Source organism: Zootoca vivipara, chromosome 1 (assembly GCF_965207765.1).
Source record: "Zootoca vivipara chromosome 1, rZooViv2.hap1.1, whole genome shotgun sequence".
NCBI classification, from domain to species: Eukaryota; Metazoa; Chordata; class Lepidosauria; order Squamata; family Lacertidae; genus Zootoca; species Zootoca vivipara.
In genome coordinates this window covers 23,946,395-24,090,573 of record NC_142582.1, presented here as the reverse complement: position 1 = coordinate 24,090,573, position 144,179 = coordinate 23,946,395, and the positions used below count along the sequence as shown (strand labels likewise).

General features: G+C 42.8%; 1 protein-coding gene across 1 annotated transcript; it reads right to left on the bottom strand.

Moving 5' to 3' along the window:
• Positions 1-46,402: 46,402 nt before the first annotated feature.
• On the bottom strand, positions 46,403-114,783 carry ZNF804A (zinc finger protein 804A). Its single transcript, XM_088675887.1, has 5 exons — positions 114,694-114,783; positions 106,837-106,980; positions 68,214-68,344; positions 58,685-61,677; positions 46,403-46,512 (listed from the first exon to the last, which is right to left on the bottom strand). Exons 1-5 carry the CDS (start codon positions 114,781-114,783, stop codon positions 46,403-46,405), a joined length of 3,468 nt encoding a protein of 1,155 aa, XP_088532013.1.
• Positions 114,784-144,179: the final 29,396 nt, after the last annotated feature.

Here is a 144,179-nt window from a genome sequence, read left to right as displayed (position 1 = left end):
AGTTTGGGTTATCTTTGACGCAATGTACAGGCTGAATCAGCAGGGTAGATGAAAACGCTGTATGGAAACTTGTAGATCCTTAAAAGAAACCAGGTAAAAGATGATGATCTGAGGCAGTTAGACATTTAAAACACTTGCTTAATAACTCTGAGAGTTGAAAAGGCAAGGCTGCTGCTGCTGTGCCTTTTCCTTAATTGAAACCGACAGCTCACTTTCAAGTCACACCAGTGTATGAAATTGCTGGTCAGCACATCCAAGAGCTTTTCTTCATGGAGCGAGCTTGACAAATTAGATTAGAAACTTTTATCAATATTAAGGCACAGTGGAACTATTTAACCCTTATGTACCCGAGGAAACAGAACCACGCACCTTTGTTAACAGGAACAAGTCCTTCCTTGCCTCGGGCTCATAACTCATACAGTCTTGGAATGCTACTACTACTACTACAAAATGGACTAGAATATAGAGTAACAGAATTCTCTCAGGCAGATGGATTGTCCTTTCAGGAGACAATGATATATGATCCCTAGCCTGTGCTTCTAGGCATCTGTCTTCCCATAGGACACACAGGTCTTGCTTAAGCAGCTCCAGAGATAGTTGGGAGGAAGGAGTTATCTGAGGTCATTGTACATTATTCTTCTACATTAGCACCACCACAGCTGAAGGATCTGGAACACAGACCAGGATGGAAGTATTTGATGAGATGCCGCTGGGTGTTAGTCGCCTTTTTACTCCACACACAGTAGTACCTCTGGTTAAGAACTTAATTCATTCCGGAGGTACATTCTTAACCTGAAACTGTTCTTAACCTGAAGCACCACTTTAGCTAATGGGGCCTCCTGCTGCCGCCGCACCGCCAGAGCACGATTTCTGTTCTCATCCTGAAGCAAAGCTCTTAACCTGAGGTACTATTTCTGGGTTAGCGGAGTTTGTAACCTGAAGCGTTTGTAACCCGAGGTATCACTGTACTCCAGTAGGAGGTGATGCTAATGTAGAAGAACCATATGCAGTGCAATCTGAGCCAGATCAGGGACCACAGAGCTTCAGCTTCCAAAGCAACCATTAATGGGAAACGAGACAGAGGCTCCTCCAGGTATTTCAAGAATACTGTTATACCAAAAGCAACCGCATTCACTTGAATAAGTTATGCACCCACAGCTGAAAACTTTCTTGCTGACACAGAAATCCAGGTTCTAATTAAAACAGATTGCAAAAGAATGGGGTTATTTAAAAACAAATATACCCTAATTGAAATCTGTATTTCAATTAGGAAATATTTGTTTTTTTAAATAAATCAATTATTTGAGAACTGCTGTGATTTTTGTGCTGTCTGACCCATGCTACAATACTTCTAAGTTTGGCTTTGTCTCAGTATAACTCCATAATCTGCAGCTGCTGGCATTGACATTTGTTCTGTGATGTAAACTTGTCGGCCAGCCTACAAAAGTGGTTAATCACCCCTTTATTTTCTTGGTTCTGGGTTACACTAAAAGAGAAAACATGAATTTCCCTTTGTACTTGGTTTAATATGCTTTTCATTTTTTTCCTCCATCCATATGATTTCTCCTTCAGCCCTAGTCTTGGGATCCTGTGTGTGTGTGTGTGTGTGTGTGTGTGTGTGTGTGTGTGTGTGTTAAATGTGGATCTCAATCTGCAATCACTCCATGAATGAACTCTGGTGCAAACTCTCAGATCATGATGGTTCGTGATCATTGTGATAACCCAGATCCTGTTCATCACCATCTCACACAACACATCTCTGCATTGTTCGTTTGCATCTAGCTTCTATCATGGGCCATATTTTGAGCTGAGCAAGTTCTGAAAAGTGACATGGGCTGTACTTATTACTCGCTACACATGAAATAGGGAAGGGGCTCTTCAATGCATTTCTCTGAAGCATGATGAGCAACAAAGGCAGGGTTAGCCCAAGACATTTTGGCACCTGCGGTGAACCACAAAATGGCACCCTGCCTCCCCGCCATGGAAGAAGGGGTGAGTGAAGATCTACATCAGTGAAGATCTAGCTCAGGAACAAGCAGGAAATAAAGATCTACAATGGGATATGCTGCTACTGTGGAACGTGCCACCTGAGGTGGTCACCTCACCTTGCCTGAACAAATGTTTGGGCTGAGTTCTCCTCCTCTGCAATTCTGCTAAGAAGAGACATTTTCTGTTTCTTGACCCACCCACCCCTCCAAAAAACCCAACAACCTTAGTGTGTATTATCAATAGAAGTTCTCTCGTATTTCTTTCCCCTCTTTTCAATCCTGATTGCCATGTGGGTCAAAGCAGCTGAGCTAAATAAGGGGGAGTTGTTAGGATCAGGTCAAACTTGGTTCCCTTCCCAGGCCTCCACTTGTTTATCCCTTGCCCACCAACAGGACATCAATAATCACAGTGTGTGTGTGTGTGTGTGTGTGTGTGTGTGAGAGAGAGAGAGAGAGAGAGAGAGAGAGAGAGAGAACATCTGACTTGCATATGTGCAAACTGGTGCCATGTCATCCTTAAGTCCCAATTACGCAGTCCCTTCAACAGTATCTCATAGGCTTTTTGATCTTAGCATCTCATCACAATGGTAGAGTCTGAAAGGTTCTGGTGGAATTCAGTCCTATCTGTCATCTGATAGGACTGCCGCAGCGATAAAGAGCTTTTCAAAGCAGACGAACAAAGTGCAACTTATGGAGAGCATACTGAAAAGACTCCATGTAAAGATCTGAGCCACTGAATTCATCAAAAGTCTTTTAAAGGTACAAAAGCATATATATATAGTTATATGTTCACCTGGGAATATCCTACGGCATGGTACATATTAGTGGGGAAAGCCTACAACCAAAGCCACAGTTCGGTGAAAAGAAGATGAGAGAGAGAGAGAGAGAGAGAGAATATCTATATATCTATATCTATATCTATATCTATATCTATATCTATATCTATATCTATATCTATATCTATATCTATATCTATATCTATATCTATATCTATCTATCTATCTATCTATCTATATGGAAGGACCTCGTAAGATTCCATTAGAAGGTCTTAAGTACAATATTGGAGCTATTAAGCTGTTCTGGCTCTTGCCCAAACACACAGAGAGGGTCTCATTTGTAAGTAAGAAAGAGGCCTGTACTCAGGCTAGTAACGCTGCATGTTTGGCAGTGGACACAGCGCTCAGGAGTCATGACTGGTTCTGAAGTTCTAGCCCTGCTCTAGAACAACTGAGTTCAACTTCAGAACCAGACAGTGACATAGATGTCCCAATGAGTTTCCCTTCCACTGCCCCCCACTTTTTAAAGATGAGACAGGGTGCAATCACTCTGGCACAGGGACTTTTTTCGGGGGGGGGGATGACAATTATGAAATCAGTTTTTTAAAAAAATATCTGCATCCTAATTTTATAAGTATTAATTCATACATATATTTATATTGTTACAGGCATTGCTGTATATATCTGCTTAGGAGCTGGATCCTTTAAGAAATTTAGGGTGTATGATATGCAAGAACCGCTCATATTTTTCATGGAACCCTTAAAGACTTGATCTTCTCATTAAGATCAAGGAATGAAACAGGAATTAGGAAAGGGGGAAAAACCCCTGTGTGGATAAACTCAGCAGCAAGATTTTCAGAAAATCCCATCCTTATTTATAAGACGCTGTCAATCACCACAAGAAGAAGAGGCAATTCATCTATTGCTGTGATGAAAATTTCTCCTACATTTTTTTTTTACCCTAAGTTAATGAGAGTAGAAATTGCATTTGAAAGAAATAACATTTTGGTGAAATTCTCATGGGTGTAATGCAAGGGTTTTCATGTGCTTGCTTTACTCTTGAAGCAGCCAATGGGTGTTTGTGTGTATCCTTCCATTCATTCCATTTATCATCTTATACGTGACCTGCACTCTGGAGCCATCCTTGGTGGCTGTGCTTCAAGTAAGACCCATGTGAAGACATCCCAAGGTAACTCCTCCCTTGGGACCTTTTCAGATTAGGAAGCAAAGGCAGCTGGGGAGGCTGCAGATTGCTGGAGAAATGTTTACTGGAATCCGACAGAAACAATCCACCCCACAATGACAAGGTACACCAGGCACCCCCAAACTGCGGCCCTCCAGATGTTTTGGCCTACAACTTCCATGATCCCTAGCTAACAGGACCAGTGGCTGGGGAAGAGGGGAATTGTAGTCCAAAACATCTGGAGGGCTGAAGTTTGGGGATGCCTGAGGTACGCTCATACCCACATAGAAATTCTCAAGTGCCCTGAGAATGAGGTAGGGGAAAAAAAATAGAAGCCTCTTTTGCAGAAAAAGAAACAAATGTCAAGCAACTGGAGAACAGTATTCAGAACAACACTAAATCCATCACTCCAGGTATTACAGTTTTTCAAAGAATGCTGTTTCATTCTTTGCAACTTGTACAACATGAAAATGCAGAACACGAAGCTTCGGATGAACGGTGAGAGGATGCAAAGTGAGGCTTGATTATGAATTGATACCAAGTACTTTCATCCTGGCACACCACCATATGGTCTAATAATATATGACCAAAGCACACTCATCATGTGCAGAAAACCATTATTGTTCATTATTTAAAAGAAAAAGAAAAATCCCCACACTTATTTAATTACAAATCCTGGGACACCATCTAGCAGCCATTCAGTCGCCCCCCCGCCCGAAATTTGGTAATGGAACATACCACATTTCCTCTGATAAACGATATGTCTATAGCACAGACAGTTCTGTTATCAACACATCAAAACTTGCCCAGGAGGCCCTCAACCTACACCCCCTTTATGAAGAGGGCACATTATGAAGCTCTGATTCTAAAAGGGTCAGTTTAGGCCAGGGGCAATGCTACCTTCCAGATACTATGGACTACAGCTTCTATCACCCTTCATCATGCTGACTGAGGATAATGGAAGTTGTAGTCCAAAGCTTATTCCTTTAGGAGCCTGAATCCTACCAGCAGTGGCAATATGGCCCTTATAAAGGGTTCGGGGAGAAGGCACAACTCAAGAATGCTCAGTGGCACTATTGTGAGATTTATTTATTCTATTTACTTAAAGTGCTGTAAGAACAACCCAGAGCCAATGGCTGCTATAGGATCTTCTACATGGAGAATGTTAATGGCAAATAGGCTTCTTTTTGGTACGTTTGGATATATCAAATAGCAAAGTGTATAGCAAATGTCCACTTGGCAATAGGGTTGCCAGACTCAATAGAGGACAGGACTTCTGTGTCTTTAATTGCCCTGCTCTCTTTTGAGTTTGGAAACCTTAAAGAGAAATCAGCAGACCCTTTGTTTAATTTCCAAGCAAAGGGTCTGCTGGTTTCTCTTTAAGGTTTCCAGACTCAAAAGAGAGCAGGGCAATTAAAGGCACAGAAGTCCTATCCTCTATTGAGTCTGGCAACCCTACTTGGCAACTACATACCCACCTACCCCATGGTAATGTGCTTCTCCCATTCAGCCTTTCTGCTATTTTAATATATTGGTAAATATAACAACAACTTTATTATTTATACCAGCCCGTCTGGCTGAGTTTCCCCAGCCACTCTGGGAGGCTTCCAGCAAAATATGAAAACATAATAAAATGTCAAACATTAAAAAATTTCCAGATACAGGACTGCCTTCAGATGTCTTCTAAAAGCTGTGTAGTTCTTTACAAATGCTTGGGTTCCTGGTGCCAGTAGAACTTCTTACCAAACTGAGGTACTGTATAGAAGATGAGGTATTTGTTGAGTCAATTCACTTTGATGCTGCAGAACTTATACTACTTGGCACTTCAACAATCCAAGTAGAGACACTTCAACCAACTTATGAGACAGGCAGGAATTCTGTCATTCAAACAGATGGTTGGAATGGCAGGCAGCCATGAGACTATGTTTGTTCATCAAGTGTGGGTGTTGACAGAATTTCCAAACCTCAAATCCAAATGGCTATCAGGCCTGAGTGTCTCTCCTTAAAGGGGGAGGCACACAGCCAATACACCACTATGATATATTAACCCTTGGAACAGTTTATCGCCCATCCCTTCTGTTGGTAACAACGAAAAAAAGAATACTGAACAATTTTAATTCCCTAGAGTAGTTAATATTGGGGCTAATATTAAGTAGTTGCCTGAAACCCAAAGGGAGAAATTGGCCCTTAAAAATGATCTATTGAAATGCAATCCTGTACTGTCTACTTAGAAGTAAGTCCTATTGAGTTCAATGAGACTAACTCCCAGGTAAGCTGGTATAGAATTCATAGAATCATAGACTTGTAGAGTTGGAAGGGGCTATGAGGATCATCTAGTTCAACACTCTGCAATGCAGAAATGTTTCACCCAACATAGGGCCCAAACCTACTGACTGAGCTATCGTAAACTGGCTAAGCAATAACAAGGCAGGGGTGGAGAAAGAAGGTGAAAAACCAGCCTAATCCAAAGATCTACCAGCCTTGCTCAAACAAGGCAGAAGGTGGTGGTGATGGATACACTCTGACTTTTTGAAATGGTTCCTCTGTTAGCTTTAAACAAACAAACAAAAAAAACCCAACAACATTTCCTCCTCCCATTGATCTCATTAATTAGGGAGGGGCCTTGGCTCAGTTTTCGTGTAGCAGTTTTGCATGCAGAAGCTCTCAAAGTTCTGGGTTCAAGGCATATTCAGGAAAGAGCATTGCCTGAAACCCTGCTGAGCTGCTGTCAGTCAAAGTAGATAATACTGAGCTAGATGGAACATTGATCTGATTCCGCATAAGATCCTGTGATCCCAATGGGAGAGAAACTATGGGCTTCCTTTTCTCCCATTGCTTCCCCCCATGGAAAACCACATTTTAGCACTCAATAGGGAAAAAAATGGCCATTTGGGTTCCCCTGAGATTGCCATTTGTTCCGATCTATTGCAAACAAATTGGAAAAGAGTGGGGCATGTGGAAAATCACTCAGACCCATGTTTTCTAGGCATGGTACAAGTGAATGAGGCCTAAGTACACATCCTCATTTGAAGGGCATGCCAAGATAATGAATCCAATACCTCCCCCAAGCCACCCCTGAGAGACCCTAGACCACATTTCCTGCTCTTGTTGCATGGCAGGAGGGGGAAGGACAACCATGGAGGCGAAATTTCTCTCTCTGTGTGTGGTGCCTATTAAATGGCAGGAAGAAAACATTGATTTTCCTTCTCCCTCTGTGATGTCCAAATGTTCCTTTCCCTTCACAAATGGGTAGCTTTTTCAGCTTACTGGCTCATTATTCTAGGTCTCTATCAAGATTTACTTGGCAATGACTTTAGATATGGAAGGAGGTGATCTTTATGAAAAGACACTCCTGGCTTCAATTTCCTGCCTACCAAATTCGCTCAAGAAACCAGCAGATGCTTCCGCCTATCATAAAAAGGAAGAACTTCATGGGATGTTTTCCTTCCCTCCAGGAACTGATCCAAAAGTCTGGCATTTCACTCCACAAGAGCATAACACAAAGTGGGAACTTTCTCTGAAGCACCTCAACTGGAACCGCCATATTGTCTGGGGATCTTCCAAGGCAATTGTCTTTCTCCTCCTCCGGTGAATGTTCCAAGGAGAGGTACACAGGCTGCAATTTTGACATGAAAAAGGAGTATCTTCCACACAGATTATCATCAAGCGTGCATGAGATGCTCATTTGAAATTCTCCTCTAATTGTAAAGGCCCCCTTGAGGAGAACAAATAAGCCCCGCTATGTCTCCTAATCTTGCTGCACTGGTTGTAGAGTGCAGTGTTCGCTCCTAATGATGACACAAAAGCTGCTGTAAGCTTTCCTTTTGTGTCTCTCCTGCATAAATCAGCTGTTATTCAGTGATTCAGTCCTAACGGGGGGAGAATCATTTTTGTGCTTTTCATTCTTTCCTCCCAGAGGGCAACAGATGTAATAACTTATTCCCTGTCTAGCACATTAGGGCTTGAAAAATTAATGCGGCGCTGCTGTGTTCTCTGCTTTTCCGCTATACTTAGAATTTAGGGTGAAAATATATTAAGTAATAAAAAGCTTATTTTAAAATTGTTAATGCACTTGTCTGTTTTAATGCCTCCGTGAATCCCACCCCCCACCTTTCGTTCTGTGAAACAAGGATTTTAGTAGCTAATCTTCAAGAACTTCCTCTTTTCATTTGCTCCTGGTGCCTGCCAGTTGTTCTGCAAACAGACTAAGAATGAAAAGTCAAGAGACAGGATGGGTTGAACTACGGCCTCAGTTATTGTTGCAAATATCTTCTGGAGGTGGGTGAATAAAGAGCGCAGAAAGTTGGTCTTGGTTAACTAACTTGAGGAAGCCAAAACCCTGCCCAGGTCAAGGAGCATGAAAAGTCAAAACTCCATTAGCTGGACTACACCATTACCTTGAGTATGGAAGCCTTCTACCCCTTCTGGACAAGGTTATCCTCAAGGATGCAAGAAATCAGGTGTGGTGAACCTTTGCCTCTCCTGATAATAATAAATAATAAATTTTTATTTATACCCCACCCTCCCCAATCAAAACCAGACTCAGGGCAGCTAACACCAATAAAATTACAATAAAACATAAAAAGCAATTAATTAAAATACAGAATAAAATACAATATTAAAATTTAAAATGCAGCCTCATTTTAAGTAGTCCATAAATCCAAGCCATGAGGGAGGAAAACACAGGGGTCAGACTAAGTCCAACCCAAAGGCCAGGCGGAACAGCTCTGTCTTGCAGGCCCTGCGGAAAGATGACAAATCCCGCAGGGCCCTGGTCTCCTGTGAAAGAGCGTTCCACCAAGTTGGGGCCAATACTGAAAAGGCCCTGGCCCTAGTAGAGGCCAATCTAGCCACCTTATGGCTCGGGATCTCCAGAATATTGTTGTTTGTGGACCTTAAGGTCCTCCGCGGGGCATACCAGGAGAGGCGGTCCCGTAGGATGTTGCTAAACTACAATACCCATCAGACACAGCAAGCTGAGATGATGAAAGGTGTAGCTCAGCAACAGCTGTAGGGCCAATGGTTCACCACATCTGCTCTATATCCTAGCTCACATTCCCACAGCACTGAGCAGCCCTAAAATGTTCAAAAGTGCTTAAGGGTGCTTACATGTTTTCCTTCTTCCCACCCAATTAAAATTTCTGCACCTCCCTATCCATATGTGACCAGTTAAACTATTGAAATACAGTCATACCTCAGTTTAAGTACGCCTCGGTTTGAGTATTTTCAGTTTAAGTACTCTGTGGACCTGTCTGGAACCGATTAATCCACTTTCCATTACTTTCAATGGGAAAGTTCGCTTCAGGTTAAGTACGCTTCAGGTTAAGTACGGACTTCCGGAACCAATTACACTCATACCTTGGGTTAAGTACGCTTCAGGTTGAGTACTCCGCGGACCCGTCTGGAACGGATTAATCCACTTTCCATTACTTTCAATTGGAAAGTTCGCTTCAGGTTAAGTACGCTTCAGGTTAAGTACAGACTTCCAGAACCAATTGTGTTTGTAAACCGAGGTACCACTGTACACCAACTCCTAGCTTCTTAATGTCCAGCAGACGCTGGCTGAAGCATCCCACTGCCACGCCTCAACATGTGCATTTGTCTTTGCCCTAGCAACCAGAAAACTGCACTCTCTTGTATCAGAAGAACCACCCCCTTCCTTGTGAACCACTAAAATCCACCACTAAAATCCTGCTCAGATCCCTCCCACATCAGACGCATGGCACAAGAGATAAGACCTTTTCCACTCGGAATATGGACCATCTCTTGAAGGTTGCCCACCTGGCTCTATTATAGGATTATGCAAATATATTTGCATTCTGCAGGAAGGATGATGGCAATAACTTACTCTGCCGCTTCCCATCAATCCCCGTGGTTTTGTTTAGTGATGTCTGGAAATCATGAATTGCAGATTTGCTATCCTACTTGCTACAAAGTGGTACACGGCAGCTGTCTGGTTGAGTGTACAAACTCATGTGATCTGTTCACTAAAGGTATGGACAAAGATGGTTTCTAATGATTATGGCAAAACTAATGAATAAAATACAATTAAGCCAGAGACAAATTGAGAGGCAATTCTAAAAGCTTTGGCAAAGTTTTGTTTTTTATATAAATGATGCTAATATTATAAAGACTGTGCTGGCAAGATATGCCATCATTTGAAATGTTTGATGCCTGCCAACTAGCACTGGTGATTAGTGACAAAACTTTGCATTGTAGACCTCCTGAAAAAGTTCTTTAAAATAACAAAAATGAAAAGGTTTTAATTTATGGCAGTAGTATATAGTTTCCCTTGCAGGGTAGCCATTGGTAGTTCTCTCTCTCTCTCTCTCTCTCTCTCTCTCTCTCTCTCTCTCTCATTACTTTCTTTTGGTTTATGCTCTTATATGTTCATGGATTTTTCTTTTTTCTTTTTTAAAAAGATGGAAACATAAAAACCAGTAGAAAACAATTACTTGGAACAGGTTGAAATAAATTAAGTTTTTGCATAATTTGACTGCTACTGTGATGGGGGGGGACAGCATATCATTAAACATGCAAATTTCAGAACAAACATTAAAAACTGAGAGGTGGTGTTAGCAAAATATGTATGGGGTATTTTATATTCCTCCACTAATGATTTCAGTGACATGAACAAAAATTTAATTAGTGCTGTTTATATCAATCTTTTATTCAAGAGCTCTTTATACTATGGGCCAAGGCTTTATTTGGAACAAGAATGTCTGATGGACCAGGATTCTGGTTTAGACAGATGTACCAATAGTCCAAATGCCCAACTATCAAACTGTTTTGAACATGGTACATATTGCCCCAGTGTGTCTGCTTGGAACATGCAGAAAATGCTGTTGTGAAACTGGATGAAAACAACCAGCTACTTGGGCAACTGCTACTGTTCTTAATAGAGACATTTGGAAATTGATGTCATTGCAGATAGTATGAAGGGCCCATTTCATATGCTGAATGAGTGACACTCCAGTCCCCGTTTTGGAGAAACAGACAGCCATTCTCTGCCACCATGCACAAAATATAAGAAGAAACCAACAACAAATCTTAAATGGCCTGGCCTCCCTCCACCAACGCTTGCTATTTCTCATGGGGCAAATCTGCTCAGGTCTCCATGAGTGCTCACATCACAGATTATGGGTGATCTGCTACCTAAGCAGATCTCCCAGCACAGGGATTTCCATATGTGTAATGTAATTTCTTCTCCTTCCTCTCTCTCTTTGTGCTCCAGCTTCCCAAATCTGCTCTGAAGCACTGGGGGGAAACCCCAGAACAGATTTAGGTGTGTAGAGAGAGGATGGGTTCAATTGAACAAGTGGATACCTCCCTACTGATGAGAGGGCAAGTACCTCTACCACAGGAATTTGAAAACTGCCCGATAAGTTCATGAAGTGGACCACATCTGATCATCTAGGCTGTATGATCATCTGGGCTGAAAAATGACTCCACACTTCTATGGCTCCATTTGTGTCCTACAGAAGAATGGACATTTGAAACAACTTTAAAGGGGTGGAGTAAAGACTCCCACCATAATCAATATGAGGTGGCAAATGGCCGATGCAGTCTTTCCTTTACTTCAAAGAGCAGCAGAGCTGCAATCAGAAGAAGAAGCGGCACAGCATGGTTCTTCTCTGAGAATGGCCCAATAGGGATGGTGTTACTTCATGACATAGCAACTCTGTCCAAATTAGGGTGACATGAAGAGCACTGGGATGCATAAGAGGGAGTTTTCAGTGGTGATGCCCAGATTATGGAATGTCCTTCCCAAATGAGACTTTGCAATATGATTCTTACTGTCTCTTAGGCATCAGGGAAAAACATTTTCATTCATCCAGGCTTTTAAAGTGTGATACATCTGTGCAGTGCTATTTTTCTCTAAAAATGTTTAAGGGTACTCTCATTTTCCTTCTCATATTGAAATACTGCCCCTCAATGAGGCCAAACTTGGATTCATGAAATGTTTAGGGGTATGCATACACCTGCGTCCCCCCAGAAAAAAAAGCACTGCATCTGTCAACCTTTTTCTGCCTTTTTAAATTTTCTGTCTTCTTATGGTCTTATTGGGATCAATTTTTTTTATAAAAAATTGTTCTATTCTCATGATTCATCCTGGATTCAACTTTTGATGAATGATGGTATATAAATAAATGAGGCAAGAATGTCATATGATCTGTTTGATGCCAAAAGCTAAAAATACTTCAGCATTACATAAAACAAGGCACTCCAGTAGCATATTCTGGCACTGGTGGGAAGAGAAATAAAAGCTAAAGGGACTCCTGTCCGTTAGGTCCAGTTGCGGACAACTCTGGGGTTGCGGTGCTCATCTCACATTACTGGCCATGGGAGCCGGCGTACAGCTTCCAGGTAATGTGACCAGCATGACTAAGCCGCCTCTGGCGAACCAGAGCAGCACACGGAAATGCCATTTACCTTCCAAGCCGGAGCGGTACCTATTTATCGACTTGCACTTTGATGTGCTTTCGAACTGCTAGGTTGGCAGGAACAGGGACTGAGCAATGGGAGCTCACCCCGTCGCGTGGATTCAAACCGCTGACATTTAGACCACAGCGCCACCCGCGTCCCGGGAAGAGAAATATATGGGTGTAAATGTTTAGGATCTGTGTGCCATCTGGCGTAACTTCTCAGATCAATGTGAGAAGCAAGGAAGTCTACTGGAATGAAACCAGTAATGTTGCCATTTCAAGCTGTATTACTTTACAATGTAACTACAGGCGATTGCTTTGTAGAGCACTTGAGATGGATTTTTCCACAACACAGCAGAAACACAAAACATTTGCATTGTGTATGCCACTTGAAGGTGAATGTAGTTTTCTCTCCTTTAATTCATACTTACAGATATATAGACGTAAATATATAACAGGGACCTGGTTACTTAAGCCAACAAAATTAAACGAAACAGGAAAGTAAGCCACAGAGACAAAAACAAAAACCCAACACATTTGACTCTTCCTGCTGTTCCGCTGGGGATTGCAATCCAACCAACTTGTTGTTGCAAAAAATGTGCTTTTGTATATAGAGCATTCAGAAATCATTTCCTCAGCCTTGCACTTTCCATGAGTATGCTATGAATCACTATTTTCATTTGGAGAAGGTTATTACAGGAGTGATTTAACCAGAGAAACCCTTCCGCGTGGCCCAGAGGAGTGAAAGGTTAATGGCATAATGAATTCCTATAAAACAAATACTAGACTTTTACCATCCTTCAGTCAGCAGGTGGTAAATTAGCAGGTAATAAAGTGCCCGTGTAATCTGCATCCGCATGCCAATAAATAATATTCAGAGGTTAGTTTTACCTGCTGCAGTTTGATGGCACCTTATTGCATATGTTTGGCCTCTCTGTTAAAGGAGGAAAGGTACGGTGAATGAGCTGGTGGCAATATTGCAGGATCTTGGCTTCTAACACTGATGTTTGCCTGATGCTACTAGATAGGCATATCTGGAATATTAGCGCAAATTTCATAAATTTAATCAACATATGATTTCTGCAGGTGGCAAATACAGGTCCCTTTAAGCCCATGACATTTACTTTGCTATCATATTACCACTGTCGGTATTTCACTCTTGTAATGGAATGGCTGCGGGCGGGGAGGGCATTCAGTTAATACGCAACAGAGATCTCTGGATGAAGAAAATGAAAATAACAGGCCACCCATTGCTTTGTAAGTTAAACATGTCGTTGAGCCATTTTGATAAGCAGGAGTGTTAATTATTGATTGAATCGGCAAGAGGTAAATAAGAAGAAAGTATGTTGATTCTACCTAGCGATACGAAGAAATGCTCTATTGAAACGTGATGACATTAGGCAAATACCAATCAACATTAAAATAAATCCTCTCCATTGACTTTCCTTTTCAATCTAGAAGAAGAAGAAAATCCTGCTAACTTGGAACCATAGGAGGCTTTCTTACAATGAGTCACATCATGAGCTCATCACACTTAGAACGGCACGCACTAGTTGGCGTCAACTGTCCAGGGAAGGCTTACCCAATTTGATTCCTTCCAGATGTGCTGTACCACAACTCCTCAGCATGGCCAGTGATCAGCAGTAATGGGTGTTGTGGTCCAGAACATCTGGAAGGCACTGTGTTGGGGAAAGGTACTATAGAGTTAGAGAGAGAGAGAGAGAGAGAGAGAGAGAGAGAGAGAGAGAGAGAGAGAGAGAGGGAGGGAGAGGGAGAGGGAGAGGGAGAGGGAGAGGGAGAGGGAGAGAGGTCAGCGATTGGTACCTAGGACCTTCTGCATATAGAAAGGTTTTAGATCAGGGTGGAAGGTCCAAGGATCAACCTCTAGCATCTTCCAGAGTTTCAGGCAGAAACTCTGGAAAGCCACTAGATGGACTTCTGGTTTGACTCAGAATAAGACAGCTTCCTGCCTTCCAAAGGATATGCCCTACCACTGAACTTCACCTTATTAAAACATTAATTCAAGTGAACAAGAATTTACAGAGCTGTGCCAAGCATTCTAATTTTGCAATTCTCTCCAGCAGCACATCCTTTGCAACCCAACATATTACCCCAAAAGTACTACGCTTGCCAAGACTTCATGTTGTTTCAATGCTATGCAGTCTCATCTCTCTCCCCCCCCCCAGACCTCAGGTTTTCTTCTGGCATGCCTTACTTGACCCACATTGCTGTTGGCTATGATGACCTATGTGCTTTTCTCTACAAGCCTCCAGATGCCATGTGAACGTTGGGGAGGGGACAAAGCTGAGCAGAGAGCACATGTTTTGCATGGAAAAACTCCCTGACTGAAATCCTGAAAAGCCACTGCCAGGCAGCATTGATGGTAGTGAGCTAAATGGACCAATAGGCACAGTCCTATGCCATCGTATCAAAGGTGGCATTTTGATGTCATCATATGGGACGCAACCACAGCTGACAGGATTAAACACCCATGAGAACATATGATGCCCAGGGCCATGGGGGTAAAAAAGAAGGAGGAAAACAGCACAGAGAAGGACAGGGGGATAATGCAGACTAATGATGAGTGTTATGAGCTAGGATTAGGGAGATCAAATCCTCACTCATCTATGAATCTCACTGTGTGAGCATGGGCAAGTTGTTATCTCTCAATCAAACTCAACTCATGGGTCTATACAGAGGATAAAAGGACGGTGGTAGTGAACTTGCATGCAACTCTGAGCTTCTTGGGGGGGGGAAGGAAAAATGAATAAATGAAGATATTAGATAAAAGGAATATCGTTGCAAGTGCAAAAATGGATTTGTTTTTAAATATTTTTGGATGGGCTATAGAAATGCCACTGTACTCTTATGATTTACACTGCTGATATTATTATTATTATTATTATTATTATTATTATTATTATTATTATTATTTACCCATCTGGGCAGCTTATAGCATATATAAAAACAACAACAAAACATCAAACATTAAGAAACAGAATATCCTATACAGGCAACAATCAAATATTTATGGGCGGGGTATAAATAATAAATTATTATTATTATAAATTATATTACTGTTAACAGAAGGAGCTTTGCAGACCTGAATCCCTAATTTGAGGGATTATGCAATGTGTGGGCTGATGGTTTTTCCTTACTCGAGACCAGGGTTTCCTAAACTGGGGTCCTCATCTGTTTTTGGACTACAACTCCCACCATTCCTAGCTAGTAGACCAGTGGTCAGGGAAGATGGGAATTGTAGTCCAAAAACAGATGGAGACGGAAGTTTGGGAAACCCTGCTCTAGACAATCTTCACCCTCAAAGGTTTCCGTAATGATGAATGCCTTCTTCTGAGCATTTGAGCCTTTACCCTTCATCCTCCCTTAATTTAAAAGGGAGTTTGGCCATCAAGATTTATGTCTTGATAACCTCTTATCACTGAATAATGATCTCTGCTGCTGGCAGGAGTGCTAGCAGTCAATGTCTAGTCTGCTATTTCCTCCCTGGAAGTCGTCCCCCCCCCAAAAAAAATTAGACACTTCCGGAGAATTCAGGTGCCTTTAACGATTGCGCGGAAGCGAGACTCTGCTTTAATCCACTGGAGGCTTCCATTTGTTGAACTGGGAAGGAGTCTACTCCCTCCTTCTCCCCCTTAGCATCTCCTGCATTTCCCACACTATTTCGAAGGATTCCCCATCCTTCTTTAACAGATTGGTGGCTTTCAGGGGGCTCCCGGGGGGGGGGGAGATGACTAAGCAAAAGTCCCCCCTCTTCCTGTTCCATTAATGGAAGCCTTTGCTGGATCAATGTGTCTTTTTTTTCCCCCACAAGGAATACCACTGGATACATTGATTGTTTTGATTCTGCTGTTGATTCTTGTTTCTTGTTGTATAATTTGTATTTTAATGAGATGGCAAATCAAGAGAAGGCATATGCATCTTTAAACTGGATGCATAATCAAAAATAAATTCAATACAATTGTAATTATTAGTATTAGAATTATTACTATTTATTCGCTCCGCTGGAAACTTGAAGTTAACCCCAGCCATTGCGTCAAAAGGCAGGTCGTAAAATAATAATTTTTTAAAAATACTCCTTAGTGAAGATATTCTCCTTCCTTTTCATGGGTTACATCTCATAATGTATTTCTGAAAATCGAAGGTGACATTTTAAAAGCATTTGGGTTGTAAATCTACTTATGTCTTTCAAGATGTAACATCCAAAAGAAGGATGGCAACTTCTGGCCACTTTCGTTTGTTAACATAAATAAATAAATTTCCCAGTAATTGTACTACTACTACTACTACTAAGCTTGAATAACGGGCGACATTGTATTGCAATGCAGTTTGTGTGCCACCCCCAATCTCTGCCAAGCACTAGCAAGATTCCAAGGGGTTCCAGTCACTCACCCCAAGTTGTGTTTCCATTGGGAAAAGTGAGGCACAGTGGAGCTTTGCTTCTTTAGGAAACATGGTTTATTTTATACATATTTACGTGTAAAGTCTTCAATGGAGATGGTGCAGAACATTAAACTCCAAGATTGTCTCTCATTGCCCCCCCCCCCATAGCTTCAGCAAGCTTGGGTCCAAAGCAGCAGTCAGCCAGGGCACCCAGTCTCTTGGTGCAGCCTCCTCCAGCCAGTGGCAGATGAACTTCCTCCTTCTTGTTCCCTGAACACCTTTAAAGGTAAAGGTAAAGGAACCCCTGACTGTTAGGTCCAGTCGCAGATGGCTTTACTGGCTGAGGGAGCTGGCGTACAGCTTCCAGGTCATGTGGCCAGCATGACTAAGCTGCTTCTGGCAAACCAGAGCAGCACACGGGAACGCTGTTTCCCTTCCCGCTGGAGTGGTACCTATTTATCTACTTGCACTATTTATCTACTTGCTTTTAAACTGCTAGGTTGGCAGGAGCTGGGACTGAGCAACGGGAGCTCACCCCATCGTGGGGATTCGAACCGCCAACCTTCTGATCAGCAAGCCCTAGACTCCAGGGGCGTACCCAGGATCAAAACTGTGGGGGGGGGAGCCATGGTCGTTAGGTTGTAACATTTCAGCACGGAAAAGGCGAATGAAACCAAAATTATTATTATTTTATTTTTTAAAAAATTATTAATATATTTAAAATGTTACAGAAAGAAAAGAAGAAGAAGAATATAGAAATCGAAATCACATCAAGTCTTTCCAAAATTTTATTATAAATAAGGAAAAATGGGAGGGGAAACAAAAAAATAAAACACAACCACCAATGCAGCAGAAAAGAAAGATAGGAAGAAGATGGGTGGTGATGTAGATATTTGCTTAGATGTCAAAAATAAATTAAAATGAAGCACCAGGGGGAACAGGGCCGTCTTAAGCATATACGGTGCCGTGGTGCAAAGATCCCTTTCCCAAGGTTCCCCAGAGTTGTTGACTTTTTTTAGGGAGCTGACACCACGCTTACACTTTATCTCTGCTTGGGAAAAGAAAACAGGAAACATAAACAAACCTCGGTCAGTAAAGCATGAGACTCTTAATCTCAGGGTTGTGGTTTCAAGCCCCATGTTGGGCAAAAGATTCCTGCATTGCAGGGGGTTGGACTAGATGACCCTGGTGGTTCCCTTCCAACTCTGTGGATGGTTCTGTTGTATCTGAAGGGTTGTTCACAGGGAAGATGGAACAAACTTGTTTTGTGAGAGATGCTTGTGCTGTGATTCCTGCACTGGAGGGGGTTGGTCTAGAGGACCCTCGGGGGTCCCTTCCTACCATCCAGTTCTCAAGAGAGTCGCTTGCAAAAGGCACCTTTTGTTTATTTGAAACCAAAGAATGTTACGGATTTGCAAGATGCAAATTTAATCCCTGCCCCTAGGCAAATCTACTGTACTTGGGGTGCAAATTGGATTTGAGCTCACAGCTCCTTCTTTTATGTGGCTGGGCACAGGAGGAGGTGCTGCTAAAAAGATATATTAAAAAGCAAAACTTTTGAGGCCATTTATCGTAATAATTTTCACAACTTGCCAGACGGAAGTGAACTAAAGAGTGTCACAAGAGGAAGAGGGGGTTAGGATTAAATGCTCCTGGGGATAAGAGACAGAGGGGGGGGGAGAGAGCTTGCAGCAGATCCCTCACCTTGATGGGGCAACAGCAAGGATCACTCATCTTTTTTACACGCAGGAGCATTGCCGGCCAGCCGCTGGGGGAGATGGAGATGGTGTGTGTGTGTGTGAGAGAGAGAGAGAGAGAGAGAGAGAGAGGCAGAGAGGCAGAAAGTGAGAGAGACAGAGAGAGGCAGAGAGAGAGAGAGAGAGAGAGAGAGAGAGAGAGAGAGAGAGAGAGAGAGAGAGGCAGAGAAACAGTGTGTCCTCCTGCAAGTTCTTTCCAGCCTGAGGACTCCCTGTGCCCCCAGTGGCAGCTTTGGGAACTGCAGCCCCCTTCGCTGGTCTGGAGCTGGGCGAGTCGGAGCGAGAGCTGAGCCCTTTCCCTTCTGGGCGGCTGTGTCGTCGGCTCGGCTGCTGCCTTAACCATTTAATTTTTTGCTTCTGGAGGGGGGGCAGCTGCCCCCTTCTGCCCCCCTGGCTACGCCTATGCTAGACTCTGTGGTTTAACCCACAGCGCCACCTGCATCTCAACACATTTAGATCCCCCAAATGACTCATTTTTCTGTGCCATCACACAGACCCCCACCATCACATTGACAACCTCCCAAATCTCCTGCGTATGCCCACTTCTTGGAACAGGGGAGAAAGGGAGATTTATTTATTTTTTTGCATTGTCATTTGCCCTTAATGGCTCAATACCAGGCTCCCTCAATGGCTCTGCATTTAAGTAGCCCAGCCAGGCTGGTTTGCTAAGATAACCCAATAATTTTTTGCCTGGTACAGTTCTGCAGCTTGTATTTCCTCTCCATATCCCAAATATTATCTAAATATGACTGTTTATTACTTTCTACCATTCACTAACAGACTCTGGTACCCTAGCTCTATGGCAATATGGAAAATGCATAAGCTGTCCTGTTTCTTTCTCTTGGAAAAGGCACTCTCGTTACTGTTTCCCACCAGAGGACAGTATCTCAGTATACTTGTTTTAATTTTCTTTTGCAATCATTCATTTTAAAATATATATATCAAGGGAATATGTGCATGGTTTGCAGAAGCAGAAAACAGTCCTTTGGAGATGGAATCACAGTCTGGGAGCGTCCTTCCTCAGTACAACATAGGAATGCAGGAAACGTCCAGAGTGGCTGGGGCAACCTAATCAGTTGGGTGGGGTACTACTACTACTACTACTACTACTACTACTACTACTACTACAGGGTCTGAAGCTCAACATCAAAAAAACTAAGATCATGGCCACTGGTCCCATCACTTCCTGGCAAATAGAAGGGGAAGAAATGGAGGCAGTGAGAAATTTTACCTTCTTGGGCTCCATGATCACTGCAGATGCTGACAGCAGTCATGAAATTAAAAGATGCCTGCTTTGGGGGAGAAAAGCAATGACAAACCTAGACAGTATCTTAAAAAGCAGGGACATCACCTTGCCGACAAAGGTCTGTATAGTTAAAGCTATAGTTTTCCCCCCCTTCATGGATCAATGCCTTGTCGTGGCGAAGGGGCTTGAATAACTCAGAGAAGCTATGAGCTATGCCATGCAGGGCCACCCAAGATGGACAGGTCATAGTGGAGAGTTTTGACTAAACGTGATCCACCTGGAGAAGGAACTGGCAAGCCACTCCAGTATCCCTGCCAAGAAAACTCCATGGACAAAGACAACAGGCATATAAAAGTTATGACGCTGGAAGATGAGCCCCTCAGGTCGGAAGGCGTCCAACATGCTACTGAGGAAGAGCGGAGGACAAGTACAAGTAGATTCAGAGCTGATGAAGCGGCTGGGCCAAAGCCGAAACGACGCTCAGTTGCGGATATGCCTGGAAGCGAAAGGAAAGTCCGATGCTGTAAAGAAAAATATTGCATAGGAACCTGGAATGTAAGAACCATGAGTGGAGGTAAGCTGGATGTGGTCAAAAATGAGATGACAAGAATAAATATCGACATCCTGGGCATCAGTGAACTAAAATGGAAGGGAATGGGCGAATTCAGTTCGGGTGACTATCATATCTACTACTGTGGGCAAGAATCCTGTAGCAGAAATGGAGTGGCCCTCATAGTCAACAAAAGAGTGGCAAAAGCTGTAATGGGATGCAATCTCAAAAATGACAGAATGATCTCGATACGAATCCAAGGCAGACCTTTTAACATCACAGTAATCCAAGTTTATGCACCAACTACCGGTGCTGAAGAAAATGAAATTGACCAATTCTATGAAGACCTACAACACCTTCTAGAAATGACACCAAAGAAGGATGTTCTTCTCATTACAGGGGACTGGAATGCTAAAGTAGGGAATCAAGAGATAAAAGGAACAACTGGCAAGTTTGGCCTTGGAGTTCAAAATGAAGCAGGGCAAAGGCTAATAGAGTTCTGTCAAGAGAACAAGCTGGTCATCACAAACACTCTATTCCAACAACACAAGAGACGACTCTACACATGGATATCACCAAATGGACAGCATCGAAATCAGATTGATTATATTCTCTGCAGCCAAAGATGGAGAAGCTCCATACAGTCAGCAAAAACAAGACCTGGAGCTGACTGTAACTCAGATCATCAGCTTCTTATAGCAAAATTCCAGCTTAAACTGAAGAAAGTAGGAAAAACCACTGGGCCAGTAAGATACAATCTGAATCAAATCCCTTATGAATACACAGTGGAAGTGAGGAACAGGTTTAAGGATTTAGATTTGGTGGACAGAGTGCCTGAAGAACTATGGATGGAGGCTCGTAACATTATACAGGAGGCAGCAATGAAAACCATCCCAAGGAAAAGGAAATGCAAGAAAGCAAAATGGCTGTCCAACGAGGCCTTACAAATAGCGGAGGAGAGGAGGCAAGCAAAATGCAAGGGAGATAGGGAAAGATACAGGAAACTGAATGCAGATTTCCAAAAAACAGCAAGGAGAGACAAGAGGGTCTTCTTAAATGAGCAATGCAAAGAAATAGAGGAAAACAATAGAATGGGGAAAACCAGAGATCTGTTCAAGAAAATTGGAGATATGAAAGGAACATTTCGTACAAAGATTACCATAATCAAGGACAAAAGTGGTAAGGACCTAACAGAAGCAGAAGACATCAAGAAGAGGTGGCAAGAATACACAGAGGAATTATACCAGAAAGATATGGAGGTCTCGTACACCTCAGGTAGTGTGGTTGCTGACCTTGAGCCAGACATCTTGGAGAGTGAAGTCAAATGGGCCTTAGAAAGCATTGCTAATAACAAGGCCAGTGGAAGTGATGATATTCCAGCTGAACTGTTTAAAATTTTAAAAGATGATGCTGTTAAGGTGCTACACCCAATATGCCAGCAAGTTTGGAAAACTCAGCAATGGCCAGAGGATTGGAGAAGATCAGTCTACATCCCGATTCCAAAGAAGGGCAGTGCCAAAGAATGCTCCAACTACCGCACAATTGCGCTCATTTCACACGCTAGCAAGGTTATGCTTAAAATTCTACAAGGCAGGCTTAGGCAGTATGTGGACCGAGAACTCCCAGAAGTGCAAGCTGGATTTCGAAGGGGCAGAGGAACCAGAGACCAAATAGCAAACATGCGCTGGATTATGGAGAAAGCTAGAGAGTTCCAGAAAAACGTCTACTTCTGCTTCATTGACTATGCAAAAGCCTTTGACTGTGTCGACCACAGCAAACTATGGCAAGTTCTTAAAGAAATGGGAGTGCCTGATCACCTCATCTGTCTCCTGAGAAATCTCTATGTGGGACAAAAAGCTACAGTTAGAACTGGATATGGAACAACTGATTGGTTCAAAATTGGGAAAGGAGTACGACAAGGTTGTATATTGTCTCCCTGCTTATTTAACTTATATGCAGAATTCATCATGCGAAAGGCTGGACTAGATGAATCCCAAGCCGGAATTAAGATTGCTGGAAGAAATATCAACAACCTCAGATATGCAGATGACACAACCTTGATGGCAGAAAGCGAGGAGGAATTAAAGAACCTTTTAATGAGGGTGAAAGAGGAGAGCGCAAAATATGGTCTGAAGCTCAACATCAAAAAAACCAAGATCATGGCCACTGGTCCCATCACCTCCTGGCAAATAGAAGGGGAAGAAATGGAGGCAGTGAGAGATTTTACTTTCTTGGGCTCCTTGATCACTGCAGATGGTGACAGCAGTCACGAAATTAAAAGACGCCTGCTTCTTGGGAGAAAAGCAATGACAAACCTAGACAGCATCTTAAAAAGCAGAGACATCACCTTGCCGACAAAGGTCCGTATAGTTAAAGCTATGGTTTTCCCAGTAGTGATGTATGGAAGTGAGAGTTGGACCATAAAGAAGGCTGATCGCCGAAGAATTGATGCTTTTGAATTATGGTGCTGGAGGAGACTCTTGAGAGTCCCATGGACTGCAAGAAGATCAAACCAATCCATTCTTAAGGAAATCAGCCCTGAGTGCTCCCTGGAAGGACAGATCGTGAAGCTAAGGCTCCAATACTTTGGCCACCTCATGAGAAGAGAAGAATCCTTGGAAAAGACCCTGATGTTGGGAAAGATTGAGGGCACTAGGAGAAGGGGACGACAGAGGACAAGATGGTTGGACAGTGTTCTCGAAGCTACGAACATGAGTTTGACCAAACTGCGGGAGGCAGTGCGAGACAGGAGTGCCTGGCGTGCTATGGTCCATGGGGTCACGAAGAGTCGGACACGACTAAACGACTAAACAACAACAACAATAGTTTTCCCAGTAGTGATGTATGGAAGTGAGAGCTGGACCATAAAGAAGGCTGATCGCCGAATAATTGATGCTTTAGAATTATGGTGCTGGAGGAGACTCTTGAGAGTCCCATGGACTGCAAGAAGATCAAACCTATCCATTCTGAAGGAAATCAGCCCTGAGTGCTCACTGGAAGGACAGATCGTGAAGCTGAGGCTCCAACACTTTGGCCACCTCATGAGAAGAGAAGACTTCCTGGAAAAGACCCTGATGTTGGGAAAGATTGAGGGCACAAGGAGAAGGGGACGACAGAGGACGAGATGGTTGGACAGTGTTCTCGAAGCTACGAACATGGTTCTGACCAAACTGCGGGAGGCAGTGGAAGACAGGAGTGCCTGGCATGCTCTGGTCCATGGGGTCACGAAGAGTCGGACACGACTAAACGACTAAACTACTACTACTACTAAATAACAACAACAACAACACTACTACTACTACTACTAATAATAATAATAATAATAATAATTTATTATTTATACCCCGCCCATCTGGCCGGGTTCCCCCAGCCACTCTGGGCGGCTTCCAACAAAACACTAAAATACAGAAATCCATCAAACATTAAAAGCTTCCCTAAACAGGGCTGTCTTGAGATGCCTTCTAAAGGTCTGGTAATTGTTATTCTCTTTGACCTCTGGTGAGAGGGCATTCCACAGGGTGGGTGCCACTACCGAGAAGGCCCTCTGCCTGGTTCCCTGTAAGAACAACAGTGGTTTGAACAGTGGAGAACAACAGTGGTTTGCAGAAGGTCACGACTCAGAGCTAGAAGAAGGGCAAAGCTGGGATATAATGGGAGGGGGGGCAGAAGCAGAGCTGGAGCAGCTGGCTGACACGTTATCACTATAAAGCATTCCAGACCTCCGCCCCCTTCTCCCAGAACCCGGCATGCCATGAAAATAGGAGAGCAAAGAGCTAAGAGGCAATTGGCCTTAAGCAGCCACCGTAAAGGGGGTGTTGTTGTTGATGACTGAGAAGGGAAGGGGTGGAGCTTACTTGGAGCAACACCATTACTCCTAGAGGCAGCATTTCTGAGCCTCTCTCTGTGAATATTGCATAAACGACTTGGTAAGAGCAACCTGCCGTTGGGGGGGGTCAGATTCCCTGAATCCTGACACTGGCAGTGGCTGTACAGGGTTTCAGATAGGGCACAATCTCAGCCGTACCTGGAGATGCCAGATATTGAAACTGGATCCTTCTGCATTCAGAGTAGATGCTGTGCTTGTTGGTCTTGTTCCTCATATTTACTATATATTCCCCTGCTCCAAATGCACTCTTAGGCTGCCATCCAAACCTAGAATAATAGAATTGTAGAGTTGGAAGTGGTTCTGAGGGTCATCTTGTCCAACCCTCTGCAATGCAGTATTCCCACCCACAGCCATCACTTGGAGGGCTTCAACCACCAACCTTCTGTTAACAGCCAGACGTACTGACCCAGCCTCATTGAATACACTGGGACTTACTTGTGACATGGCTAGGTTTGCCATCTTAGATGGTAGACTAAGATGTTTTTCCTGCTAATGCCTTTATTTCAGACTTTCTACATGGAGAACCAAAAGGTGTCGGAGGATCATAGGGTCTCCTACAGGAAATGAAGCATTACATATGATTAACAATAATGGGGTTATTACATGGGTAATATATGAGTATCAAGTGCACATTTTATTTTAATACATTCATGGTCGCAGCCTGGATTCTATCAGCGGGGATGGAAGGAACCTCCACTTCCCTTCATGCAATCATGAATTTTTAAAAGGAATCACACAGCCTCTTAAATTAGATACAAGGGCTTAGCACACAGTGCTGTTCCAGCTCTCCTGGCTTGAAATCCTGCCCTCATACAAACATACACGATGCTTAGACATGATCTCCTGGATGCCTGTGCTTGTCCCCATCTGTTGCAATGGCACAGTGCCTGCCAGCTATGCTTGGGTGCCAAGCAAATGAGTTGAGATGGGTTCTTTACATATGGCATATCTCTGATAGGAAGTTCCTCCTGTATGATTTGGAGTCAAATTGCCAGTGAAATTTCATCCAAAGCAACATTTAGGGAGGAAATGTAAGGTGTGCTCAGAAGTATTTCCAAGAAAGCCGACTGAGGAAAAATTGCATGTGTGCGGATGCTCGCAGCCAGCCACATTTCTAGCTACCCATTTAGGTTTTACCTAAAGCAAAATTCAGAACAGATTCAGAGGTTACTCCTCAAAAGTGGGGTGGTGGAAGAGTTTTGGGAAAAGCACAGAAGTAACTTGATTAAAGCTAGCAAAGACTTTTCGGGAGGGTTTCACATATCTCTGGTGTGGCACATGCTTACAGATGTGGATTTAAGCTAGCCCAGTGTTCAGACACACACACACACACACACACACACACCTCTGCTGCAATAAATAAATAAACAAACCATCTAGACAATAAGCATTGTTAATTGAATGAGCCCATCTCTTTAAAGCCCATTCCGGGCTTAAAAGAGAGAGCTAAGTGGATCATCCCCAAGTCAGAGCTCTTTCCCCTTCTCTGTGCCATACAGGGGACCAACTGCAGGGTTTGTCACATGTTACTACTGCCAATTGTTTTCCTGAGCAGGCACATAGGCAGCTGCTAACATCATCTGCTGTCAAGACAAGACTACAATCAGAAGAGAGCTGAGTTTAAGTATGCCTGAGGAATTTAGTGCATTCCAGTACAAATGGAGCTGATCCCCTGAGCCTCTTAAACTAATGAAATTCATTGGCTTTCACACCTCTCCAAATGTTGTGTCACAGTTCCCAGCTAAACGTATATGTGTGTGCGTGTGTGCCACACACACACACACATGTGTTTGTGTATACACACAGAGAGACATTTCAGAAGGTTAATATGAGATAAAATACATTTGGAAATACAGTGGAACCTCAGTTTATGAACACCTCGGTTTATGAATTTTCGGTTTATGGACGCTGAGGACCCATCTGGAACGGATTAATTCACTTTGCAATACTTTCAATGGGAAAATTCGCTTCAGTTTATGAATGCTTCAGTTTATGAACAGACGTCCAGAACCAATTACACCCATGCTTCAGGTTAAGTACGCTTCAGGTTGAGTACTCCGCGGACCCGTCTGGAAAGGATTAATCCACTTTCCATTACTTTCAATGGGAAAGTTCGCTTCAGTTTATGAACGCTTCAGTTTATGAACAGACTTCCGGAACCAATTGTGTTCATAAACCAAGGTACCACTGTATGTATTCTTAGCTGAATTCCATCATAGAAAAGTGTACTTAAGTCCATATTCAAATGCACATTTTCATGTATATCTTTTTTTTTAAAATGAAGTGGAAAAAAGATGGAATGGACACATGAGTGTGCATGTGTGAAAGTGATACCGACTGGAAAAAGCATTTCCATTATTTGCAATCACTGCCTTCTCACTCACCCAAAGTGGGTGAGCTCATGGACAAGCAGCAATTGGGACTCGGAACAGCTGCTGTTGATGCTTGCTCCTCTGCAGTTGCAATGGAAGATGGTAGATAAGTGGCAGAGCACATGCTTTGTACATCAAGGATCACAGGAAAGGATCTCAGGTACGGTAGCTGCACTGAAAAGATCTACACCGGAATCCCTGGACAGCTGCTGCTGTCAGTGCAGATATGGTTCCATGGACTGGTTCAGTTCAGCTGTTTCGTTTAGTCAAAAATTTGCCCTTCTTCCTATGAAACTGTCTGCTGATATTAAATACACACAGGTAGGCAGAGCGCTCGGAATTTTATATATTGAAACTTTAAATGCCAAATTCAATCCTGGTAAGGTTTTTGTTGTTCTCTCCCCTCCCCTTTCCTCCAAACTAGGCTGTAATACAATTTAACCTGTCACCTTTTTTGTGTGCTAGGAATATTATCGTATTCACAGCTTATGTGGCAGGAACGCATATGCTTGCATTATTCATTGTTCTCTCACCTTAAGAAAAAGGTAAGGAAAAAGTGGGTCTGTTGAGCGGGAGGAATCCACTACTGTTAACTTGTAGATAGTCACTCTCTTCCGCTACCCTGATTCAGTTGGTAGAGACTGTTGCCACAATGCTACTCCCAGAAAATGACAAGCTGGGTGTGAGCTGTGCATAGATGAATGGGGAGAAAGATCAGAATGACTCTATGAAGTCCAGATCATGATCAGGAGAACCAACAAATACCATCGGTCCGCTGCAGGAGCTAAGCAGATCTGCCCCCGAAAGATTCCTACATAATAAACTTGTCTGCGAATCATATGCATTCCTAGGAGAAAAGGCAACACTGAATACCACTATAGCTATATATCATAGCTATAGCTCATGTATCATCTCTGTAATCCATAAGGATGGGGACAGGCATTTGAAGTCCCTAATACAGTGGTACCTCGGTTTACAAACACAATTGGTTCCGGAAGTCTGTACTTAACCTGAAGCGTACTTAACCTGAAGCGAACTTTTCCATTGAAAGTAATGGAAAGTGGATTAATCCATTCCAGACAGTCCGTCGAGTACTTAAACTGAAGCGTACTTAACCTGAAGTGAAGTTTCCCATTGAAAGTAATGGAAAGTGGATTAATCCATTCCAGATGGGTCCACGGAGTACTCAACCTGAAGCGTACTTAACCCGAGGTATGAGTGTAATTGGTTCCGGAAGTCCGTACTTAACCTGAAGCGTATTTAACCTGAAGCGAACTTTCCCATTGAAAGTAATGGAAAGTGGATTAATCCTTTCCAGATGGGTCCGCGGAGTACTCAACCTGAAGCGTACTTAACCCGAGGTATGAGTGTAATTGGTTCCGGAAGTCCGTACTTAACCTGAAGCGTATTTAACCTGAAGCGAACTTTCCCATTGAAAGTAATGGAAAGTGGATTAATCCGTTCCAGACGGGTCCGCAAAGTACTTAAACTGAAAATACTCAAACCGAGGCGTACTTAAACAGAGGTATGACTATAAGGTCCATGGCATCCCATCATACTCCTCGATATGTATTAACTCAGGAACAAGCTTAGTGGCAGAGCATCTGCTTTGCATACAGAAAGTTCCATGTTGAATTCCTAGGTACTGCTGGGGAGACCCCTACCTGAGACCCCGGAGAGGTGCTGTCAGTCAGTGTGGACAGTACACTGGTGGACAATTTGTTTTCCTTGGCATAAGGCAGTTCCCTGCGTTCTTAAAAAAAGAAATGAAAAGAAATCTGATGGCTTTTCTGCTGACAAGTTTTGCCCTCTGGCATCAGCCCTCCAACTCATTTGAGTTTTTCCAAGTCTATCTTTCAATCAACAGGGCAGTGTTCCATTTCTCCTAAAAATCCAGATAAATAGCTGAAATTCAGTGACAGAAGATTGCCAAGGCTATCAAGGTTGAGTACTCTGCGGACCCGTCTGGAACAGATTAATCCACTTTCCATTACTTTCAATGGGAAAGTTCGCTTCAGGTTAAGTATGCTTCAGTTTAAGTACTCCACGGACTGTCTGGAATGGATTAATCCACTTTCCATTACTTTCAATGGGAAAGTTCGCTACAGGTTAAGTATGCTTCAGTTTAAGTACTCCACGGACTGTCTGGAATGGATTAATCCACTTTCCATTACTTTCAATGGGAAAGTTTGCTACAGGTTAAGTATGCTTCAGTTTAAGTACTCCATGGACTGTCTGGAATGGATTAATCTACTTTCCATTACTTTCAATGGGAATGTTCGCTACAGGTTAAGTACAGACTTTCGGAAACAATTGTGTTTGTAAACCGAGGTACCACTGTAGTTTGATTGGACTAGCCTATCATCTACGTGGAAGCATGCAGACTTTTAAGTTGCAATGGATGCTTCATCAGGAAGAGCAACAAGTTTATTTCTTTTCAGAGCTTTGGCTCCCTGGATTTTAAAGCCACTTGGAAAGAACTATAAGAACAGCTGACGACAAGATGAGACTGAGTCTTTCTAGCATTGCTTCCCCATCTAGATGCTTCTAGGAAGCTCACGAAGAAGGTTGGAGTTATTAGTCTTATTTCATTTTTTGCATTCAGAAATGAAGTTTTTCTCCTTAAGTCCCTTGAGTTTTGTCAAGGGAAAAGGTGAGGAATCATCATCACCAACAACTTCTGTACATGGAACTATCAAACTATCAATGACCAAGATCAATGATAGACTTACCATCAAAGAATTTGCCAAAAACATGGTCAAAAGTCTCTCACTCCTTTTCCTGGAAATCTAAAACCTTTTCCTATGCTTAGTGGAGCTGTTTTTTTCTGTACAGCTTTCCACCTGGAAAGACTTAGGAGTGATTCCACATCACATTATCTTACATTGTGTTATTCCCAAGGCATTCTGGGAACACACAGCTGGCAGGAGGAAGCAGACAGAGGCTGATGCCATGTCCTGATGGAGGGCCACTAGAATGTCTTTGGAGCCATGTGATGCAACATGATGTCACTCCCATGGTGCTCCAGGAAGTGCAGCCAACTGGTAGGCTTGCTATACATCAGGAAGTTTTTTGACATGTCCTGTTTCTTGGGTGTAAAAAATGGTGCCGGGGGGGGGTTGCCAAATCTGCAAAATGCCAGTGAAAATCGCAATGGAAAAAGCAGTGGAACTAGCTCACTATTTTGGTGGTTTCCTAAAAGCTCAACAACTTTGCAGGTGTCAGGAATACAGTAATACTTTTTGAAATATGGCAACCCTACCAACAGGAAGCAGGGCATTGTGAGATTTTTTAAAGTTTAAAACCAAGGGGGAAAATAGAACATCCCACTGCCACTTTGTAAAGTGAAGGTTTCTTCCCTATTATAGAATTTTGGAGAATATCTCACCCTTCACTCAGTCAGCCCAGTATAGCTGAAGGAGCGTCTCTACCCCCATAATTCAACCTGGACACTGAGGTCCAGCGCCAAAGGCCTTCTGGTGGTTCCCTCACTGCGAGAAGCGAAGTTACAGGGAACCAGGCAGAGGGCCTTCTTGGTAGTGGCGCCCACCCTGTGGAATGCCCTCCCATCAGATGTCAAAGAAATAAACAACTACAGTATCTGACGTTTAGAAGACATCTGAAGGCAGCCCTGTTTGGGGAAGTTTTTAATGACTGATGTTTTAATGTATTTTTAATCTTTTGCTGGAAGCCACCCAGAGTGGCTGGGGAAACCCAGCCAGATGGGCAGAGTATAAATATTTATTATTATTATTATTATTATTATTATTATTATTATTATTATTATACTTTTGTTTGTCTCTCATCGCCAACATTTTTTAAATAATCCTCCTCCTTTTCCATTTTAATGCTATCTTAAGCTAACAACCATCACCAAATCTTGAAGCAACAGATTCCATAAGTTAATTATGCCTTCTGGGGGGAAGAATTTTCTTTGGTCTGTACTGAACCTAATGCCAATCAATTTCATCGAATGACTCTGAGATCTAGTATAATGACAGAGGCAGAAAAGTGTGGAACTTACTAATCAATTACCCAAATCTTACAGCTAATGAATTCTCTAGGAAAAAATGTGAAGCATTGCACAGATCCTCTTTCAGTATAGCTACAGCATGGAGAAAAATTGAGAAGGAAACATTTTAATTATGTTTTGTTACCAATTCTAATGATCCTATTGTTGACTCTCTTGTTTGAGGAAATGAAAGCTCAATGCCAAATATTTAAGTTGAGCAGAAATGAAATTGAGCAAAAGCTATTAACAGAAAGTAATACTGTAATGTAGTGATTTTTGGATTATTATTATTTTTTGCTTTGCTGATAAAGAGAAGGTGATGGAAAGGTATTTTTTCCCCTTTTGCCGAATCATATACCCAAGTGCTTTATTTATGTAATCCAATGAACACATCAATTTGTTATGTATGTAGCTAGATGAACATTGGGCATATGGAACAAAGGGCCCATGGGAGAAGAATCTCACTCACCTAGAAGGGGGGAAAAGAGTGCTAATAGAGTAATTTGTTAATTATGAATTCTAAATTGTCCACCAAGGCTATTTATTTCTAAATTATCACTTCCTAGAATTGAACAAGATCCTGCACAAAAAAAAAGTAATTAGAGTTGCACTTTTTTTGCTTGAGTTTCAGTTGCTTTTGAGAGCAATCAATTTGACAACTATCCCAAGAGCTACCTCGGCAGCAGATGGTCTGTACACTCAGGTCTATCCGTACAGAGCACCAACAACACAAAAGATAAAACAATTTCACGCTTGTCATTAAGCCCCAGAGATACAGTGCTATACTGAATTATTTTCAAATTAAGCTGCTTACCTTCTATGGAACAGAGCAGAGGGGGAAACATAAGAAAGCATTCATTGATAACATCACTTATAATCGCCATCTCCAACTCCTCGAAAGATTCCATCAATGGTGTCTCTGAAAATTTTTACACATCACTTGGGAAGACAGGCGAACTAATATCCGTGTACTGGAAGAAGCAAAGATCACCAGTGTTGAAGCAACAATTCTTCAACATCAACTTCATTGGACTGGTCATGTTGTGCAGATGCCTGATGATCGTCTTCCGAAGCAACTACTCTATTCCGAACTTAAAAATGGAAAGCGTAATGCTGGTGGTCAACAAAAGAGTTTTAAAGACTATCTCAAGGCAAATCTAAAAAAAAAAAAAGTAGTATAAACACTGACAACTGGGAAACACTGGCCTGCAAGCGCTCCAGTTGGAGAACAGCCTTTACCAAAGGTGTCATGGGCTTTGAAGAAACTCGATCTCAGGACACAAGGGAGAAACGTGCTAAGAGGAAGGCACGCTTGGCAAATCCACACCGTGATCACCTCCCGCCTGGAAACCAATGTCCCCACTTGGAAGGACGTGTGGATCCAGAATTGGCCTCCACAGTCACTTACGGACCCATTGTGATTGCCAGTGTGATCGCCAAAGAAGAAGAAGAAGAGATATAAGGGTCCCTTGTAAAGAAGCAGGGATGGGGGAGGCATGGGTTCAGTTCTCATTTCCATGTAAACCCAACTAATTCACATTATTTTTGGAACAACACGTAAGCAGAAACACAGCTATCCTTTGAAATCCATACTTCTCCGATCATTGTGATGCAGTTCTACAACCTTAAAATGCATTTATTGGGTTAAAATGCACACACACACACACACACACACACACACACACACAGGCATATAAAGTGGTACCTCGACTTACGAACGACTCGACAACCGGATTTTTCGACTTACAAGTGGGGCAAATGGCCGCACACTTACAAATTTCTCGACATCCGAACGGAAACCGCGGTGGTTTTAGATAGGATTTTTTCAACTTACGAATTTTTGGATGGGGTTGCTTTGACTTGCAAATTTTTCTGTTTCCAATGCATTCCTATGGGAAATCGCGTTTCCAATGGCACTTTTCGACTTACGAATTTTTTGACCTACGAAGCTGCCTTCGGAACGGATTAAATTCGTAAGTCAAGGCACCACTGTACACTATATTATTGGAAATAATGTGCAAAACTGTATTATGGGAAATTGCTCAAATGTGTTTATTGGGGGCAGTGCTGTTTGTTCATTTAAAAAAAAAAATTCACCAGCCCATGTGGAAATTGGATGAACTGAACATTTAGGAAATGAGAAACAGAAAAAAACCAAAATGGACAAATTTATCCTTTCCTAGCGCGCGCGCACACACGCACACACGCACGCACGCACACACGCACGCACACGCACGCACACACACACACACACCATTAAAATAATCCCAGAGCAGGACACTATATAATAAAGCATAACACACAATCAGGCATAATTTAGACAAAACATTATTACACTCCCTATGCCCCACTACACAACTTGCGTTCTGTTTCACATTAGAATAAACTCTGTCTGTGCAATCATGAATAACAGGGCAATCCTATCCAGGTCTGCTCAGAAGTAAATCCCATTAAATTTAATGTGGCTTACACCCAAATAAATGGGTATAGGATTGCAATCTGATTGTTTTGATCTCTGAAAACACTTTAAGCTGTTCTTCTCTGGCAGCCAGTTTTACTGAATCATTTATTGTTGCTCAGTTTATTGCAGCTCTTAACTTATAGCTTACACACTACCTACCTACCTACCTAGATAAGTAGCTATCTGAATAATTAATTAATATGGCAAAATGATAAGAAACCTGGTGCAAATACTATATTATACTAACCACTACAGATGGTTGAGTCTGTGTTTTTCCAGTCAATTATACCAATTATACTTTTGCATATCTTTATTTTGTCCTGTTTCCACATTATTCTGCCTTTTTTAAAAAAACAACAACTACATTTTTAAAAAGTGCTTTTAAATATATATTTAAATGCACCTCACAATATATTTTCTCTCAAAGGATACCTGTGACAACACACATTAGAACATAACTTCTCTCAAAAATAGACATATCTACTGGTATCTGCACCCAAAACACAAAAGACACTTATTTGAGCTGCGTTGAAACATAGCAGAAGGGGAATAATAGAGCCTTCTGACCAGGAGGACAACAGGCTTCCAACCATTGCAAACTCACAGTGGCTTACTCTGTTCTTGCCCTTTGTACACCCTTTGTCACTCTCGACCTTTGTACCCCTTTGTCTATGCTTCCAAGGGTAGGGGAATCAAGGGCAGCAATGGCTGGCAATGAATTCATTTGAAGGATATTCAGAGGAACAGTAGGAAAGCAACCTCTTTCCAAAAATGTACCAGACACATTCATTATGAGATGGAAAAATTGGGTCAACGTGCCCTCCAAAGGTACACTTTTATACAGTAGTGACCCAGTTGGTACGATGGACTTGGACAGGGTTGGTGCGATGGACTTGGACAGGCAAGGTGATGGTGAGGTCAAGCCTGTGCAGGCTCACCAGTGGAGCCAATCTAGTGCTCCCATTAGTGTGTCTCCACAGCCCCAACCTTACTGGCACCCTTCCTTGCCCTTCCTGCTCCAATTCTGCCCAGGAGAGCAATGCCAGAAGTTCTGCAGTTCTGCCACCTAATGGATCATTACATTGCATAGCAATGGCATCAGGCGGCAATGTGCCCTGGCAGTATTGTTGCAAGTTTGCTCTGTGCCAGGGAACAAATGAGTGGGCTCTGTCCCTCATCTGATTGGTAGTGAAAAGGACAACAGAGAGAGGGAGAGATAGGTTAGAAGCAGGCAGAAGCCAGAGAGTGAGAGCCATTCTTGATTTCTGCTTGAATCCAGGGTTGTGTCCGTGGGAGAAGCAAGACCTTTGGGGATGTTGTTGTGAGCCCTTCCATGGTAGGCTCAGGTACCACTGAGCCTCTTGAGCTTGCCGATTGGAAGGTCGGCGGTTCGAATCCGCTTGAAGGTGGTGAGCTCCCGTTGCTCTGTCCCAGCTTCTGCCAGCCTAGCAGTTCGAAAGCACGCCAGTGCAAGTAGATAAACAGGTACCACTGCAGCGGGAAGGTAAACGCTGTTTCCGTGTGCTCTGGCTTCTGTCACAGTGTTCCATTGTGCAAGAAGTGGTTAACCGTCCAGGGGTCCTTTACCTTTTACCTTATGTGTAAATAAACCATATATTATAAAGACACCACAGTCTCCGCTGTCCCTCATTCTGAGGAAACTGAACCCTGGGTAAATTCCTGGAACTGCTGGAATCTCACACCGCTAGGACATTGGGGTGGTGTGCAACAATATTTACACATCCTAAACATTGGGGAATACAAGGAATAATCAACTTCTTTGAGCAGCCTGTGTGGGGAAACTCTCAAAATGGTGCTGCAATATATGAGGAGCGTTAATTAAACATTTTATCATCCTTCTATTAGATGCTCCCATGTATTGAATTTGGGGGATTCAATTTTAAGAAAATGAGGGGGGGTGGCCCAAAGTTGTTGAGCCTCTTCCTCGCCCCAACAGCTGCAGGCAGGAAACGCTCCCTATATCATTTCCCACGTGCAGCTAGGGAGTGTTTCCCTCATGCACCGGCATCGAGGGAAGTTGCATTCCAGCCAGCATTTCTTATTTTCTGCTGCCAACTTGTAGTTGCAAAATACAAGACTGTTTATTCCATTTAATTATTTCATGCCTCAATTTCAGTGTGAAGGAGGCAGATTCTGCCGTTCAAGAACGAAGACAGATTCTTTGGAGAACGAAGACGGATACTAGAAATTCCCCGTATGGCGTCTCTTTCTCAGTAGGTCAGAGTTGGAAAGAATCAATAGATTCTCATGCTCAGTGCTCACTGATTCTGTGTGTATAGGTTGCTGTTCTGTTCCAGGATCTCTGGCTCAAGGCCAGCTTGTGTTGTTTTTTTTTATACTGTAGGATACATAAACAAGTTACTTGATATGTCCTCTTCCAGAAAGCTGGCTCCCTGCAGTGCCCTGGTCTTAAATGACATAGCATTTTCTGAAGGAAGGTTTCTTCCTTAAAAGAAAAAGAAGGTTCATGTGCAGGCAGAATTGCTGCTGGGAATATTTCTCCCAGAGCTGTCATTCTGAATTTCAAACAAAATAACCACTCTTTTGAATACGGAAGCACACAACAGACTGAATGATGCAATTCTCTCTCTCTCTCTCTCTCTCTCTCTCTCTCTCTCTCTCTCTCTCTCTCTCTCTCCAGATGAAGCCAGGTGTTTGTTCTTCCTCTCTTCCTCTCCCTTGTCTGCATTTCTGAACCAATGACATTCTCATTTAATTCCACTCCCCCATGCCTACAGCTACCCAAATTAAATCTCCCATTAACACATAATGTGGTCTATGACCTGTGCCTCGCATATCTACTGTAAAATTGCACTAAGCAGTCTTTTGAACAAATAACTTTTATCCCCCCCCCAAACACAAGCAACTAGAAGAATACCAAATCAGACAGGAACAGATGCTAGGATTAGATAGGAAGACTATGCTGGGAAAAGAAATGCAAATTCTTCTGACAGGACAAGATGCACTTTGAAGTGATGGTGCAAACAATGTTGGGTAGTGAACCAGCCCTTTGTTTTTTGTCTCATGCTCAGAGATAGGACATAAGTCACTATGAAGCCACAGTACAAACAAAACTTAGTAACAAAAAAAGATGGTCAGATCTGACAATTTTGGTTTCTCTCAACTTCTCACCAAGATGTTGGAAAGGCTGCACCTTCACAGGCACATACTTCCACATGTGGCGGGAATGCCCTAAAATCCAACCCTTCTGGACAACAGTCCTACAAGAGATATGCAAAATAACTAAACAGGTATTAGAACTCACCCCAGAACTGGCCCTACTGAACATCTTACAAGATCATAATGACCACTCACCTTATACAGAGCTTATAACCCACCTACTCTCAGCAGCCAGAAGCCTCATAGCCAGAAAATGGAGAGACCTGACATCAGGAGAAAACATGAATCGATGGTATCAAATTGTATGGCAAACAACCTTACTAGAAAGGCTAGCTGTCAGGGGATTGTTGTGGCTACTCTTGAGTAACGACGCTCCAATCCACTCTGTCTTTCATAGTTTTATTGTGTATATTATTTACAGTACAGAGATATCAGAAAACATGACTGCCTAGTCCGATTCAGAACCCGGCAATAGCTGCTTCCGGTTCTTCGGCCAGCATAAAAGCCTGGGCACCCCAAAACGCCGCCCCCTAGTCCTGTGTGTGAGCGTGTGTCTCAATTCGGTCGCCGGAAGGGGCTGCATTCCTTCTCCCATCCTTTGGCTGGAGCGTCGCAGAGGCTCCGACACCTCGCTGCACTGTCCTTCCACCTCTGGCCAGCTGGGTCGGTGTCTAGGCTCTGACACGTCCGATAGCCCCCTCTCCACCCCACTCCATTCTTCATTCCCTCCTCCTGACCCGCTGCTAGTGCTGTCACTGGGCGAAGTGCTGGTCAGGATGACTGGGGGAGGGTCCCTGTAAGGAGTCCCCCTGACACTAACCAATAAACTGAAGCTGACATGGGGGCAAATAGAAGAGGACACCATCACCCCAGTATGGCTCCGCTTTCACAACTCAACAAGACAACAAGAATCCACGGACAGCATACGAATCAATCTGGCTTACATGACCCAACAAGCCCTCTCCCCATCACAAATGCAAACAAACCCCACTGCAGACAACCACAGACAACCAACCACACCATGCCCCCCCAATACCTCTCACTATCAAGGAAATGTAATAAACAAATAGAAAGAGAATCTACCCAGTTGATGCTGACACAAAACCCCACTTATACACTATACAAAAGAATATAAGCCTCACCACCCCACCCCTCCTCTCCCCCTTCTTCTCCCCCAATCTTATACTGTACTCAACACTAAGGTCTCACAACAAATGTAACTGATTTGTAAGAAAGACTATACAACCTGAAAAAGACGAGGCATGTACTTTTGTAAACCAAGAAAATTGTTAATCTATATATATGTTTTAAAAACTTCTCATTTTTTCCAATCTTAAATTCAGTTCTCCACATTTCAAGATCAGTTGGCAATTCCCCCCCCCCCCAGGAAGTCGTATGAAAATTCACCAGCATTTTAGTGTAATTTTCTCCTAATATATACATTTTGTGTGTGAAATTTTCCCTAATATACACACTTTTTTTGCAAAACAATTTCCCCTAATATAATGAAGGTAAAAAGGTAAAGGTAAAGGGCCCCGTGACCATCAGGTCCAGTCGTGTCCGACTCTGGGGTTGCGGCGCTCATCTCACTCTATAGGCTGAGGGAGCCGGCGTTTGTCCGCAGACAGCTTCCGGGTCATAGGGCCAGCATGACAAAGCTGCTTCTGGCGAACCAGAGCAGCGCACGGAAACGCCGTTTACCTTCCCGCCGGAGCGGTCCCTATTTATCTACTTGCACTTTGACATGCTTTCGAACTGCAGGAGCTGGGACCGAGCAACGAGAGCTCACCCCGTTGCAGGGATTCGAACCGTCGACCTTCTGATCAGCAAGCCCTAGACTCTGTGGTTTAGCCCACAGCGCCACCTGGGTCCCATAATGAAGGTATGAAAGCTATTTTCATGAAAATGTGCATTTTTATGCACAGCTTTTCACTAGCAAATGCATTTCTGTACACATTACTTGGAGAACTGCATTGCAAAATTTGGAGATGTGTGGCTTTGGTATGTTTGCCTTTAAATGAGAATGGCAATGAATTTCTTCCTCATCCCTACTTGGTTGTGAATCAGCTGATCTGATTTATGGTCAAAGATGGGACAAGATACACTTGGACCATGCTGCAAACTGAGCTTGGTAATGAATCAGCTGAATTGCTTCGTGCTTTAAAAGCACCATTTTGGAAAAGCAGGAGAGGCAATCGTAATATTACTCTTGACTCCCATGTGAATGTTTCTTAGAAATATTATATCTTTCTTGTCTGTGCAATATTTTCAACAGTAACCACTAAAATTAAATCAGGATTCTTGGTTTGATTATTACTGTTGTTTTGTAATTTGACCTTGACTATATCCATTATTGGGATGTGGGTGGCGCTGTGGGTTAAACCACAGAGCCTAGGGGTTGCCGATCAGAAGGTCAGCGGTTTGAATCCCCACGACGGGGTGAGCTCCCATTGTTCTGTCCCAGCTCCTGCCAACCTAGCAGTTTGAAAGCACGTCAAGTGCAAATAGATAAATACGTAGGTGGGAATGTAAATGGCGTTTTCGTGTGCTGCTCTGGTTCGCCAGAAGTGGCTTAGTCATGCTGGCCACATGACCCGGATGCTGTACGTCGGCTCCCTCAGCCAATAACATGAGATGAGTGCCACAACCCCAGAGTAGTCCGCGACTGGACCTAATGGTCAGGGGTCCCTTTACCTTTACCTTATATCCATTATTAGAATCTACTCAAATGATGTCCCTGTTCTTCTGTAAATGTTCTGCTCATTAGTCATGGCAAAGGTCTTTATACGCCATCTTTTCCCCTTACAGACTCAAGGGAGCTTACAAATAAAAACAGAAATCACTAAAATATAGAAAAAACAATAACTAAAAAAACAATTATACATTAATATAATTAAAACCACACACACACACACACACACACACACAAAAACACACACATACAAATTAAAAACCACATGTCAGCAGTCCGTTCATCAAACCAGTCAATTCCCCAAAGCCTTTTGAAACAAGAAGGTACTCACCTGCTGGTAGAAGGACAACAAGGATGGAGCCAGTCCAGTTTCTCCAGGGAGGAAGTTCCAGGGTCTGGGAGCAACCACCAAGAAGGCCCTTTCCCACATCCTCACCAAGCATGCCTGTGAGGGGGTGGGACCAAGAGATTGGCCTCCCCTATAGACTTGAAAACTAAGGCAGGTTTATATGAGGGAATACAGTCTTCCAGATGGCTTGGACTTAAGCCATGCTGGCTTTGTAGGTCATAACCAAAACTTTGAACTGTGCCTGGAAACAGAGCAATAGCCAGTGGAGCTGTTGTAGCAAGGCACCATATGATTCCCTGAGCGCTTTTCAAAAGCAGCTTTTCAAAAGTAGAGCATGTTACAGTAAATCCTAAGTATATAATTTCAGCTTTAGCTTCATTGCTTCTCTGGCACCCACCTTTATCACTTTTGACATAGGACACATAAGTTTGAGTTTTAATGAAAATCAGCATTGCACAATTAGCAATTCTTCCCCAACTCCCCCCTAAATCTGTAAAAAGGAAACCCACTTTAGATATCCAAAATGCTTCACCATGAGTGTTTACAAATGACTCCTTAAGGCATGATATTTGAGAGTCTCTGGGGAAGTTGGATGGTTTTTCTTGTTGTTTTTTTTTTTACTGAATAAAAAATGTATCCAATGTTTCTTTTTATGGATAATTCCCCCTGAGAACCAGGCACATTGCTCTCAGGGAGGTTTGTTTGTTTTCAATGTGTCAGCATTAGGATCCCGGAACCCCTAATGTAATCATTTTCTTTTAAAATAGCAAAGAGAACGCAGAGAAGCAGCTCTCAGACCACCTTGCATGGCTTCTGTAAGTTACCTAGAGTATTTAGCAATGTGGGAATACCTGAGCAAGCAAACGAGTCAATTTGCACATTGGCTAGGATGGTGCAGATCATGTGATTCTGCATAGGGATATTCTTTTGCTAGATTCCCATCTGAAGAAAAGCACTTATTTTTGTGTCAAAATATCAATATGTTGTCTTCTTTGCCTGAAGGGTTGGTGAAGACCACAAACACAAAGCAAAATTCACATTTACCTTGCCCCTTTGTAAGGTCCTCAGAAATGTGTGACCTCATTCATTAAGATGTTCTGCTGGTGCAAACTGCTGCATGTGCACACACAATTGCGTTAGTTTAAACCAGTAATGGCCAAACTTGGCCCTCCAGCTGTTTTGGGGCTACAATTCCCATAATCAGGCCCGGTGCGTCCATTTAGGTAGACTAGGCCATTGCCTAGGGCGCGAAAATGGCGGGGGCGCTGCCGAGCCTGCCCCGCAAAACCCCCGCACCACCGCTGCCCTCCCAAGGCGCGTGCTCGCGCTCCTCCCGCCTATGGAGCGGACGCCGAGAGCTCCCCGGCGGCGGCGGTAGTGGTGGCAAGCGCCCGTAGCCGAAGCCTTCAGCTATGGGCGCTGCCGCCGCCGCCCGCCCGCCCACTCGCCAAGGAGCCCCCAGCGTCCCCTCCACAGGCGGGAGGAGTGTGAGCCAAAAGGAGAGCTCAGCGCCCTCCTGCCCACGGAGGGGACGCTGTGAGCTCCCCAGCGGCTGCAGCCAGCAAGTGGCGGCAGCGCCCACAGCTGAAGCCTTCAGCTATGGGCGCTGCTGCTGCCGCCGTCGCTCGCTCGCTCGCTGCAGCCGCCACCGCTGAGGAGCTCAAAGCGTCCCCTCCACAGGCGGGAGGGCGCCGAGCTCCCCCCTTGGCCCATGCTCCTCCCGCCAGAGGGGACGCGGGGGCATCAGCAGTGTGCGTGGTGTGGTGTCCCGGGGGGTGCCAGAAGGTGTTTTGCTTAGGGCGGAAAAAGCCCTAGCACCGCACCTGCCCATAATCCCTGACCACTGGTCCTGTTAGCTAGGGATGATGGGAGTTGTAGTCCCAAAACAGCTGGAGGGCCATGTTTGGCCGTCACTGGCTTAAATAGTGGTATAGTACTGCAACTTTCTGTTCTGTGCTCTCACCTTGGTGCATGGGCAGAGAAGTTCTAATGAAGGGGCAAAACCGTGCATCAAATGCCCTGCTAGGGGTGGGGGTTCTCTTTGGCTTTGTTTTATGAGGTCCAGGGGGTTGTGGGAAAATAGCATCACTCCTCTGTAAAGACTGAAGTGAGGAAGTTATCACCACCAAGTAAGGGCCTTGGGTTATTACCGATTGATAGACTTCTCCCCAACACCATGTATTTATTTATTTATTTTTAGGATACAATGGACATATATTCATTGATATGTATAAGGGAAGGCAGAGATCAGGGATGGAAAACTTCACTTCCCATCATCTCCAGCCAACTTGGCAAATGGTCCAGGATGACGGGATTTGTAATCCAATGACATCTGGGGGTCACCAGGTTTTCTATCGCTGGCATGGACCCACATGAAAAACAAAACATAGATTTTGATCCCTCCCCTAAAACACTGAATGGAGGCATGGCAGCTGAAGAAGAGACAAAAAATGAATACGATAACAAATATCAAGATGGAAGAGAAAATAATACAGAACCCTGTGGAAATAAGGAGAAGTTTTCAAAATTATTATAAACAATTGTATAAAAAAGAAAAATAACAGATGGAAAAGATTAAGCAGTTTTTGGGAAAAAAAATGGATTGCAAAAGATTCCAATGGAAAAGAAAAACCTACTCAATTATAGAATAACAACGCAAGAGATAGAACATGCAATAGGCCAAATTAAGTTAGGTAAAGCACCAGGACCAGATGGACTGACAGCAAAATATTATAAATCTTTGAAAGATTGGTTAATAGAGCCATTGAAAGATGTGTGTAACAACATTTTAGGAGGGGACAAAGCGCCCGATACCTGGAAAGAAAAAGGAGGCTACACTTTCTTCTGGAAAGGTCTATCTGAACAAGAACATCGAAAACATGGGGTAGGCTTCACTATCAAAAGCGATCTTGTGAAGAAGTCCCTACCAGCATTAATGAGCGACTCTCAACCATTCAAATAAAGCTCACCAAAAACCAACAGGCTACTATTATAAGTGTTTATACACCAACAATGGATGCCGATTAAGACATTAAAGATTTTTTTTTTTACTCTCAGCTGGATACCGTCCTATCAGAGACGCCTAAGGAAGATAAAATTATCCTCCTGGGTGATTTTAATGCAAGAGTTGGACGAGATTTCGACCTGTGGCCTGGGATTATTGGGAAAGAAGGAATTGGCAACAGCATGCAGAATGGAATCTTACTTTTGACATTATGTGCAGCAAACAACAATCTTACTCGGCTACGAGTGATCGCAGAAGAAGAAGAAGAAGAAGAAGAAGAAGAAGAAGAAGAAGAAGAAGAAGAAGAAGAAGAAGAAGAAGAAGAAGAAGAAGAAGAAGAAGAAGGAGGAGGAGGAGGAGGAGGAGGAGGAGGAGGAGGAGGAGGAAGAGGAGGAGGAGGAGGAGGAGGAGGAGGAGGAGGAGGAGGAGGAGGAGGAGGAGGAGGAGAGGTGGTCAGTGGACAGAGATGATGGGAATTGTAGTCCTGCAACTTCTGGCGGACTCCTTGTTGACAACCCCCGCTCTAGAGAGACACTAGGGAGGATAGGCCATTCTCCTCAGTCTGGTATTGCAGTAGCACTAGGATCACTATAAAGAAGTTCCTACACCATGCAGATTTCCCAGGGAATTCTGGGAGGTAACAGAGGTGGCAGAATCAACTTTTGGCAGCTAGCCATGAAGCGGCAACTGGAAGTGAACCAGCTAGTTCTGCCAGTCACAGAATGGACAGGTCATGGCATGCCTCACAATAACTGAAGCACGGGAACAGAAGAAACAGATGTTAATTTCCTGTTAATGCTGAGTTAGTTAATTCTACACAATGTCTGTCGATGTACCTTTTGTAAATCCATGTTAATGTTGCGTCTCTGTTAGAAAGGGCTGGGGTTTTCTGCTCGGGAAACCCAACTTAAAAGAACACAGCTAGTTAAAGATGCAGAACACCGAGTATGAATAGAGTATGCTGAAGTGGAATGTAAGGCTGAAAGACAAACTCGGTGTTATCATGGCTCCAGGCAGAGCAGCCTGTAAATCAATGGTGGGCCAATCAATAAGGCAATCTAATGGGACCACAAGAACACAACTTGAAATTCTAGATGTTGAACTCAGATTTTGACTGGAACTGCCAGCGTAACTGAGCTATATCTTAAATTATTTGGAGAAACAAAAGACTTTTGAAAATCTATGACCCCATTCTTTTTGATAGTGCAATTCAACTGTAAGTTGAAGTCAACTGTAAAATAGTCAATAAAAGTAATAATTCTCTTAATGGCTACATTGTAATCTCTCTCTCTCTCTCTCTCTCTCTCTCTCTCTCTCTCTCTCTCTCTCTCTCTCACACACACACACACACACACACACACACACACACACACACAGAGAGAGAGAGAGAGAGAGAGAGAGAGAGAGAGAGAGAGAGAGATTTTATTTTTGCTGCAAATCCATTACACTCTTTTCTGTTTTGATTCTGCCTGAGGCCTTGACTATGGGGCTACTTTAGAGACTGTGTATCTCCCACTCAGAGCAAACTTGTGAAAGAGAAAAACAAAAACAAGCCGGATGCTGTTGGATTTGACTAGGGTGTATTTTGGGTTTTGGCACAGCACAGGTCCTGATTTGATAATGGGGAGTTTTGATGCAAAACTCAATTCAGTCGCTTTTTGAAACGATTGAGCCATGTGCAGAAATTTAAGTCAGTGGTAAATTATAATCTCAAGTAGTACTAATGGAGTCTCATTCCATTTCTATAGATCTCTAACTTTCTTTCTGAGTGATTAGATGCCTCTCTACGGTCTAGGAGGGCTACTCCTAAATGAAAGGATCGGATCCTAATAACTGTGTGAGTTAAGCTATGCCATCCACCTGTATTTCACTTATTATTCACAATGGCAGACTGAAGAGGTATTAACAAAAGGTCTATAATTATTTTATAATGGCAGCGCCTGTACCTATTTAAATAAAATTATAGCCAGATCTATTTTTACAGTTGTCTAACGTCTAGTGATTTTTCAAGCCATTGTGGGGAAACAGCCATTTTAATAGGCCGTGAGTATGATTTGTGGAATAATATGGGTGGTTTAACAACCACATAGCACAGTTATAAAATCATATTGTTTAACTGATTTTATTTGAGTGTTTTATTCCTTCAACTAGAGTTGAATAATGTGAGATCATGCAAAACCCAGCTTATACAAGGATCCATTGTCCCTACTTTGCATTTAAGCCAAGTTCATTGTTTGTTCCATTTGTAAACTGGAAGTTGTTAACCGCAAGTTGTCATTTTCTCTTTTCAATCTAAATCTACTGTCATGGATTAGTGTTAGAGCCCTGATAAACAACTTAAAAATGAATAAAATAGGAGCCATATGTTGAGTTGAATAAGATCAGCATCACAGATTCTGGCTTTCCCTCTCTCTTCAATCTCACTTCCATCTCAGTTTATCTGCATGTACAGATGGAGGAGAAATTTGACTCCATTTGCATTTTAGGCAAATGTACCAAATCCACTCTTTCTGAAACAGTACACAAATTGAAACAGTGCAGTTCTCCAGCCAAGGAGTATGTACAAAAGTGCATGTGCTCTGGTGCAGTTTGTGTACAAAAGCATGTATTAGTGATATTTAATGCACAAAAATGCATTATATTACAGAAGGTTGCGCAAAAATGCTGTTGGCAAAAAATGTGTGTGTTGGGCAAAATTGCACACAAATGTGTACGCTAGAAAAAAATTGGACTAAAATGCCAATAAAGTTTCACAAGGCCTTTAAAAAGAATTGCAAACTGATGTGGTGATGTACAATTGATGGGAGTGGGGAGAAACCTGGGAGAAACTGAAATTGACAGATTCACGATCCCTATTGTATGGATGACAGGACAATGCTCTGGGGGAGTAGACTGGAGAAGAAAGGCATTGGGGTTTTGCCTGTGGGATAAGCAGCCTCATAAAACAGACTTCCTTAAGTATAATTAATGCATGAATGAGTTAAGACTATAGAGTAAGCTACAGTATACTGCCAGGAATAGCTAGGTCATTCCCCATAACCATGGGAGGTTCCTTGGGAAGAAGGGCTATCAAGCCTTTGTTCTCCCACTTCCCACCATGTGAACTCTACCGGTAAGGAGGTCTAAGCTGGATGCTCCAGGCTTTGACCGCATGACTAAAGCAAGCCATCTTTGTGTTTCTATACAAATAATTTAGAAACTCTAACCACTTGGGAACCAAAATTTTACTGCCTGTGTTTTCTTACTGCTATATGGAAAAGCACATGAATCTGACCTTTGAAAGGTTTGTAAGTAAATCATTTTTAATTTACCACATGTGTGGTCTCTTTCTATGCTAAGGGTAGTAGGGAACTTTGGACACAACTTAGAAGGGAATATTTCAAAGGGCTAAGAGAGACTATATTTCCACAATTTACTTTGCTCCAACTCCCATCAGCTCCAGCCAACGTAAACAATAATCAGGGATGATGGGAGTAGTAGCAGAACAACATATGGAGGGCCACAGCCCCCCCATCCCTGCTCTAAGTGATGGCCCATTTTACCATACATTTCTGTAATATACCAATCAGTTTTATAGTAGAACTTACAGATGTACCAGGTTTTAAAATATTGTAGGCAATTTTTTTTTTTTTTGGCATGGGCCAACTGACATTTAGCTAAAATATTATTATTATTTCTTTTTTAAAAAATGAATCTCATAGAACTAGCCCCATATTGGATTATTTCATGTGTGACATTAATTTTCTGTTTAGCAGCATTGCCATGTGGTGACTTAGATATAGTGAAAAGTAAGGTATACTGGGGGAAATTAATGCTCAACCTTGCTTCATTGGAATTTTAATGTGAAAATTGTATTTTCCATTTTGCTAAAACTCTGCTTGCAAGCTAAATGATGCCTTCATTCAGAAAGGTATCAGTATAGATCTCTTTCCTGGGCAAGCTTATGCTTTCCTCGCTACAAAAAGTTTGTACCGGTTCTGCCAAGCATGCCTCTGGGCTAGAAAACTAGATGGAAATTCAGTTCAGCTTACAAACAAGGCAGCTTTCCTCCACCCCCTTTGTGTGAATGTATGCATAGCTGCCAAGTTTTCCCTTTTCTCGCGAGGAAGCCTATTCAGCATAAGGGAAAATCCCTTTAAAAAAGGGATAACTTGGCAGCTATGATGTATGTCTCAAGGCCACCTCAAGCATCCGCTGTCTTGTCTTTATAAGTTTGTTGACAGCCAGAGAAAAAAGATCATCACCATCATCATCATCTTTTGTTTCTGCTAACACAATAAGAAATAAAAATAACAAAGACATTAAAATCAGATAAAACCAGCAATAAACAGAATTAAATAAAAACTTCACTCAACAATATATTGAAAAGGTCCTACTACCCTCTGCACATTTAACAGATGGACACAACAAAGTTGGGTGATGTTTGTGTGAGGAATCCTGATCTTGTATTTTGACCCTCCCAAGTTTTCATTGTGAAACAAGGGCTGAATTCAGACAGAACTTTATTTTGTCTTTCTTCCTGACATTCCCTCACGTGTTACCTCTTTGCAATTCATGTGATCTTGCGCATGACATAAAAGCAGCTTCTAGAAATCGAGTGGAATCTAGCAAAAGTTAGCACTCTTTTCCATCTTAATATCTCCCTCGAAAAAGAAATCCATTTGTAACCTGTTAAGTCAGCAAATCACAGGAGTTTTGCATTGTAATTTCCCCATGGTTTTCATGCTGCTGCTGCTCATACAATGAAATTTGGAGTGGCGCCTCAGTGTAGAGTTCTTTTTCCCACCATTTAAAATTTAACACGACGTGGTGGTATATCGATCAAAAAGGCACAGTTCCACAGTGCAACAGGTACTGCACATAGCTGCCAAGTTTTCCCTTTTCTCGCGAGGAAGCCTATTCAGCATAATGGAATTTCCCTTAAAAAAAGGGAGAACTTGGCAGCTATGGTACTGCAGTATAAAAGGAACTGTAGAAACTGAGACAGAAGCGGTAGCATTTAAACTGCGCAAAAAACCCCATGCTTGAATGGAAATAAGGTCATATCAAACTAAGTTTTCTTCAGAGTAGACCCATTGAAATTAAGAGAACTAATCCGTGTCCATTCATTTCAAAGTTCTACTTTGGGTAGAACTAACATTGGCTACAACCCACAAACCGCAGCACATTATTATTGGTTTGCAAGACCATGGACTTTTTTTTTGGGGGGGGGGTACCAGTAGCAGCTGCTGATATAAGGTTTTTAAGACATGATTGCTGGTTTGGGAGCACACCATGATTATTTTCAGTTTATTTCAGCTTTCTCAAGTTTAGAGGCAGCTGCTGGGGGAAAGTTGGAAGAGAGCTATTGCAATTGTGACTTGCTTGTGGGCTCCCTATAGTCACCTGGTTGGCCAGTATGAGAAATTGAATGCTGGTCTGGACAGACCATTGGCCAGATCCCTCAGGAATCTCCCTATGCTCTTAAATAAGCAACCCCTTCTTAAGTACTCTGAAAAAAAGTCTGACTGAATTAACTTCAAAAACAGTAGGTGTTTCAGTCATAAACTGCATTGTGTACCAGAACAATTACAGTGGTACCTCTACTTACGAATGACTCGACTTACGAATGTTTCTACTTACGAATGGAGCTCCGTCCACCATCTTGGATGCGGTTTAGATAGGATTTTTTTTCTACTTACGAATTTTTAGATAGGGTTGCTTCGACTTACGATTTTTTTCTCCTAATGCATTCCTATGGGAATCGACTTACAATTTTTTTCGACTTACGAATGTGCATTCGGAACGCATTAAATTCGTAAGTAGAGGTACCACTGTATCACACACTCAAAAAAGAAAAGAAGAGAAAAAAAGAGGTAGGCTCAATGGAGCGTGATTCCGTTCAGCTGCATCCCTGACCTCCATGCATTGTCCCAAAGCTTGGAAAATATCCTAAGTTCATAAGATGGTTCACACAACCAGACACATAGCATTAGGTTTGCTTTATTCTAGCACTGCCAAGTACCCCGTTTTCCCCAGGAAACCCCTGTTTTTACTTACCTTTTCTCGGTGGTCCCCCATATCACTTCATCTCCCGTTTTTCTCTGTTATTTTCTCCTGCCAGCAGCCATTTCTTTCTTTCCGATTCGCCCTTCTATGGGCACAAAAAATGGCCGCCGGCGGCTTCAAAAGTCGCATCTACGCATGTCCGGAAGTGCATAGACACGACTTCCGGTTTTGGCGACGGCCATTTTGGGTGCCCATAGATGGGCAGAGTGACACCGGAAGTTGCGTCGACGCACTTCCTGACATGCGTACAACGACTTTCGAAGCCGGTGGCGGCCATTTTTTGTGCCCATAGAAGGGCATAGCGACACCGGAAGTTACGTCGACGCAACTTCCGGTGTCACACGGCTGCCGTTCCCGGATTCTGCAGTCTGGGTCTTGGAAGGTAAGATAATGAATGGGTCCTGAGTCTCAATCCAGCCTGGAAATTGCACTCTGACAACTCTCTCCTCATTTCACATGTGTGCGGCTGATTGTGATTACTCAGTGTTGATGAAAACTCTCTCTCTACCTATTCAAGGCTCTTTAATATTACTTGACATGTTTGAGGGCTGGATCTTGGCATTGAAAAATAGGTTCTGGGGATGTGACATTGAAAAATACATTTCAGGAATATGTCCCGGTGAGCCCTAGCTCAGATTAAGTTTCATGCTTTCAACTTACCAGTACCAGCACTCGAATAGGCTGAGCATCAATAGCCCAGAAGATGTTTTATAATCTTCATTTTAAGAAGGTTTTTTTTTTTTTTAAGCAAGCTTGAAAATGAAATAAAAATACGAAGCAGGCTTCTAGTTTTTGAGGAGCTGTGTTCAGGTGGTCCTGTTGATGCACCTGTCATATCAAATCCATCATGTGCTTTAAGCTTCATAACTCCGCCTGATAATGAAAAATGATGGGGAAATGTATGTTGATACAGCACCTCACAGTGTGGCATCACAGCAAGAGAATTTTAAAATGTTTAGATCCCCAAGTACAAGTTCTGTATGCCTTTTAATGAAGCAAGGACGGGCAGCTTTTACTTGCTGCAAAAAAAGAAAATATTCCAGTGGGTGTTTGTTTCTCAAATCTTTGTGGGTAATTAATCTTTCTGGTGCCTGAGATATCTGAAGGCTGATGCTATTAATGTGAGTGTCACACCGCATTGTGTCAGGGAATCCTTTCTTTTCTGTCACCACAGAATTGTTGCTTACAGAAAGGCAGGTGGGCGGGGGGGGGGAATTCAATACCTTTGTGAATTTTCCCATCCTCATTTATTTATTTATATTTATATCACACCCTATATTGTGGGCTCAGGATGACTACAACAATTTCATCAGTATCTCCCTGTGTCCTGAAAAGCGTCATGATCTGATCATTTTGTCAGGTCAACTGCAATCCTGACGCCAATTCCCTAGGATTAAGCCTCGTGGAATTCAATGGGACTTACTTCTGAGCATATTAGTTGAAGTTTTCCACCTAATATATTAATATAGTGTATATAAAATTAGATGGAGTGGCACCTATGCTGCTTTTTCACCTATTCACACATCTTAGTTAGAGGTGGGAGAAAGTGTTATTAGAAAATCCACCAAATTTTCGACACACCACAGCCAGACCACCCATATTTACCTCAAAGCTTGCTTTAGGTCAAGTGTGGGGAACCTCTGGCCTTCCATATGTTGCTGAACTACAACTCCCGTCATCCTTGGCCATTAGGCATACTTCCGGGGGCTGAGACTATTACAATTCTTTATCCAATACTCATTTCAAAATGGCTCGAATGTTTACAAATAAGCATTTGCCAATTGCAATAGCGCTTAGACCTAAATTTCAAACCTTTACTACACACCCTAAAGGCAGATGTAGAGTTGTGTGACTAAATTAAAATGCTCTTTTGGCATGGGGTGGGAGTAAGTGGGGGCGAATCAGTTTGCACAAAAGAAGATAGCATGGTCTAATTTCATGCAATGACTGAAAGGCTGGAATTCTTATTTTGTGCACTGATATATTGTTCTACTAAATCACTTCTCCAGATGGAAAAGCAGACTTTGTTTCATGCAAATGATACACAATTTCCTTGTCATTATCCTGTCTGCTGTTGACACAGGTAGATTGGTGGACATGCTAAGAGAAAACACAGTTAGAGATGGGGAAAATGGGATATAAAAGAGCAATATGCAAACATAAAAATACCTATGGATATTCTTCTGAAACATGCTGAAACACTCAGCGAGACTTTGTGAACTGGATAAAAACTGGCAGGAGCTCCCATAATTGCATGGGCATTTTTCTCAGCTACCGTGATCATGGCCATATATTTCATTACGTGGTCTGCATGCTATGTTTACCATTGGTTCTTTTTAGACATGCATGTACCTTTCATTTGATGTGTGGACTGATGCCGTTGAAAAGCATTTTATTGGTGTGAAGTGGTAAACAAGTTGTATCTATGGTGTTTTATCTGTGACGGCTCATTCCTCACTTGATGATGAAGTCATCAAGTGAATCGCAGGCACATGCGATGAGAAAGTAGACTTTGGGTTGGTAATGTGAAGGGAAGGATTATGTGAACCAATTTTCCTTACTAGTAGCATCAAAATATGTGTGAATATTGAGTATTGGCCCTGCCTGGGTATTACAGTCTCAACTGAGGAATTTCCCAAGTCCTATTGTCTGGTGACGAGTGTTACCCTTGCTCAAAGGAGAGGGCATTTTCTATGGTGGCACCATGGCATTTTAATCCCTAAGGAGGCTTGGCTGGTGTTGGCATTGCAAAATTTTGGGGTATTAGTTTCCGATTATCTGCTTTGCCCAGACATTTTGCAGGGATTATATTGGTGTCTGGTCTTTTTTCCCTTTTTAGAAGATGCCTTTTAGAGTTGATTGCTTTGCGATGGATTATACAGTATTTTGTTTTTATTGTTGCTATGACTATAATCAATTTGGGATCCATTTTAGAAAGTTATAAAATAAAATAAGGGGTTTTTGCTTATGGAAAAAGTGCAGAGATTCACATAATTAGTGCAACTATAACTTAGTAATGAAAAGTTATAGGTAGGTAGCCGTGTTGGTCTGAGTCGAAGCAAAATAAAAAAAATTCCTTCAGTAGCACCTTAAAGACCAACTAAGTTTTTATGCACACGAAAGCTCATACCAAAATAAAAACTTAGTTGGTCTTTAAGGTGCTACTGAAGGAATTTTTTTAGTAATGAAAAAAGTGTCTTGGAGGTCGTAGCATGGTGACAGAGAATATTCTTTGTGTGCACAAAGTCCTATGAATCCTTGGAACCTTTAGTTTAAGGATCTAAGGACTTGGAAAGCTTTTTTTCATTTGAGATCTGACAAAATTACTGTCCACCACACTGAGATAGGTAGACGAAGGATTGGACTCAATAGAAAGCAGCTTGAAATGTTCATAAAGTCTTATGTGAAAGTTTGGCTTCAGTAGTTTTCTAGTAAATCTGTATTATAGCAAACTGATGCAGAAGACTCCGAAATAAGAGAAGGCAAAACTTCCCTGGAGCTAGGCATGGACCCAATGAGCTGTGCAGGCATGTTGGAAGTCTTTAATAGCAGACAAAGAGATTTAAAAGCTGTGTCTGTGGTCTGGTTTCCCCTCAATGGATTATAGTGATGATCTATCATTTAGAAACTGAGTAGAAAATAAATTTGAAAGCTCAGCGTTGAAGACTGAATATAACATCCCGAACAAGACGTCGTATCATTCGTACAGCAGATACAATTTATTTTTTACAATTGAAAGTACAAAAAAAGCCCTAGTTCATATTTGCAAATATAAATCTTAAGAAACTTGAACGGGGTCGCTAGCCGACAAAGGAGAGAGAGAGAGAGAATTAAATCTTTATAAAGTATATAGCAAGAGCAAAAAAAGGAGACTGAAAACTATCAGGAAAAATAATATTTAAGCATCTAGTCGCTGTATACATAAATCCAGGATGCTCTACAAAATGTTAATATATACATATTGTATAGCAAGTTGCATTATTTTTTAATACGGTTAATGACAGTTTATTCACAACCTTTTTTTTTAGTTTGCTTTATAAAAGAATTGTCTCTAAATTCAATAGAAAAGACTTAAAATAACATGACAAAACTATACAATAGGGGAACATACACCATGTGCATTGGATACTGTCCTTATATACAGATACTTGAAACAATATACAGAAATGAAAATAAAATGAATGGGCTGAATCCAAACTAAGTTGGTCCCACTGCAGTCCCACTGGGTGGGGCGGGGGGATGTGACAAGTTAATCACAACTAACATAAGCCCCATTGGTTTCAATAGGACCTAAATGGGACTAACATAGTTTAAACTAGAGATTCCCAAGTTGTGTGCCACGGCAAACTAGTCAGCCATGAACAGGGCATTGAAAAAAAACTAAGCCGCCATGTTGGGTGCATCCACCACTCTCACACTGGCAAAATCCATGCAGAACTGACATCTCCACCTCATTCATCTCCAGTGTCCCTGGAATCCCTGGTATAGCTGCCCTACAGCTGACAGGTGTTGTGAGGGGATCCCAGAAGTACCCTAGTACAGTACCTAGAAAATTAGCCTCATCCATAGCAGATCAAGCTCAAAAGGGGTAAGGTGTTTAACTAGGCCATATAACCAAGATTTAATGCAGTTTCAAGGAGAATGCCTTCCTATTTCTCCTGGGTGTTGAAGACTCTAGACCAGGCATGGCCCTCCCATCACCCATAGCTAACAGGACCAGTGGTCAGGGATGATAGGAATTGTGGTCCCAAAGCATCTGGAGGGCCGAGTTTGGCCATGCCTGCTTTAAACAGAAGAAGAAGAAGAGTTGGGATTTGATATCCTGCTTTATCACTACCCGAAGGAGTCTCAAAGCGGCTAACATTCTCCTTTCCCTTCCTCCCCCACAACAAACACTCTGTGAGGTGAGTGGGGCTGAGAGACTCCAAAGAAGTGTGACTAGCCCAAGGTCACCCAGCAGCTGCATGTGGAGGAGCAGGGACACGAACCCAGTTCCCCAGATTACAAGTCTACTGCTCTTAACCACTACACCACAGATAGATTTTTTGTGTGTGTGTGTAAAAAGGTGTGCCTCTGAATTCCAATCCAGAAAAGAAGGGCCCATGTATCAAATGCTTGGGAAACACTAATATTAACAGGTTACAGTACGAAAGCATCAGATATGGACAAATGGCTGACTGGGAAAGGATTTTCCATTGTCCGTTGTCCAGTATTTTACCAGGTTTCAGATTTGTACAAGGCAAGGGGCTGATTGCAGTTTATGCAAACTTTTCTCAAAGCAGGGGAAGTCATACTGCCTGAAACAATCACACCAGGTAACAAGAATGGTGTGCTGTGTAGGTGAGTAGGCCTCGCTGCAATGTTTACCAGATAGTTTCAACTTGAGCTGTTCTTTCAAATGTTTTTGACTACAACTCCCATTGTTCTTGAATATTGCCCACGCTGGCTTATGCTGATGGGAGTTGTAGTCCAGCAGCATTGGAAGTCACAAGGTTGGGAAGGTTCACGGATACATTGAAAGACCCACTGTGAAAAATACAGTGGCCCCTCGACTTACGAAGTACTCGACTTACGAAATTTCAAGTTATGAATGGAAAAAAATGGCCGCATGCTTACGTTTTTTTTCGACATCCGAAAGGAAAACCGTTGTGGTTTAGATGGGGTTTTCTTGACTTACGAATTATAGATGTGGTTTACTCGACTTGCGATTTTTTCCGTTTCCAATGCATTCCTATGGGAAACCACTTTTTTCTACTTACAAACTTTTCGACCTACAAATGTGCATTCAAAACGGATTAAATTCGTAAGTCGAGGGACCACTGTAAAAAGAAGGAAAAGTGTAGCTTTGCTGGAACAGCAGAAGACAGTTGTGATGGAGGAAGAGGCAAGGCCGATAGCCTAGTATGCTCCTCTGCTAGTTCATTTGTGAAAGTTGGTTCAAATGTGAAAGTGCTGCTAGCCTTATCTCTCTATATGCTAACCTTCTCTCTATATATATCATGTATGTTCTTCCTTGTCTGGAAGAAAATTGTCTGACCCTCCACACTCAGAGCCATGACCACGTGCAAATGGCCCAGTCCATGAAATTCTCCAATTTTAGAGCAGCATTTTCCCCACAAACTGCCGCGCTTGGAGACACCACTGTCAGAATGCTGCCATGATAACTGTGGATAGACCAGATCACAAACATTGTCTGTGCAACTGCATCTCTTGAAAACAATTGAGGCACATCATTTGCAAGGGGGGGGGACAAGTAGTGGGCAGGCAGTGAAGGTCATTCTAGTTTATTTGCAAAGAAAGCTTTGCTGTATAGCAAACACCTATGTGTTTACTGACCATATATGTATGAAATCAGCCTCAGAGTTGCCCTTTGTAGTGGTTCTAGCTCCCATAACTAGTGATACACTAAGTGAAATGTAGCTTAATAGCCATGTTGAACAGCCCAGTATAGTCCTTATTTTTTTAATGCCTTAAAGGTAAAGGTAAAGGGACCCCTGACCATTAGGTCCAGTCTTGACCGACTCTGGGGTTGCACGCTCATCTCGCATTATTGGCTGAGGGAGCCGGCGTATAGCTTCCAGGTCATGTGGCCAGCATGACAAAGCCACTTCTGGCGAACCAGAGCAGCACACGGAAATGCCGTTTACCTTCCCGCTGTAGCGGTTCCTATTTATCTACTTGCACTTTGACGTGCTTTCGAACCGCTAGGTTGGCAGGAGCTGGGACCGAGCAACGGGAGCTCACCCCGTCGCGGGGATTCAAACCGCTGACCTTCTGATCAGCAAGCCCTAGGGTCTGTGGTTTAACCCACAGCACCACCTGGGTCCTTATGGGGACTTTAAAAACCGTGGTGTTTTCAAGCATGCTGGTGAGCAAATTTGGCTGAACAAGTGGCAAGTTGCGCATACCATCTCTTGGGCAATTGCAGCAGCATTCGGGAAGTCTCCCCAACCCTCCTGGTTTTTAGTTATAAATCATGAAGACTCACTGCTTTGCAGGATGCAGCAGTTACAGTTTGTGACAAATTCTATGCCTATTGTTGAGCTATCTCAAGATAATATGATTATGCTAATAAATCTCCTATTTAGATCTTCCGTCTATAGTTCATATTACCTTAGAGATTATATGCCTCCCAAATGTTTGGGGCCTGGTCATGTTGTTCTTTTCCAAGGTCAGGGGCTGGGGAGGGGGAAATCCTACCTTTCTCACTTGGGTGGAACATATTAACTTTTCAATCATTTTCCAGCATAGGTGTTTGGGGAATGGGAAGCAATTTAACAAAATCTATAGCCTAATTTAGGCTTATCATTGCAATCTGAAGATTAATTAATTCTGTAGACCCAGGTGATTTAAAGAAATGGCAACCTAAAAAAGGCATTAAATTCCTTGCTAGATGTTGACAGCATGAATTGTAGTGAAAATACTTAAGAAGTCTACATATGTGGACTGATTCAGAGTACAGAAAATAACATATCAGAACAGTTCCTTTCTCTGAAATGGTGTGGCTGTTCAAAAACTGCTATTTTTTCATTGAAAACCTGTACCCGCTTACCTAAACCCCTCTGCGCTCATTTGGAGTTGTTTCTGTAAAGGATTGTGCTGTCAGTTAGATAAATTTAAATGACTGTATGATCGATAGGTAAAAATACTGACATTTCGTTTTAAAAGATACTTGGTCCCACCTGGGACATTTATTAAATATTGCACTATTTGAAGAAATATTTTAATACGGTAGTTCGTGTCCCACAATCTGATTTTAATACTGACCCAGTACCCAAGTGCTCATCTGTTAGCAAGAATTATGCAGGAGACTCCCACTGAAGGAACACTCCCCCTGGCTGGATCTACAACCCAGATCAAAGATTGCCTTCTGGCTATTTTATATTGAAAACATCACCAATGCTGTGATTTTTCCATCTTCCCCGACCACTGGTCCTATTAGCAAGGGATCATGGGAGTTGTAGGCCAAAACATCTGGAGGGCTGCAGTTTGCAGATGCCTGGGCTAGATTATGCCCAGCCTGTCAGAGAGATATGCCTTGAACCAGTTGCAAAGCAGCCATCAAATACTTCTTTCTTTCATCCTCAAAGAAACATAAGTGGCAGTTGATTTCACACACACACACACACACACACACACACACACACACACACACACACCATGGTGGTGCAATCAGGAAAAAAAATTTGTAACCAATTCTAGAGTGTGGACCTGTAACACTGGCCCTTTGGGTGGTGCTTGGACTGCCAGCTTCTTGCATTCATCGTGTTATATATTAATATGCCCAAGGGATGCTTTGTTGGCCTACTGTCCAGTTAATACTGGCAGCTCAATGTATGAACTAACTTTGCCGAAAAGTCCTGTGCTTGCAGTAATATGAAACAGAATAAAAAAATCCCTTCCAGTAGCACCTTAGAGACCAACTAAGTTTGTTATTGGTATGAGCTTCTGTGTTACTGGTGGGGAACCCTCTCACTATATATAAGGGTCTTGTGACTTCTGTTTCAGTATACAGTGGTACCTCGGGTTAAGAACTTAGTTCGTTGCGGAGGTCCGTTCTTAACCTGAAATTGTTCTTAACCTGAGGTACCACTTTAGCTAATGGGGCCTCTCACTGCTGCCACGCGGCCACGGCCGCATGATTTCTGTTCTCATCCTGAAGCAAAGTTCTTAACCCAAGGTACTATTTCTGGGTTAGTGGAGTCTGTAACCTGAAGCGTCTGTAACCTGAGGTACCACTGTAACTGAAGCAGTGTGCATGCACACGAAAGCTCATACCAATAACAAACTTAGTTGGTCTCTAAGGTGCTACTGGAAGGATTTTTTTTAATTTTGTTTCGACTACAGCAGCCCAACACGCTCTACCTACCTGTAACTAGAAATATGAAATCTCTCTTTGTTGTGTTGTGGTTGTCCAGGTCACCCACCACTGTAACATTTTGGAATAACATGTCATTGAATAACCCAGTGACTCGCCATAATTGGATGGTTAATTTAACCACTCTGTGTCCTTGTTTGGCAGGGAAAGTCATAACGCAGTGATCCTGCTCCCGCAGTAAGGGAGAGGAGTAAAAATACTTAAGATTTTCCTCTTGGCAGCATCTCCTTTGATGCTCATAGCCACCAATATGTCTGTTATAACCTGACAGTGCATGTGGTAGTCAGTGATACCTGCTTCTGATGCTGGGATGAGCAACAACACCAGTAGTTCTCCACTCAGGCTGACTGAGCTTTGCCAGTGTGTTTTAGACAGCCAGGCAATTCAGAGGAGGTCTGCAGACCACAGGAGCTGCTGGCTGTGTTGTGGAAGCAGTCCCTTGTGCTTGCTTTCCCTCTGAATGCTTTTTTTATATAACAAAAGAGAGTGCCAGCACACTCTGCAAATGAGCAATATTTGTCTCTGCAGCATCAAGCTGCTAATGCAATCAGATCTATTACCCTTTGTCATCCTCTCAGTAAGATTGTTCCCCTCTAGGTTTTAGCCTCTGAGCCATGATAATAAATCACAGAAGGCTAAGGGAAAGTTGGTTACCCAAACACAGAAGAGTTTGCCATTTAAATGGCAGAAAGCAACCATCTATGAGGCCCACAATGCGTGGTTTTTGTTTTCTTAAAAAAAAGATAGTTAAATCTGTAACAAAGGAAATTATTGCAAGAGAGAGTTCTCACTATATTTATGGTTATAAGGGATGTTGTACAAAACATAGTGCATCAGCTTTGTCTAAACATTACTTAGGTGTGAATACACAAATATACTTAAAAAAACCAGGAGCATACTTTACAACATAACTTACAGTACTATAAATATATTTTATATACATGTTAGTATACTTTTAAGACATGATCTTCATACATACGTACATATATATATTTATTATATCTATACATATATGGTTTGTATTAATATTAGACTATTCAGTGCTTTAATTTTATTATGAATCTGCACTTTACATATAAATATTTGCGTTTTTAGACCAATAGCAAATTCTTCTATATCAGAGGGCTCTTGCAACCTCTTAAACTCAGTCTATTGGTAGAGTGATCTGTCCATGGTTCTGATGAACAGTGCTGATGTACGGTATCTTCAATCGAAGACTTGTCCTTCTAGTTTGACAGCCCCTCATGGGACCTAGAATAGTGGCTGCAAAGGAATGACTGCAGGATGTGGTGACAGGAGTGAGGGGAACAGTGTGTGGGGCAATGGGGAAAATGCCAAATGGCTTGGGTGGAGAACTGAAGCTGGAATGAGGGGCAGTTGGGGTGGGCCAACGATGGCTGTGTGACTTGCAGGGCAAAGTCTTGGCCCGACTGACAGATGAGGTAAAGGTGTCCGTGAAAGAGCCGGGACTTGGGAAAGAAACTGTTGGTGAGGCTGAAGGACCTTAAATGTACTTGCTGCAGCAGCTGCGGCTGCTGCTGCGGCTGCTGCATGCTGTTGCAAAACCGTGTGGTGGATTGTGGTGACCGAGGTAGAGCACAGAGGCTGCTGCAAAGGCAAGGGCTGCAGAGGGGGATTGGAAGGCTGGACTGCAGCTGGAGGGAAGGTCAGCTTCATCTTACCAGCAAGCATGTTTTGCTGGAAGATCTGGTGGTAGGCCTCGCATTGCAGATCTTTGAACTTGTCGTGGCTTTCCGGAGGCAAAAACAATGTGTGTTCGGGCAAGGTGAAGGGGGCAAGAATTTGCTCTGTGGTTAAAAAAGTGTGGCTGTTCATATGTGCTTCTTTAAAGGGCAAAGGGGGCGGTGCAGTAAATATACCTGGGTTATACCGTAGCCACTCGTTGACTGATGGGTTGAGTTTCTCTTGGGGCATAGCCTCAGCCACTTCATAATGACACAGATATGCCTTAGGAGGAGGCTGATCAAAGTTTCTTTCAAGACTGGGCACTTTATTAGGAGCTTGCATTTCAGGAACACTCGGCTTTTCTCCTTCTTCTAGCATGTTTTGGGGTTTCACCACTGGTGGAACACTGTGTTCGGTAACAGAAGAAGAAGAAAATGTAGATTCCTCCAGAGAGGTAGTTTTCTCTGTACTGGAAGAGTTTGAACCTTTGCTATTTTCTAATGAAAGCAAATCTTCGGATTGTGGAGCTGTTTGAATTTCTACTGACTGGATTGTTCGTTCCATACTACCATTTGCATCATCTGTGATGGAAGGTGTTTTCGTTTGCTCTGTGTTTTCTTCAGTAGATAGTTTGAGGGAATTATTGATTGCGCACACCCTTTTAGGAGACTCAGCAATGACATTCCTTCTTGGTGCCCTCTCTCTAAATGCATGTTGAGTTCTTGCTCTCTTTCTCCTTCGTTTCCGTTTAGGTTTACAAGGTGCTGCTAAGTTACATGTTTGCCTCAGATTCTCTTCTGAGAAACAGGTCAGTGCACTTGAACTTTCATCTGATGAACAAGAATACATATGATGTCTCCGTTTCCTATGGGACCTCTCTGGCTCTTCTGTGAGTGAATGATAGGCTCTCTTTGTGGGCTGTGATTGATTCACACATTTTTCTTCAGGAAAATGTCCCAAATGTTTATGGTCTGGGCTACTGCTACATCTTCTGATTCTCCAACTACAACATGCTCCAGAATGAACTGAGTTGCATCTTCCAGAACTTGAACCTGGTTTATTTGATTGTCTGTGAGAAATTGATTTACTCCTTCTCCACACTTGGTTAGTGTTCGTGTAGAATTCCCTATTGTCTTTTATGTTGCAAGTGGGATGTAGACTTTGGTTTCCATGGACCTGTGTGGATGTCCCACCACAGTCACTGTTCTTGACTTGGAAAGTTTCAGATGTCTGCTGAAAGAGTTCCACAACTGAATCTCCCATTCCATTTTCACCAGTGCCTTGTTCCAGAGCATTATGAAGTTTTGGATGTTTATCAACATCAGCACAGTTATTTTGCTGTTCGAGTAAGGGAGAAATTTTAATATCTGCCTCAGTAATTTCCTCCTCATAATGGTGATGGCATAGCTTTCTTCTTCTTTTCCTCTTCCTGTTTTTGTGAGACCACTTTTCATGTGTTCTTTTTATCCAGGCTTTGTTTTGCTGTTCATTGACTGATGAGCTTTCATGTATACATTTTGAGGAATTATGGCATTTTGCATTTTCTCCAATCATCCACAAAGTATCTGGGCTTAGGGCATCTTGTTTTTTGTTGGGGCTACAAACCTCTGCCACTGAAGTATCCGTTGTAGTTAATTTTTCATCATTGCATGGATGTGTGTTAATGTGAGATGCACAATCAACATTTGCTAAAAGAGATTTACCTGGACAGTCTAAACTCAAATCATGGTTTGATTGAGGTTTACTTTTCTCGAGGCATTCATTTGATCTTGACGACCTAAAGTCAAAACACAATGGATTACAACTGTATGAAATGACTGGCTCTGTGTTTGTGTAAGTTAACATTTCTGATGGCCACTGAAGAATGGTTGACCCATGTTTGTTAAGCACAGGAACAAATGGCTCACAATGTCTTTTTTGTGAATTTTGCTTACAAGGAAAAGCTACTGTTTCCCCCTCAGAATTTGCTGGCATCAGTCCATCCGATGAGCATTTTTTAATTTCAACTTCAGCGGCTGGTGAATCACTGCTCAGGTTCTGATCATTTTCCCCCTGGATATCCTGCTGTGATAAACAATCTTCATTCACAGGGAGACCTGTGCTTTTATTACCATTGGGCTCATCACTATTACTTTCTGCAGGGAGGGCTTTGTTCCCAAGGGCAACTTTGGGTGATGTTTCATCTGGCGAGGCAGCTGGATCTACAGTAACAGAAAAGCCCTCCGAATCACCAAGCCCAGGTTCTTTCAAATGAGAAGCAGGAGATCTTAATTCCATGACCTCCTTTATCACGTTTCCCTCACTGGGTGGTTCATCTGGTGGTTCCTGTACTTGGAGAGAATCGTCAGCATGTTTTTCCATTAGTGGAACAATAGAATTAGGTTTCTCCTCAGAACATAGAGATATTTCGTCATTCAGTGAAACCTGAAGGTTACAAGGTCCAGGAACAAACCGGCTTCTTCTGCTAAGCCCATGTTCAGATGAAGTTTCATCATTGTATTCATAGAAGGCAGCGGCTGATGATTCCAGCTTGACTGCTGCTTTCTTAGGAAATGCAAAAGAGAACCCCACTTTATGCCCATGGAGCCCCTGCATTTGATCCCCAGGCTTGATAGTGTCCGGCTTGCTGTTATTTGCATTTTCAGGTGAGAAAGAAGCCACAGAGGCAACATTGTCCACCGTCTTTGAGCTGTGCAATAATGCAAAGTTGAATTCTTGCTCCTTTTTAGTCGAGTCGATGAGGGCACGTGGAGGGATTTCATTACAATTATCTCGGACTGTAACTGTTGTGGATCTGAACATAGGGCCACTCCCTGGAGCACTGAAAGAAAACGAGAATACACTTTCTGTAAATGCAGTTCAGAAGCATTTGAAATGCAAAGCTAGCAGTGCAGTAACAATGTCTTCTTTCCAAAAACAGCACAATCCTGACATTTTACAGGCAAAAGATACGCATGCATTTGTCATTTCCTGGGAGCTGAAGGCAATTGTGTGCACAACTCTCCTGTAGGTCCCGTGAGTTTCAATTGCTACCATCATTATCATGAATATACTGCTTAATGCCAAAATAGGCTTATATTTGGTTTGTAGCACCATCAATGTCTGCTCAAGTGCAGGGGCGAAGGAAGGGTAACCGGCACCCGGTGCGGGGTGTGTGGGGGCAGGGCAAACCTCCCGGCAATGCATGTGCATGCGCCGTATGTAGCATGCGCTGCACGCACGATGTGTGCGCATGTGACACCGGGTGGTTTCCTGACAGCTCTGCTCGAGCGCCGTATGGATTGCAATGGGATTGCAGCAGCGAGCGGTGGTGGCAAGCCCCTCGTGGGTTGCCTTCTTAGAGATGGCACCTGGTGCAGACCGCCCCCTGCCCCCCTTCCTCCGCCACTGCTCAAGTGTCTAGGAGGAACCTGGTCTAGTGGGAACTACCTTTCCCCGAGTCTGTCTTTTGCTCTCTTGCTGCTTCCCCCAATTTCTTGCCTTTCTTAGGGCTCACTATGTGCAGCTGCCCAAAGGGAGATTGAAAGCCACTGCTCCTTCTTTCACTGCTTGCTGGAGAGGGGAGGCAACAACAGGAGGGAGAAGGAGGAGGATGAACCCAGGCAGTGGTCTCTAGAGTTGGCACAAGGCCCTTTGCCAAAGCATGGACTAGATAAGCTCAGGTGGTTAGAGTATGCTGAGAACAGCAAGGCTGCAGGTTCAACCCCCATATGGGACAGCTGCCTATTCATAGGGTTGCACAAGATGATCCTCAGGGTCCCTTCCAACTTTACAGTTCTGAGGTTCTAATTAAGACTGTGGTTAAATCAATGCCTCTTTTTTTAAAATGGAAGAAATGTATTAATAGATAGGTCTTAGAACTCTTCTATCCTGGGAGGAAATGAGCACATATTCAGATGCCAATGGCCTGATGTGGTTCTCTTCTCTGCAAACGAAAAAGAAAAAGAACAAAGGGAGGGGGGAGACAGTGTCTCTTTCTGGTCATTTATTCTCCAGCTCTGTTCTTCCTCTCTTACAAAGAAGTAAGGAAGACATCTATACCACTGAACTAGACAATTATTTGAAAGTGACAAGGACAGAATTGCAACTGGAAGTTTTCTATGGGTCTTCCACACCATTATGCTGGAATGACAAATTTTGTCTTGAATTTCTCTTTAGGAGAAATGTAATGGCAATTTTTTGCCTGGTTCACACACACACTGGCCCACCCCCTGCCAGCCTTGGACTGGAGTGTCTCCCACTACCATGGGGAGAACCTTCAGCATGAACAGAGCCCTACACGCAAGTACGCCAAATTAATGCTGTCTGTCCATTGTGGTTGGGGAAATGGAAACCAGTACTTTACATGAGTGGGGCTTCATGTTTGGTGAAAGTTCAGTGGAAGGTATGTGTGTGAACCTGGGACTTCTACCTATTTCTCAGTGAACATGGCACCTACATGCTACATGTGTGAATGAACCAGACCTATTTTACATGTAAGCACCTCTCTCCCCACTGATCAATAAAGGTGGAATTCAATGTTGCTCTCTTGCAAATGTTCTGTCTTTATGAAAATCCATATTGCATGCATCAGCTGTGAATCAAAACACTAGGGATTTGTTGTCTCACAAGCATATATATTTTGGTGAACATCAGTTTGGCAATTCTGCAGGGCATGCTTGCTCCCACCCTTCCCTTCGAGAAAGCAATGCAAGGCCTGCTGCTCCCATGGGGAGGGGAGAGGGGCTTGGTCACATGGTATCAGTGGGCAAATAGGAGGTGGTCTGGAAGGGGTTTTTAAAGTGGCTCCTGCTCCAAACCCCCTCCTGTTTGCCCATTGGTACCCTTTATGCAATATTGGCATTATAGGCTAATCCCCCAGAGCTGAGTAGGATTTTTTTTTCCGCTTAGGGCCTCTCTTCCCCCACACATTTCACACTGTTGAGTAAATTTGATTGGCATTCAGGGAGAGGTGTGGCTTGCCTGCCAGTATGGCATTGAGTCTGGGTAGGTAAGAAAGCCGGGTGCAAATCCTAGGTTTATGGAGGCAGTATTGGGCTAGGGACACTGTTCAGGGACCAGCTGCTACATTGTGCTTAGAGGGCTTGGAGGAGTGTCCCTTGGGGCCTGGAGTACACACATAGGTGATTGCTGCACCGTGGGGTCTGGGTGCACTTGTGGGGACCATACACAGGGTTTTTCTGATGAGGAGGGAGTCTTTTATTCACTGACCTTAGCTGGGGAGCCACAGTGCAAGGCTGCAGCTTATGTCCAGAGTGGGGAGGAGTGGGTGAGGATTTACCTATCAGAGTTTGACAAAGTCCTCACCTGTCTGTTAAATCTGAATTTGTTTGATTGGGTTGCACAAGATGTTTTTAATATTCATTTGGAAGCCACCCAGAGTGGTTGGGGAAACCCAGCCAGATGGGCAGGGTATAAATAATAAATTATTATTATTATTATTATTATTATTATTATTATTATTATTATTATTATTATGGGTTGACTTGTTTGCTTGGAATGCACATCCTCCAGTCTGTTAACATTTTAAGAAATAGAACCTTTAACCTGTTCTATGCCTCAAGTCTCCTTTCTGGATGTGTGTATGAGTAGGGGTTGGGGGGCTTGGTATAAATTATATGTCAACATCTCTTTAATATTTAATTTGTACAGCATGCTGTCCAACATTTCTCTGATGAAAATAGGGGCATCCGAAGAAAAAGTGGGACATTCTGGGATCAAATCAGAAACTGGGACAGCTTCTGTAAATCAGGGACTGTCCCTGGAAAATAGGGACACTTGGACATCATATGGCACAGAACTCTCTATAATAGAGAGCCAAAGCACCATGCCTAGGATAGGGCACTACTTTCCCTACTCTATAAAACCCCACCTGCCAGAATTATTTTAGCTTCCCTCGAAACGTCTTCAGATCTTTTGACTGAACAAGATCTTCTGCATTTGTCTCAAATTTCACTTTGTGTGCAATTTGGTGGAAAGCCCAACTGACAGCAGCTCTCCAGGGCCTCTCAGACAGTCTTGCTATCCTTGATCATTTCGTCGGAAATGCTTACAACGGAACTTGCAGCTTTGTGTATGCAAAGCATGGCCCTTGCCACTGATCAGCAACCCCCCCCCCCTGCGTTTTTAACGACATTTTGGGAATGCATGTTGCGCTAGCAATTTTGGAATGACTTTTAAACACATCTTATTTGACACACGAGTTGTTGAGTGAAGATAAGTATGGAACCCCCCATGGTCATTTTAAATAGTTGCTCTCCGAGCACAGCCACCCTATACCAGACAGGTTTGCATTTTCTCTGATGTAGCATGTAGAGCTCTTAGCTGTATTTCTAAAACATTTATAGCAGTATCTGAATGTCTACAGCACCCCAGGGGGCCAGCTTGCAATTTCAGATATGTATACACATCGGCTGATCCATTGTCCTCCTCTCTCTTCGAAGCACCGCCATTAATAAATATACCATTAGGTATAATGTGATCATTAGCACAGCAAGAGGAGTTGGATATGGACCTCTGGCTGTGAGTTATTTAAAGGTTACAAAGGCCTGAGGAGTAAGGGTAAAATAATAATAACACACACCCCAACCGGCAACATGCTAAATCAGAGTTTTCGGATTTAAATTGTTTCAGCTGTACAGTAACCTACAGGGCTTAAATTATTTCTAGTTTGAATTGCTCACGGTCTGCAGCCAATTCATTACAGAGTCTTGGGTCTGGAAGAAGACTAGAAGGTCACTCATTTTGCCTTTCTGTGATTAATTGCTTTATCTACAAATATGGGTTATTCTTCAAATCCAGAATTGAGGGGAGTAGGGGTGCTGAATGCAACCATAGAGCAAGGATGGTGGTGGTGGTGGTGGTGGTGATGATGATGTAAAGGGATATCTTAAGGATATCCCTTAAGTCATGCCACCCATTAATTGGAAACATGAAAAGTTACTATTTTCAGGGGGTTATTAGTCAGTTCTGTTGAGGGAAAAAAGTTGCCCTTAAGAAGTATAGGCTGGCAGGCAGGATTTGGGAAAAGGTCTTGGGAAATTTAGATTCAAGGCCCTGCACAGCAAAGTGGCTATCTGTGAGTATACCTCAGCGTCAGTTGCCAACCTGTGAAATGGATGTGATAACTGTCAAAGGTGTAAAAAGGGGGTACATAATTCATAGGAATTACAACTAACACTTGATAACCCAAATTCTCAATTCTCGGATCTATATTCTTGAAAAAGTGGTCAAATGACATCTCTCTTAAATCAGGGTTAGGGGTGACCTCCAGTCAGATGTTGTGGTACTACAACTCCCATCATCCTTGACCATTGGCTATGCTGTCTGGGTCTGATGGCACCTGGACAACATCTGGAGAATGCATTGCTGGATACTCCAGCCTTACAGATTATTTTTTGTCAGTGCTCCACCTGGTTGTGAGGTATGGTATGTTATTGGCTATGTCTTAGAGAGCTATTCTTTCTTATCAATGCAGTAAATCTCAGAGCAGTTTTGCATGAGAATTCAGATCTCTTCACTTGGAAGTCCACTAAAAAACCCCATGCTTATTGTTTTTAAAAACGTCAGAAATGAAGGAAAATATAGGACTTTAGTCATCACGCATAATTGCCTGTCAGTGCAACAGGAAAATACTTCATAATGGCAGCCAAATAATTTAGAATGTGCTAAGAGCAATGATTTGTGGTGATGAAGTAAATGCTATTAGCAGTTTGAATGTGTGAGCACACCTCAATAAAAGTTGTGACACGAATTGCACATTTAAAGTGTGACATACATCAGCAGCCATAAGGGGCCGTCTGCTTGCCATTTCCATAGTATATATGGTTTCTGACACTGAGAAGCTGTTGCTTAATGCAGTAAAATGTTTGACTTCGTTCTTCCCACCCAGCATATCCTTATATTGCCACTACACATATTTTGATGTCTACAATGGCTTCATGCAATCCCAGATGGGAGAGCAATATGCGTGTTTGCAAACTGTCCCATGAGATGAAAGATGGAGAGCTACTAGTGATAAAGGATGCAGAGAGGCTACCAATGATAAAAATGTGTGACATCCCTGATGTTGGACCAGATCATCTGCTTGTTACTCTGCATGTTGCCAGTAGTACTGATTGAGGGTTGGGCAGGGGGAGGGAAAATTAGGGATGTTCTGCCATCAGTCTACAGTGCTTAGCATCTTCACACTGTAGCACCCACTATTCCCCTGGGACCTTGAAGATTTTTTTCCACATGGGCAAATTCCTTTGCAGGTTTTGACTCAATCACTGGTACCTCCTCTTTCTGCAGGAGGCTGTGGACTCTCCTTCCTTGGAGGTTTTTAAGCAGAGGTTGGATGGCCATCTGTCATGGATGCTTTAGCTGAGATTCCTGCACTGCAGGGGCTTGGACTAGATGGCCCCTGGTGTCCCTTCCAACTCTACAGTTCTACGATTCTGTGATAATATCACCAGGTAGCAGGTGGTGGGATGGATCTCTGCCAGAGACTCTGTAGACCTGTAGTCCATCAGAGTAGACAACATTGGGCTAAAGTGTCCAGTGATTTGACTTTGAAAAAGCTAAGTTCATATCTGCTTGCACAATGGGACTTCCTCTTCCTCCCCTGTTCCTGTGCCTCCCAACAAATCAAAACAAAACAAAACCATGCGCTGGAAGGGGCCCCCTATGGGCATCTAGTTGCTCACTGTGAGAACAGGATGCTGGACGAGATGGGCCTTGGGCCTGATCCAGCACGTTTTTATGTGTGCAGGTGAGAGTAGATGAAAGAGAAGTCTTGTTGTGCAAATGGAACTCTACTGTACGAGCAGAATGACAGCGTTGGCTACAGCTCTATTATTCCACTTCCTCAGTTGCTGGTATGTGAAGTCCCTGAATCAGCAACCTTTGTGATCAATGTGTCATTTGCTATCAATAAGCTGCTTAAAGCAGAATAGGACCCAAATTTCAGAATGAATACTACACAATTGGACTGGGTTGTGCAATATTGCGCAGACTAGCAGCAAGCCAGCGTATTCCTTTCCTCATCAGTGGTGTCCTGTCAAAATTCAAATGACTGACCTAGTTTCCTAATGTTTTCTACTGCTAAACCTGATTTATTAAATATATATAGGACATGTTTTTAACTCAAATACTTGTCATTTTAGCTCTGTTGAAAAAGTAATGTTAAAACATTTATTTCTTTGCATGGTGTCACATCTAATTGCAACATACAGTTCAGAGAGTACCAAAAATATATAGCTACTTTGTTCTGGTTCGAGATCTTAATAGTCACGAAGCATTCTGCCATATCATGTCATCTGGAATACTCTTCCCCCTTTCCCTGTACTTTTTACCTTTCAATAACTTTTCACTCACCACACAGCTTCTTTTCTCAGTTCAGCTAACTTGTGTAAGCGTTGAAGGGCTTTTTCTTGCTTCCTTTCATCTTTTCTTGATTTGGAAGCTACATTTCGGGCAAACTCCCTTTGTTTCAGCTCCTTGAGTCTCTATTAGGAATAATGAAAGCAAGGTCAGGGGGAAAGGGGGAGGAGAGAAACATTTAATGCAAAAAAAGAGAGAAAATATTGCAAAATAATTTAAGAAGCCATTATTTTCAGTTCTCATTACACCCTCTGATTTATTCATTTATACAAACTGAGAGTAGCCCCCAAATTTAGCATAGCTATGATGGTATTTTGTTCAATTGCTGGTCTGTCCCCTCCTTCATGATTACTTGTGTATTTTTTTTTGGTAGCATTGGCGAGGAAGGAAGGCACATGTTTGTGGTTCATCTCAAGCACCAAATATCTTGGACTGGCCCTTCTTGTTACTCAGCTACAAGACTTCCAGAATGTCAATATTTTCAGGTGGAATTCAATCACATACCAGCAAAGTCAGGTTGCACGGTTATAGCTGATTGGGGAACTTTAGCAACAAACTTGCTTCCCCAAAAGGATTGTTCTGGAAAGCACAGGATGACTCCTGTTTTGATGCGCCATCATCTAACCTTTCTGCAGACAATTTGGAATGAATGCTCACTAAACAGTCAGTGCCATCTAATCTACCTCAAAACCAAGGTGAATGTTCAACAAAGCGCTCACCAAGCAGCGCCCTAAGATATTTATCCAAAGCATTCAATATAAAGCAAGCAGGGAACTAGCTGCCTTGAAATAAAAAAAAGAAAGAACTCTTGATATAAATCCTAAAATCAAAGGCTTCAAAATGATAGATGAGAAGGCAACATTCTTCCGCATGCCCAGGGGGGTGGATTCCATTCTGGCAAGGAAAAGGCAGACTTCCCTCAGACCAAGCTGAGACAGAGACCAAAGACACAAATTAAACTAGTAAGTAAGTAAGTAAGTAAGTAAGTAAAACTTTATTTATTTGTGTGGCCTACAGGCCATTGCAACAAAGGATTCATATTACATAACCTGGTAAAAAAGGAAAGAAAAAAGAAAAAATGCTATATATAACAATAAAATGTGCTGTCTCGGGATTCAGCATAACACAATTAAAATGAAACAGATGAGATCTTAATTATATGTTCTCACAGGAGGTGCTATTGTCCTTCAGCTGGCGGCCCTCAGTCTCATGGCCCTCTCAGTAAATCAGGCTACCTTCTCTGTTGTCTGGGCAGTCTGGTCTGCCAGGAGGAAAAACAGTATATCCTCAGATGGGTGGCCCGAAATGGCGGATACCAGCGGTGTGATGATCTCATCCCTAAGGTCTTTATATAGGGGACAGGACATGAGTACATGTGATACAGTCTCCACGCTGTCAACTCCGCAGGGACATAGTCAATTCTGGTATGGTGTTTTTGAGAATCGACCTTCAAGGATGGCCTTCAAATTAAACTACCACCTGAGATCTGCGGTTGGGAGGTAGAGGGGTGGATGGACAAAGCAGCCACCATCCACCCTGCTGAGAGCCTGAGGGCCCTGCTGCTGCCTCTATCCACCTGGTCCAGGGTGGGGCCAGGTTTTATAAGGACTGCTGGTGCTGCTCAGCAGAGAGGGCTTCTTCTTTTAAATTGCTTTTTTTAAAAAAATTATATCCTTGGAAAAAATCTTTTTAGTGTTTTAACTGTTTTGTCAGGGGATCACCACCAGGGGTCAGCGGAGAGCCCAGCCGAGCGGTGCTAGGGCTCTCAGACAGGGAAGACCCCAGCAAGATGGTCCAGGAGGAGAGGGATGCTGCCGACTCAGAGCCACCACAGGAGGTGTCTGGAGCGTCAGAGCGCAACACCACGGAAGGGAAGGTTTCTGGGGAGAAGTAACTGAGCAGCTGAGGAGGGGAGGGAAATGTTGTCCATCCACCCCCACCCCCCAGTTACACAGGGGGGAAGGGGGAAGCACCGGGAGCAAAAGAGGAGATTTAGGGCGCCAAGGATACTTTGCTGGAGAAAGTCCCGCTGAGCAGCACTTCCGGATTCTGACTCGGATTGAACAGTCATGGACCTTTTAGCTCTGTGCTCTACATATGTATATAATAAAGCTCTGTAAAAACCAGCTACGGAGTTTGGAGCCTCTTACTCGTCTGAAGCACCCAGGCGCCCTGACAGTTGTCCAAAATTTTCAGTTCAGTTCTCTACTGTTCCACACCAGTTAGTGGTTGTTGTTTTTATTTGAAAAAGTTCTTATGAAAATTAATCAGAATTTTAGTGTAAATAGATACTTTTTTTGGGGGGGGGGGTATAATTTGGCCTAATATACATTATTCGCAAAGCAATTTTCCTCAATGTAATGCATATTTGTGACATTTTCACCAATGCATGTACACTTTACCCCAGTATATGCATCTCTGTACACATTACTTGGTTGGAGTATTGCATTGCAACAGATAGAGAAATGTGCATTGTAAGTTGGGTTGCATATTGTTTCCGAAAGTGCAAATTTGGCAAGTTCACCTTTAAATGTGAACTGAATTGAATTAGTTCCCCATTCCTAATCGGAGGAGTGGCTGTGGAAAAGAGTTGGCTGTTTCCTCTATGATGGCACAGACATATCATAGCTGCCAAGTTTTCCCTTTTCTCGCGAGGAAGCCTATTCAGCATAAGGGAAAATCCCTTTAAAAAAGGGATAACTTGGCAGCTATGAGACATATAAAGAGGATCTTTGTATGTGTTTGGGGGGGTGCAGTAAAATTGGGGTCTTCTTTTGTTATACAGACAAGCATATTAAGTTAATCAAAGTTCAGCCTTTCCAATCTGACCCTAATCCAAATAACAACCCCCAAAATCTAACCAATTACATTTTCAATCTTGAAAGGTAAATACATTCTACCATAGTGGTTAAGATGGACAGATGAGACAATCAAATGCTACACAACTTTATTAAGTACAATCTTCAAAACAAATATTTACACTATGGATAGCAATGGTGCCCCTGTCTTCCCCCCCACTGGGTTGCCTCAGAATTATTACCAACTGCTTTGGCACATCTGAGCTCAAAAAACATTTTAAGGTATATGTTGAAATAAACAAGGGAGTTGGCAAAAGGAATTTGCAACATTCATCCATCTGATCATTTGTATTTTTCATTTCTTTTAAATGTTTCCAGCCTGGTCTTAATCACAAGTGATCCCAGGGTGGGGTAAAAAAAAAACCTAAAAAACAAATTGAGAACAATTACAACAGCATCATTCTGCACAATAATATGAGAAAACGTGAGCAGGGAAGCCCATAAAAATGGCAGCCATTCACATAGTTGACTACATCTTAAAAGCTAGTCTAGGAGCTAATAGTCATCAAAGGCCTGAGCAAAGGTAGTTGAATTTAGGGGCTGGAAAACAAACCAATACAACCCTTTTGTTTCTTCTGTAGTTTAGAGAAAGATCCTCAGCAACTCGCTCTGAAATCTACCTTTCACTCCTGACCTCTCGTCCATCCACTATAGTCCTAATTAGCCTAATATTGTCACTTCCTGTGCTCTGTGCTTCCACAAACTCACATCTACACAATTCTTCACATGTCTGATTTAAGTCTGTTATTTATAATGGCACATAGATTTATAATGGCATATAGGAACCTGTGTTGTGCCAAGTTGTCACACCAGTGATCTGTCAAACGGAGTCTTGTTGGCTCTGCAGAGTGTCTCCCAGATCTAGTTGGAGACACCTGGAGCTTTCTGCATGCTGGTCTACAGCTCTTCCTTAGCAAGCACCTAGCAAACACACTGCTGTTCAGGAGGCCTCCTCTCCATTTCCTTTCCTTTCCTTTCCCTTAAACTGCAGCCTTTGTGAAGCATTTGCATGAACCTAATTTATTCACCCTTTAGTAGTTTGGTGTACTCCCTTTCTCATTTTGAGTGATACTAGCGCCGTGCCATCTGTCTCTTCAGATGCTGTCATAAACCTTAAAAAGATGCCGAGAAAGAGCAGAGTGAAATATTACACTCGTGGGTTAATGGGTATTACTTGTCACTTCAGTAGCTCTGCGTGGCTTTTCAGGGAACCCTTGATGGGTACAAATAAATGATTTGGAAGTTAAAATAATCATGACCTCTGCTGTAAGTATTCCCCAGGTGGAGCTTGCGAAAAACATTGCCGTCTGTTGCAAGCTAGAAACAATGAAACGAGGGCATTTTCGACAAGACTTTGGAATATTTGATAGCTGCACTATAATGCAGAATGCTAGGTTATCGAGGCTCCATTTCATAAGATCCAGCTCTTATCTAAAAAAGCCAATGCAATTCTGGGCTGCATCAATAGGAGTATAGTATCTAGATCAAGGGAAGTAATAGTACCACTGTATTCTGCTCTGGTCAGACCTCACCTGGAGTACTGTGTCCAGTTCTGGGCACCACAGTTCAAGAAGGATACTGACAAGCTGGAACGTGTCCAGAAGAGGGCAACCAAAATGGTCAAAGGCCTGGAAACGATGCCTTATGAGGAACGGCTTAAGGAGCTGGGTATGTTTAGCCTGGAGAAGAGAAGGTTAAGGAGTGATATGATAGCCATGTTCAAATATATAAAAGGAAGTCATATAGAGGAGGGAGAAAGATAGTTTTCTGCTGCTCCAGAGAAGCGGACATGGAGCAATGAATTCAAACTACAAGAAAGAAGATTCCACCTAAACATTAAGTAAGAGCTGTTCAGCAGTGGAATTTGCTGCCAAGGAGTGTGGTAGAGTCTCCTTCTTTGGAGGTCTTTAAGCGGAGGCTGGACAGGCATATGTCAGGAATGCTTTGATGGTGTTTCCTGCTTGGCAGGAGGTTGGACTGGATGGCCCTTGTGGTCTCTTCCAACTCTATGATTCTATGATTCTTCTTTGAGGATCGAAGGTAGCAGTTGCAACCCCCTTGGTTGGTATTAAAGATATTCTTCTCCTGTCTGTGCAGATTTGGACACCAGGAGCATCTACACCACAAACTTAAACTGGTGAAACTATTTAAAAAACCTGGCTCTCTGGCCAGGCAGTCATGCCCCCAAGGCTGTGCCATGGCAACCATGCGGGTCCAACTGCCAGGAAGGAGGTGGAGAGAGGATGGTCCTCAACCAATGCCCACCGGGGAAAGAGTGAGTGTCCATTCTGTGGACAAGGTCAAAACGCACACTACCCCCAGTGATGAGTAGCCCAACTCCAGGGAGGGTGGGTGGAAGATCTGATGACTGAAGTGACAAGTGGGAGTGGACCTGAATGAAGTCCCCAAGGGACTCAGTCAGCTCTGTGGCTCCACTCCCTGAGTGTCCCAATCTCTGGATCCATCTGTTATTGATCAGTTTGCAGGCAAACCAGATTCAAAATTCCCCAGTTGCTGAAAGAGGCTGCTGTGTCTCCCACTGGCTGTGGTACCATGCTGTTGGGTCTGCCTGAGCGGTGGGTTAGTGCCATGAGCAACACAGTGTTACGTACTGTTAAAGGTGAGCAGTATTCTTACAAATGGTTACAGTTAAAGGTAAGCAGAACTCTTGCAAATTTTCATATATGCACAAATATATATGCTGCTGCCAAACTACACTTACGAATCGATGACTAGGTCTGCCTAAGACTACACCCACAGAAAACAGCCTGTTTAAATTTGGGATTAAGTGCTTCTTTCACATTCTCACCTTCTTCTTTACTAGCTTGCAAATGGAAGAGCTGTTTAAGGACATGTAACAAAGCATAAAAAAGGCATTAAAATGTGGAAAACCCACACATTAATAAAAAAAAGATACTGAGAAACACATTAGCTTCATTCCTGAAGACTAGACAGGGACTCACAATGCATTTTAGATTCTTTTATGACAGAGGAAGAAAAGTTCCTGCCTTAAGGGGCTTATGTATCTAGAATATGAAACAGGGGAAGCTGTGGAGGAAAGGGAGGAAAACAGAGGCAGGTGGTAAATTGGGGGGGGGGGAGAGATGGGCTATTATTTCAGTTACAGGTAGAATGAGAACATCCGGGCCCTGTTGGATCCAGCCAAAGGCTTGCTGTCCAACATGCTGTTTTCGCAGTGGCCAACCAGATTCCCATGGGAAGCCAGAACGGGCATGCCTCTAGATGCCAGTTTCTGGGAATCTCAAATGGGGGAAGAGTCTTATTGTGATCAAACCCTGCTTTCAGGCTTCCCATAAGCCTCTGGTTGGCCACTGTGCGAACAGAATGCTGGACTCAATGGGCCACTGGCCTACTCCAGCAGCGCTTTCCTTGTGTCCCCCAACTCTGATTGCCAGCAACTTTTATTTAAATGACAGCCATGCCATTATGAAGAGCGATGCGGTATTGGAGACAGGGCAATGTCTCCCCTGCACCTCCTAAGATAGCATAAGATAGTCATACTACCAGTAAGATTCAACTACCAGTCTGGTCAGTTTTCCCCCCCTACATGGAATAGGAAGAGACCATAGGTGCCAGTCAGGCCCCCTCAAAATTCAGATTACATTTGGCTCCAACCCCTGGCTCCTCATGATGTTGTGCAACATCAGGATATTGTGTTGGCCCCTCTCAATCATCTTGAGAAGTTGGCACCATTTCGCCCTAGACAATAAAATCTCTTGGGCTGGTCTAGTACTTAGGTCTGGTTACAGACTTTAGTCACCTCTGTTCTACTGTAACTTTTTTTTTTTTGCCCAAATGGTGTATTCACCCTTGGGCAACACTCCACATACCAGTGCTGGGTATAATCACCACACACTCTTGCATCCACACATGCAAACACAGATATAGGGCATACAGGTCATCCTCCTCCTTAGCTGTTCTGTGCAGCTAGGAGGCAATTTGCATCCCTATCAGGAATAGGAATGTAGGAAAGGGACAACTGTATTCTCAACAGGGCCTGGGCTGGGTGGAGAGATTTAACCATGTCCATCTACCCTGGTGCTAATTTCTTTGCTCCACAGCTGCCAAAATTAGTGGAGTCTTTGGGCGCCATGGCTGGAGGTTAGCCACTTCTGCATTAGAGCATGGGAACTTTGGGGGAGCAGTTAGAAAAGGTGGAATATGAGAAGATCTTTGAAGGAAGCATAAGGGGAAGGGCACTTGCTTTGCATGCAAAAAGTCCCAGGTTTTGTGTGTGGCATCTCCTGGGTAGTATCTAAAAGACCTGAAATCTGTTGCTGGTCAGTGTAGACCAATGTAGTTCTCTCCAGATGTGGGTGGATTACATCTTCCATTATTCCTGACCATTGCACATGCTAGGTGGGACTGATGGGAATTGAAGGACATTGTGGTAGCTACTCTTGGTGTAGGCAAGAGCAAGCTAGACAGACAAATGATCTAGCTTAGTAGAAGGCAACCTCTTATGTTTCCAGGGGACATCAAGCAGATTTTGTAGGAGATAGTTCCAGGGCACACTGTGTTGTGACCATGCACAATATTAAAAAAATAATTGACCCTAAATCCTAAAATGACAAGAGTTATGTAGGCTTCTTGAATACAAGTGCCTTCCTCATGAAGAGGTCCTAGATAGCAGATTTGTTTTGGAGGCAGAAAGAAAGGTAAAATGACTCTACCGAAACTATTCAAAGACTGCTTGCATGCCTCCCCTACCTGGCTTTTACCTTGCACCTTTTACTTTTTTCTTATGGATTTATCTCCCTGAGATTTATTTTAACATAATAGCCCTTTAAACAGCTAAAGACTGCTGCCTTAAATAACATATACATCTGCACACACAATAGGGAAAGAATTTTCACCCCTTTTCAAAAACCCATTATTATGACCCTCTTTTATCATCAGATGGCACCCATCTGATTTTTATGGCACCACCTGGGGCTGGAGGCAGCTTTTTTCAAACCCTAGTGGCACACCAGTGATGAAACAGTCATAGCATAATGAAGTAAACCCAGTCCTGCTCAGGAACGGCCAAATTTAGAGATTGAGCTCATGACAGAATCTGGATGTCCTGAAGTTTTATTGACATTAATCTAGGATGACTCACTGCACCCTGTCTAAGTCTGGCAGAAAAGAAAACAAGTATTGCCACCAGTGGGATGGGGAGTGAGGTCCTCTGTCTCTCTCCCTCTTCCCCCTCACTATAAGCTAAAACAACAACAACCAAGCATAGGATTTGGGTAGCTTTAAAAAGGAAGGGAGAAGTTATACAGTGACAGGCTAAAAGACCTTGTAGAGCTGAGGGAAGCCATTGGCTGATATTGGTCATAAGGCTTCTGGCAAGAAGGAGCAGTAGCAGCTTATTCTAATGAGGGCAGCAATAACAATTAAGTTACTTTGGGACAACCTGATTTGCCGTATTTTTTTCCATGTATAAGACGCCCCCATGTATGAAGATGGCCCCTATTTTTTTTTAACCCAGAATTAAGAAAATGAAACCCTAAAATAGAAGTGAAAATCTGGATGATTGGTGGTAGCAAGTTGTTGATCTTTGGGGGGACGATCACCCTCAAAGCTTCCAGCATGAGGTACATGCAATGCCCGGTAGTGCAGAAGCAAAGGCAGTAACCGGGGCACCACACACTCCTCCTTGGTGGCAGCTACTGCTGTGGGGAAGGAGGCTCCCAAGCAGGATGCCAAGAAAGAGCTGGGGGAAGGCAGTGGCCGCTCTGCATTGGGCCATGCCGTTGAGCAAACTGAGCTGAGGAAGGTGGTGAGCAGGCTGGGAGTTTGAGAGGGGAAGAGGAAAAAAAGGAAAGAAGGGCAAGGAGAGGTAGCTGAGGCAGCTCTCAGTGGTGGCGGTGGCAGCTGTTCTCAACCCCGTGGTCGAGCCAGCGGGGGCTTCAGGAGGTGAGCCAGTCACCAGCATGCAGCCCAGAGGGGGTGGGGAGAAAGGGGGGGTGGCAGCAGGAGCAACCGCCTCAGCCCACCCAAGCCAAAATCCTGGACATATGCTTAAATATTTTTAAAAATTCTACAGGTGCCCATATTCTGTGTACAAGACGACCCCCAATTTTTTACTAATTCTTTAAAGCAAAGAAAAAAACCTCGTCTTATACACGAAAAAATACAGTGAACGTCAGGCTGGCTGCCTTATTTATTTTTTAAATTGTAGTTCCATTAAGGGGAAGTGAGGTATAAACGTTTTAAATGCTAACGCAAGCTCCTCAGACATATCAAACGTGTGCTTCCAATGTTTGTGGCTATTTGTTAATAAGATTGCCCCCCGACATCATAGTGTTAAGATTTAAAATATACACCTAGAAGGTTTTCCTCAAAGCTTACTTCTCTTGTTAGATCCATCTGTTATATGCCGCTAAAAGAGACAGATGTTCATATACTGAACATGTGAAAGGGCATGATTGTGCTAGCAGAATCCACCCCTGACTTCCATCTTGACAGAGTGCCTGGACCATCCAAGTGCAAGTCATTGTATGAGTTCAACTCATGATGCTTCCATTTGCAGGCTCCTCAGTTTGCTCAGGCTAAGCCTACACAGGCCCAGGACTCTAGGCACACCATCTTCCGAATGGATGGAGATTGGGGCTATGAACAGTTGATGCAATCCCATGCCTCAATCCAATCCACATGTTCACTGAGCATCTGGAGTGACCTTCTAATGTGTCAGAGTGAAAGTGTCAGCAAGAAGAATGCTGATCAAAAGAGAAAAAAATTATGTGGAGTAAAAGGTCAGCTGGATGAAATAGAAACTTCACAAGTTTTGGTGACTGGAGCTGTAGGCAGTAAGTGGGACAGAAGTAAGACAGGAGAAAAGGCTTGGTGCAACGGTGGCCAAGGGGTGTCACTGTCCTTCCTCCTTCCAGAGGCAAAGGGAATGGGGAAAAGGATGCAGAGTAAGGATGTTTCCAGATTGTTGCTATTTTGAGTGGAATTCAGTCACTTTCCGGCAAATTCAAGTCGTGGTATTCTCGTTCATTGGGAGGTCTTTGTGCAAGAAAACCTGCTTCCCCAACCCAAAACTCCCTGTGATAAAGAAAATGGCAGGAAAACACCCTGGAAATGGTGGGATAACACTAGTTTTGACACAATGTGCTCTAACCTCCCTGCAAACAAATTGGGATGAATGCTCAATAAACTGATAACTTGGAGTTGCCCTATGTGGTAGGATGAGCATAAAAGGAAGAAAAGAGGCATGTGGAAATGGGGGTGCGAGAGGCCAACTGTAATGGAAATTGTCAGACCATGCGTACTTGCCCAAGGCAGTGATATAGACCAACTCTGTGCAGTCCAATTTTGATTTAGATAAGTTTACATCTACTGCTAATTGATTCCTTTGTCTACTATTGCTCTGCTAAAATTGCAATCAAAACTGGAATAGGGTTATTTTATGCATCTCTGGGTTATTTGTGGGCATAGGAATTAGTCCATATTTCCCCCCCAAAAAATATAGTCCGGCCCCCCACAAGGTCTGAGGGACAGTGGACCGGCCCCCTGCTGAAAAAGTTTGCTGACCCCTGAGCTAGCATTTAGCTAGCAAGGGCAAGGGGATACTTTTAAAAGATCAAGATGACTTCTGAGGCACATAGGCCTCTCTGTAAAGCGGAATGGACAACATATTGTGCTTAACAACCACACGCTAACACATTTGTCCTTACTTGCAAACCGTCTGCTTTGGCATGAAAATTACATAGATCTGCACTTTATGAAATATTCTTCATTTTTGATGTAAAGCAGAGGTCAGCTCCTGGGAAAAGAAGACAGCCAAGCTTCTCTGCCCAAGGGGGGTGGGGGTGGGTCACACTTGTCTAAGAAACCGTTCTTTTGGAGATTCAAATGTCTTCTTCTTTTTTAAAGTGAGGGTCACCTTAAAGAGCAGCTATAAAGCAACATCAGCAGCCCTAAATCCTTAAACCTAAGCTGCTTACATGCCTATATCTTCAGAAATGGGACAGAGGAGACATAAAAGCTACCCCCAGGTCACATATATCAGTACTGCAATTAGCCAAGTGGATTTCCTCCACAATTCAGTGTGAGAAAGGAAGATGGATTTTTAATCACCATACTTAACACACGTGTCACATATCTCATTTTGGCAAAAATACAGCCGATTTGAAGTACACTGCCAGTGAGATGGTGGGGTGTGTGTAGAGACAGGCCAACATACTGTCCTGTTAACAATACTCTCTTAGTCAGGCTGCTAAGACAATGGGATAGATATGGTGGAGAGGATTCCTTTTCCTCTCTGTAGACCTGATTCCTGGTATTCCCAGACATTATACAATAGTCATCCATCCACATGTCATTATGCATAATGAATGCATTTGATTTCCAAAGGGATGCTGCGCAGGTAATAAAATAAAATACTTGTTCATGTTTGGACACAAGTCAAACAGAGTTCAATGGGTGTGTTTGTGTGTTTTACTCTCATATTTATCAAGTAGGAAATCGTCAGACACATAATTGTCTGTCCATTTGATGTAGTGTAGAATGGCTATCGCCACCTCATATGATGAGGCCTCGGAACTGGCTTCTGTTGGAAACAGAGAGGTAGATAAGGCAGATATTTAGCTAGATGTTAAGAACTTCAGATCCTGGATCAGGGGTAAGAAAAGACCAACAGCCTCATAAGGACCTGATATAGTCAGCAATCTTCAGCATATACTGAAGGAGGCTGACCACTGGATAACTGTTCTGATTTAAGCCTGAAGGCAGCTATATTAGTCATTTTGGTGGGTTAAATATTGCTTGTGCCAGAAGGTAATCATCTATGTGTCTTGACTGTGCTTGGAAAAAGCTCTCACGTATTTGCTATTGGACAAGATTTGAAATGGGAGGCCAGTGCGATACAGAAATGGAATTGAAATGTCAAGTGAAATTTGAAGTAAAGAGAGAAAAATGACTCCCAACTTGTCTTTAATTTTCTTGGTTGAGGAAAGCTCTTCAAGGTGTTACTGCAAATTTATCTTTATAATTAGAAAGCTTGTTCTGTTTCCTAGGGAAGCCAGTGAGTGCTTTACCACTGACTTCAGCGAAGGCAGACGGGAGCCCCTTAAAATCATTAAAAATAATTACCCTCCAACTCCAAGGCAATTGCCACATGTAGCAGTTTTTACAGATAAACAAATGGCCTCAAGTTTTATGAATCTTTTGATTATGAATTTAAATAAATCTGAAAGCTAGGATGCTAATTCCAGTTTTACGGTGTTTCCTTTGGCCCTCCCATCACTAATATTTATGAGGTGCTCTTGGGATTTTTTGCTGAAGCTAACAGAAATATCCTAAAGCTCTGCAGTTTGGCCAGACTGCAGTTATACACATTAAAAAATGTGGCATGTTTTCAGAGGTGGGCATAAGACCTTGAAACCTGGGAATTGGGTTGGGTGTAGAGCAGAGCTCAGTCCCAGGTGTTGTGGTGCGATTTGGCAGCCTGGTGCCCTCCATACGTTGTTGAAGTCTAACTCACATCAACCCCAAACAGCCTAACTGATGGTGAGAGGTGATAATCAGGTAAAACAAAATGTTAAAAAAAATAATCCTTCCAGCAGCACCTTAGAGACCAACTAAATTTGTCATTAGTAACCAACGTAGTTGGTCTCTAAGGTGCTGCTGGAAGGAATTTTTTTTATATATTTTTTGACTACGTCAGACCAACACGGCTACCTACCTGTAACTAGATAATCAGGTAAGGAATGGTTGAGGTAAGATATATGAAAGCCAACCTCAAATCATTTGAAACCCTTGTACATAAGTCCGTTAATTAAAAGCAGGTAGAAACAAGCAAACAGATTCAATGTCTACTTAAAGGCAGATGAATGTAGCACAACATAGCGGTAATCATTTCAGTTTTTTGAAGAATTGCATGCTTGCATCTGGCAGCAAGAACCAGGGAAGAACCAGAAAAGGCAATACCCATGCTTACACGGGATCCCCCATTCAACAACAGATTTGTGGAGATCTGCTTCCCCATGTGTTGGCACACTAACTGGATAAGAGGAAGAGAATGGCAAAATGCTTAAAATAGAGTAGAGTCCTGTTGATAGTCATAGTTTGGGAATACTTTCAAGTATTCATTGAGTCAAATGTTGTATCAAGGCTGTAATCCTATGCAGACTCACAGGAATGTAAATTCCTGCTGAACTTGGTGTGATTTACATCTGGGTAAACATATATAGGATTGCATTGCACATATTTTTTTATTCTTCAGCACCACTATGATTCTCGAAACCATTTAGTAATAGTAAACACAGTATGATTTGCATATTGTTTTGGAAAGGGCAAATTAGAAAGTTTGCCTTTAAATGTAATTTGAATTTCTTCCCCATCCTAACTGTGATATAGTTATTGGCTAAAGGGAAGCCAAAACATATTGAAACATGTTTTAGTTTATAGTGCATTCAGAAATGTACACATGATAAAGTACAAATTTCAATATACAATTAAATATGAATTGTCATGTATTTTTTATTTAAAAACCCTGCAATTTTCTGCAAAAAAACAGGAGAGAAGAGATTTATGAATGAACATATGTGAAATTGACAAAGAACAGAAGCAGACCAATTCAGCTATCCCTATTTAGTAATGCTTTTGATTCTCTTCTAGGTTAGTATATGTATAATTAGTATCCAATGCAAAATGAATATGCTAAATTAATTTCATACCACATTCAGTTGTACTCTCATCAGTTCTATTGAGGTTCTTGTATCATATCCATTATTACAGTATTTGAGCATGGCATTAAATAAGATTTCAATATGCAATTTGAACTGATTAGCTTTAAAAAATTGAGTTATGTTAATCAGCCCAAACTAATATGCAGTATACGAACCCATGCTTCTTGCTAATTGCAACAGGAATACATTGCTGCAATGCAAGAATAGCAGAGAAATTACTCATTGTGAGCTGTGGGTTTAAAATAACCCATTAGTTGGATTATCCCATTCCAGATTTGATTGCAATTTTAGCAGAATAATAGTAGACAAAGGAATCAATTAGCAGAAGATGTAAACTTATCTAAATCAAAATTGGACTGCACAGAGTTGGTCTATATCACTGCCTTGGGCATTGATATTCCGGCAAATTCAAGTCGTGGTATTCTCGTTCATTGGGAGGTCTTTGTGCAAGAAAACCTGCTTCCCCAAAACTCCCTTGGATAAAGAAAATGGCAGGAAAACACCCTTGAAATGGTGGGATATGCACTTTGAGGATCACCTGAGGCTTTATAATCCCACCTTAAATGCTGAGATGATCCACAGGAGTGCTGTTAAGTTTCCCCACTTATTTCAGGAGCCTAACTTGTGTCTACTAGAAGTCGGGCATTTACTGTTGGCCAGTCTCGTGTTCTGGAGGAGAGATTTGGCAGGCATCCTTGCTGCTAATTTCCCAACATCTCTTGAAGACTTTTAAAAAAAAATGCTACCAGGCCTGTTCAATTGTTGAAACTATTTTGAGATGAGCCAGTCATTTCTGAAACAAAATAAAAAAATTCCTTCCAGCAGCACCTTAGAGACCAATGTTATAAGCAAAAAATAACACCAACTAAGTTTGTCATTGGTATGAGCTTTCATGTGCATGCACACTTCTTCAGACCAACACGGCTACCTACCTGTAACCAGTCATTTCTGTGATTGCTTTGTATTGTTTTCATTGTATTTAATGATTTATTGTACTTGTAAATTTAGTTGTATAATGCCATTGTATTGTGTATGGCAGTGGTCTATAAATAGGTTTATTAAACAAATAAAATAAAGTTAAAAGTTAATATGTGGAAGTGGACCTATCTGCCTCCCAGGGAAGTGTGAGGGACAATAGCATTTGTTATTGCTGTTAAAACACTGACACTTAGGTAGGTCTCAACTATGTTTATCAGTTTACATTCCCTTTGTAAAGAACCACTGCTATTGGTGGAACACACTGGATTCTCTATTACAAGAATAGGCACCTTACACCAAGGCAAAAAGACTGCAGAGGATTCAGCCAGGAAATGTAAGAAACACAAGATCGACTGCTTTGAACAAACTCTATTCCCCCTCCCTTTTAAAAATAAAGTGCTTGAGAGCTATTCCGTGTCCTTGAGAAGCTAGAAGGCAGTGGAGCAGCAGCTACAGTCAGCAAAATGAACCTAATACCCCATTCAGGGAACATTGTCTCTGCAAGGTAGCGGGTGACTCATTTCTCCCTTAAGGTTTCCAGAAATGCTTGCGAGGGGCACTCCCCCCCCCCGCCCCTGCCATTGCCATTAAATAGTTTACAAGTTAAAAAAAAAAGCAGACTTTGGTAGGGTCTACACAGGAACTGGGAAACTCCAGTTGTGAGGAGAGACACTTTGCTTAATATAGGGAACCTTCTCTGATTTAATCCCAGGGTCCCATCTCTCTACATTTCTTAATGAGGAGATCCCAAAGGACATCAGACTAGGAAAATAATCTAATCCAGTTTACTGAAGAATTCATAGAGTTCCTCGGAAGGAGATGACACCCATCCCCATAATTTGCAATTTGGAGCCCAACCTTTTTGCTGCCTCAGTTATTATTGCCTACAACATGTTTGCATAACCTTACAGTCAAGTTCATGGTGCTGAGGCATAAGCTGTTTGGAGAAAAGTGACTAGAGATACTTCAGGGGAGAAACTTACATCAGTGGCTCATAACACCACTTTTTGGGGGGAGTAATACCATAAAATTATATATCAATGGAAAGATAATTTAATGAAAAATGTAATGCAACAAAGTTTGTTCAATTACCTGTATTTTATCAAAAGGTATAGCCAAATAACCAGAAAAAGGAAGCACAACTTGCTTAGGTTGATATGCAGTAGCTTTTCTTCATTTCGAACTTCTTTAAATCTATCTCCTTGCCATAGCTGCCAAGTCTCCCGTTTTCTCCGGGAAATCCCCATTTTTCCAGCTGTTCCTAGCTGAAAAAACAGGTTTTTTTTTGTTTTTCCCCCAGTTTATTCTGGTGTGGTGGCCATTTTGGAACTGGGCGGAGCATGCTCAGAAGTGACTTTTGATGCTGCTCTGCCCAGTTCCAAAATGGCTGCAGTGCGACTTCTGGCGCGGCAGCCATTTTGGAACTGGGCAAAGCAGCATCAAAAGTCACTTCTGAGCATGCTTCGCCCAGTTCCAAAATGGCGGCAGCGCCACTTCCGGTCTGCTGTTTCCGGCCCGGTCCCTTATTTCTCTGACAGCAACTTGGCAGGTATGCTCCTTGCATGGAAAGCAAGTTGCCATCTCCCTCTAATTTTTATCTCCCATTTGCACAGAACCTCATCCCCTAACAGTTAATTGACTTCACTGATACAACACAACTATGTTGCATCAATGAAGTCATTTAACTGTTAAGGGCTGAGATTCTGTGTGACTGGGAGATAAAAATGAGGGTTGAACTGAATGTTATCTGGTGAACAATTATGCCGTACGAAATAAATCCTATTTGGGGTTGGGGTATGAGCTGAAATATTTACTGAAGCATTACTAAAAATCTTATCATTTGCTTCTATAGGTCATAGTGTAAATACACTACTGGAGAGTAAGGTCCATTGAGCTCTCTGGGACTTACTTGCAAGTAGGAATATTCTGTTGACATATTTGAAGTGAACCAGCCTGATTTGTACTTCTCAGACTAATATGTGGATTGGAACACAGGTGTCCTTCAGTTTTTCCACTTTTCTGAATTTTGTAATGCATTTCTTGACTCAAAAATATACCAAAATACACACACTAATGCATGTTTCAATGTGTATTTAAAATGTGAAAATGCATATAAAATGTGTATCCTGGGGTAAACGTGTAGGAAAAATGCATATTTTGAGAGGAAAAAAATACTGTATGCTTAATAAGATGTCTGTGTCTCTCTGTGGGTGGAAGTGTCCTATGAGCACAGACAAATGAAATGGATGCAGACTGGAGCCTAGAAAATTGCACTATGTTGGAGTTAAATCCTAAATTCCAGATTTTGTTGAATGTCAGCATTTAGCATTTAGTCAGCTGAATTTGGGGAAGGTCCGAAAGCATAGCTAAAACAGCAAATACAGGCAACCACCTTGACAGAAGCCCCTGCTGTTTGTTCTCCGAAATGGGTAAATATAAGTCTGTTTTCAGATATTCACAACATTTATCTTGAAATTTCATCAACCAAAGACGAATGATCTACAATCTATAGCATCCTGGAAAGGCAAAATACCACCGAAAGTTTTGTTACTGATGAAGTTCAGTGGGAGCGGCATTTCACCACTGAAATACTGTTAAACCAAGAAAGCAGCAATATCATGAACTTGGAATAAATAAATAAATCCCAGAGTACTTAATACTAGGGCTTAAACAATACATTTTACACCCTCTCAGGTGCTCCATATAAAGAAGATGCCAGGTATGTGTTTCCCAATGAAAGGTAGCCATTACAAGGGGGAAAAGGGTAATTGCTTTTATACTGCATACCAATTTGACACACTGCACAGTTTAGAAAAGGGAAGGGGGAAAAAAAGAGGGCAGTGCAATCAGTTGGCACCACAGGGGGGAAATTAATAGAGAGGGTGTTTAATTACCTGACTTGGAATTTGGCAAGAGTGTGAGGGTTGACACTCCTGCTCTTAAGAAAAGTGTTATGGGAGTTTAATTATCACAAGCCATCAGGGGCTTGGTTTTATGTCTTCAGAAATGGCAGGGGCCGCAGCACAGTGACACATGGCTTCAATACTCGCTCGCAAGGGGAGGGCAGTAACAAAGAGCCGCCCTTTCCCAAGGGTGAGTGCTTTTTGCAGCGCAAAGAGTTAAAAGGACATCTCTTTCCACTGTGAGTTTCCCCGTAAGCCTGCTCAGCTGGCAAAATCAAAGCACGCTTAGTGGCGTGGTACCCGGCGAGAACTACCAGGCAAGTCTGTTTTCATTAGTGAGGGGCAAAGGCATGAACTGAAGTCCTTGAAACTTCCCCCCCCCTCTCGTTGTATGCAAAACAAACAACAGGGACAGAACCCGTTGTGGTATGGTGGTGAGAATGCCCGACCACGAAGCTGGCTGGCTGGGTGATGCTGGGCCCGTCAGAACTCTGAAACCAACCTGGCTCACAGGATGGTGAGAGGGCAAAATGAGGTGGGGGAAGGCAGTGCATGCGATCTGGAGCTCCTTGAAGGAAAGGGAGGCTTTAAATAAATAAATCCCCGATTCCCACTTTACAAATGAAATGCACAAATCCAACTGGGGAAAAGTCATCTGCACAGCCCACTAGAGCCCTTGCTCCACAGATAAATATGTGGAGAGGCTTTATCGAGAACTAATTTGACTCACCCTTTTCTTTTTATATGTGATAATTGTATGCGGCATTGCGTTCTCAGTTCTCTCCTGGTTTTCCCCTCCCCTCTGTATTCTCATTTTGATTTCTGATTTTTGTTTTTATTCATTACATTCTTTAGTCTTACTGCATTTTGTATGTACTTATGCCAGCAATCACTCTGTATTATGAAGAATGACCATAATAGTAATAATAAAGTTGTTTTTTCACTGTGCTGTTGTATTGTGAGGGGAATAGTGTTTGTATGAGGTACGTTTTTCTTTACATTGCAATGTAGTCGAAGCAAAATTCCAAGTGTGGTTGATACTTGGCCAATAAATTATTCTATTCTATTATTATTATTAAAAAATAAAATGAAACCTGGGAAGGAGGGCCAATTGAAATGAGCCAGAAAAAAAAATATCATTATAGACAAACCCTCATATTTCCTCCAGCTATTTCGAGGTTTTCATCTTTTGGCCAAGGGCTGGACTAGACATAACACTAAACCAGAGGTAGCCAATGTAGCATCCTTCATATGATGTTGGACCACAACTCATCCCATGCTCTTTAGGACTGACGGTGGTTGAAGTCCAACAATATCTGGAGAACACTATGTTGGCTACCCTAGTTCTCAATAAAAGCAAGACATAGAGGGAGTTTTCATGGAACCATGTCATGTAGGGCAGCGTTTCTCAACCGCTGTTCCGTGGCACACTAGTGTGCCGCGAGACGCTGGCTGGTGTGCGGCGACGTGCGGCGACGAGAAGGGCGATTTGCATTGTCACGTGCCTGGTGGCCGCCAATAAACAACGCTGACCCACCGGAAAGCAATATTTCTCCTCCTCTTTCCCAAAGCTCAGTGCAAACGAGCCTGGCGGCCGCCAATACACAGCGCTAACCCGCCGAAAAGCAGCAATTGGCAAGTGTTTCTTACAGTCATAATTATATAGTCAATATAGGGCGGCACAGAGTTAAATTTTTTAACTTTTTTAATGGTGGTGTGCCTCGTGATTTTTTTCACGGAACAAGTGTGCCGTGGCCCAAAAAAGGTTGAGAAACACTGATGTAGGGAGTATAATCCTTGTGAAAATCCTGCCTTCCCAGCATGCTGCAATTATCTCTGGAAGCGAAGCTCTCCATTGCACTAATGTGGTACAAATCAGAGGGTGGAGTCTTTCACCAGAACAGAGATAGGAAAACTTTTCTAGCCACATTCCCTTGTGGAACCTGTAGTGAAATGGGAATGCGCCATCCCATGCCCTCCTGTTGCCCAGCCCCTCACTTCCACTGGCACCAGAGCATTCCCCTCTCATGAAACTTGGCAAGAACTAGGGTGTTCTGCAAGGCATTGCCACCTGTCTTTTCTACCCCAGGGGCAGGGAAGATGAGCAGCAACACTGCACGCCAGAACGCCTCCTTGTTGCCAGCGAGAGAAGGGTGTTCTGGTGGCGGCAGAAGTGGTGGGCTGGGCTGGGCACCTCTTCTTGCACTTCCATCCTCATGGGTGGGCTGCCTCTGGATCTTTGTACACATGCTAGATTTCAGACATGTAGTAGTAGCCAGAGGGTTCTACAGACACTCATTCAGCTCTCCATCCATAGAGGCAAGAGGCTTTGTCATAGTGCAAGGACACACCCCAGCCAGACAAAAAAATAATGCTTGAGGACAGGGTAGAATAGGACAAGAGAATTGTATGACCTGGGGAGACCAGGGTCCTGTGAGTTCCCAGAGCCCAATAGAAATGCTCCAGAGGTTCTCCATCCTTGCACTACAATGCTGCCCCCAGATACATGGACATTTGATAAGATTTGGCTGACTGAAGATGGGTTGGCTTCTGCCTTTAAGCTACGTGTAAAGCAGTCCTGAGTCCTATTTGCTCACAGAAGAGGAATGGCAACACCCAGAACAGAGGTATGACACCCTGAAGTGGCCAACTCTTAAAAGCTGACAAGGGCTGTCAAGTTGTCAGAATGAGAGAAAAGCCTGCACAATTAAGCTAGCTCATAATGCATTCTCTGGAGAGGAAGAATGTGGCGAATTTGTTTTGGGGCAATTGTGTTTAATAAATAGATGTGTCACTTGCTGCATAGTTACTTTCTAAAGCACCCCATTAAAGCATACTAAAGGCCAAAACCTCTCATACCCCCTGTCACATTAAGCAACAGCCAGCCATTACTTCATATTTCAGGCAATTTTATTGTCTGTGATAGCACTTAGAATGGGGGAACAAAATGGGTTTCTCAGCAGTGCACCGCACAGTTTTCATTGCAGACATCATCAGAGCTGCCTGCTCACAAAGACAACCATTATTTTATATTTCTACTGTTTCTCCTACAAAACACACGCACACAATATAAAATTGATCCAAATTGCTGACTTCAAAACCTGTTCACTTTGTAACAGTAGGAGCAGCAGTTTTCTTCCCACTCAAAATGGTCCAGATCTTTTCTCCCTTACCATGTCATCTTTGCCTTAAACTCCTTCCATCGTTTGTATGTGTTCAGTAAATTATCAACACAAAGCACATGTGAGTTTAGTCATCCTGAGAACAGAATGCCATATAACAGATATACAAGCCTTATGCTATCACTGTAGCAAATGTACTGTATGATCTCGATACCGGATTTGAAAATACAGGCAACTTTAAGTGAGTTTACTGATAAAGTTTGTGCTTGCATCCTAAATGAAGAAGTTCATCTTACTCTACTGCTTAGGTAAGATTGTAGGTTAACAAAAAACCTAACAAAAAACAAAAAAAATCCCCCTTTTGAGAAATGTTGCTAGACTTCTTCTTCTTCTTCTTCTTCTTCTTCTTCTTCTTCTTCTTCTTCTTCTTCTTCTATAAATTTCTATACCACCCTTCATCCGAGGATCACATGACACTTGAAATTCTTCAGACTTTCCCTTAAATCTTAAGTTGTTTTGCCCAGACAGGATCTGTCAGGCTTACGACTCCAATTTTGCTTTATATGGAATTCAGTGGCACTCAAGAGAGGTCCAAATAAATAACAGGCAACTTCTGCTAGTCTTATCAGAACTCATTCAGCCTCCCTCAAAACTCCATGGATAGATTTTGGAAACACAAATTAGACTCTAAATTGGCCCACACTTTCACTTCAAGTGAAAGTCTAATCACATTCCTGTGGCACATCAAATTCCAGCTGTGATTTGCAAACAAGCAAGTTTGTTGGATCATGGAGGAAAAATTGGAAGAGAAAAAAACCATAAGCCAGATAATAAAGAGAATGGTGTGATCCACAAATGGACAGCTTCTACTCTGAGTTTGCAAGTTCGCAGTCAGCCCCAGAGCCTATCTGCAGCTCTTTCTACTCCTTTGTATGAATGGAAGAAGAAGAAGAAGAAGAAGAAGAAGAAGAAGAAGAAGAAGAAGAAGAAGAAGAAGAAGAAGGAGGAGGAGGAGGAGGAGGAGGAGGAGGAGGAGGAGGAGGAGGAGGAGGAGGAGGAGGAGGAGGAAAAGAAGAGGAGGAGGAGGAGGAGGAGGAAGAAGAAGAAGAAACTGGGATGTCAACAAGCAGTGATCATAAACACTTCCACGTCTCTACAATATTGTACCTTGTAATGGATTTTAACTACATACTGCTTTAGGAATGAGAGTGTTGGCTAAAACACTCAGCATATTAAAAAAGGGTTGTATCTAAGTCATATTCAGAGTAGACCCACTGAAACCAATGGGTGGAATCTAAAGTTGTAAGAGTGAGCTTCCAGTTCTACAATGGCACTTTGCCTTCCTCTTCTCTCTCCTGAAGCCCACACCCCAGAACCATCTGGAGCAGTTTTTGAGGGTGCACAGGATGTTGACGGAGGTAAAGTCTCATTGCACTAGTAGAAATCCATTTCATTTACTCACAGGCAGCACTGGCCACAACCACCAAAGTCCATTGACTTAAATTAGTCTACGCTGAGTAAGACTTGGCAGGGGGAGGGAGCTCATCTGGCCCTTTGTTATTATGATATTTGCCGCATGTTCCTGAGATGACTACCCTCTCCCAGGAAAAGTGAGCTTCAGGGTTAACCCTGGTTTAAAACATGCCAATGTATAAAAAAACATGCCCACCATGAAAATAGTCTGCTGCATGGAGTGGTGAAAAAAGCTAAAACATTGCTATTCTCGCTATTGCTCTGTGGTGATGCTTTATTGTTTTAATGAAATGATTGTTGTTTTAAATTGCTGCTTTTGATTTTAGCTGCTCCATTAGAGTTGAAGAGAGGGGTAGACATGCTTGCAAATCAACCCGTCAATCAATAGCTGTTGCTTCTGATTCTTCAGCAAATTTTACTACAGTATTTCCATCTCTGAAACTGTTTTTGAAATGAAAATTCTAACAAGGGCCTTCAGTTGATGAGAAAAGCACCATAGGAGATTTATGCATTCTCACAAAGTGTATAATGCAGGCTTCCTCAACCTTGGCCCTCCAATATGTTTTGAGACTACAATTCCCATCATCCCTGACCACTATTCCTGCTAGCTAGGGATCATGGGAGTTGTAGGCCCATCTAGGGGGCCGAGGCTGAGGAAGCCGGGTATAGTGTCTGCTCTTATTTACGTTCCCTGAACCACAATTGCAAGTGGTTCACTAATTCACCTAATCTGGTGTGGACAGATTCACCTAATCCGTTGTCCCTTTGGGGGAGTTCACATATCCATTGAAGTGAATGAGGGAAAGCATTGGACGTAGCATACATAGAAAGCTCCTGTGTCTGCGCTGAATCACTTGATCAGGCTGCAAGTATGTTGATTGTCATTCATAGACAACACCAAGCATTAGTAATAAAAAAAAGGACTAATAGCTAATTGCTTTTAAAATAGGAGCTGGAAATTCTGTTCAGGCTAATTTCCTTCATTGCACTGCTTCTCATGTCAATACACCCTGTGGGATTGCAGTGGTCGACAGTGCTGGCTTATATTTGCAATACCAACATTTCAGAAGAGCCGTTTGCTAGCATACGATCAGAGATGACTCAGGCTGGCCGTTGCACAGCCTCTGGGCATTTTAATGTAGCAGCATTAATCATTAATGACCTGGAATTAATATTATTATTTATTATTCATTATTTGTAATGCAGAGGTGCCTAGGAGGCTCGGTCAGATCTAATTGAGGCTGAGAGAACAAAGGGATGGTGTAACACAGAGGCAGAAGACAGGCAAAGATAATAGAGGCAGGAAGCTATGTCAGCTTCTATTATTCATGCACAATGAGGTTGCAGGACTCCGTACAGGGTTTCTCGCAGGCCGAAGAGTAAGTAGAAAGTTCAAGCTTCTGCATTCCAAAGGAATCACAATTCAGAGCCCACTGCTGCAGCCCCAAAGCTGTATTTCTCTCAATAAGGAGTTTGAAGATTCTTGGTAATGGCTGTGGTCCTCAAGCAGCCTTGTGAATTTCAATCAGAACTCAGCAGGCACAGAACGTATGCTTAGTGCTCTGGCCCAGCCCTTGGGATTGTGTCATCCTAATATAATAGTGTCTAAAACATAATCAGATTATTCAGCATGAGGGACAAAGGCAAAAGGCACGAGGCAAATGTATGTGGGATGTATTATTATTAATGCAACTGCAAACCTGCAACAGGCACCAACCGATCTATGCCTTCTAGGGATGTAAGAAGACAGTTATCTCCATTCCAACGTGTATTCATTGCAATCAGAGCCGTTTCTGTTCTGCTGCACTTTGGCTTCCACATAAATCTAGAAGACTTGTCTCCTTGTCAGCTCTCACTGAATTCAATGCAATTAATTATGTCATTAATTACATTATTTCAATGCGAAGAAAACACCAGAAAAACGAGGCAAGGGAATGCCATTATTTACATATCTTTTGTGGACGAAAAACAGCAGCTACAAATAACACTATTTATATCTGTTTACCTGATTTCCATTCCTGACCTCAAGCCAACATGCAAGCTGCAGGAATTTCTGCTCCCATGGCCACCTAGAGCAGAATTCCCTGCCACCCCTAATGCCTGCCTCCCCTAGCAGTGTGGGTACCACTTCTAAGGAAAAACCCTACATCCTACTGTCCTTGTTGGGTAACGTGGATCAAATTAGGCACAGCCTGTCCTTTGCTTCACCTAAACAAGACCCTGTATAAGAGTTGAGGAAGCTAATGGCAACCATGTTCCTCAAGCCTCTGAGGAACACATGGCTTGCCATTTGCCTGTCGAGGTCCCCAGGACCAATAAATTCACACATCACACATAAATTAAGTTTAAGGTTTTTGGCATAATTTTGGCCACAACTTTATTCAAATACAAAAATGTGAGTGGTTGCTTAGGCATTGGTTCCACACATACACATACATACATACATCCGTCACCAAGGCAGTACTAACTGACTTCCCCGCTTCCTGAAGTCAGTGCGGGGAAAGCATTTTGGGGAGAGAATGGAGCCGGAAGGCTGGCCCTTCGTCTCTCCGCCAAATGCTCCCAGGGGCTCTTGCGTGGCCCTAGCTACTTGTCGAGGTTCGGACTAAAGCATGTCGAGCCCCTGGATTCCTTTACAGGAATTTAATTCACCCTTGCAGCAGCAGCATTGGAGGGGCCAGCACAACCAACAACCAATTCAGGCCCCTCCCCAACCAACAGCATTGGAGGGATCGGCACAACCAATCGTGATCCCTCCACAACCAATTTATGAACCAATGCCTAACCGCCAACCTTACAAGTTGTGACGAATTGCTACGCAGTAGGCGAAAACCAAGTGGCACCAGCCAAATCAGCCGAATGGAAAAATTCCTACCAGGCCCCTGCCTCAAGAGCAGACGACCCCATGACAGGCACAGCAAGGTCAAACGCAACAGCCTAAATAAAGAGGAGGGCGGGCGGGTGATCCGAAGATCGCAGCAAGAGAACGAGAAAACCCAGGCTGCCAGCAAGGAATATAAAACCATTGGGCTGTCCCCAAATTGCAACATCCAAATCTGCCCCACAACAAGAATCCACCATTTGCAGCCCTGGTCATCTAGTCAATCCCACCAACAAACAAGGGGAGGGTGTCCTGTTAGCCCCCACCGCAACCCAGGCTCTCCATGAAGGAGAACCTGCTTTCCCAAGAGAGGTCCTTACTCCATGCCCTCACACTGGCCAGTCTTGGTGCATCAGTTGGGCGAATGCTCCCTTCACCACTATACTGATTCAGGATGTTCACCTTGAAGTGGACCAGTAAGATCGACGATACCCAATGTCAAGTTCCACTCATTTATGAAGGTACCTAAATGTTTGGGCCTGCCACTGTATCTCAACCTGAACTGTCTCACAATATTTTTATAAGGGTGAGGGGAATGCATACTGAGGGATCTAACTTATCGTCGTGCTCCTCAGAAGGAGGATGGGTGGCTGGGAAAGGAATAATAAATGAATGAAGGTTTTGCAATACTCAAAGAGACCAATGCAGCTATTCTGTGAAATAATACCCAAATAGCAATGCTTAAAACATAGGTCCAGGATAGAATGGATAGAAAGGAAAAGGAGAGAATCCAATATAGCACTAAAAAGAATGTTCTGCCAGCAGATGTTTCTGCTTGTGCAATAGAATGTTTTTCTCCCCCTACCCATCTTGTCCCAAATCTGTCATAGGGGTTGCCCTCAACCCTCTGGAGTAGATTGGGAGAGCGTGTGGAGTACACATGGGGGAAGGAGAGAGGGGAAGTCTCATTCTGCAAGCAGAAATCCATACACTGACAGGACTCATCATTAGAGGATCACCCACGTCCGTGAACCATTGTGCTGTGAGATCCCCAAATCCCCATGAGAGACTTGAACGATTAATAAGGAACACAAAACAACCTGAATGCCTCTGAGCCAAAGCATCTTCATTGGTGCATTTCAGGACCAAGCATCTAATCTTGGGCTGTGTGTCTGGTGAAAAACTTGCTCCTGGGTTCACATCACATATTCTCGATGGAAATATATCTGTAACTATATATATCTATGTGTTTCTTCTTATAATAATAAAACCGGTTATTCAACAGAGCACCTGGATTTAGATATTCTGCAATAAAACACTGTTGGTGAAAAAGGCAGTGAGGCACAACAGAGCCCCCAAGAGGGCATCCTTTTACTCCAGTCCCTTGCAATGTAATGGATGCCCCTTATTTCCACTTGTTCCACTTCCAGGGAATATAATGGATGTCTCTTATTTGAGATACCACACCTCTAAGAGTCACTTGCTTTCTGAAATATTGATCCACCTGCTCTAATTCAGGGTCACAATTGATAACTGTCTCTTCAAAAAAGAACAGGCTTCTCGTAGTACGCTGGAGCTGAAATTTCAGAGGTGAAACAAAATCAATGCATTACCTCCCTGCACTTCTGCAGAAATTCCAGCTGTCAGATCAAAGTTGCATTGGGCCAAAATATTCAGGTCTGCATGTTTTGGTACTGGGTGGTGGTGGTGTTGAGTGGAACAAAAATGCCAGTGGTGATTGGATTAATCTTGGTGGACACTGAAGAACTTTTGGATCGGAGTGAGTGGGCTGACATTAAAAGATGAGGTGGCTGAGGTTTCTTCTACTTTCTTTCTTTCTTTCTTTCTTTCTTTCTTTCTTTCTTTCTTTCTTTCTTTCTTTCTTTCTTATTGGGGGGGGGGAGAGACCCATGAAACTTTGCTGCTTCAGCTACCTAGGGTAGACAAATGACATTCTGCCTTCTTCCTTATGTATTAGGAAAGCATCGAATCCAAACTTATTGGACCAATGTGCAGATAGGACCATTCTTTGATTTTGCCTGCCTGCTGGAAGTTGCTGTCATCAATTGCTTTCTTTTCTTTTTCAGTTACAGGTAGGTAGCCGTGTTGGTCTGAGTCGAAGCAAAATAAAAAAAATTCCTTCAGTAGCACCTTAAAGACCAACTAAGTTTTTATTTTGGTTTGAGCTTTCGTGTGCATGCACACAAAGCTCATACCAAAATAAACACTTAGTTGGTCTTTAAGGTGCTACTGAAGGATTTATTTTTATTTTTATTTTTCAGTGTATGATGCCATGCAGTGTCACTGAATAACATCAAAGGTTTTCCCATGAGCCTATCTCTCAAGAGCTATATTTCAGTTCAATCTCATTTACTCCTGTGCAGCCAGTTTGTTTGTTTTTAAAAGGCCTCCTCCAGTCCACTGTCTCAACCATTACTGTGTCCTCACCGCCATTATCATGGATTTCCTTTTAGACTTGGTGTTCTAGTCACATTTTCTGGATTTCCGCAGTGTTGTAAATTAAGTGGAATTTCTGTTTCTTCACCTCCTTCAAGGTCTAGCGCTGTCCTGTTGCTTTGCCAATCTTACCTTACTCAAGGGAATGCAAATGTCAGCAGTTTTAAGACGGTGTGGGAGGGGAAGCTGCAAGAAGCCTCTTGACTCAGCTCTATTCCTCCCCCTCGTGATTGGCACGATTTATGTAGGTAATAAACAGGCAGAAAATGACAGCAGGTTGCAGGATTGTAATTTCAGCAATTAATGCTGACAATGCTGTGTTGAAACAAAATCATGAAACAAACAGTACTGCATTTAAAATGGACAGTAAAAGTAGTATGACTTGAGGATATTTATTGTGTAAGTTTTCAGACCATTGTAAGAAGACTCCTGCTAGATCAGGCCAAAGATTCGAACCATAACTCTCTACTACCAGCTGCCAAGTCAGTGAATCCCAAGACGACAACCAGGAACAGAACTTGCTGAACTGTAACTTGACTATTGTTAACTTTTATTATATACACGCAGAATAAAGCACAGCTTTGTACAAGTTACTATATACACAGACTAGATTCAAACTCCCCCAAACTCTACACTCCAACACTAAACTGCTGTGCCATACTGCTTATAAGGGAGAGCTTAGCCAATCACCACCTGTTGCTATGCTTCCCTGTCTCCAAGCAGACTTTCTCAAGCACTCTGTTTAACTTGGCTTGCTGCCAACTCACTAACTGTCTACTCCAAAAGCTGCTAGCATTCACATGTCTCAACAGGACCCTCCCACCTTGTGATTCGCAGCCACTGGCTTTCAGACAGTGGAGGTCAAACATAACCACTGTAGCTAGTAGTTGTTGTTAGTCTTAATCTCCAAGAATTTGTCAAATTCTCTTTTTAAGCCAACCGCCACAACTTGCAGGAGGGAATTTCTTGGTTTGTTCCCTATGTCAAGAAGCACTTTCCTTTCCATGTCTTGATACTAACTTTTGGCTCCATTGGATAGCTCTGGATTCTGGTAATATGAGAAAGGGAGAGAAACATTTCTCTACCCTCTTTCTCCAAGCATGCACAATCTTATGTCCTTTTATTTTGTCCCCTTTGAGCTTTTAAATTTAGAAACATGGTGAACAAACACCATAACCTTTCCAGGTAGGAGACTTACTCCATCCCTTTAATCGTTTTGGTTGCCCTTTTCTGAACCTTTTCCAGATCTACAATATTCATTTTTTTTAGATGAGTTAACCAGTACTTCACACAGTATTCCAAAAGTGGAGCACCATCATAGATTTGTATAATAGCATTGTAAAACAGCCATGGGAGGATAGGAATCAACTTTAAAAGGGGAGTTGGATGTTTTACCTGTGAGAAACAGAAAATTATCTCATACAAAAAAATGTTGCTTAATTATGCTTCTGTCGGGGCTTCAGAAAATGTCATGAGTGACAACTGCTTTGGGGGAATGGGATGGACTGTGTTATAAGGCTTAAACAAAACTTGAGGAGACTTAGTAGATGGATTTTGCCAAACTGTCTTAGTTAGATAGCATGTTGTCTGGCTAGAATGTTGCCTACCCATCAGAAATGGTGCCAGTTGCCTATATATTGTATTATTGATTGAGCATTGGAATTGCACAACATCCTTCTAAAATTAATTTATAATGCAGAGGCAAATGATAACAACAAGGTTTTTTTGCAAAGATCCTGTTCATTTCTATCCGAGAAAAACCAGAAGAACCTGTTTTCCGTGGAGTAACAGTGAGCAGAGAAAGATGAGGAGGGAAACCACTGTCTGATATTGTATGCAAGAAAAGTTACAGTATTTCCATAGTATCAACAACACAATTAGTTCCTAATACACGGGTTCCAAAATTAAGGCCCGGGGGGCTGGATGCGGCCCAGTTGCCTTCTCAATCCGGCCCACGGACAGTCTGGGAATCAGCATGTTTTTACATGAGTAGAATGTGTCCTTTTATTTACAATGCATCTCTGGGTTTTCTGTGGGGCATAGGAATTTGTTCATTTATTTTTTCAAAATATAGTCCGGCCCCCCCACAAGGTCTGAGGGACAGTGGACCAGCCCCCGGCTGCAAAAGTTTGCTGACCCCTGTCCTAATATATGCCCATTCTGATTAGGGAGACGCTTTTTCACTGATGTGATCTTGTGCAACAAGGGAAACTGAGCTAAGTTTCAACAGATGACAGCAAACTTTTTGTCAAGGAGTTCCCAAATGCCATCACATTAGCTGCCTGACTGTGCACGAGAACAAAAGAGACATAAAAGAAGAGATATATTGATTTGCTAACAGATCTAACAATAATACTACGTACTTCACTAGGTGTTTGGAATGCTCCAAATTGATGATCTCTGGTGTTAGCCAGAAATTTTCTGACAAAGATGGGGCAGCCTTTACCAACTGATTGTTGCAACTAATTGTTTGAAATAATGAGACGCCATTTAGGAAGAGCAATCAATAGCAGAATGATGCCAATTAACTTCTAAGAACTAAGGTCATGATAACAGGGGGGAAATTGGTACCAGAGATGTCCAGAAGACTCTTAGTTCCAAAACTCCCCCAAAAGGTATAGAGGTGATGAATCCGTACTTCCATTTAAGTCCAGAATTGATTTTTTTTTAGTTTTCTTTATTTGAAAGATTTAGATGCCACATCCTAAAGTCATGTTGTTAGGGCAGTTCCAAACAGATTAAAAATGCATGAAGTAATTTAAGAAAACATACAAAAACATCACCCATATGTTTTTAAAAAAACAAAATATATAGAAGGAAGAGATTAAAAGGCCTAGGGAAATAAGATTATTATTATTTTACCGGCCACCAAATCCAAATAGCATTTCAAATACTATTCCTCAGCCCCCACACAAAGTTTTATTGATTGGTGGTGAAGAGTCATCCCACAACAGTTCACTAAACATGTCTGATAAGGACAGTGGCGGATGTACTAGGAAAGGAAGGAAGGTAGGTAGGTAGGAAGGAAGGGCAATGAGCCAACTATCCCTTTGAGGTTGGTAATCTAAAAAAAGCTATACTTCCAAAACTGTGACAGTGGCAGATTCCCGTGAAACAAAATTTATGTAAAAACTGATATAAGAAAGAACTACTTTTACCAAGGGACAGAATACCCAACAGTTCAAATGATATAAGTAGAATAAAAAACTGCTTGCGCACATTTTTTGAACAGTATAATATCAGCAAAAGTGAGGAAACCACTACAGTCATACCTCATGTTGCGTCCGCTTCAGGTTGCGTCTTTTCATCTCGCGAATGCGGCAAACCCGGAAGTGTTTACTTCTGGGTTTTGTCGCGTGTGCACGTGCAGAAGTGTTCTGCGTGCAGGGTGAGAACGGCACCCCGGAACGGATCATGTCCGCAACCAGAGGTACCACTGTACAATAATGTTATTGCTAAGAAAAGCCTCCACGAACAAGCCAAACCTCCACAATTTGTGCCCCACCAGCCATATTTAGCATCCAGAAATTTCCACACAGAAGCATTTTGCTCGCCAATTTCAACACTGCTTCTACCCTCAGCACCCATTTTGAGCCAAAATACCAGATTCTGGTGCTCTTCACCTAGGTTGCAAGTACCTCGCCATTGAGGTGGGTGTGTCCAGTCAAATTTAGTTGCTCAAGCCACTCTTGTTCCTCTGATTTTTTTAAAAAAATTGCAATCTTTATTTATGACTACATCATACACCCAGCTTGAAAAAATGGGCTTCTAGCATGCAAAGATGCTCTGCTGCTTGAAGAAAAATCATTGCGGTCAAAATTACAAATAAGTTCTTTGCTTTGCACGACCTGTTGTCTCTCAGGATGGTTGTATAACACACTAGTTTATAGGCTGAGGTAGCTATCCAGATGCTATTGAACTAGACCTCCCTTCAACCCTGGCTATTAGCCATGCTTAGATAGTAGTTGTAGTCCGTGATATCTGGAGGGCACACACATCGGCTATCTAAGTTAAATGTTATAACCTATGTCTTCCTTAGTCACAATATTTCTTATTTGTAATGCAAGCTCTGGGACATTCCAGCGCTGCACTATAACAAATATCCCACTATGACCTCCGTAAGAGTTGGAAGAAACATTTTCTCCTTCTGCTCACAGTTGGGTTTTATTTAATCCAAGTCCATTAGTTTCTTGCTATTTATTCCATTTTGTCAAATATTTATACAGGATGCTAACAGGTAAAATAAGGTATAGTCGTTTTTCCTCCCTTAAATATCCTGTTTATCTGTCTCCAGCAAGATGTTCAGTTCTCCACATTTCTATGTGAATCATGAACCACTTAAGGGCTGAGAGATAAATTTGTGTGCTAACAGATTCATGTTTATTTCTGCTTCAAATAAAAAAAATGGAGGGGGGGGGGAAGAACATGGCAAAAAAATAGTGTTAGGTCAAGTGTTAGGCCTGCAGACTGTCTAGCCAGAGTGGTGCATGCTCCAGTTATCTCCTGCTTGGACTACTGCAATTTTCTCCTTCTGCTCACAGTTGGGTTTTATTTAATCCAAGTCCATTAGTTTCTTGCTATTTATTCCATTTTGTCAAATATTTATACAGGATGCTAACAGGTAAAATAAGGTATAGTCGTTTTTCCTCCCTTAAATATCCTGTTTATCTGTCTCCAGCAAGATGTTCAGTTCTCCACATTTCTATGTGAATCATGAACCACTTAAGGGCTGAGAGATAAATTTGTGTGCTAACAGATTCATGTTTATTTCTGCTTCAAATAAAAAAAATGGAGGGGGGGGGGGAAGAACATGGCAAAAAAATAGTGTTAGGTCAAGTGTTAGGCCTGCAGACTGTCTAGCCAGAGTGGTGCATGCTCCAGTTATCTCCTGCTTGGACTACTGCAATGCGCTCTACGTGGGGCTACCTTTGAAGGTGACTCGGATGCGGCAGCTAGACTGGTGACTGGGAGCGGCCGCTGAGACCACATAACACCGGTCTTGAAAGATCTACACTGGCTCCCAGTACGTTTCCGAGCACAATTCAAAGTGTTGGTGCTGACCTTTAAAGCCCTAAATGGCCTCGGTCCAGTATACCTGAAGGAGCATCTCCACCTCCACCATTCTGCCCGGACACTGAGGTCCAGCACCAAGGGCCTACTGGCGGTTCCCTCGTTGCGAGAAGCCAAGTTGCAGGGAACTAGGCAGAGGGCCTTCTTGGTGGTGGCGCCTGCCCTGTGGAATGCCCTCCCAACAGATGTCAAAGAGGAAAACAACTACCAGACTTTTAGAAGACATCTGAAGGCAGCCCTGTTCAGGGAGGCTTTTAATGTTTAATAGATTACTGTGTTTTATTTTTCTGTTGGAAGCCGCCCAGAGTGGCTGGGGAAACCCAGCCAGATGGGAGCGGTATAAATAATAAATTATTATTATTATTATTATAAAAGACATTTTCACTGGAATATAAAAACAGTACTGGAGGAAATTAAATAGGCCGAAAATGCCCCCCTTTATTGACCCATTCACATGCAGTAAAAATGGGGGGGGGCATTTTGGTGAACTGAGGGTGTATGAGCAAAAGTTACCATATTTTACAGGGGGAGCACTTGCTGTTTGAAAGCACAGCTTCTTGTTTTTCTTATAAAGTAAGGACCTCCAAATTGTGGACCTGATCCTTAGGACACATGTAGCCCTCCAGCCTGCATGGCCACTGTTTGGAGATGATGGGATTTGTAGTCCAGGAACAATGGAAGTGTCGCAGGGACTCCACACCTGCTTTAGGGGAAATGCAGTCCCATCCAAAAAGAGGTTTAACTGATCACTATTCACCACTCTCAGTTTTGAACTGAAGTGTCATGAGTTTGAACTCTCAGCTCAGATCTTGCGATCCCATTGGAGGACAATGTGTCAAACACAACAACCCAAAACATTTAAGTATGTGTGTCATGGATTTGAGTGTACTATCCTTGGTCTGTACAGAGCACCATGGGAGTTGCAAAGCCTCATGGGACCCTGGCCATCGAGAGAGAGAATGGCCTGGGAATCTAAACTCTTGAACCCTGAGAAAGAGGATCTTTGACTCTTATCCTGTTCTTTGATCCCGTGTATAATTTCCCCAACCTTGCAGCTGTGAAATCTCCCATTCCTGTGTGATAAGAAATTAGGGAGGAAGGCTTGTCCGGTGTGCTCTGGGAACCAAAAGCGCTAATTGCCCTGTAGGTTGATTAATGGGTAAACACAAGACATCTGTGTAGCCTCTTATTGATTGACAAGACAAACGGTTATGGAACTTTTGATTGGATTATTCAAACGCCAAACTAACCCAGATTGGATAGTGACCTATAAGCCCACGTGGAATACCTCAAGGCTCTGGGGATTTAAGTCTGTAAGAAGTGGGCTCTATTGTCCTTTTGTCTTGCAAAATGGCCCAGCAAGGTACTGCTGTCCTGTTCCTCTTCAAAGAGCCTAAAAGAGACTGAGGTCTGCCAATGGCTCTTGACTGCGATTTGCCGAGATGGAGAGATGCAGTCTTGGTTCCAACTTTGCCTCAAGTTTGTATCCATAAGTTAGTTATATTTTTCTTGTTTTATCTTTGTATTCCCTTTGCTTGAGAACTGTTGTATTTTACCTTGTTTAACTGTTTTACAATAAATAGTTAAAAGATATTTCTTTGTGGATCTTGGTCCTTTCTGGTTACATTGCTAAACCCAGTCCTAGGCTGTTTTGCCCTCTACCAGGCTGAGCGTGTATTATTGGTCCCGGTGGACTTTAAGGAAACCCCAGGTGGTGGCAGCTTTACCATTTGAAGGAACTGTTTTGGCGACCCCGTTAGAGCCACTGAGTATAGCCAGACCCTTTCCCAGGTAACGTGGGGCAGCCCAGCGGACTCCGGAGGGAGAGCGGGCATGCCGGTGGGGAAAGAGGTTGAGGGTACTGCAGGGCTCTAACATCACAATGTGCACTCAGAATTTCCAGGTAAGTGACCTTAGAATTGCATCCTGTAGCATTTGGAAAAAACCAATTTTAGTGTATTGTTATGTGGCGCTGTGGGTTAAACCAGAGAGCCTAGGGCTTGCCAATCAGAAGGTCGGTGGTTCGAATCCCCGCAACGGGGTGAGCTCCCGTTGGTCAGTCCCAGCTCCTGCCAACCTAGCAGTTCGAAAGCACGTCAAAGTGCAAGTAGATAAATAGGGACCTCTCCGGTGGGAAGGTAAACAGTGTTTCTGTGTGCTGCTCTGGTTCGCCAGAAGTGGCTTTGTCATGCTGGCCACATGACCTGGAAGCTGTACACCGGCTCCCTCGGCCAATAACGCGAGATGAGCGTTGCAACCCCAGAGTCGGTCATAATTGGACCTAATGGTCATTGGTCCCTTTACCTTTATGTGCCACCCCAATCTCTGAGGGGTGTGAGATTCCAAGGGTACCGGACATGCTTACCAGGGTTTGTGTTTTCTTTTGGAACAATGAGGCACAGAGGGAATGTGGTGTCTTTATGATATATGGTTTATATGATATATGTTTTATTAATACATATTTACAGCCTGAATCTAGATTGAGAGGGGGAGAGAGGTGGACAGGGAGGGGATGGGTGGGGGTGGGGTCGGGTGACAATGTTTCTATTTTACTTAATATATGTAGGGTTTGAGGTCAGTGTTACTTGTGCAGGTTCTCTGTTGTTCGTTTGTGTTCCTTTGGTGGTGAGAGAGGTTGGGGTTGGCCTATGATGTGGTTGTTCATTTGTGGTTGGCTGTGGTGGTCTTTGTTATTGTTTTCATGCGAGAGAGGAATGAGTGTTTTGGATCAGGTTAGCCATATTGATTCGTATGGTGTTGGTGGATTTTTGTCAATTTCTTGTTGGGCTGTGGTGATAAAGGGGAACCATACCGGGGTGAAGGCGTCTTCTTCTATTTGTCCTCATGTCAGTTTCAGCTTATTGGTTAATTTTTCTAGTAAGGCTGTTTCCCATACTATTTGGTACCTTTGGTCCATGCTTACTCCTGACAGGTCTCTCCAGTGTCTGGTTATGATATTTCTGGCTGCTGAAAGTAGGTGGGTAATGATAATAATAATAATAATAATAATAATAATAATAATAATAATAATAATAATAATATATTATTTATACCCCGCCCATCTGGCTGGGTCTCCCCAGCCACTCTGGGCGGCTTCCAACAGAAAAATAAAACACAATAATCTATTAAACATTAAAAGCCTCCCTGAACAGGGCTGCCTTCAGATGTCTTCTAAAAGTCTGGTAGTTGTTTTCCTTTTTGAAATCTGTTGGGAGGGCGTTCCACAGGGCAGGCGCCACCACCGAGAAGGCCCTCTGCCTAGTTCCCTGCAACTTGGCTTCTCGCAACGAGGGAACCGCCAGAAGGCCCTCGGTGCTGGACCTCAGTGTCCAGGCAGAATGATGGGGGTGGAGATGCTCCTTCAGGTATACTGGACCGAGGCCATTTAGGGCTTTAAAGGTCAGCACCAACACTTTGAATTGTGCTCAGAAACGTACTGGGAGTTCTTTGTGGTGTAAGTGGGCATTATTGTCTTGGAAGATGTTTAGTAAGGCCAGTTCTGGGGTGGTTTCTAATACTTGTTTGGTTATTTTACTTATTTCTCATATGGTTGTTGTCCAAAATAGTTGGATTTGGGGGCACTCCCACCACATGTGGAGGTATGTGCCTGTGGAGATGCACCCTCTCCAGCATTTTGGTGAGGATCCTGGGCATATTAGTGCTAATTTTCTGGGTGTTAGGTATTACCTGTAGGTGAGTTTCAGAGTGAGTTCTTTTCTTTTCGTTGATATGGATTTAAAGGGGGTTTGGACCACATTCTGGTACATTGAGTGGGGTTAATCTCGTATCCTATGTCATCCTCCCATTGTTTTTTTTTTATTGCATCTAGGGAGTTTGTGGGGTTTTGGAGTAGTATTTTGTATATTGTGGATGGCATCCCTCTGCCGTGTCCCTTTGTTGTTAGGATGAGGTTTCTGAAGATTGTCAGGGGCCTAGTTGCTGCTGATTTCATTACTGAATTGTTTTAAAAGGCATGTAATTGGTGATGTGCTAACCAGGGCATTTGGGTGTCTTCTAGTTTGTCTTGTATTGATTAATTTCTAACTTTTATTGGATCCAGGAATTTCGGGTGTCTCGCACCTCACAAACTCATAAGTCACCTTCTTATTTGCCTGGTTTTGTCATTGCACACAACTTAAAAGCTTGCATACAAATAAGACACAAATATCTAAACAAGAATACCTTAACTATTTTATATGTCTTATATTCTCTGATCTTGGGGTCAACATGACAACAGCTGTCTATACAAGGCAAGCATGTACATTCAGGCCATCCGCAATTACTGTGGATGTAATTGATAAGAAATCAAATCAGGAGAGCACCGAGGATGTAATCACTCATATGGAGCCTTGCAAGCTTTAATCAGCAGATTAATCCATTAACGCTTTAGTTGATTAATTGGTTGGGAGTCCAATATTAATCAGTGAAGGCAAATTTTAATTGATGGGGCTGAGAGTGAAAGAAACCCTTGCTAATTTTCTGAAGCTATTTTGGTTCTGGCGCATCAGAAACAGGGAATAAAATATTAAAGAAGAAACCATTAGTAGTCATGCTTGTTTATTAAATTGTGAGTTTTCACACATCCTTCAGAATCTCAAAGACGCCAGTACTGGAAAGTTTTATAATAGAGAAATAAATTTTAATTATGGTAATTAATTTTACGATTTCCATCCCAACTTTTAGCAACATTTTAAAGTGCCTAATAATATAGGGGGGGGGGAACAGTGCAGTTGTGTACATGTTTACTCAAAGGTAAGTCTGGCTGATTTCAAAGGGGCTGATCCCCAGGTAGGCAAATATAAGATAGTAGCCAAATACAATAACATATAATAAAACAGCAGAACACCAATAAGCGATTAGATGACATCAAAAGGTGTTGTCCCACACTTTCCAATGAATTCCCCTGTCACTTTCCTTATCTCAAAAAGTCAGATCTTTTGCAAGAAGTGGGCTTGTTGATCAAGACTCTATGGTCACATCCACACAATACATTTAAAACACTATTAAACCACATTAAACAATCATGACTCCCCCCCCCCCCCGCAAATCTGGAGACCTGTAGTTTGTTAAGGGTAGTGAGAGTTGTCAAGAGACCCCTATTCCCCTCACATAGCTACAATTCCCAGAGTTCCTTGCAAAGCAGAATTGAAGGGGGTCTCTGTTTACCACTCTCAGCACCTATAACGAATGACATTTGCCAGGATTCCTTGCGGGAAGCCATGACTGTTGAAGGTGGTGCCACAGTGCTTTAAATATTTGGTGCAAATGCGTCCTATAATTTCTGCAGCCTGAATTTGCTGGTAAGTGATAGAATCCAACTCCCAAAGAGTCACAGTCTGTTAGTACCCTCTTTCTTCAAAATGGTGTGCACTTGTTATAATCACAGGTCTTTCATTTTCAACTAGGGTTTCAGGCACAAAACAGCAGTGGAAAAAATACCTTTGCCATATCGGGTCCTCCCTCAAAGAGGTGAAACCTGGAGACCGACCTCCTGTGTTGTGGGTAGGTAAGATTGGTCAGCCACAACACCCGATTGGTTGGTCCCTCGATGTTGGGGATCAATCTGGCCAATGGGCGCAGTCCAAATGGATTGAGGGACCTATATAAACCCATGCACATGTCCCAGAGCTTCCTCTTTCAGCTTGTGCATTGGAACACCTGCCCACCTCTCCCTAATTTTAGGGCATTTTTGCGATTGACCTTGCTATGCCGTCGTGTGACGTCTGGGTGATTGGGTGTTGGCATATGGGTTTCACCTGCCGTGTAGCAAATCGTCACAACATGTAAGGTTGTGGATAGGCACTGGTTCAGGTGATAGGGATGGGAGAACGCTCTTGCCATCCCTATGTGAAGGGTATTCCGTTAAAGGAATCCAGGGACTCAAATGGTTTGGTCAAGCCCTGTGAGGGGGTTGTGCCCATGCCTGAGTCCAGGGAACATCTGGGTGGTGGACATAGCCTGTTCCCGGCTTTCTGCCTATCCAGGTATTCACCCTTGGCTGACCAATGCTGGTGCCCTGGGTCAGCGCTACCTGCAAGGGTGCAGGGAGCTAGTCGAATCAGAACTTATGCAACCACTCACTTTCTGTAATCAATAAAGTTGTGCCCTAAATTCTGCCAAAAAACCAAACCTAAATTTGAGTCAAGTGTGAATTTATTTAGGGGGGAGGTCTCTGTGTCTCAACACGCAATTACATCATTTTGGCAGTCATGAAAATGTTGGAGCTTACCTGTTTGTGAGCGTGGTCATAGGAGTTGATGTGATTGTCAAACTCTTGATGCTTATAGTATTGTTTATCACAAAGTTCACAATAGAAGTTGGCTTTAAGGTCTTCCAGAGCCTTGGCGATTGTATTCTCCTTTTCAGCATAATCCTGTAGAGAGGAAAAGTTGTTATTCCAAAATTCTCAGTTGTTATTCCAACATTACAAATATGAGGGATGGGTTGTTGTTATTTTGTACTGGGTAAGTTAATCAAATTTGCCAACCTGTAACTAAAAGCTTGCTCTTATTTGCTTTATCAGCAGAGGAGCATAACATTTTTTTGCACACTCCAACCTGCACTTCCAACTGACAGCTACCTCTAGGCCTAAGGAAATGTGTCTTTTAATCGTATGGAAAAGGAAATAAATAAAATGAATATTTATCTTGCTTACGGCTGTGTAAATGTTAATTTCTATCTGCCGGGGGGGGGGGGCGACACACACATCAGTGTGGTCAAAACCTTCAGAGCATAAATACATTTCAGCAGAACACATATGGAAATTAAGGCAGTCATTTAATTTGGTTACAGGGCTGTTTTCAGTAAACAGTAATAAACAATTTGCTGCTTGAATATTAGGAATGAAAAGGGGGGGATAAATATGTAGGAGGATGATTCTACAACTGAATAATTATTTACTTCCAGGCTACAACTGAATAATTATTTATTTTCAAAAATGGCCATAGTTTGGGGATGGGCAACCTGTTGTTGGTGAACTACAGCTCCCTTCAACCCTGACATGCTGGTTGCGGCTGATGCGAGTTGGAATCCAACAATATCTGGAGGGTCAAAAGTGCCCCCCATTCCTGGCACAGGCCATGCTCTTTGCTGGGGTTGAATCAGCCAGTGATGAAAGAAAGACTGCCATTTACTGTGGCCTCAGTAGCATATACAGTATAAAATGTTCCTTGGCTTTACATGCCACATTTAACTTTTCCTAATTTTAGAGTTGTAAGGCAATGGCAATAGATGCACGGATTGGATGCAAATGCTGAGCAGCACCTGACTTATACTGAGACAGATCATTGGTCCATCAAGCTCAACGCTGTCAATGCTGAGAGCCAGTGTGGTGTAGTGGTTAAGAGCGGTAGACTCGTAATCTGGGGAACCAGGTTCGCGTCTCCGCTCCTCCACATGCAGCTGGTGGGTGACCTTGGGCTAGTCACACTTCTCTGAAGTCTCTCAGCCCCACTCACCTCACAGAGTGTTTGTTGTGGGAGAGGAAGGGAAAGGAGAATGTTAGCGCTTTGAGACTCCTTCGGGTAGTGATAATGCGGGATATCAAATCCAAACTCTGCCCTCTTTTTCTTCTCTCCAGGCTTTCAAATACATTTCCCAGCTCTTCCTACTGGTACTGGCAATTGACATTTCTTAGACAGACTACTACCGTGTTTCTCCAAAAGTAAGACACCGTCTTATATTTATTTTTCCTAAAAAAAAAAAACACAGTAGCTTATTTTCAGGGGATGTCTTTTTTTAATATTAAGTATGGTACAGTTTAACCTACAAGGTTAAACTGCCTACCACTATGGCTTATTTTTGGGGCATGGCATATTTTTGGGGTATGGCTTATTTTCGGAGAAACACAGTATGTTATTGATCTACTTAGTTCCCATTTTCTTCCCACCTCAAAGGACACTCACAGACCTCTCTTTGCATAGCTAGCCTAAATCCTGAATAAATGTGAGGATTCCTACTCAAGCAAAACCTCTGAGGAAAGTTGAGGATTCCTTAATAATAATAATAATAATAATAATAATAATAATAATAATAATAATTTATTATTTATACCCCGCCCATCTGGCTGGGTTCCCCCAGCCACTCTGGGCAGCTTCCAACAAAATATTAAAATACAGAAATCCATCAAACATTAAAAGCTTCCCTAAACAGGGCTGTCTTGCCTTCTAAAGGTCTGGTAATTGTGATTCTCTTTGACCTCCGGTGGGAGGGCATTCCACAGGGTGGGTGCCACTACCGATAAGGCCCTCTGCCTGGTTCCCTGTAACTTGGCTTCTCGTAGTGAGGGAACCGCCAGAAGGCCCTCGGCGCTGGACCTCAGTGTCCGGGCAGAACGATGGGGGAGGAGATGCTCCTTCAGGTATACAGAACCGAGGCCGTTTAGGGCTTTAAAGGTCAGCACCAACACTTTGAATTGTGCTCAGAAAGACTATCAGTGCATCTTAGGTGGAATTTTCTGCATCTTCTGGCCAGTTTTTTGAAATTCAGAGTGCATCTCAGGTGTGAGATGTGAGGAGCTACGCAGGAAACCTATAGCATTTTGATAAGACTGTTGAAATCTCCATATTTCTCAGTGACAAATGGCTTTTTTGGGGGTCTTTCTTCTGACATAAAGTGCAGGAGGGGTCATGGCTCTGCATGCAGGAAGTCCCAGATTCAGTCCCTGGAACCTCTTCTTGAAACCTCTTCCATCCATCAGACGGGATGGAAGGACCTTGAACTGAGTTCCAAGAGAGCTGCTACCAGACAGAGTAGACAAGAATGGGCTCCAGGGACAAAAACTGACCTAGTATGTGATAAGTTCATCTGTTCCTAAATACTTATTTTCAGAGCTGAACATTGCCATCTCCCACAACCAGTGATCGCTGCCTTCTGCAATGTGTTTTGTAATAAATTTCCCATTTTCTTCACAGGCAACTGTACACAGACACACACACACCCCTAAATGCACACCATAACTGTGCAGCTGGAAAATTGTCCTGAAGCAAAACCTGAAACATGTATGTCAATGGAAAAACCAGTCCAATCATTTTAAGGAGCCACTAAATCCTGCCATGCTTGAGATGGAATGGCTGCTTTACTACAGTCTTCTCTGTTAAGTATTTGCTACTGCAAAATTACTTTTTTTTAAAAAAGGGGGGGGAAAGGAGTCTCATAAAATCGCTTGATTAAGTTTTTAAATGTTAGGCAAGCAGTTTTGCATGGAGATATGGTTATTATTTATTATTTATGATGCTCTTCTGGTACTTTAAAACGGAAGAGCTAAATCAAAGGGATAATATTATTGCATACGAGCGTGCAAATACCAGATGATATCAGCGAGCTCTTTCAGACCTTTCCTTGCTCTTATCATTTCACAGAGTATGACCAGGATTTTGCAAAACACATTATTATTTACTAAGCATGTTTGGCTTATGCAAGAATAAAATCGGGCATTCTGGTGTCTTCTGGTTTATTGTAAGTTGCCTTAAACTGTGGGAGAAAAATATAGTTAGTCTAAACTTAACCTCAGCAGGTTCACGAGATTGTCTACTGGTTATGACTTGCAGAGGATTTGTACAGCATTGTGATAAAGAAGCAGCAATTTTGAAGCAGCATTATTGGCTGTGGTATTAATGGAACCTCCTGGATGTCCTGAATGATATCAGCAACAGCAGATGAAACACTCAAAAAGACAGCTTGCCCATCACAACTGATCTTTCTCCATATTGTGTAGCCTCAGGTTGCATGTGTTTGGGGACATACAAATAGGATCTGCAAAATGCTGCACTGTGGTGTGTTCCTGTTCAGAGTTTCAATCCGCTCACCAGCCATGCCCATTTCCAGAATACTCCATTCCATTCCACTCCATTCTCTCCCTCCCCACACATACAGGCAGGTTTCACTTCCCCCTGCTGTCAGCCAGCTAGCATTCCATGCCAGCTGAGCATGCTTAGATATCAATCGGAGTACTGTGTCCAGTTCTGGGCACCCCAGTTCAAGAAGGATACTGATAAGCTGGAACGTGTCCAGAAGAGGGCAACCAAAATGGTCAAAGGCTTGGAAACAATGTCTTATGAGGAACGGCTTAGAGAGCTGGGTATGTTTAGCCTGGAGAAGAGAAGGTTAAGGGGTGATATGATAGCCATGTTCAAATATATAAAAGGATGTCATATAGAGGAGGGAGAAAGGTTGTTTTCTGCTGCTCCAGAGAAGCGGACACGGAGCAATGGATTCAAACTACAAGAAAGAAGATTCCACCTAAACATTAGGAAGAACTTCCTGACAGTAAGAGCTGTTCGGCAGTGGAATTTGCTACCAAGGAGTGTGGTGGAGTCTCCTTCTTTGGAGGTCTTTAAGCAGAGGCTTGATAGGCATATGTCAAGAATGCTTTGATGGTGTTTCCTGCTTGGCAGGGGGTTGGACTGGATGGCCCTTGTGGTCTCTTCCAACTCTACGATTCTATGATTCTATGGTTGTGGGGAGGGGAGGGAGCTCCATTGTACAACTGCACAGGGCTTCTGCTGACACGGCTCATTAGGTGAATCCTAACGAATCCTGTGGGTTTCTGTGAGCCAAGTGGATCCTCCTGCTTGTCTGTGGGTTGTGACGTTTTGGCAACACAGGGATCCTCCCCCTGAGAATGAGCTCACCATTGATTTCCAAACAGTCCTTGGAGATGTCATGGTTAGAACCTGGGGTCTTCCACAACTTGTAAAGCATATGCTCTACCACTGAGCTGCAACTCTGTCCCAAACAGGGGGACAGAATGTGACTATGCAAAGTCTGCGTGTGGAGCCAGTCCTATTAGGAGGAACCTTATATGTAGTGCATAGGCTTTTAGCTCCAGCACCCCTCGAAACCACTGCCTTCATGCCATGTCCAAATGGCTATTTGAGGAAATGTCTGCAGACCAAATAAACTCTGTTATCTATTCTCATCCTGTTGGTCACGATCCAGCCAGCCAAACCTAAGCATTTGGAACTACCATTTATTTAAATGGCAGAATTATGCACAAATATAGCTGTCTCATTCAAATCAGGGAGACTTAGACTTAGCTTTGGAAGAATTATGGGCACTTAAATTTATATATATATATATATTTTGCAAATCGGTATCTTACTTCCCCAAATTATATCTTTTCGCCACCTACTCCCCTCCAATTTGTGACTATTTAAAGAAGCCACATTTCCCCTTGGCTTCTTCTTTTTCACTTTAATTAGTATTTTCTACAAGTGAAATATAAAAAAAATGGCAATCATGACAGAGCTTGTCAAACATTATTATGTATACTTAAGTCATTTATTTTTCATTCCCCCTGAGGTTCATTACAATCTACGAACTGATTTCCTTTCAAATACATATCTTTTAAGCTGTTTTTTTAAAACAAAAATTAAATACAAGTCAGTGGCTGCAGAAAGTGCATCTTACTTATTTGTCCTATTGAGATGTTCCAGAAATGTACCCTGAATGAAGGTAAATACCTATTATGAATAAAGCACTTTAGAATTTAAAATTATGTGTATTCAAACAGATGCTGGTTGGAATCTTAAGAGAAAGAAGGCTTGGTGATTCCCCACCCCCTTCTGTAGAGATGCTTCTCTAAAACCCATTTGACGATAGCTCTCCAGTCTATTAAGCCTTCCAATGGAAATTTACCATCTTTCTTCTGTCCTGTTATTTCCCTGGGAAATCTCATCGCTAGTCCTGCTTTATGCACGATGAAGTTATATGCTATAAGTACTTGAAGATCAAGTCACCGAAAAGATGCCCTCCCAATTGGGCAGGTATTAAATAATTGTACAGAGACTTGCTTCTACAGAGACTTTGCCCTTCTTTCTTTTTTGTTTCTTTTAAGCACAGGAGAGAAGTTCAAAAACACACTTCAAGAAGCATATTTTAGTTTATTGCCCATGAGTCCTAACATCCTACCTCCCTCGTCGTGAAGAATGCATTTTCTTTCAAATAAAATTGGTTATTCTGCGGAGAACAAGTTCAAGATGAATTTTAAGTTCATCGATTACACATTAAGAGGGATGCAAAAAGTCCCTCGGGTGCAAACGAGGCCTTCTGTGGGCACAGCAATAAGAGTCTAGTGCATGTGTACATGTCTTTTTGCATACAGGACCGTCTCCTGTTTCTCCTCACAGTCAGGTACAGAGGGAGGCTGTTTTAGGGTTCTCACAAAACTCAGATGGGCATACAAGAGTTCTCAAGTGTCATATCCTAATGACTGTCAGCCAACCCATCCAAACACAGGCCCTAAGCTCCAATACCAAAAACTCAACTGATGCATGAAATGTACTTGAGAAATTTCACTTGTCTTTTCTCAACATTTCTGGCTTGCCACAAAATCTCTCATATGGGGAAATTTTACAAGTTACACAAGTTACACAAATTGTTACACAAGTCTCTCTCTCTCTCTCTCTCTCTCTCTCTCTCTCTCTCTCTCTCTCTCTCTCTCTCACACACACACACACACACACACACACACATACACACACACACACTTTTCAATTGTTGAATTCCAGTTTAGGTAAAATCTCCCCCATCTCTGTTTGCTTCATGTCCCATCCTTACACATACTTCCTTTATACATGCTAAAATTTAGATGCTTATGGAATTCCCATGAGATTTCGTCCTCCTTCTGACTAGACTTCTGAAGTATTTTTGGCCTAGGTAGTGACTTCTTGGGTGGCGATGTGGTCTAAACCACAGAGCCTAGGGCTTGCTGATCGGAAGGTCGGTGGTTCAAATCCCCGCGACGGGGTGAGCTCCCGTTGCTTGGTCCCAGCTCCTGCCATGCTAGCAGTTTGAAAGCATGTCCAAGTGCAAGTAGATAAATAGGTTTTATCTGCTCTGCTTCCCTGCTCTGGCTGGAAGGTAAACGGTGTTTCCGTACGCTGCTCTGGTTCGCCAGAAGCAGCTTAGTCATGCTGGCCACATAAAGCGAGATGAGTGCCACAACCCCAGAGTCGTCTGGGCCTGGGCCTAACGGTCAGGGGTCCCGTTACCTTTACCTTTTAGTGACTTTTCAGATTTTAAATACTCCATTGCCCTTGGCTGCAAGAGCTGAACTCTGCCAGATACCCCTGATAATATATTTGACAGTAAATAACATAGTTATATCAAATACCCCAATTGTTTTCTAGGGTTGTGAAAAAATGTTATGGTTCTAGAATAAGTTAGGGTTGCCATATCTGAAAAATATTTTGGCTCCACCTACTGTTGTCTTCCATGCTTTCCACCCTACCAGCCCACCACTGACAGCTTCACATATCCCTACTGTAATAAAACATTGATCCTGTAAGTGTTGCTCTCTGGGCATAAAAATATAATATTAACATGTAACATAGCTAGCAATTTTCTGCCCTTTCATGACACTCAATATCAGCTGTCTGAGGCAGCTGCCTCCCTTTCCTCAATGATAGGGCTGGCCCTGTTTTATTTTCCTAGGTTCCCTAAAATGTGGAAAGGTAAACCGATGCTTTGCATCAAGCCAGTTTTGTGACTTATAAAATGTGCTTCTCTTTTTATATTTGTATTTATGGCTATACTGAATAAACAGTTTTTATTTATCAAAATCTCAGACTGCTTTTACAATCGGTGTACTGAGTTTTACAAGGATTTTTATATCTGACTGGAAAAGCAGCATGTTCAGGGAGGGATATCCAGTGAAACTTTCTAGCCATTGAGACCACCAAAGCCTTCAATCTGATGAACCCCCCCCCCCCCAGTCTGACAGCCAGATTACTTCCTAAAGGCAGTCCCTTAGTATCAAGCTGTGACTTCACAAGATCTGAAGCAAATGTGTTAATGATTTAATCTATGAAACGGCTGGATCTGTGAAAATGTTAAAAGTTCTCTCCAAAGGTCACTTTATCGAAAACACTGAGGGCTGATATACACATAAGTTACGTGATGTCTTGGTGAGATGGGTTGAGCTTTCAAATGTGGGTTAAGCTTGTGGATGCATAAGTACAAGGACATGTTTAGAATCCTACATGGTTTTGTACAAAGAATGCTCCCATCCAAATTCCTCCCCCGTGCCAGAATTGTATGCCCAATAAAGGAACTCTAGCTTGCCATTTTTAAAGACCAGGATTACCTTTGCCGACATTACTTTTTCAGTCCCTGCTGACAGAGTCAGTATATGAATTATGATTGCCAAATGAACTAGTGCTCTGATCGCACCCATGGTGGTCAGGAATGTGAGTGAGGGTTTTTAGAGATTGCCTGAGGTCCCCACTGAGGGGTGCTACTTCCTTTTGATGAACTCCTATTTCCAGGTGATTGCATGTGAATCAAAACAGTCACATGGTGAGACCAATTTTGACACACACACACACACACACACCTGATTGGTACCTTACCAGGGTGGTGGGTCCCAAAGTTCCATGGAATTAATCATGCCCATGTGGTCAATTCCCCAGCGGTGTGGGATTATAATGCACAGAAGCATCTTAAAGTGTCCTTAGAATCATAGAATCATAGAGTTGGAAGAGACCACTAGGGCCATCCAGTCCAACCCCCTGCCAAGCAGGAAACACCATCAAAGCATTCTTGACATATGCCTGTCAAGCCTCTGCTTAAAGTCCTCCAAAGAAGGAGACTCCACCACACTCCTTGGTAGCAAATTCCACTGCCGAACAGCTCTTACTGTCAGGAAGTTCTTCCTAATGTTTAGGTGGAATCTTCTTTCTTGTAGTTTAAATCCATTGCTCCTTGTCCGCTTCTCTGGAGCAGCAGAAAACAACCTTTCTCCCTCCTCTATATGACATCCTTCTCTCTGTGTGTGTCTGGTGTGTAAAAATGGCCGAGTGTGAAGAAAGGGAAAATGGCCAGGGGGATTTCATTTTTCTTTCTTCTTTTTTTTTAAAAAAATGTTTTTTATTTATTTCAATTTTTAAAAACCTTACAAAAAGGACATAGATACAAAGGGGGAGGAAGGTAAGCATTGGAACATTTCGTTGTTGTATACAAAGGAAAAGATTCCATCTTCAAAAATAAAGTGAAAAAGGAAGAAAGAAAGAAAAGAGAAAAAAGAGAAAAAGAGAAAAAAAGAAATGAAAAGAAAGGTTACAAAATAAAAATAAGCTACAAAACCAAGAAAACATACTGTCTTCCAATCATATCCTGTGTAATTTAAATGCATCTGTCTTATTTCACACACAAGTTTCACCTCTATATCTCCTTCTTTTAAGTTTCAGCATGGTTCAAATCTAGTCTGCTTTCAGGATTTGGTTGCTTTATTCGTTGTCATATAATCATCAAAAATCCCCCACTCCTTTTTTATTTTTTGTTTTGTTTGCCCTCTAATTTTTCCAGTGACTTTTGCTAGCTGTGAATATTCATTCGTTAAAATTTGAAGAGCACAAACTTTTCAATGGGGTTTGTTGGCAAATTTAATGGGGGATTTCATTTTTCAGTGGGATCCTTACACCCCACTGAAAAGTTTGTGCTCCTCTTTAAAGTCTCTGACAAGCAAATTGACATGCACAGAAGCTGGTCTGAGCTTGACACACCACTGTTCAGCCCACGTAATTGGCAGATCACAACATGGCTGAAATCCAATTTCAGTGCAAGCCAGGCTTGAGTGGCAGCCATCCCACAGTGGAGTTCTAGGATTTTAGTTGCAATATTTATCTTGCAAGATACATCTGAAATCTCAAAGTGCCCTTTGAATAGTTTCACACAAAGCAAGAAGGAATCGATTTAATTTGGTCTAAAATTATCACTGTTTCCATGGGCAGCTCCTTAATTAAAATAGAATTTTCTTGACTGCTAACTGATCATATTCCTGTTGGCTTTTTTTTCATCATGGCAGATATGAAAAACATGCTCACCATGAGCATTTCGTGTTAGCGCTCTGACTCAGCAGTTTATCCCATGGCGTCTTTAATTTGTTACAAACTAAATCTTCTTACGAACAACAGCAAGAACTAAAGGTCAGACAGAAAATCAATCCTGACATTTCTGGCTGCCCTGCAGAACCTTGCTTCTTCACTGGCTTAATTCTTTTTCAATGCTTGATTCCTTTAGACTCCAAGCCCTCATCAGTCCCAGCAAGAATGGACGATGGCCCAGCAAAAACTGGAGGGCCACAGGTTGACCACCCTGAAGGGAGAGGTTTGCCAATCGTGTTATTGAGCTAGATCTGATCCTATAGTTTGCATTGCCTGCACTGTATAATTCTGAGTGTATGGCTTAGCCACCCCCCACCCCCATATTGTTCTCTTTGCCTGTCTGTGTGCCAAAGTGTAATGTAACAGTGAGACAGCTTGCTATCAAGGCTAAGAGCTGGCCTTGTCTGGAACACAGAGAAAGCCTTATCAGTGGATGAGCTTGACGTTGGAAGCTGCTATGCTTGACGCATAGTCTTACTGAAGGCTTTGTTGAGTCAGCATGTGTTTATGCACAGGACCGGACACAGATCTTCCTTATATGTACTTGTGACCCCCTTTGTGTTTATGAGAAGGACAGGATAGGGATTTTCCTAATATGGATTTGTAACCTGTGACCCCCTTGCGTGCGCACATTTACAGAGGAGGCGGAAAGGAGCCCAAGAAATGTATAAGAAGCTTTGCAAATTTGTGTTTCTTTCCTCTTGTCGTGGAGCTGACCACCAAGAGTCTCTTAAATTTAAGAATTAAATTCTTTCTCTGGATTCAACCCCCTGGTGTCATTATTGGCTGTCTCTGTCCCTGCCTGGGTGCAACTTAAAGGACCCTTAGTAGCTAAAAAGGCTACAGCCCCACTATAAGAGTGTCTAATCTGCACGTCCACAACTTGGTAGGAAAAATACACTCCTTTAGTGAACCATGAAGCAGTTTCAAAAAACAAAAACAGGAACCAGCATCATCACCATCATCATTATTATTACTGATATTTAATAAGCATTAATTCATGACAATGTAGTGATCTGTCGGAGCCACCTTGAGAAATTGCATGAAAGATACATTTAAAAACAAAACAGGAAAACAACTTCCTCTTTTAGAGCTTCCCTTGGGATTCCTTAGAAATCTCTCCTCCACCCCATAGCGTAGAAACCTAAACACCTGCCTAAATATTGTGCTAGATGCAGTCAAGGTGGGCACTATTTTCATTATAAGAGAACAAGGGAGGCATTCATGGCGAGTTCCGGCACCACGTTTTCTAGAAAAATAGCCCTCCACATGTTAAATCATAGATCAGCCAAATATTACTGCACTTACCCTAGGGTTAGCAATTTTAAAAACTCTTAGCCTTTCCTACCTCACAGGGTTGTTGTGAGGATCAAATGGGGAGGGGGAGGAGAACCATGTGTACTGCCTTGAGCTCCTTGGAAGATAAAGGTGGTATAAGGTAAAGGTAAAGGGGCCCCTGACCATCAGGTCCAGTCGTGTCCGACTCTGGGGTTGCGGTGCTCATCTCGCTCTATAGGCCGAGGGAGCCAGCGTTTGTCCGCAGACAGCTTCCGGTTCATGTACCCTTGCAAGGGTACAGACGAGAGCCCGTCGAACCCCAGGATTCCTTTAACGGAATAGCTCTATAAGCAGCAGCAATTTTTGAGGGGTAGGCCCAGCCTTTCCATACCCCTCCACCAACCAATTTTTAAACCAATGCCTAACTGCCGACCTTACAAGTTGTGACAATTTGCTACGCAGTAAGCAAAAACCAAATGGCCACAGCCAATCAGCCAAATGGACAAAATTCCTTACCGGGCCCCTGCCCCAAAGCAGACGACCCCATGACAGGCATAGTAATGTCAATAGCAAAAGACACTTAAAAAAGAGGTGGGCGGGCGGGAGATCCCTTGCACTTGGCAAAAGTGAAACCATAAGCTGCACACGGGTTTTTATTGGCTAAAGCTGTCAATCAAAACTTGCAACATACTTTCTACCCCAGCAACAAGAATGCCCCAATCACCAGACCCTCTAGACTAATCTGCCCAACAACCCCAGGGGATGTCTTGTTAACCCTTGCGCAACTCGTGCTCTCCATGATTGGAGAACCCGTTTATTTTTACTATAAATGGCACCTTGTAGTACAAAATTTACCAAATATGAGTCTTTCATTGCTGACCTTTCTTGTTCAATCTTAAAGGTAATGAGAATGGTGCACTAAAATAGAGATTCATTTACCTTTCAGGAAGCTTTCCTGCAACATTTTCTCTCCCAAATTGGTTAAATATTTGCAAGCAGGCACATTCTGCCTTTTCAAATAAGCAAAACACTTTCCTCCCCTGGCAATTTCATTTCTGGTTCTAATCAATTTGTTTATGGCACCATAACTGCCGCCATAACCCACCCCCTAAGGACACACACAAACAGAAAGAGGACAAGGCGGGGTGCAATAATTATTCTTACACAGTGCAGTTAATGCACAGGCTGTGAAAGAGCGTACACACTAAATTAAAATTAGAGACAGGAAGGTATTAGGGCAAGGAGATGTAAATTGTTTTAATGTGCATCTAAGTAGCTGTTAGAAGCTAAAAATCATTTCCCACAAAACTGTCTGTGGCCGTATTGTAAGACCTGAAAAGCAACTTATCAAAAAAAGTGATTTTTATAATTTTTTTTTAAGGACTGAAATAAAACAGTCTTTTCTTAAGGTAAAATATATTCTTCTAAATCCCTCTTTAGGCATTTCCTAGCCTTGTTCAGGAAAGATGCAAGAAGAGCTAGCTCCTCCTCATATTTCCTCATCACCCCCTACAAGTTGGAGGGTGATGGAGGGTGGAGGGTCTGAAGCAAGCAGTCTTCTGTACACATAGATCACCATGAAGCTGCCTGCTTCAGAAGATGGTCCTCCAACACATGGAAGGCGATTGAACCGGCGATGAGGGGTGGAGCTAGCACACTTATTCCTCCACCTTGGGTTCATTGAAATTCTTAAAGAGTGCCTAAAGAGATCTTAAATCCATGCAAGTATTATTTGTCCACTTGTCCTCTTAAATCAATGTGCAGAAGGTGTTCCTACCTATTATTCAAGGGTGTACCAGTACAATCCCTCTAGAATGTGGGAGGGCAACACATTTATGAGCTAGAGGTGGTTGCTCTAATAGGTGCAAACTTAGGGACCAAGATACCCTCAGCTGATGTAAATACAGAGTGATGTCAAACTGAAGGTTATGTCCCACTGCCAGTATGTTGTAAGCTTAATATTATGCATGGCCAGCTCACTAGCCGACAACATATCTTCAGGTAGATTCATTAAATTATTCATTGCCAAGCCACAATGTAGCTTTAAGGGGTGCAGTCTGTACAATAGGAGGCATCCTGTCAAGTCACCAGAGTTCAAAAAGGAAGCAAATTTAAGAGCCAGTCCAGGATAGTCTTTTTGATACCCACCCAATTCTGTCCAAGAATTTACAAATTCAACCAGGCACCAACCATTGAGTTCAATGGATTACAACCGTGTTGGATTACAACCACGTCAAACCCACAAGTGTGTATCCCTATTTTAGGATTACAACCCTTTTTTTGTATTACAACCCTTTTTTTTTTTTGGAGGCCCCATTGGCAAAAGCGCGCCTTGGGTTACAACCTGTTTTGGTTTGCAGCCGGACCTCCAGAACAGATCATGGTTGTAAACCAAGGTATCACTGTACTTGGAATTTTCCGTTCTGATTTGGGGTGGAGTTGAGTGCCCTGTATCCTTTCACGTCATTATATTCTGCCTCATTAAGCCCTCTATTTTCTTAGCTGAATGGCTTTCACATTCACAAGATGGGCATTGCAAAGCAGAGTTTGAGTCTAAGATACAGAATCACTTTAGTGAGTTCACCCAGTCTCTTTATGGACTATCAATGAGTACTAAATTGTTTCCATCCGTGTAGCAATTCATCACTTCCCTACAGATTTTTGTCTTAATGTTGTTCCTCTGTGGAACCAGCAGCCTACCAAGAGGAGCTGCTGACAATAACAAACACACATAGCAAGACTTTAATAATGGAGGTGCTCTCTACATCTTTTTTCTGAATGGTCTCATTGTGAATTTTAAGTGGACAGTCAGCTGAGTTATCAGCTTTCTTACAGGAATCCTTTAGAACCCCAGAGGAGACATTTGGTTAATGTGTATCATTGACTGACTATATCTTTATAACGTTCATGTTTTCAAGTTGCATAGTCAGTATTCTGTTATTATTATTAATAATGATAATAATTAATAATAATAAATTAAAGCAATTGACTTGGTGTGTACTGGTGGAAAGGTGCACTCATGTACACACAGAGAACTAAAAGAAAGCAATCCACCTGAATGGTTTTCAGAAGAGGCATCTCAATAACATCATATTAAAATAAATCTTAAACATGTTTGTTTAATTGTACTTATCATAGGAAGCTGAAACTAAAACTTTGCAAAGCTTTGATCCATAGGATTAATTTAATTATTTTTATTTTGAAAAAGGAAGCTGAAACTAAAAGTATCATCCTGTCACTTCTATATCACATCACTAAAACCCTTTCCTGGCAAAAATGGAGGGGGCAGTAAATAAAGAGGTTCATGGAGACTAAGTATGCTCATTATTGCATTAAATGTTGTCTGACTGCTGGAGAGACAGAGAAATGGGGGGGGGGAACAGGGACAGACCACGGGAACGGTGCACAAACTTCAGACACACTCCATGTGGCCTGCCAAACGCCATCCACTTCCCCAACTGTTGCAATGCAGCTAAAGTAGCATAAGAAGAGTATAATTCATGTGAAAGCTGTCCCAGCTGTGCTTTTCGAGCTGGTCTTTGACCGTAATAAAATTATGAATTATGAGTATGTAAGAAGAGCCTGCTGGATCAGGCCTCGGCCCAACCCAGTTCAGCATCCTGTTCTCACAGTGGTGAACCAGAAGGCTGTGGGGTAGACCCACAAGCAGGACATGAGCACAAGAGCTTCCATCCCTCTTGTGGTTTCTAGCAACTGGTATTCAGGAGCAGTCTGCCTCTAGGTGTTGAGCCAGTGCATTGCCTTCATGGTCTGAGGAGCTAGAGATTTTGCTTGCTTTAGGAATATGTGTACTCCCCTGAGACTCACCCTCCCCATTCATTGCTCAATGCTATCATACAAAAATAATTTCCCTTTCAGACTTGTGAAGTTGGGTCTACAGGGAGAGGGAGGATAATGAAATGTCCCCCCTATAGCCACATATCTGATGGTGGAATGCTCTACCCAGGCAGGCACTCTTGGATCAATCTTGATCCAGTTTTAGGAATCAGGCAAACAGCTGCATGGAGCAGGTGCCTGGAGCCACAAGAGCAGGATTTAACCCGCACACTCAACAGCTGACAAGCTCTCACGTGAGCTTGCCCCCGTTACATGACTGAGGTCCAGTTTGAATATCTGCCTCTCAGTGAACAGTTAAATAATGATGTAAGCACTGGCCTTCAAACAGTTTACAATCCAATCCCCATAGACTAGTTTTTAATCTTACACATAGCTAGCATACCAGTCGGGCGATGAGGAATACTAGCATTGCACACTTCACATGTTTTAGACTGCACTCGTTTATATTCATTTACCTTAATTTCCCCAGATAAACACAATATAAATGTCATTATTGGAACTGCAGAGCCATGTCAACGTGCATTTTGTTTTGTTTTTCTTTGTGTTTCTGGAAACTCTCAAAAATTCCTATCTGGAGGCATACAGTAATTTACGTTCCAAAATGGGCAAATGGGTAGGCAGGTATCTCTCCAGTTAGTTATTCAGTATTCAAAGCCTATGATTTGATTGTACAAATTATATTTATTTTAGTCAACCGCTCTTGCTACTGGGGTTTTATTTATTGATTAATCTATGGCATGTGTGCATTGCCTTTTGATGTGGGTGGGGGAAACCTCTGAGAATAAGTTGCGCATTGACAGGTTTTTTCCCCTCCATCCCTCCCTCCCTCTCTTCCCCTTTCCACCTCCCCACTCTCTGAAAAGTGGTGAGCAATTAAAGCAGGTTGCTATCTTTGGAGTCTCTAAACTTTGAGACTTGATGGCATAATGATTTTAATAACTACTTTAAATGTAACATGTTGACAAGTTGACACCTGAAGTTTGTGTCCTGCAATCTTATTTTTCCAGCATCCTATTGTTATGCTGGAAGAGTAGCAATATGGTTAGAGACATTTTAAAAGTCATTTCTTGTTCCTTCTTGTTGTTTATAATTATTCAGTATTCCTCCCCCTGCCTTTTTCCATTTGAAACTCTAAAGCTGTATGAAGCACCCAAAGCTCATATTTTCATACTAATATGGTGGCTGCTTCCCTTCCCCCCAGTGCACACAATTCTGTTAATGATAGAAACGATCCTATGCAGCATCCAATACAAAGCTTTCTGTGTCTTGTAACAGGCTCCCCAACTCTGCAACAGGAGAACTATTACGTAGCAAGGATTAAGCCAATGCAATTCTGGGCTGCATCAATAGGAGTATAGCGTCTAGATCAAGGGAAGTAATAGTACCACTGTATTCTGCTCTGGTCAGACCTCACCTGGAGTACAGTGTCCAGTTCTGGGCACCACAGTTCAAGAAGGATACTGACAAGCTGGAACGTGTCCAGAGGAGGGCAACCAAAATGGTCAAAGGCCTGGAAACTATGCCTTATGAGGAACGGCTTAGGGAGCTGGGTATGTTTAGCCTGGAGAAGAGAAGGTTAAGGGGTGATATGATAGCCATGTTCAAATGCATAAAAGGATGTCATATAGAGGAGGGAGAAAGGTTGTTTTCTGCTGCTCCAGAGAAGCGGACACGGAGCAATGGATTCAAGCCACAAGAAAGAAGATTCCACCTAAACATTAGGAAGAACTTCCTGACAGTAAGAGCTGTTCAACAGTGGAATTTGCTGCCAAGAAGTGTGGTGGAGTCTCCTTCCTTGGAGATCTTTAAGTGGAGGCTTGACAGCCATATGTCAAGAATGCTTTGATGGTGTTTCCTGCTTGGCAGGGGGTTGGACTGGATGGCCCTTGTGGCCTCTTCCAATTCTATGATTTTATGTTGACAATATTGAGTAGACAATACTGAACTAGAAGAGCCACTGTTCTATGTTCCTATCTTCCTGCAGTTTAGGGAAGAAAACAGTTGTTTACTCAAATGCCAATCCTGGGGTCGAGAGTAAAGAAGTTGTTGTTGTTGCTTTCTTGGGTAACAAAAGTACATACGGTGTCCCTGTTTTCAATCTGAATAGTCCTTCATACAGGCTTGTTACATTCAATGTGAGACATTACTGTTATAGGCAGTATAGGGTTGGGGAGAGAGTGGAAGCAAAAGGGGAAACGGGGCAGGGCCGTCTTACCCATAGGCGCTAGGGGTGCGGGACAATTTCTTGCCAGGGCCCAAGAGTCCAGGGCCCAAGAGTTGAGTCTGGGGAAGAGCCAGCCCTTTGGTAAGAGTGCTGCGGTGGGCTCTTCTGTTGCGGGCGGCTCTGTGCCACGCGTTCAGAGGTGACCGAGCCAGCGAGATGCTGAGGTGGCTGGCTGTCTCCCCTCCTGCATGCCTGGGATTTGGCAGGGAACCAGGGAACAGGCAGAGGGCCTTCTCGGTAGTGGCGCCCGTCCTGTGGAACACCTTCCCATCAGATGTCAAAGAGAAAAACAGCTACCAGATTTTTGAAGACATCTGAAGGCAGCCCTGTTTAGAGAGGCTTTTAATCTTTAATCATTTATTTTATTCTTCTGTTGGAAGCCGCCCAGAGTAGTTGGGGAAACCCAGCCAGATGGGCGGGGTATAAATAATATATTATTATTATTATTATTATTATTATTATTATTATTATTATTATCATCAACCTGTGGGGGGCGGCACTGGGCGGATCCCCGGCGCTGCATATGCTTAAGACAGCCCTGAAAGGGGAAGGTATTAAACATTCATTCTTTTGAATATTGTGTGAGTGCAATTTTGTGCTAGTGTCATGTAAGTAGGTGTCATATTTTTGCTAGTGGAGTGAGAGACTAAAGGGCCAAGGGCATGGTTGTTGTCATTGGTTGGTTGCAGTGTGCTTTGTTTGTATGTGTGCAGGAAGGGCTGTTGTTGGTCAAACTAGCCATCCTGATATGTATGCCGTTGGGGGCGGGGATAGGTCATTGTCTTGTTGGCCTCTGTATGTAATGAAGGGGAGCCACACTGGGGTGAAGGCATCCTCCTTTGTTTGTCCCCGTGCTAATTTCACTTTGTTGGTTAGCTTCTCTAACAGGGTGGCTTCCCATACAGTTTGGGACCAGTGATCCATGTTGACTCCTGATAACTTGTCTTAGTTGCTGAGGGTAAGTGGCTTATGAGTTCTTTGTGAGCTCCTCATTTCTTTTCCTTGATGGCCAACGTATGGATTGAGGAATGTCACAGAGAGATATGACGGAGGGGGTTGTGAGACACTCATTAGCATCTGAAAGCAATGCAAAATATTACAAGTATCCAAGGTATGAATGGAAAGCTCAGATCATCGGTAAAGGCTGCATTTCATCTGAATAAGTAATCTAGCTGCAGCACTTTGAAGTAATTGCACTCCATTTAGACCAGCATATTTCAGTTCAATAGCAAAGCATAGTAATTAAGACTATAGCATTGATCAGTGTCTCTGAAAGGTTTCAAACATATCAGGCCCCATTCTACAAACAGCTTACTGTCATTTCACTATACTGAAAGAATAAGATGTTTACAATTTGAGCAAGCCCCTATCTAGTGTACAAGATAAATAAGCAACAAAGGCAATACTGCTTTGTAGTGTGGTTTAAATATATAAAGGCGCACGCGGGGGGGGGGGAGAGAAAATCATTATGGGGGGAAAACAATTCCAATTAGTGTGTGTCCATCAATAAAAGCTTATGTATCCAAATCAAATTTAAGAAAACAGCCACATTGAGCAGTTTCTTCCACACCATTTGTCCAGAGAGGTAAATGGCATATTCTTCTTGGTCGATTTTAATTTACTTCTAAAGAATTTGCTCAAGTCACTACTGAGAGGTATGCCTGCCTTATAGGTAAAGGTTCATTACCTCTCGGAAACTCACAAAAGGGTCAACCCTAGAGTAGAGTTATCTCTCATCTAAATATCTCCAGTCAGAGCAACAAAGTGGCACATTTATAGCTACATAATGTTGCCCAAGGTGAATTTTTGAGGTGGGGTTGTTGGTGCCTTATTCCTCTCAGAGAGCTACAATTCCCAGAGTGCCTTGGGAAGATGGATTGGTGATTTAACCACTCTGAGAATTGTAGCTTTCTGCAGGGAATAGGGGTCTCCTAACAGCATTCAGCACCATTAACTAACCACACCTCCCAGAATTCTTTGCAGGAAGCCATGACAGTTTAAAATGGCACAATGCTACTCAAATATATAGTGCAGGTGGGGATTTCATCTGCATATCTATTTATGCCTGTTTGCTCAATATAAACAAACAACACCCCATTCCCAATCCAAAATGAATAAATAAATCCAAAAATAATCTTGCAAAGCGGAGAAGGCATTCTTTACACAAATGTGGTTTAGCCTGAAAAATCTATCAGCATAGCTGCCAAATTTTCACTTTTCTCGCGAGGAAGCCTATTCAGCATAAGGGAAAATCCCTGTAAAAAAGGGATAACTTGGCAGCTATGTCTATCAGTCACAATGTATTTGCTTAGTCTTTTTTTATTAAAAAAAAAAGTCTGAAGTTTTTTTTTAAAAAAAAACCCGAGTAAAGATATTCCATTTGCTTCTGCTGATTAATGTATTAAGAATTCATGTTTTAAAAGCAAGCTCTGTACAAGAACAGTATCTGGAAGGGGGCTTCAATTTTTGTGTGCCCGCTTAAATGCCTTAATTGCAAATTGCCGTTCTGGGGAACTAATCACTTTGAATATTTTCAAATGTGAATGTTTAAATAATAGCCTCAAATTGCTTCCTGTTTATGTATCCTCTTCGTGTCTGAGGCCAATCTTGTATGAGGCATAGGCAGCCTAGCAATGGCTCAAGATTTATATTTTCCCAAAGCAGTTATCTCTGGCTTATATCCCACCATGATTTGTCATCTGCTGAATGTGTCCTCAACTGGCCAACCAAATATTACTCACTTTACTTACTTGCCCCTCCCCATAAGATCCCAGGGTAGGTCATAGCAACTTCAAAATGCAGTATTAAAACTGGTGTAAAACAAATTACAGTCGTGAGAACAGGGTGAGTCAAAGGCCAAGGGAAATGGGTGCCTCTTCAGAACACATACAGTGAAGGTACCATATGCATCGAACCAAGGAGGGAATTCAATCATTTGCTGGACAACTTAGGGGCTGCCACAGAGAAGGCCCTCTCCTGCCTCCCCACCACTTCTGAGGGTGGTAGAACTACCAAGAGCTGATCTTAACAGTCAGGAGGTTATATAAAGATGGAGGCAGCCTTGCAGGTATTTGGAGCCTAAGTCATTTAGGTCTTGAAACACTGGTGTGGGCACCTTGAAGTGCGCCTAGACACACACTGGCAACCAGTAACGTCTTAAGGGTATCCAGCGCCGTGGTGCAAGAATCCTCTGGTGCTGCCCCCCCCCAGCAGCAGTAGCGCGTGGCTGAGGGGTGGAGATGGAGGGTGGCGGAGCCTGGACGGTGCGCACCACCTTGCAGGGGGCTGGCCTGGGCTCAGAGCCCACCTCCTGCAGAGAGGGCTGCTTGGCCTCCCGCCCTAGACCGGCCCCTCCTTGGCACCTCCCTCCAGCGGCCGCTTCAGGACGCGGCATTGGCGCACGGCCATTGAGCTTCCTCCATGAAGCAGAATCAGTGAGACTCCTGCCTAGAGTGGCAGCAGGCGCGTGGTGCCACTCTAGGCAGGAGTCTCGCTGATTCTGCTTCATGGAGGAAGCTCAATGGCCACGTGCTACTGCTGCCATGGGGGTGGGGGGCGCCGGCAGCAGCTGCTCCCATACACCAGCCGTTCGGCGCCCCTTCCGTGCCTCTGGTGGCCAGGCGCCCTGGCCCCTTGCGCCACCCAGCCCGGGCCTAGAGATGGCCCTGCTGGCAACCACATATCAGTGCCTGCCGTTGAACTCCCTTTCCCTGCCCACATTTTCCCTCACCTTGCTACTAGTAATGATGGCTCTATTACCTCCAGTGCCAGAGGCAATGTGTGTCTACGAACCTGTTACTGGGGAACTCACATGTTCACGCTCTGCTTGTGGACTTCCCATAGGCACTTCGTTTCCACTGTGCCCCTCCTCCTCTATTGTTAAAAGAGCAGAGCAGAGCCTGTCATTCATGCAGTTCACTCCCCAAGTCAGAAAACTGAGCCTACAAGTGATGGGCAGGGTGGGGAGAGAGAGAGAGAGAGAGAGAGAGAGAGAGAGAGAGAGAGAGAGAGAGAGAGAGAGAGAGAGAGATGGAGCTCCTTGCACTTGATGGCGGCCCATCCTTGGCGACAGGACTGTAGTCCAACCCTCTGATTCTCCCTCTGCTCCACTGATTGGGCAGCTCCTCTGATACAATGGGAACCTCACTCTGCAGAGACAGAGCAGAGACAGGCACGCCTGCCCCTCTGAGATGTCTGGCTGCCCAGGGGCAACCCCTAGCCTCCAAGGCTAGGGCTATCTCCAACCCTCATCTCAGGGTTCTATTCTTCTATATCAGGCATCTCCAAACTTCAGCCCTCCAGATGTTTTGGACTACAATTCCCATCATCCCTGACCACTGGTCCTGTTAGCTAGCTAGGGATCATGGGAGTTGTAGGCCAAAACATCTGGAGGGCCGCAGTTTGGGGATGCCTGCTCTATATCCTGGCACTCATGCACCATCCTGCTTCGCACACAGGGCCAATGACAATGCTGGACTAGATGAGCCTCTTCTTTGGTACTGATTGCCACAAGAATGAATGGACGTTCCAGTCACATGATAGAATACAGTGGTACCTCGGGTTAAGAACTTAATTCGTTCTGGCGGTCCATTCTTAACCTGAAACTTTAGCTAATGGGTCCTCCTCCTGCTGCTGCTACGCCGCCACCGCCAAGCGACTTCTGTTCTCATCCTGAAGCAAAGTTCTTAACCCAAGGTACTATTTTTTGGGTTAGTGGAGTCTGTAACCTGAAGCGTCTGTAACCTGAAGTGTCTGTAACCCGAGGTACCACTGTATTTGTCATTTGTTATATGTAAAGGAAAATTCACCAAATGCCACTTGTTGACTGTTGACTTGTTGGCAATGATACCACATGATGATGACATGGTAGTGGTAACAGTATTTTTACTGCAGCCCTGTGGGGGGAGGGGACAGGAGGAAACTTTTTTTTTTTTTTTAGATACAACTGTGTGAGTTGAGATGTGACTGATTAGCAGAATAGGCTTTCCTTATTTATAAGCTTTGGGGTTTAGGAAGCAGTTTAGTTTTCATGCTCTGCTTAATAAACTCAAGATGGATGGATGGGAGGAGGATGGAAGGGAAAGAGAAAGGAATTCACAGCTGAACTGGAACACAACAAAGAGGATACGATTGAGGAATGATCTCTGTCTGAGATCACGCAGGAGCCTTTAAATAAAGCTACACATGGCAAGAAGCCTCTAGGGGACTGTAGTGGCTAGCAGTTCTGTCAGTCATCTGGGATAAGTCCCCTACCAACCCTCTCTCATTATTGACCACTTGCTCACCTTCCATCTTTTACCACAGGGCTCAAGCTTGGACTTGAAGTGGCAGAGAAGAACAAAGAAGAGCATGTGAGGGTTGTGAGAAAGCAGGTGGGTTGCTCTGAATAGGCTGAAAGTGGGTGAAGGTGGCTGTAGCAGTCAATAGCTGTCACAGGCACCCAGAGGCTTCTCATCATGTGAAATCTTATACATGGACACCTGTATGAACTGCAAAGAATAGCATAAATGAATGAGTGTGCCTTTAATTTTTTTCATTGACTCATTTTTCAACAAAGTCTGAAAAATGTAAGCTTTGTTCTTTCCTATCCCAGGGACAAGAAGGCATTTATCATTGAAATTCCTGAAGCAATCAGCAGAATGAAGAGAGAGTGTATTATCACCTGTTGGTATTATTATCACCTAAAGAATAACTTTACAACTTTGCTCCTGAATAAGATTTCTCTCTTTCATAGTTGCAGTGTGATGTTTCCATTCTGTCAGCCTTGCAAAACTGCAAATGACAATCTTTTTTTTAAAAAAAAAAATATATGCAGTGAGACACAGAGGCATCTTCCTTGCCAGCTGACATACAAAAGGAGGAAAAGAAAGGTTTTGTGATCATTTTCTTTCGCAAATCACAGCCTACTACCATTTGAATCAAAGGAGCTGAAAGAAATTAGCCACTAGAGGGAGAGATCACCACAAACATTTACTTAGTTCTGTTAGCATCCAGATGGCGGCAGTGGTGCATAGAAGGCACATTTTAAATGCAAGAGTGGAGAATTCTAACGACAAAAAGTCACTTGGGACAGATTTGACAAAGTTTCAAACCCAGTACTAGCTTAATAACATCAATTACAAAAGTGAAAAGAAGGGTTCACACTTCACAATGAGAGTCGGTTTGGGGATGGGGGGGGGTGGATTTCAAACTTGAAAGTCTGTAGGCTGAAAAGATAGATTTGGAGAAGGATGTACATAATTTGTTATCACACAGTGATAAGTTGAACTAACTTCTCAAGCTGAAAGGCATTGTGTCAGATGACATGGAAGTTCTTTCCGTGGTGTTTGATGTGGATTGTCTCATTTCAGACAAGCAAGAAATTACTTGACATTGCAGCTGTGAATATAATACACAAACTCAGCTCACAATGAAGCAGCGTAAGTGGATGCCAATCATTTCAAACTAATATACAGAATTATAGACAAGCCAACATCTTCTAAGTAAGGATTGTCACATTTAATCGACAGAGGTATTTGCACACTGTGGATTGTGGAGTTCCCCTTTGATTTTCACTTTATCACTACTTTTCAAATAGACATATAATTTTAACATAGTTGTGGTATGTGTGTCTATCTGTCAGTCAGTCTGTCCATCAGTCTATCACCCAATTGCAAATCTGTTGCCTTTTCACCTGATTGCTGCTCTCAATTGCACACAATTCCCAATGTCATAAAAAGTTGTGGTACTGTTAGATTAAAAAAAATGGTTAAATTCAGGAAATCTTAACTGTAGACTAGGCATGCCCATAAAATCCCAGCTCTTGATTATATCAGTCAAACGATCCTCAAAACTTAACCCATTAATTGCCACTGTTCGATTAATTTTCCCCAAAAGCAAAGGATTTTTTTTTTTCTATCCTTGACTTGCTGTCAAGCTGCTGATTGGCTCATTGTGGAAGGGATGTGGACTTAGGCGGTGACACTGGAGGAGAAGAATTTTAACACCCCTCCCACCCACATACTTTCCCCCAGAAATAAATTTCTGTCCCAAGCTGCTGTTTGCCCATGGGAAGAACACACAAGGTAGAGGTAGGGATGCACACATCAGGCAGGGGATCAAAACCATGACCCCAGTCTAAACTCTTCTGGCAACTGTTATTAGCACTTCTAATTGATTTTATTTTTAAGTGCAGAAATCTGATTGTGGAACTTCCAATTTCATGTCCAATTTGGTCCCAAGAAACAGAACGTATTCACATATTGTATTTGTTCAGCATTTTATTTGGTTGGTTAAACAACAACAACAACAACAACAACAACAACAACAACAACAACAACAACAACAACAACAACTGTTCAGGAGAATACCCCATTGATTATTGGTGTTTTGGGGTGAATGTGTATACTTTTTATGTTGCTGATGTTCCAGATTAATAGCCTTTTCTTTCATGAGATGATTCTGTCATTTTATTTCCATGCAGAAACCAAAAGGGAACAAAAGAAACAAAGCTCAATAGCAAATACGATGTCAGCTTTTCATTCTTTTCCATTTCTGCATGGCTATGGGGAATAATTGCCTCTGACCCTCAAGTATCTGAATTCCATAGAATTAACAATCAAATATGAAAAGCCCAAGGAACATCCCTACGCTAATTTAAGACCTTGGGAATTAGGACATTTTTAGCACTAAGTGTTTAGTGAATTTAGCAAATCTCTAGCCAATTGCCTTCAACACATCCAGTCCTTCTCCCTCCAAAGACTGTATTTTTATTTATCTATTTTCAAAAACCAAAATAGGTTACTGAAAAATCCCCCCTGACTTTCACACAGCATAAGAACACAAGACAAGGTATCTGGATCAGGCCAATGGCTCATCTAGTCCAGAATCCTATTCTCACAGGGGTTGAACAGATGCCTGTGAACTGCTTCTGATAGTGGAGGTAGATAGAATCATAGAACTGTAGAGTTGGAAGGAACCCTGAAGATCATCTAGTCCAACCCCCTGAACTGCAGGAATATGCAGCTGTCCCATATGGGGATCAAAACTGCCACCTTAGTGTTATCAAGGCTATGTCAGAGCACACCATCTTACAGGCACTAGACTCCAGTGTAATAATGTTTCCTGGACTCTTTAATACATGCATCCAAAATTTAATGACCTACTTAAGCAGGGAGGAAATAAAGAAACTGAAAATAAAAGAAAACTTTTGAGGTTTTCATCTTTTACACACCCACTTGGAAACATGTTGCATTTTCTGAACATTGTGTAGGCTACTGCAAATGGTTGGCGTTACACATACATAATGTACTTCAACATTGTTTTAGTTATATTTATCAAAATAATTGTTGGCATATTTTTTTTTTTGAGAAGCAACATATTTAATCTGGATGAACAAAATTAGCATGAAATCTCTCACTCTTTAATGTCACTAGTAGAACATAGCTATTTTTTAAAAGGGGAAAGAAAATGAAATGTAGTGAAACAACTTTCTCGGATACCTGCGATTTTTAGAGCAATCTCAGGCTTGCTTAGGGATGCGGGTGGTGCTGTGGTCTAAACCACAGAGCCTAGGGCTTGCCGATTAGAAGGTTGGAGGTTCGAATCCCTGTGACGGGGTGAGCTCCCATTGTTCGGTCCCTGCTCCTGCCAACCTAGCAGTTCGAAAGCATGCCAAAGTGCAAGTAGATAAATAGGTACCACTCCGGCAGGAAGGTAAACGGCTTTTCCGTGTGCTGTTCTGGTTCGCCAGAAGCGGCTTAGTCATGCTGGCCACATGACCCGGAAGCTGTCTGCGGACAAATGCCGGCTCCCTTGGCGAGTAAAGAGAGATGAGCGCTGCAACCCCAGAGTCGTCCGTGACTGGACTTAACTGTCAGGGGTCCCTTTACCTTTACAGGTTTGTTTGCATTTAATAGAAGAAACAACAACAACAACAACAACAACAACAACAACAACAACAACAACAACACAGGTGATAGCTCAAAGTGCAGTCTGTTGCAGCCTATATCTGTTTGTGCTATCAAATGATGGACATAGAAAAACTGGACTGTAACTTATAGAGGCTAGAAGGTGCTATTTGCAAATTTTCACAGTGTCAGAAAAGGTTGCTCATTTGTGTGTGGGGGGGGGGGCTGGAGAGAGAGAGAGAGAGAGAGAGAGAGAGAGAGAGAGAGAGAGAGAGAGAGAGAGAGAGAGGAGCACTTCCTCTTTCTCTCTCTTGTTGGATAGTACCCACACTGGCCAAAACATTCCCTTCATAGATATGGTGCAGAAACATAAGCTTCTTTGTATTCCCACCCACCAGGCAATGTATTTAATTTGTCCTAAAGCAGGGAGTTTGAAGGAATTGTCAATTGTCAAAACATAGGAGCCACACCATGTTACATTATTTGTAAGGAATGCAATGTGGAAAGGGCCATAGCTCAGAGGCAGAACACATGCTTTGCCTACAAAAGATCCCGAATGGAATCCCCTGCATCTTCAAGAAGGGTTGAGAAAGACACCATCTGAGACCCTAGAAAGCAGCTGCTAGATGGACCAACAAGTGCATTATAGGAATAGATTTGTGAGCACACAGTCTATCGTAGACCTCAGCCTGACCCAGTCACTGCATATTAAAAACACATGTCCTGTTTGCCTCTCTTTTCTCCTGTAACAAGTGTTGCCTGATTCAATTCCCCTTTGGCTTCAGTTCTGCATGTGACCCCTCTAATGTCATTTGGCCACTAGCAGCCAAACTGTGTGTTGGGCACCAGCCTTTGTGTCTTGTGATGATGCAGATGACTCTGGATTGCTGTACAGCACATAATAATATGTGAACTATAACAGTAGTTATCATATATTGCCCTCTGTTGTATTCCCGAGCTCTTTGCATGCCTGTCACTCTTTAGAAAATATAAAATATGAAGGCTGGATCTTCTAAAAGTTAACTTTTGTGCCCTAAAGCAGAGTATTTGTACCATTATTCATCTATTAAGAAATATAGCAACTATGCAAAGGTGTGTTTGCCTCAGATGGATTTCGACATCCGGATCAATATTTGAATAGGGATGTAAAAATTCAGAAATAAAAACTTATGGTTTAGAAGACCAAGCCTGTATCTACTTATGCAAATATTCATTTCAACTGTAGTAATTGGGATATGCAAATAGGCAATCAAATTGATACAGACTTATCTGAGTTTAGGGATGGGTAAAACTGTAAAATATGATATACTATTTCTTCAACAGTTGTTTTCCTGCATCATTTTATGCAGTGCTTTTTTTCTGGGGGTATGCAGGGGCACGCATACCCCTAAACATTTTGTGAATCTTAGTTTGGCCTCATTGAGGGGCAGTATTTCAATACGAGTAGGAAAATGAGAGTACCCCCAAACATTTTTTTAAAGAAAAAAGCACTGATTTAATAACATATTGATAACATTTAAAGGACTTCTTTTTAAAACAAAAGTTACACAAACAATGCTTTCTCTATTTAAAAAACAAAACAAAAAACACTATATCCCTTGGTTTTCCAAATCCAATGAAAAGGCTAAATCAAGCAAAACAGGCATTTGATTTTTAAAATGGCTGCCTTACAGATTTCTAGAATACTTTTACAACATTCATAAATGAACCATTCCACACTAAGAAGCTGGTTTTTCTTTTTGGATCAGTTCTGAAAACGGCTAAACCCATTGTGTGAAATTTCCTAAGCCTACAAGGTCCCCTACATTGTCACATGCAGGAAATTATTACAGTACATTCAATATTTGCAGTAACCATTGCTTGGTAATTAAAAAGCTATCAGAAGCCTGTCTAATAATCTATTAAAGATGTTGCATGTTCCCCGAACTATCTCTGTTGGTACATCAAATGTTCCTTTTAAGGCATGTGCTGCAGGCTCCAGAAGAGGAATATAGAAGTATATAAGAATTCTTTCAAACTTGTAATAGTGGAGAGATGTCTGGTATACTATTGCGACTCTTGGAGCTCCATCTCATGTTACCATCACAGTGTAGAAGCTGCTGCAGCATGGCTCCATCTCACACTGCAACATAAATGTCAGTAGGAACACATGAACACAGGAAGCCGTCTTCTCCTAAATCAGACGACTGGTCCATCTACCTCAGTATTGTCTACTGTAACTCATAGTGGTTCTCTAGGTTTTCAGGCAGGAAACAAACTCAGCCCCACCTGGAGATTCCAGGGATTGAACCTGGGACTTTCTGTATGCAAGGCAAATTCTCTACCTCTGAGCTACAGCCCTTCCCCAGTAGCTTTGAGGGCCATTTCCTACCAGCAGGTAGCTTTGAGGGCCATTTCCTACCAGCAGGTAGGAAGAAGAGGTTCCACCACAGTAGTATGGAACCCAACAACAAGCCATCCTGTTTCGGGAAGTTTTTTTTTTTTTTTACGTTTGATGACTTATAATGTTTTCATATTTCCTGGAAGCCACCCAGAGTGGCTTGGGAAACCCAGCCAGATGGACAGGGTATAAATAATAAAATTATTATTAATAGCTGAAGGAGCACAGGATCCCCACCCTTACTTTAGAGAATGCCTAAGTGGATGCGCTCCCAGTAGGAAAAACTGTTCGCATGCATCTGTAGGTGCGTAGGAGGGGAAAGCTGCAACCCAGCACCCACTTACTTGGGAGTAAGCCCTCTTCTCAGCTGCATTGCTGAGATTCAGTGGATAGGCTCGCACTCTAAACCTTCTCAAACCAATTATCATAAGAAGGATAATGAGGGAAGCTTGCAGACTTCGACCTTTATGAATTCTGGTAAGAGCCGATGTGATCCATACCTCCAGGACCAATATGTAGATTGGAGCACAATTATACACCAGCTTTCACACTTCTCAAATGTTTGGGCCATTGTAACACTGGGTTTTGGGGGTGAAAAGTAATTGAGAAATGCATAGAGGTGAGAAAACATAAAGCAAAAAATCTGATGATGGACATTGTGTGCAGGGTTGGTGTCAGAAGGACAAGTCTCTCCCCTGCCCACATTCTAAGTATAAATCTAACAAGGTAGGCAATTGGATATTACTTCAACAGCAATGATGAGACACCATCGTGTCATACCTAAGAGCAGGAAGCCGGCTTAGAAGACCCCAGAGGAATGACTGGGTCACCCCAATGCTAGGGGGGTCACTTCCACCCCCAGCATTGGTCACCTGCCTCACTCTGCCAAATCCTGATCTTGTGGATTTCCCCCTGGAGGAATGACTGATTATGCTTGCTGCCTTAGCTTAATAGCAGTGATTGCCAGGTATCACTCAGTCTCCTAAGGATATGCTTGGGTCAATGATGCTATTATATGATGCAGTGTTTAATGATGCTTATTCCCCACAACCACCTTTCCCCTCTCTGATTCTTCTGCTTGTACTCACAGAAGTGTTTTTTTCTTCCGTTTCCCCATTTATACACAAATTATTCACTTGGTAATTGAGGTAAGATGACGATGATGATGATGATGATGATGATGATGATGATGATGATGATGATGATTTGCATGATTTTATAATGATAGGTGGCCAAGCAGGATCTCCATGTGACTGTTAGAAGTCACTCTGCTTTTATAAGGCTTTCAAATTAACAATGGAAGAAATTTCATTTATAGAGTGAGAAAGGTTCCTGGACACTTAACTTTATAGTAGTGAGCTAACTATGCTTAAACCCACCAAAATAATTGGGATTAGTATTCAGATAGTTGCACGCAAAAAAAGAAAAGATGCATTTTAAGTAGCCTAATGCAAACTGTCACTAGCAAAACTTTTAAAAGGAGAAAGCACACACAGTGAATTGAGGGTTCCCCTTAATTCTGGTTGCTGAATGAAATGGTTTCAACAATGCCATATGGTGGTTGCAAATGCACACCCTAATGACATTTTTATTTAAGTTAAATACTTGGATTTGGCTCCGTTTAGTCAATGGAACCAACTCAGTGTAAAAAATACTAAACATTTTGGTCTACGTGGTTTGTGGATTGTAAATGTTCATCTATGATTTTTAAAAAGCATTTGGTCATTAAGTCCCATTGATTTAAGAGATGAAGGAACCAATGAGACTTATTTCTAAGTGTATTAGAACAAAAATGGCATTATATTTAGTTGTGAGGTTTGCACAGTCGTTTATGAATGGTTTGTACTTCTTCCTTTCTAGGATTTCACCCAAGCCTGCTGTCACACACAGACCCCATCCTGTTTCTCAGCCTTTTTGGCTACAGTCTATCGACACTCAACTACTTGAGTTCAGAGGAAACAATGGTGATGCTAGGCAGATTTCATATTAGAGTTAATGATCACTAACATTCTGTCGTACACAAGGCATTTCAAAATAGCAAAACCTCTAGTTCCCTGGGTTAATTAAAAAATATACTGGCGTTTTCAAAACTTTGATTTTGACAGTTGGGGCAAATAAAGAAGTAGATGCAATAAACCACCCGCAGAGCTTTGTTTAGTGAGATTGCTGCTGCTGTTAATATTATTAGTCAAATGTATATACAGTACTACTGTTCCTTCAAAGGCCAAGTTAACACGACCGACTGAATCTTTTATATTTCATATGTCAATATGTAGTCATAATGCCAGTGGATTTGGGAGTAAAATATGTCCATATAGGAAGATGCCTTACTTTATTCATTTAACAATTTTAAATAAATATTTGTACAGCTCACCCTTCATCTGTACAAACAGCAGCACAGGATGCAAAACAAACAAAACCATACAACGATGATGATGATGATGATGATGATGATGATGAATAAATACCATGAGCTCTCATAAGATATATGACTGGATTTTGAGATGAGATTATTTGGAATCACTGGCAATAAACAGGTGTTTCCCACCCACCCATGTAGGGCTGGAAAAGTGGTGATTGCCAAAATGTCTCCTTCTGCTGCTTGGCTATTAAGGAAACATGACCCTGGTTTCCTTTTAACATCGAGCCACCCGAGCCACTCCCCTTGCTATTCACCACATGTTTGTGTTCACTTTCCTCTTCAGCTATTTCATTTCGTAAATGGCTTGGAAGGTTCCTGGCCACAGAGATGAAAATAAGCTCACTCTTTCTGGAAACCTAACAGAGTTGGCATTAATTTCCCAACCCAAAATATCTTTTCCTCTTCCCAGAATCAGAATCATCAATTACAGGCCTTAGATTTCTCTCTCTCCTCTCCTCTCCAGAAGGATTCCTACAGTTATCACCATTTGCAACATGGTAAGGTATGGGGAGAGTTTTCCACGTCCCTAAATGCCTACATGAGGCTGGTGACCTCTTTCACATGGATGCAATGGCCCCTTGTGAGAAGATAAAGTAAGGAAGAGGAAGTAAGGATACTTCTTCTCATTATTAATTACCAGAAGTTCAGTAGAGAGTCCTATAACTTGCAACACAGGGAGATCTACACTGGCTCCCAGTATGTTTCCGAGCACAATTCAAAGTGTTGGTGTTGACCTTTAAGCCCTAAATGGCCTCAGTCCTGTATACCTGAAGGAGCATCTCCACCCCCACCGTTCAGCCTGGACACTGAGATCCAGGGCCGTCTCAAGCATGCCGGGTGCCCTGGTGCCGTGGTGCGGAGATCGCTCCAGCGCCCCCGCTCCGCCCCGTTTCTTGCCGTGGCTGGTGGGCGGGCACAGGGCGACGTGCGGCGCCCCCTGCCGAGGCGGCGCCCTGGCGCCCCGCGCCACCCAGACTACCCCTAGAGCCGGCCCTGCTGAGATCCAGCGCTGAGGGCCTTCTGGCGGTTCCCTCGCTACAAGAAGCCAAGTTACAGGGAACCAGGCAGAGGGCCTTCTCCGTGGTAGCACCCACCCTGTGGAATGCTCTCCCACCAGAGGTCACGCACAAGACATCAGGACATTGGGAGGAGCCAGGGGCGGAGTCAAACCTGGCAGCCACATGGTATCAATGGCTGGCAGCTCCTCCTTCACCTTGTGGGAAGCAGCTTCAACCCTCCTTCCCATCTGTGGCAGGAGGAGGAGGAGACGGAGCTGGCCACTGGAGCCATGCCATGCTCGGCTCCATACTTCACCTCCATGCTTTCAAACATTGGGGGGCCCTGGCTCCCACCCCAAAAATATTGGGAGTCCCCAAAGGGCTCAGTCCTCAGGCTCCTGATTAGCTGTCATTGACAATGTCCTGGCTTAATGAAAACATGTTTTCTGTAAGAGGAACACGGGACACTGGATGAATGAGAAGCAGGTGAGACTCAATTTAAAACCAAACCCAAAACCTACTGCAGCACTTGTTTCAGAAGCCTTTCAAGATGAAATCATTTTGCCATGGTGCTCTTATCAGAACAATGCTCTTAGAATGGAATGGATTTTCATTTCATATGTTTCCTTGTCAAATGCTCAGTCCTTTCCCTCTTTAAACATGCTTATCTAGTAGTGATAAGATATGCAAACATCCCAGCAGAAATCAGTCAAATTGTGGGAAGGAAAGCGTCACCCCAAACACAAGTATTTGCTTTGTAAATGAAGAGAGACATTCAGGGTAAGAGGGATGGTTTCAAATAAAACTCCACTCCCTTCTTTAACACTGTGATTTTAGTAAACCGAACAGTTTGTGATATATGCAAGAACAACAAAGAGACTCGTGGCACCTCAAAGACGCAAGATACATGAATCACTGTATGACATCTGCAGACTACAATTTACTTCATCAGATACTTTACTCTGAGTTGCAAGTATATGCAGACTTTTTTGGGGTGAGGAGTTGTAAACAGTGAGCTGTCAAAAAAACCCAACAACCCCAAAACAGCCCTGGAATAATTTTATAAGCTCCCTCAAATACTTTATTATGAGGGGCCAAATGGGCCATAGCCCCTAGGAGTTGGCTCCTATGATGAGCATTACGTTAATTGTATTGAAATAGAAGATGCAGATTCGTTGTCATCTTCAGGCCCATGAAACATTTACATTGCAACCTGTAGCGCTGGATATGTTGCCTGTCCCTGGATCTCTCTGTCCCCTTTTCCCCTCCTGTTTTTGCATCTTCTGTTACTAAGTTATCCTTGGAGAGGGTTGGCTTTCAGAGCAGATGCCTAATGTGTCAAGATCTTCCCTTTCCTGCCATGAGTGATGTTAAAGTGTTCTGAACAGGTCTCCACAGCACAGCTTCTTCCTCTCATAATCTGTGGCTGGTATTCCAAGAGTCAGCCCAAGTTCATTAGCCTCTGACATGCAAATTACCAATCAATGTGTGTTGTGGAGCAGGGAGGGGGACGACGCAACACAGCAGAATTCTATTTTAAAAGAACAGGGTTTTTTGGTTTTTTAAAAAAGTTTTGAAGTTACTATAAACTAGCTAGGAAAATCAAGCTGGCCTCAACTTTTAAATTTCTCCCTACCCTAATCTTTCAGCTGGGAAGAAAATACATAAATAAATCAATAACTGTTGGGCCAAATCTATTTTATTCTCCATCTCACAAAGGCAAATGAGATTTGGCTCAAGAGGAAATGTACAAAAGAAGGTCCATGACTCCCAATATGTTTGCTTGCTTTGGTGTGAAGGGTTAAATAAAATAATCATGATAACAATGTTGAAATTTTCTCAAGTGGATTGACATTCTTCAACTGGGATTGCCGCTGGCTGCACAGCAAGCCTAATATTCAAATCCCACATTCCACCTTGTACATAAAGAAAAGCATCCTACTGGGATAATAATTCTTTAGCAATCAATTGATTGCACATAGTTGCTGTTTTTCCAGGTATGCGCCTCTTTAAGCAGATTGCAAAATAAGCAAATAATAGCCTTCATACATACAGATTAAGTGCATTTTCGAGAAAACATGGACACTGAGACAGTTTAGTGCTGGCTTTGGATTCACAGGCTAAGATATGGCAAATAAAATATCCCCAAATGGACAATTACTCAGGAAGGCTCTTATGAATGAGTTACAATGAGTCCACACTGCCATTAATTGTATGAACACAACTACTGTACTGGATCAGCTATTGCCTCTGCAACAGACCCGACCTGCACAATCTTTTAGCCACAAAGGCAAACACAGCCCACCAGTGGAGACTTTGTCTTTGCAGTACCACACAAGACATTTATCAAACCTATGATGGACCCCAATCAGAGAGGCGCCAACCTACGAGGGTGATTGGGGGGCCAACATCACACATGTGATGTTGCACGCTCCGACATTGTGCATGTGATGTCAGGACGTTGGGAGGAGCCGGGGTGGAGCCAAACACAGTGGCCATTCGGCTTCAATGGCCAGAAGCTCCTCTTCTGCCACCTCCTGACATGACCACCATGTTTTTTTGACATGGGGGAGGTGACCCTCATCCCAGAAATATAGGGGGGGCAAAAGTGCTTAGCCCCCAGATGCTGGAGCCCCTGACATCAGCATATGGCTAGTGGACTCCTTTTGGCTTAGAAAATCACAAGTTGTAGAGAACTGAAACAGACCGAAATACCTCTGTCAAACTAGCTTGGTTAAAAACGACCTAGAATCATAGAGTTGGAAGAGACCACAAGGGCCATCCAGTCCAACCCCCTGCCAAGCAGGAAACACCATCAAAGCATTCCTGACAGATGGCTGTCCAGCCTCTGCTTAAAGACCTCCCAAGAAGGAGACTCCACCACACTCCTTGGCTCTAGGTAGAGTCCCGGTGGCGTGGGGCCCCAGGGTGCTGGGCCGGTAGACAGGGCGCTGCGCGGCTATGCTGCGCGGAAGCCATGCTGCGCCCTGCGAGGGCGGGGGCGCCGGAGCGATCTCCGCCCCTCAGCGCCAGGGTGTGCGACCTGCTCGAGACTGCCCTGCTCCTTGGCAGCAAATTCCACTGCTGAACAGCTCTTACTGTCAGGAAGTTCTTCCTAAAGTTTAGGTGGAATCTTCTTTCTTGTAATTTGAATCCATTGCTCCGTGACTGTTTCTCTGGAGCAGCAGAAAACAACCTTTCTCCCTCCTCTATATGACATCCTTTTATACATTTGAACATGGCTATCATATCACCCCTTAACCTTCTCTTCTCCAGGCTAAACATACCCAGCTCCCTAAGCCGTTCCTCATAAAGCATCGTTTCCAGGCCTTTGACCATTTTGGTTGACCTCTTCTGGACACGTTCCAGCTTTTCAGTATCCTTCTTGAACTGTGGTGCCCAGAACTGGACACAGTACTCCAGGTAAGGTCTGACAAGAGCCTGAATTTGAGATTCATACAGGATGGGGGGGGGGGGTTGGTGAGGAAGGAGGACACAGTCAGCAACAGATCTGTGTTCCAAGAGAAAGTGATTAGGTAGGTTGCTTTATTTAATAATATAATGCTGCCTGTTATGTGGGCATCTCCAGACAGTACAGAACAAATAATAAAATATTATACAAAACAAACAAACCCCACAACCCAACTGTAATCACCAACTACAATAAATATCAAACATGCAGTCAAAAAATCCTTAAAGTTCTACAGCGGCAGTGATCAATAGTCAGTAAAAGCCAAAGTGAGCATTTTTTCTAGCATGTTTTGAAATTGCATTAATGTTGATTATTCCTGGGGTAACACTATTCCAGGGAGTGGGGGATAGCACAGCAAAGGCTACTGGGTGTTGCCTCATATCCCTTCACACAATAATGGGGAAAAAAACCCAGAGTTCTCTTGATAGTGGGTCTGATGCAATTTTGTGATTTCTATCAGAAACTGATAAAAAAAATGGAGCAAAGTACCCCTTCTATAAGGAAAACATAATATTTCCAGATATTGTGCATTCGGTTTCTTTGTTTCCTTTATTTTAAGAACTGAAGAAACCAGACTCTTATACCAGTACTTTCTTTCAGTACAGTGGTGCCCTGCTTAACGAAATTTCCGCTTAACGAAAGGGTTTTTCGAGCGGAGGTTGCCTCGCTAGACAAATTCGTTTTATGAAAAATTCGTCTAGCGAATCGCAGTTTCCCATAGGAATGCATTGAAATTCAATTAATGCGTTCCTATGGGCAAAAAAAAAAAATTAAAAAACAAAATTCAATGCATTCCTATGGGATTCGCTAGACGAATTTTTCGTTATAAGAAAAGACCCGTGGAACGAATTAAATTCGTCTAGTGAGGCACCACTGTATATTTATTTAGCTGATGAGAATTTCTGATACGAATCATATGATGGCATCAGAACCACTGTAAAGAGAAGTCAGGCTCTCTCTCTCTCCCCCCTCCCCCCTTAAAGAGTGAGGGACATGAAATGAAACCCACTAGGTTTGTTTTTAATTATAAGTACCCGCATGCATGAGTAGCTGTCATAACTTCAAAGAAAATTCATGGCTGTGAAATAGGTTGCAGGAGTTTACCTTGAGGGTATGCTAATGGTGCTGCAAGGCTTGTTTTCGAGGCAAAAGGCGATTTTTAAATCAAATTTTTATTTACACTGTGTTACTTCTTATCTGAGAATAACACAGATTGCGGCCACAATACCCAGTAAAAAACTCAGATACCTTCAGTTCCATTTATCCAGAATCCTGAGTTATTCTGATTCTGCAGTGTAGTGATGGAAGCCAGTGAACCAAAGCAGTTGATAGTAACTATGTAGTGCATATATAAGGTTGGAAGTTTGAGGGGTGGAGGGAAGAGCTATGGTGAGCTTCAGGTGACTTAATGACCCATGGTGAACGATACCGGAAGCCAGGCTTGAAAATAAAGGGCCGCAGAGGATTGTGAGTCCAGGCTTCAAAAACCCATATATATAATAATTGTAATCTATTATTTATACCCCGCCCTTCTGGCTGGGTTTCCCCAACCACTCTGGGCAGCTTCCAACAAAACATTAAAATACAATGGTCTGTTAAACATTAATGGTTCCCTAAACATGCACCAGTCATGTCTTTTACTATACAACTATATGGAAGGGAAAAATTCAAGGAGACTCATGTCGTGAAGAAGCTGGTTGAATGGCATGCAGTCCCCTCCTTCGCTCTATAGCCCTCTGTCAGGAAGGATTCAGAGGAGCAATGAACAGAGGAGGCAGAACAGGGGCCCAACCGCCCAAAGGAAGCGGAAGAGGGGGGGCAGAGAGTAGCCAGGTGGTGCAGGGGCTCGGGGAAGCTGAAGAGCGCTGCATCCACCCAGAGGCCTGGGAAGGAAGCTCAGATTCAGGAAGGGAGGGGGCTTTCAAATCAGCACAGACAAGGAGGGAAATGAAGCGTAAGGATCAAAGATGTCTCACGCGATTCCCACGCCTACTTTGTTGGCATGGGAATCGTAAGACGCCACTCCCCGAATCTGACTCAACGGGTACGGACATGTAATTCTGAATGGTAGCTGTTGTTGTTTGTTGTGTGTGTGTGTGTGTGTGTGTGTGTGTGTCGGGTGTTACTGCGAAGGGGAAACACCACCATTACACCCTCTGAGTCAGGGC

Coding starts and splice junctions, on each gene's coding strand:
- ZNF804A (XM_088675887.1), bottom strand. CDS start 114,783: ATGGGTGCGATCAGAGCACTAGTTCATTTGGCAATCATAATTCATATA. Junction 68,345..106,836: donor ATGACCACGCTCACAAACAG/GTAAGCTCCAAC, acceptor TATTCCTAATAG/AGACTCAAGGAGCTGAAACA. Junction 61,678..68,213: donor CTGAGAAAAGAAGCTGTGTG/GTGAGTGAAAAG, acceptor GTTTTCTTTCAG/TGCTCCAGGGAGTGGCCCTA.